Here is a 144,179-nt window from a genome sequence, read left to right on the forward strand (position 1 = left end):
TTGAAACCCTAGTTTGAAACCCTAACCCTAGTTTGAAACCCTGACCCTAGTTTTAAACTCTAGGTTAAAACACTAACCCTAGTTTGAAACCCTAACTCTAGTTTGAACCCTTGACCCTAGTTTTAAAACCTAAAACTTTCATTTTTCATTTGAAAGTTGAAATGAAACTTCATTTTAGAAATGAAACTCTGGGAATGTTTTTCATAGAGCAGTGCGGGGCTTTGAAAATTAAAATAAGCCAAAACCAACGGGGTTCAAGTATAAAATTGTTGAAGTATGCATAATCGAGTGGAAAGGATGGCCTGGCTGAGTCATTTTTTTTTTACCGTCTTCCAGGGAATCTCGCTGCCAGTGGAAGAAGACCAAGGTAAAGAAAGGATGCCAGGAAAAAGGGGGGGGTGTTTGCCAATGTACATATATTGTGGGGCTATTTTGGGATTGCCACGGTCATCTAGGGGAGCACCGCCCAGGCCTGCCCTCTGTCTCTATGGGGATGGGTGCTTCATAACTTTGATGGATGGAAAAAGATCAGAGGAGTGGCAGGTGGTACACAAGAGTAAGGCACATCTCCCACGACGAGAAGCGTTTCACACAACGACCCACCACTAACAACTCTCCCCGGAAAACACACAGGCCTCTGCTTGCAGCAAGATGATAAGCAGCTTGTTGCATTTGATAGCTTGTCATAAAAGGAAAGTCACAGCCAAACGTTTTAGCAGTGATTCAAATTTTGAGTGTAACTGAACTTGCTGCTTCAGTATTTTTCAATTTCTTTAAAAAAATAACCAAACTATGAAAATTACTTTTGAAGATGTTTTTTTACAAAAAATAATATTTGTGAAATTAGTCAATTCCTTCATTTCCTGACCTGTCATCAGAACATGCATTTCAATTAGGCATATCAAAGCTACAGCAAATAAATAAACTCACTAGTGAGATGTGAAAGAGTTAAATTAGTGAAACCCAAAATTGATAAGGTGAAAACAGGCTGTTTTCAAGATATATAATTCCTTTTCTTTCTGTCTTTCTGAAAGTGTTTCAATTGAGAGGATGCTCCTGTCTCATGCAAGTCAGCCACTTCTTACATACCAATGGCACAGCTAGGCGATTTAACTACTATGGGTGAGCAGAGCCGTAACGCTCGTAGAGACAATTTTCTCTTGTGGAGGCAGCGGTTCATACATTACAAAATGTGAATGTAGCAGAAGCATATAATACAATTATGTCTCCACCACAAAGGTTTAAAAAGTCATTCGATACTAAATGGTTCCAATATTTTATTTAAACAAAACATGAAACGACCAAGAATATTTTAATATAACCACAATAATAAAAAACGGGAAACAAAACATTGAATTATCCCATCTTTAGAGTAAACACCAACACAGAACATGTTACTTTTTTGACAGCTCAAAAAAAAATTGGGGTCTTAAGTTATGCATGGTTACTACAGCATTTATGAATTCACACTTAAATGCACTTACTACTGCATTTATGAATTCACACTTAAATGCACTTAAAACACATTTCATTTTTCATAAATATATCATATCAATGAGACGTATGGCTCACCTTATGCCTACACAAAAAGCAATAGTCTATGATCTTGAATCCCAGAAGGATATTAAGGCACATAATAGAAACCTTGCTCATATAGTTTCGTCATGCTTTTATACTATAGGTCCCCAAATGTATGCAAGAGCTACATTAAAATCCATTATCTGCTAAATAAGACATATTAGGCCAATGTGCATGCGTCATAAGACAGCTAACATAAAAAAGGAAGGTTAATATGAGAGGAGGAAAGAGCACAACATTTGGTCAGGGAGCACTATCACCTGCTTCTATTTCTATGGTAAAGTGCATGATATTTTTGTATTGGGCGGAATCATTGGAAGTCTGGAAAAAAAAAAAACCTGGACAATAATATCACCAAAGATAAAATCCCTTGGTTTAGTCAAATCAATTATTGCCATTTAGAAGTAAGAGTCCTGCCAGGTCTTCATGTAAATGACCAAAATGAATAAAACTGAGGCGGTAGCATATTTAAATTATCCTTCTGCTCATTAAATCTACAGTGCAAGAAGGTAAAGCGTTAATTGCTTAGGAGTACTGTATTTTAGTTTAAATTCAGCAGGTAAGCATACCGTTGTTTAACTCAAAATGTGAAATTGTATCTGCACCATACAATGACAATAAAGTATTATATTCTATCCTATCCTATCCTATCCTACCCTATCCTATCCTATCCTACCCTATCCTACCCTATCCTACCCTATCCTACCCTATCCTACCCTATCCTACCCTATCCTACCCTATCCTACCCTATCCTACCCTATCCTACCCTATCCCACCCTACCCTATCCCACCCTACCCTATCCTATCCTATCCTATCCTATCCTATCCTATCCTATCCTATCCTATCCTATCCTATCCTATCCTATCCTATCCTATCCTATCCTATCCTATCCTATCCTATCCTATCCTATCCTATCCTATCCAAAATATGTTCATGCCACGAAGAAACCTTGGTCCTGGGTTGTGTGATGTTGAATGATTGTCTGTGCATTACTGTGTCATGGAGTGAGCATGACAAAACAGGCACTAGGGTGACAACTGTAATGAAGCGTAGTATAAATAGCAGAAATAAAAATTACAAAAAAGAACATTATACTGGAATGGGGAAGACAATTTGAAAGTCTAACAAATTGTAAGGCATATTGTCAAATTTGTGATTATACAAAAGAATATAATGCATAACATTCAGTATAAATGAACAATGAGAATAAAGAACAAGAAAAAAGTCTATTTGTTCACATACTCCCTACGTCATTTCCAAACTGTCAGTTTTCCCCATAAACAAATCATCAAAATGATACAAAAGTGTCATAGAAAAAAAATAAATGCTGCACTTTGGGATATATTCGTCCGTTTTTGCATTTTTGTGTCTGCTGCTGTCTGTCATCTTCACTACAAGTAAGGCACCAATTCAATGTATTTCCGTGGTCTGACAACACAAACAAAAGTCATGACACATGACAGTTACTTTTGTTGCATTAATTTGTCCATGCATGAATATAACATCAATATCACACTCCAAATGAAGATTGTCATTGTCAATTAAGGCAAGTGTTGCCCTTGATGTCACTTCCCATTTGTACAAATAACATTACATATATACTGTACTTACATAATCATAATAGATATTCAAACTTTTCCAGGCAGTCAATGTGAATCTGCAGCAAGTCTTTAAGGAAGAAGGAACTGATAGCAACACTGGACGGATGGGAAATCCTGGTCATGGTGGCTCTTCTTCATCTTCATCTTCTCTCATTTAGATTGTTTTTAGTTGATAATTGTGCGTGAGTTTGTGTGTGTGTGTGTGTGCTGCTGCTGCACAATCCTTAATCAATGGTCTATGCATGAGTGTGAACGGAAATGCTGGAAAGGTCATTCCTGATGATCTCGTTAACTGTGGAAACAAAAGAGTACCAGGTCATTTTTCTAAAATCACACCTGAGTGAATACAATTCAGTCTAATGTGTTATGGCAGGAGGTTGAGAAGTTGCATAACTGTTGTACATAACAAAATATAAAATAAATGATTCTTTTACTAATGACATTCTTCTTCTTTATATTATACTTCATCTATCAGTGTACTTCAATTCAGCCAAAGAACAAATTTTGGATAAGTTCTTACTTTTTTTTTTTTTTTTTTAAAGCCAAACACTTATTTGCACTGGATTATCAGACTCAGAAGGGAAATCAGGTGATATCATAGACAAAAATATCATTTAATGTAACAATGACATTACCGCTTGGACTCGGGACCCTTTCCAAATTTAAACAACTGTTGACCGTTTGAGAGCTGCAAACTATATATTAAAATTGAAAAATATAATATTGTCAACAAGTTTTAAGGATTTCTAATATTTCATAGGAAAACTTTAATTTTAATGGTAATTAATCATTATCGAGTACAAAAGTAAGTCATGATTCAAGAATAAAGTTGCAATAATCCATTAATGTCTAAATGCATGTAAATGAACTGATCGTGTCTATGTACACAAACTGTGTGACACAAAGAATTAGATTCCAATCATTAGAATCCATGACCACATTGTATAAGCAGCATTATGGCCCTACATATTGAACAGATATTATCCAACCAGAATAATCAAAGCACCATTTCATTGAAATGATTCAAATAACAAGATGACATCCAATCAAAAGACCAAGTTAAAGAACACAACTCAACAGGCTTGTACATTCACGATGGGTGACATCACTTTGGGCAAAACGACACCAAATAGTGGCATTCGGAAATACCAGTAACCTGGAATCCAAACAATCTATTGTCCTTGAAAAGTCATATCGGCTGCATACACACATCTCTTTACACAAGTCATCCTCGTGTCTTTCCTGTGCCTGCTCCTTTCCCACAGTCGGGCAGGCGCAGATCAGCCTGCTGCTTTTATCTGCTTTGTATTCTTTGGCAAAACATGGGGAAGTGACCAAGAAGATGGCGAGGACCTGGAGTCCTGCAGCTCAACGCAAACAAGAAGCTCCCTACTTATAAAGCTGATTGCGATAAAGCTTACTGATGCAGACTGAGAGAGACGGGGTCGAACAGTGAGGAGTCAAGACAGGAAGTCCACCCACCTTAAGGCAGTGTGTTGTTACAAGATACTGTTTGGTGACACACTGATTTAGTCAAGGGCGTCATCTGAATAAGTAAGTTGAGGCGAGCCACTTACCGGACAATTCAAGAGGCACTTTTGTCAGATCAATAAATGGGGTGAAATTGATAATAGAGTATTGGCAGATTATACCTGGGTTGAATATATGTTATGTTGTAGTTTGCCACACTGACAAGTGTTTCTAATATTAGGTTTTTATCACAAATCAAATGAAAATTGAAAGATTGCACCCTTTGAAACAGGCCACCCAAACACGCGAAAGCGCACATGCACGCGCACACGCAGACGCACACACACAAACACACACAGACACACACATGCATGGGACTCACCTCCCGAAACAGGAGGAACTCCCATTGGAAAAACATAACCTGTGCCAACATTGCAGGCTGTTTTGAACTCTATTTGGCTCAACAGGCATTTACACGCTCTAGGTTATTTTTAGCTCTGCCACTGCAGGGTATGAAGGAAGTGCGCACAGGTTTAACAATAAAACCAATGAAACTTTTATATTATGCCTCATCGCTGGAGCCAAGGTGAGTAACAGCATCAGGTAGTTCTCAAGAGTGAAGGGGAAAACCTAAAAGCTGAGCAATAAAAAAAGCCACAAATGTATTTTATATTGCTGTTGAATTGAAGAAAATCACATCCTTTCTTCATTCAAATAATACTGGAACTGCAGTGATGTATATCTTCCTTTTACTGCTAATATCAACTCTTACTTTCCACTGGTATAGTTGATCATGTTCCATTCTGAGAAACCTGGTGCTTAAGTGACACAAAATGCACAAGTTTCACGTTTGTTTTTGTTTTACATACACAGCGTCAGAGTGAGGACCACAGAAGCAGGATGTGGTCAGATGTCACCCCAAACGACGACACCAAAGACACTATGTGAAAGGTTGTCATAAAAATATGACAAGTTCTTGCAAAGGCTCTCACAAATTTTAACATCCCCTAACCAACATTTTCTTGGCATCGGCAAAACAAAACAAGAAGACACATTCCGCTATGTGTCATGGCAGACATATGAGAGCATTTCGTTTTGGAATCAAACTCAACTTCTCTAAAATGACTAGATAACCTCAAATATGCAGCATTAAGAAACATAGTCAGACGTGCTTCGGAACATTTTGTTCAATGTGGAGTGTGGCGGCAAAATATTATTCTATTTCTTAAGGAGCATGGACAGGTGAACTGCTTTAAATGTTGTACTATTTAACACATTTGCTTCTAACTAATTGATTGTGTCATCTCAGTGGACAGCTGGACAAACATTTGGTTTGGTTGTTTTTTCTGACTTGGTTCAGTAGCTCAGTCTAATCATGGAAAGCTGTAATTGAGAGGCTACACTCTCATGAATAAACAAAAACAGTGGAAAATGAATGGCATTATTCCCCTGGTGAAATAAGAAAAACATGTCACATTAGACTGACTCAAACATTAGTGACATTGTTCATTAGTAGCAGAGCCTTTGCAGTCAGTGGACCATAAAGCCGACCTGCCATGACCTATATTGACTAACTTGGGCAAGTAGAGATCTATTTAATAATGTGAGACACAAAACTATGAATACACTTTACAGACATTTAATGTCTACGGAATGATTGTCTTGAATGCCTAAATGAACCTGACACATTTAAATAAATGTCAAACGCTTTGTACCTTCAGCTCAGTAATATTAGCAAATTTTAGATTGAGGCATGCTGAACCAAAATAGCCCTCGCAAAAAGAAAAAAACAACAACACGAGGCTGCGTAGGTGGGACCTTGTTTGGTCAGGTTATAATAAGATAATAAAATCTCAGAGGGTCAATAAGTTAAAAGATCTATCAGACACCACCACTTGACAAATGTTCATGCTCGTCATATGGCAACAGCCACTTCAGTTTGTGCCTCTGCCCAGAGAAACACAACAAGAAAAGGTGAGCAGGTTATTTTTTTTGGCCTTGTGTTTAATAGAAACTCAATGCGCTCACTGGCGAAAGGCTTTATTTCTTTTAAGTTATCATTGAACCGCATCGTAGTTTATCTGACGTATTGATGCAAGGTGCCATCATTTTCATTGAACGCAGATGTATTAGTAGCTGTAATTTTAATAAATGCCGTATGCTCATTGTTTAAGTTGCGACTTCCATTCATCCATCCCCCCATCCAACCTAGATCAGCCAAGAACACAGAACCTCTCCATTGTGAAGATTAAGTGTGAGCTGGGCTGCTGTTCTGTGATTCGGCCTACAATCAAATAAAGTAGAAATATTTCTTGGGCACTGATTCTGTCAGAATGATGACAACATGACTTTTATATTTTTGTTCTAAGCTAGCAGCAGATGGACCCAAGGCAGTGAGCCAAAACTGAAATCAGGCAAGTACATTTTAGATTCAAACTATCACCCATTAATATATTACACTATAACTAATCCAACTTTGAGCATGATGGATTCATCTTGAAGCTGGCTTGTTACAGCGTCTTTGTCAAGACTGTTAGTGAGGCGTATTGTGCACTTGGGTTCAATATCATCAGGGCTTCTTTAGAAATCGGTGGCTACCCTGTGGTCTAGAGGCCCCATAACCACTCGGAGTTTTCAGCAGGTGAAACCTGATCTTAAGCTAAATCGGTTGTGACTGGCAATGAGCTGGCGGAGAGTGACGCCGCCTTCCATCAGCCTCTGAGCTGACTTTAGAAAGCTGGACCTCTGACCTAAAGGCTGTAACAGAGGTTTCCTGCCAGGGACTTCTGTTCTCACATTTAGTCCCAGGACACCAAAGGAGAGCAGGGCACCTTCCTGACCTTTAATCACTTTCATTACACGAATAAAGCGTCAGCTGTTGGGGTCAAGGACCTTCATGCTTTATAGTGAGGGGTGATGTTTCCTATGCTTTCTCAACACTCGTGTATTAGGACAACAGCCTTGGGAGAAAGAGGAGGCAGTTTCCTTCGATTGTGACATCCAGCTCACGCTGCACGTGAGGAAGTGTGCCTGTGTCATAGAATCTGGGTAATACAGTATAAACACTACTCACAAGAGTCGAAAGGACTGTTAAGACCTCTAAGACCTAAGTTAAACCTCATTTGAACTTCATGTGGAATTGATTTGGTGGGAAGCCAAACTAAAGGTCCAACTTGCTGGAGAGAGACAATTGAATTTCCTGCTACATATTACTTTTGTTTCCCCACTATATCAAATCTTCTCTTGGCCTCAGCAGAAACACTTAATGGACAATTTGCTGCCTCCCACACATACACGCACACACGACTCAAATGGCTGGGCGGAGAGACTCCGAAAACGTCACATATCCTATGCCGATAACGACATGAAAAATTAAAAGGGGTCCTGTGTCAGAAGACAAAAATAAAGTAAAAAAAATATTTATATTCTAAAAAAGACCTCAGACAGACCAGAGAGACTAAGTAAAGACACACACCCATAAAAAACTAATTTGAAAGAGTCAAAGTCCTTCATTAATGTACTTTAGCATGATAAAAAGCCTCATGAATCAATTAAGGTTTTGCAGGTAGACATCCTCAAATCTATCACTCTAATCCTTTTGGGTCTAGTGACGTGATGATGTACAGAGAAAGGGAGTTCCCTTTCAGAGCTTCTGAACACAGAGAAATGCAAAGTGTCCATAGCTGTGATTGTGAGTGTGAATGGGTGTTTGTCTAAATGTGCACTGTGATTGATTGGTGACAAGAACAGGGTGGAGCCAAGCCTAATAAAATATGACCTTGGAAAATGTGTGTAGAGCTTCACTTGAAAATTGCAGAAATAACAAAAAAAATGCAATCCAAGTTTAGCAACATCCCAAATTAGATTATCCAAAGAGCTATTGAAATTCCCACCCTGGTGTTTGTTTTGGCTGGAGTGGTGCGTAACCTTTGTCTTTGATCATGCACTCAACTGATATGCTGATGTGATCCTCCCTGTCACACCTTCCTCTGTGTCTCAGAGCATCACTTCCTTCTCCTCCTCCCCCTCATCTTCTCATTTCCTCCAAAACCCAGGAGGCTGCGGGTGTGCCCGTGAGAGAGTGGGCCCAAGGGAGGATAAGGATGAGGTGTTTACATGGTGGATGCTGCTTAGCATGCTCATCATATTTAGCATAGTTAGAGCAAGAGTACATAGTTGAATAATGTTTAACTGCAATACTAAAAAACTGTATGAATACTTTAATAAATTCTAGTCGTGGAGTGAAGTTTACTTAACATGCTAAGATAGCTGACATCTGTTACAAAAGGTAATGGTGGATAGTAAAGTGAGATTCATCATTGATGTATTAATTTGCTACAATTCAGAATTTTCTTAGGACAATATCTTAAAATTCATCATCCAACTTCATGTCTACACGAGTTTAAATGAAAACAACCCCAAGGAATGTAAATGCAGTGGATTTTAAAAGTCTACACACCCCTGTTTAAATGAGAGGTTTGTGTAGCCATACAAACAAATTAGACCATGACAAATTATCTCAGTAGGTTTTTCGGGGGTTTTTTTGGCCATAATTGTGACCTATAACCTGTACTTCTCAATTGACAAAAAGGGAAATCTTTTAGAGGGGAAGTAAGCAAAACTACGTAGTTAGAAAAGAGTCAAATGTCAGCAAAAGCCGACGAGAACATTTTCACTTTATAAAGTGTTAGAGAAACTTTAAATGGTGGTAGTTGTGGCATTTAAAATACATTTAATAGATTAAAAGTTTGCAGTAATAAAATGAATAAATAATATATTTAAATAAAAACAGCTTTTGTTATATATGTTAAAACTGTGTACGATGTGACAGTTGAACATCATTAAAATGATCTTTTGAAAAATATTCTCATTCTGGTCTCATCATATGCATCTAACTAAATTTGTAATTTTTATTCCTAAACCTGTCATGGCGGATCGAAGCTGGTCAACCTGAGGCTTTTGAGACAGAAGCCGTGACCAAATAGTGTGTCAGTTTCCGTGCATGTCACGCACACGCGTTCTCACAACCATATCTCCGTCACGCTGATAGTTTTCTTGAGACGGTTCAATGAACTCGGGTTAACATAGAATGTGAAGCTTCTATTTTTGATTGATTGTACGTTGTAAAAACATGAATGGGTTTTTATTTTATTTTTGGGCAACTTTGCAGCATGGATAAGCCATGCTACTAACTTACATAACAGCCTTGGATGATGTTGGCTAGTACACAGTGCACTTTGGAAAAGTTGTGTGCATGTTAATGGCAGGCGTAGCTTTGAGGGTGGGGTGGTGGGGGGTCATTTATCAGACTACATTTAAATCTTGCTAGGTGCTTGAACATTGCGAACTGCACTTTTAATTCTAAACAAAACCACATCCTCATTAGAGGGTGTTCACACTTCATTAACAACATTATCTCAGTTGTTTATTTTTACCATCCCTGCAAAACATTATTTTCATATCTAGACTTGTAGAAGTTATTGGTTACATTAATGGTGGAAAAAAGTTTTGCAATTCTTTATTCTGGTGTCATTTTGTTTTATATCACAAAAAAACTGGCATTTGAAAGTTGTTATATTCACTGTACAGAGGGAAAGACATGACTTTAGGTTTGAGGAATGAAAAGAGACAGATTAAAAGTTTTTGCGGCCTCATTATGAAAAGGTCTATGATAAAATCACTCAAGCGTCTTATAAACTCAGTATGGCAGATTCAGAATTAGAAACGTATGCTCCCATGGAGGCTGACGCGGAATATGAGCATACTGAAACAATCTTCAGCCAGTTTCCCTAGTCTGAGTGAGAATTGGGCTGTGTGAGGGAAAAGATGATGATTTGTAGCTGCATTTGTACATTTGTTGAGCTTCTTTAAATCACCTGTCGCATGTTAGTTGTAAGGTGGGATTCTAAAGTTGTTTTCTTTTACTTATACACAGAGAAACACTGTTCTCCTTGTCCAACAGGGTTAACCTCAGTGCATGCTTTATTGTTTACTATCAATCATAGAAAGGAGGCTTGGACTGACTCCCTCCTGTAACTTATTTCAGGGTCTGTGTTTAACAATAGTGTGGAATTTGGTGAGCATTTCTTAAAAATATAAAGCCCCTCTGTGACAAGTGTAACTTTTTTTCTCGTACTTGCCTTGGTTGTTTTTTGGTGAAGACTGCTCTGATTTGTGTCACCACCTTTCACGAGGATTCCGTATGATTTTGGCAAACTAGAATATTCTCCTCCACACCCAAGTAGTGAAAAGTCATGAAAAAGGCCCTCATTATTACTCTGACGGTAACTAAATCTTACAAAGCCCCTGCTGGGCGCCCAAACATGGCTTCAATTTTTAAACTGCTCTTGGGATGCGGCTAGATATGCTGAACTGTTGTTTGATTAACGCTCTGAGCATTGAACTCGAAAGCTGCCTTCCAAGCTTAAAGCCTAAATTGCAGAAGACACACACAGGGGAGATTCCTTGGGCACATGCTAACCTTTTTCAAGACTCAACTTTTTTTTTTATATATTCTAGTCAAAACCCCATCCACAAGCCATTGCTCTACTTTGAATCCTGACAAAATCTAATCCATCTGGAGTTTATTCATTCAATCATTCATCATCCGACCCGCTTATTCTCACATGAGTCCATTGTTAAAATTTTGTATCTGGATGAAAGGCACTGTACATTATTTTGTTTTAAACCAACAGGGTAGCGTCTTCAAGAAAGAAAATATAGATTTTATACATGCTGTTATCAATCATAGACAGGAAGCTTGGATTGACTCCCTCCTGTAATTTATTTGAGGGTCTATTTTTAACAAAAATGTGGAATTGTCTTAAAAATATAAAGCCCCTCTGTGGCAAGTGCATTGATTTCTCCAGCTTTCCCTGGTTCTGCAATGCTAACAAAAATCACCCTACACGGATGATAATGCAATGCCAGTTAATCATAATGCATAATTATGGATAATGTTAATGAACATAATTGTGTGGATTCTAATCTACCATGGATGGATGGATGGATGGATGGATGGATGGATGGATGGATGGATGGATGGATGGATGGATGGATGGATGGATGGATGGATGGATGGATGGACGGACGGACGGATGGAAACTCATTCCTGTCCTTGTGTTAAATAGTTTGTGCATTTTAGAAGTGAATCTTTGCTTCAGAGTAAAAAAGGTTAGCGAGCATGAAATGATTTCCCTATTTGTTGGAATGTTGCTGTGAAAGCAGCTGAGCTTGGTCAAATGCAATCAGGAGAGTCCAGGGACCTTTTGAGATTAATAGCTGCAGTGGGTCACATGCCAACAATTGCATTTCAGTGGTTATGATCATTCCCTCTTCAAAAATAAATATTTTCACCCACTGCTTTGTAGCTCCCTAAGCTGCAAAGAAATTAGTTGTGATCTTTAACTTTGCAATTGTTTATGGCGCTTAGATTTCTCCAGGTACAAAGGGGGCACTTTGAGTTTGTGTGAGCTTGCATGTCTACGCGTCAGGCAATGGAAGAAGTTGCCAGGGAAATATCACCAAGATCTCAAACAACTTTCTTCCACTTCAATTTTTCCCTTTTTCCTTCCTACTTGTCTGTGTCTACAGTATTTCTCATGTCATCATATGGCTGACCTGCTTCTTTTCATGCTCTTTGATTATTCCTGGATGTGAGGATGTGATGAAATTTCTCTGACCCCCAATGTTCCAGATTCCCATCTCTAATTTAGGCCCATCAGCACAAAACTCATTTTAAATGACAAACACTTTTTGGCAAGTAAATATTTTCACAGTTGCACTTTCTGTTTACCTGTCAACATGAATGTCGTGGAGTCCTTAATGGACTGTTACAGTGAAGCTGCGCTCGTAAATGTTTTTCACACTACTGCAAAGTATTTCAGACAAATCAATCATTTCACTTTTTATATTTGAAGTCATTAAGACTACCTCCCCATGTGTCTTTTTTTTTTTTTTTTTTTTGCTGGCTTTCTAATTACCTCTGCCAAATTTCCGCCTGCTTCTTTCAGAGTGTTAGTGACTAACTAAGCCAAGTGGTGCGAACCCAAGAGCATTCCCAATCTCCCACAGTTGGATCAAAACTTTCTCCTGACATCCGCATAGCGGGATACTTTTTCACTGAACAAACACATTTCAGACAGAGAGGAACCGTTATCAAGTGGTTTGAAAGGGAAACCTGTTTCTGTTTACTGATGCTGTCACGTACTTCCATTTTAAAAAACAATTCAAAACATCCAGCAACCCTTTTCCGTTTGTTTTTCCTGTGGCAAACTGTATGTGATAATTTCAAAAATTATACATGAAATATTAAATAGATTTAAAAGTGGTCAGTTTTCACTTCTGAACTTTGTGCTTCTCGTGTTGCTGCTACAAGATAACTGTGACTGTCTTGTGGATCTGTGAATCCACCCAAATGTGCTGAGATATGCTATGATTTTTCCATTCCATATTTCTATTGCCAACTGGAGATATCCTCCATTAAAGGCTAATGTATGGTTCATGTTACTCTACAGCATTTGTGGCATTTTGAGCAAGCTCTCCAAAGAGGAACAGTGGTTAAACAGTAGTGGCAGAATGTGCTTTTAATAACAAATAAAACAGCTTAGTTTCTGTCAGTCAGTCGTTACGCAAAGAAGCATAGCAGTGGACCTTCCATAAAAAAAAAAATGTTCAGTCTATGCGCGTGAAATCATAACTTAGGCACAGATAAGGATTATAAAGCTTTCTGGGAAAAGTAGACTCCCTCCGCTATCATCCTGTCATATTGTCATATTCCGAGGTGGTAGCTGGATGATCACAGATACTGTGTACACGGATACATATCCCAGCCAAGCCGCAGACCCTGTCTGAGTCCTGACCCGTTACGAACTGCGTGTCTCTGTGGCTTTTCAACTTGTGTTCCCTTAACCTCAGAATGTGAGCCACGTAAACCGACGCTCTAAACAGCTGTGTCGGGAGAAAGTGTAGGAGATACGTCATGCATGATTTAACTTAAGAAACAGAGCTTCAAATATTTTGTGCAGCTTGAATCAACAGCGTTCTTGAGTGCAGTCCAATTGTACTTTTCAAGCAATATTTCATTCTGTATCCAGTGTGTTGTTCCTTTTCTTAACAGCTTGGGTGAATTATAGAAAATAAGTTACACCTTCTTCCAGTAGCAAATCCCACAAAGTGATGATGTTTTTACAGAATAAACACTAGTAATTGAAAATCAGAACCTAAGAATCACATCTACAATTTATGAGTGTCATTTCCCAGACTAATGGGAAAATCAACTTATTTGGATAATTTAGGTGGAGTTTTTAGCAGACACATTCTTTCTTAGTGACTGTAGAAAATATGACAGAGCCATTGAAACTGGACCAGATCCTCTGGTTCTTCTGCCAGGGCTGTGGTGCACACGCAGGCAAAAGCAAGCCAACAAACGGATTGATTTTACACATTAATCTTTAAGCATCTGATCGGGCTAATTATGTTCCAGATAGTTTTAAAAATATGTAATACTTGCAATGTGACCTTTTCATATGTAACCACTTAGATCCAGTTATTTGTTCAACGCACACACAATCCTGACAATCGTGTCAAATATGTCTTACAAAAAAAAAAAAAGCACACTGATCACTACCAGGAATCTAACGGCTCTTATGTTGGGCCAGCGGTGATAAATGATGTAAGGGGAGACAGAGGGCAATCCAAAGATCTTCCACTGAACTGAACTGACATGGTGCTCAACTCTTCAGCACATTGGTTCACAATTTTACTTTTAAAAATAATAAAGCATAAACCTATTACACTGTAATACCTCGAGTTAGCGTTACCTAGGCGTTAGGTTAGAGTTAACCTGGCGTTAGGTCACGAAAACTAACAAACTAATTAAAACAAATTAAAAGAAACATTTTAACAATGCTTTTTGAAAACAAAAACTAACTGAAAGTACATACAAAACTATAATTAGGTCAAAAATGCATTACATTTTTATCTTTCAGACAAGTCGCTGATAGTGGTGGCCTGACTTGTGTGTATGCTGCATGGGATGAATTCCTGCTCAGTGGCGGTGTGCATGTGGGTGTGAATAGTTGTTTGTCTCTACGTGTGCCCTGCGGGATGGCGACCAGTTCAGGGTGTAGTCTGCCTTTCGCACATTGTTTCCTGAATTGGAAAACTGGTTTTGAAAATCGGTGGAGACATGAGCATTCTGTGTTCATTTAAATCTATTTATTTCAAAGTTATAGAATGTGAATTGTTTGAAAATTGTAGTTTAATTATATTATATTATATATATATATATATGGCTTATAATAATAATAATAATAATAATAATCATTAATAATAATAATCATTAATAATAGTAATTATTATTATTATTGAAAATGCCTCCTGCTGCAGTTACAAAAATACGCATTTGAGGAAATATCGTCTGCATCAGTTATGAGACATTAAACACTATTAAATCTGTTGAAAATAAATATTATGTTGATTTGTTTGGGGTTTAGAGCTTCTCCCAAGTCTTCTACTTATGGCTTGTCATGTTTAAGTCTGCCAGGAAAAGAGTATTCTCCTGAGAAGGCATCAATAACAACAATAGTGAAATACTTACATCCTGTTTGTGGTCATTAATAATAAAAAAGCCATCACGATTTCTCTGGTACCTGTCAATATCACTTTGTCCAGAGGGCTGTTTTCTTGGCATTGCACTTAACCACAGCATTTTTTTCGACAGACATTTATCCAGTCTTGACCTTCATAAAAGGGGACATAGGTTAAAAAGGTTGGGGGTCACTTCCCAGACAAATACTTAGAAGTCTTGCTGACTCCACCACTAAAAGACAGGAAGTATACATTAAAAAATAAAAATAATAATAATGATTTAAGCAAATATGCTTTAGTTAGTCCCATTAGACACTTCAAACCTTGAATTAAATATACACCCTTCCCCCTAACTCTGTCTCTTCAGTCCTCCCCTCTGATCCCAAAGCCAGCCTTGCGGCACACTCCAATGTTATCGACTCAGCATGTTTTCAGCGTGGTGTGGACGCACTCTCAATCATCATTAAGGGTTTTGGAGAGTCCTGGGGTCTGGGAAATGTTCCAGAATGTGTAAAAGTTTCCATGAGGAAAGCCTCAGTTGCTTTTAGAATCATCTGTGTTAGACGGAGATCCTCCACAAGAATAGAATGCTCCTTTTTGTTCCCGAAGAGAAGGGGATTTGACGTTTTGATTTTCAAGTTGAGAAAACAAGCCTCGTCAAGTTTCAAATACAGAAACCCTGCACTGAAGAGGAAACAATCACAAGTAAAACTACCCTGAAACGCAAAGCAATCAGAGCACATATGTTAACTGTCAGAAATTGACTGAGGCCCCTATGTTTTTGTTTTGTTTTGTTTTGGAGAATAAAGGTCCTCTGTGTCCCAGAGAGGCAGCTGGTACAAATCGGACCTTCTTATTAGCACTACTGTGCTGCATTCAGCTGTATTTCATGATATCACCAATCACAACAGCAGCTAATAAGACAGGACACACTGCAGTAGCCCCACAGGAACAAATGCCTGGCCCAGTCACCATGCTTCTCTTGCTACGCACACATGTGCAAACATACATATACATATGTACATACATTCACACGCATTAATGTACTGTATATGTGTAGCAAAATCATTTAGAACAGAAATATTTCTTAAACTAAATCTAGTCCCTAAATGAGGTCCCTTAAAACTGCTTTGCAAAAAAAATAAACTCTGTGGTTTGAAATTATTTTTTTACCTGGCAGTTTTAATGTTGTTATATGATGTGAAACAAAAGTGCCCATTTTGCTCTAATTATCAAACTGAAAGGACACTAAACAAGGACAGAGTTTTTTGGGGTTCATAAACCAGTAATGTCGTTTGCCTTTTGTCTTTGTCTATTGCACTTTTTCGGTTTTGACTAAAAGCTTTGGGAGAAAAAACATTTCCTCCACCTGTGTTTTTCATCAATCACTATTCTACACGGCTTACACAGTCTGTGGCTTTGTGTGTGTGTGTGTTTGTGTGTTTAATGACAGCAGAACAACAACTAAAAGTGAGCTGGCTGCAGTTGCGCTTTATGTGAAGCAATTACAATTAAAATGTTTGTATTTACGTCGACGGTGATGCATTGGTTAGCACGTCCGCCTCACAGTTCAGAGAGTGCGGGTTCGATTCCACCTCCTGCCATCCCTGTGAGGAGGTTGCATGTGCTCCGCGTGCCCACGTGGGTTTTCTCTGGGCACTCCGCTTTCCTCCCACATCCCAAATAAACATGCTTAGTAGGCCGATTGAGCACTCCAAATTACCCCTAGGTGTGAGTGCGAGCGAAGATGGTTGTTCGTCTCTGTGTGCCCTGCAATCGGCTGGCAACCAGTTCAGGGTGTCCCCCACCTACTGCTTGATGACTGCTGGGATAGGCTCCAGTAAGCCCACGACCCCAAAAATGGATGTATGTATGTTTGTATTTACTGTTCATTTAACTTCCATTGCTTTCTATGGTACAAATCTATTCTAAATTCAATGAAACTACTGGCATCCTCGAAACTTGTTTACACTGTACATTAAGCTTTGTAAAACATGCATGTTCGTTTTGGTCATCCACGGTAGGGTGACCTGCTTTGGGTTTCCGAAAAAGAATGGGGGCTTGGTCATTTTCTTTAGGGCGGGGTCATTTTTTTTTTTGGCGGGGGTCATTTGTGTCATATGTTATGACACAAATGACATGGTGTCTGTATAGCAATTGCATTTATTGGCCCAAATAACAGAAAACAACATATGTACAATAACAAAAACATATTTACACTAACACTAACTAGTGTTATAGCGGTACACTAAGTAAAAAAAGACAGAGCAAATACGGCCATCGGTGCAGCATTTGAAGAAGAAAAAAAGGGCTTCTCTTCAGTCCTCTTGGGGGCTGCGTTGGCACCTTTATTTGCCACAGACACATAAGTGCCTGCTTTGCATGTCAAGCACTCAGCTTCAGGATCACGACCCTGGAGAAAGCCTGGGAATTTGAACGTGCCTTTGCGTTTCGGCATTGCTTGTTAACACTCGGTGTACACTGGCCAGCCCATCCTATTTCGTAGCAAAGTGACTAGATTTGAGGAGAAGGGCGTGACCTATTTGCGAACGATACAGAAAAACCTGGAATTGAGTGAAATGGAATGGAGTAGCAATTCTATTGACAATGTACTGTACATGTTTGAGGCAGTCAAACAAAATCCCGGACGATTTTTGAAATTCCCCCCGAACGTTTTTTTAGGGCTCATAAGTAGGACATGTCCGGAAAAAAGAGGACGTCTGGTCACCCTAATCCACGGTGCACTGTACAATACAGGGAATCTTCAAGCCATATTTGGGATCCTGTTGTGCTGAAGGCCATTCTTAGGTCGGACTAGTGATCCGGAAACCGGCATTGGGGCTATTGCATTCAGCCTTGCTCACATCAAGTACAGCAGGTAAACAAAATCTACTTTGGAGATTGTGTATTGCGGTCCAGGGGTTTAAAACTCTGACTCGCGCCATGCTAACAGTGCTCCTTGCGGTACAGTAGCTCATTGTTGATAAGTTGAGTGATTTCTCAAGGGCTATATAAAATCCAGCCCTGGCCAGAGAGACACATTTCCTTTGCCTGATGAGAGCTGGAGGCCTAAGCATTGGAGCGTGGGAGGCGCTGTACTCTTGGGGAAGATCAAGTGTGCGCCCCTGGACTCCAAATCACCAGCCCCCAATTGCTGAGGAGCAACACAATGCTATATCCCTGGCGTTAAATCACTGCTGCTGAGGTGAGGTCATCCGCTTGTCTTCCTCTCTAATGGAGAGCTCAGCTCACTAACGCACAGCGGTAATGCATGGAGAAGGGAAGCAGGAGGTACTGTGAGCTACCTTTCAATCTTATTTATTTTAACTTAGGACTCATTTCAGGAGTTTGAGAGAGAACTGGGAGCGCCAGATGCCTTTGGAGTATGCTGTTACCACCACATACTTACCGGGCTCCAGAAGCTCACCGCAGAATGCATGAGCAGATGACAGGTGATGCAAAGTGGTAGGACACTGAGGTTTTCATGGGAGCGCTACGCTGTCCTGGGTCAATCAATATACATTCCTGTGCGTCCCTAATGCAACTGTAATCACTGATAGAATACATTTGGCCATTGGGTGTAGAAAGACTGAGCCCATTAAATGACAATGGATAGAGTAGTGGGGAAGGGAAACTAGGTTACACGATTTTAACCTGGTATTTCAATGGACTTCAGGCACATCTTAATTACTAGACATCTGTGTAAAAGGACACCAATAAAAAAAAAAAAATCAAAAATAAAGCTGCAGTTACACCTAATTTAATTATTCCGAATGACATGTGAGCTTCAGTCTGTGATGTTGGTAACAATGAGAGCACAATTCACATTACAAGGTTTTAGGTGTGTTGCATGAATGCAAATATGAATATAAAAACACCAAGGCTGAAGCCTGTTTTGCCTACAATCAGTGTCCACTTTGCAACATTGGTTTGGCTGAATTTATACCTGCAACAATTAATCAATTAATTGAAAACTAAATGATTATTAAATGAATCAATTATTTTGATAATTGAAAATTAATTGCTTAGCTTACTACTGTACAAATCCTCTGATTTAAGCATCTCAACAATGTTGATATTGTCTGATTTCAGTAGTCCTTCCTGAAAGCAGACTGATTATCTCTTGTGTTTGAATTGGCAAACATCTACTTTTACTTTGGAACACAATGATCATTTCGTCCTATTTCATGCATGTTTTTGGAATATGGGAGGAAACTGGAGTACCTGGAGGAACTAATAGCTGATGCAGTATTCAAATTTTGCAGCACTACTGAACTGAAAGAAAACACATCCACAAACAAGTGTGTAATAACTTAATATAGCTGATTACAAAATCCTTCATTGTCTACATTGCCTGTTTATGACGACGAATGGGACTCATCAAAACCGGCAGATATGCTGACAACACAATTACAGTTCAGCAGCATCAACTCCCCACTCCCCTGCTCCCCTCATGCACACCGCTTGCCTGGGTGAGTTGTTGACAGGTACACACCCACAAACACGCATGCACTAATGTTAACAGGAAGGTTGACAAGGTAAGCGTTCAATGAGGGTCATTGGTTCCCCTCCTGTATTACGATACAGGGGGTTGTTACAATTTCAAACTGAGAAAATCTACTGAACATCCTATGAATACATATCATAACAACTAATGGTGGTTCTGCTAACATAGATAACAGGTTGATGACCCAAGAGACATGCTGTGGGATGGACACAGAAGGCAATAAACTCGGCCATATTCTCCCTTGGGTGTGTCTGATCTCATTGCCAGAGTAGACCCATGACCCTTCAGTCTCCCTTGATGACGACAGCTACACGGACTGTACTCCATAGGGAAAAGACGGGAAAAAGAACGACTCTGCCTCAAAGCTCCCAGCATCCCTCCCAAAAAGCCAGGCGGAGAATAGGAAACCCCTACCTATTGTTTTGCTTCCTTCATTAGTCGATATGTCAACAGTTTGGTCCGCCACGCGTGTGCCACTGTTTTGTTATGCTGGACCTCGGCTGACCCCAAATTCTCTGTGATGTTTTGACAGATTGTTTCAAAATCTCATCATCTCAATGTTGTGTTATGAACTAAAGCAACTACTTGGACAATACAAATAGGATAAGCAAATAAATTGCCTGGGACTAAAATTTAATTATTTAATATGTTGTTTATTTGGATTTCTGCTTAAGTAAAACAAATGTGACTTAAATTTGTAGTCTGCATTATGGGACAAAATTGTAGCGAGAGCCTGGTAAAATAGGCTGTGGGGGTAACGTTTTCTGATTTTAAAAGGTATCAATGTTCTTAGTCAATAATCTATATTGTTCATATCATATTAATGATAAACACTGTTTGAAATTGTATTTTTACTCTCGTGTAAGGTTGTACGCAAGTCAGACAGTGAACTCACCATCATCTAGGTACATCTGGTCCAGTTCTTGAGGTTCCTGTTTGACGGTGATGGCAGGTGGACTTGATTCCTCATGAAACAGGCTGGGTGAGTTCCCTCCAGCCTGGGCTGGGGTGGCTGCTACCTGAGCCTGGCTGGGGCTGTAGACCTGGATAAATGGACTCTCTGCTGGCCCACTGGGAGTAGAAGCATGGGAGGCTGGGGAAGATGAAGGGCTGCTATTGGCATAGGCTGTGTGGAATCCATGGGTTCCTGGGCTGTTGAGGTGACTGGGACTTCCCTGTGTTTGAAGCATACCTAGGGGAGAGCCATGGTCGGGAGATGCTGGATGGGTGAGGGTTGGCCTGCTGCTGTCTTGGAAGCTTGTCATCAACTGACCTGAAGGTGCTGCATGAGTGGGACTATTTGGGAGGCACTTGCTGAATGCCACAGGGGAGAGATCATGCAGGGTTGGGCTGGAATTGGGGGACGATGATGGTATGGCAGCATTAAGAGAAGGGCAGGGAGGGTATCCACCAGCCAGACAAGCATCATGATCAGCAACAGGCATGATGGGATTTAGTCTGGGATGATTGAAGTAGGGTTTTGAATGCAGTGGCAGCACTGAAGTCCCCAAAGAATCATATTCATCACTGGGTTCTGTCTTTATTATCGGCACTGAAGAATGGAAAGGAGAAAGAAAGATGAACATATTAAACAAAATTTGCAGAGGCATCAATGTGGCAAAATGCTTGCATGAAGAAGAATGAGTAAATCAATAGGCGTGTACACTTGTGGTGACCATGCCACTGATAATCCAAACAAATAACCAGTAGCCATGGTTCAGTGTTTCACTGTGAAGGTCTCAGTAGTCTGTCGTGAAAAAAAGCCAAAGAATAGGGGGAAAAGAAAAATGGATGAGTCATCAGAGTGGAAAACCACAGCTGGTTCTAATAAAGACTAAGACCTATTTTCTTTGGACTCTCCTCCAGCTCTGATAGCCAATAAAACTCTACTTTAAGGTTGCTGCTGCTGTTGCTTCTACATGAGGAGGAGCTGCAGGTCCCTTGGTTTTGCCTGCCCTCTAGAAGCAATTGTTTCTCTTAGGACCAAATGATAGACATGACTGGATTCTCATTGGGATGGGTTTCTTAAGTGGCCAACGAGTTGCGTTTGTGGTTTCAAGAGCTTCAGGCTCGGGCTAATCCAAGAAGAGTGCAATGACCCCACTTGATCATGATGATCCTGTCTCTGGAACTTCCATTCTAGCACAGGCAGTTTGCAATGTTTCCTGATGCTTTTTGACTGATAGGTATCTTATGCTTCTTCAAATCAAGACACGTGTTGGAGGGTGGATACACAGGATACGTTTTGTTTTTATTTCTGTGGAGGGCCTCCTCAGACTTTACCAGTTATTAACAGAGCTTCATTGTATAGATTTGGGTTGAGAAAAAGAAAGAGAGAAGGGAAAAAGACCTACCAACTAAGAATTCCCATCTACTCACTACTGTTTAAACTACAGTCATAGTTAAGAGTGGTGGGTTTCCATTAACTTTATATTTTCAAGTTTTCATGAATTGTAAAAATAAATGTATATAGAAATGCTACAAATTCGAAAAAAATGCTGACATTTATCGATTTTTTTTATGATTGAACGGGATGGAGTTTTTAAGCGTATCGATAAAAGTAAAATGCTAATTTCGAAGAAAAATGATAAATGACAGGTTTCAAGAATAAATGATATGACTGGAAACCACATTCCACATTTTGACCGGCTATTATGTCATGCATACTGTAGCCACTGAATATTGGCACAATTGTGACAAGAGTTCTTCCAAAAACCAAACCATGACAGCAATTTGTCCATCATTACTTTTGTGATCAGCAGTGCCTTGGGAAGTTCTCATTCAACGTCATGTCAAGGGGCAGTCTCCTCTCCTCTCAATAGTCGCAAAATATTAACTAATGGAAACGGGGCCAAGTCGCGAGTTCGTTTTGTGCATTTTCACTTAAAAATGTCGAAATAGTTGGTTGGAAACCTATTAGTGATTAGTTGATGCCAATGATTAGGAATATTCTAATTAAATAAATTCAATAAAGCAATTGAAATTTAACTACAATTTAATATATCATTGATTTTTTATTTAAATATAAGAATTGAGTAACAGGAAAACATGCTGAAAAATATCAAGTTAAATATGACAAATGTTTTTTCGATGTGTTGTTACTTTTGTGGGAGGAGAATTTAAAAGATAATAATCATGCCTGTCCGCCTCTGGGGTCCTGAGCTGTGGTGCAGTGATAACAAAGCAGGGAGACCATTTGCGTCAGTCCTGTCTGCTTTCGGAGCCCAGGGAACAGGTTGTCTGGAGAGCATCGTAAGGCAAGTCCCATGATTCAAGGGCCTTCTCTCTCGTGCAGGGGAACAACATAAACCTTACATGGTCCATTCTACTGTCACACCTTCGTTTTGCTTTTTCCCTCTGCCTCCCTTCTCTTATTTCAATGGACGATCAAGGTCTATCAAATCAATTGCTGTAGTTTTGTTGAAATGCAATGGTAAGGTAGTATTACTTCAGTGACACTATATTGTCCTCTCTAAGTTTGGATACTATTCTGTATGACAAGTTACGTGAAATAATAAGACAAAGGTATGAATGAGAAAGGCAACAATCAAATGAAAGGTTGGTTTCGACACTTGTGGAAGTCCCATCTGATATATAAGCCCAACAGATCCTTCTCAAGATTAGACCATGTCTAGGTCTCCTTTTCATTTCATACGAGTTCAGAAAACAGATTTCTCAGTAACGTCCAACTTCATCTGGCTTTTATTCCAACCCCCAACCTATGGGTTATGGCCCAAAGACATTCGATGCTTTGCACATGTTTTTCTCTTCTATTTCTAATAGTGTCTATAGGCCAAATTTACGAAGATCATAAATAGCGGGTGCTAAATTATGTGTTTGTTCTAACATATTGCACAGGCTGGTGGGTGTGTTGAATGTGATTTACTAAGATTGCGATCTTTTTTAATATGCACATTGGTTAACCAGAGGGGTCAGTAAGCCAGTCTCAGGGGTTCAAGATACCGTGCATGTCTGTCCGTTCCATTCACTTTGTTTGTGTAGTTTGTGACACCACAAAAAGATCATTGTATTTTTCCATCACAAAAATGTTCACATATGCGTCAGCAAGAAAGAACGATAACAGCATGACTAAAATGGAAAATAAAGGTAGTGTCACCCGCATCCGTGTTGCAGAGGTGTTTGCCTCATCCTTCCGCTCATTCAAACAAGTCTATTTCAAGGGTAGGTTTAGTCTTTTAATAGATGAGCAGACACCAGAGTGTGAAAGAAATGTTCTTCGTTAATAACTTCAGTAACCACAAATGTTCTTCAAGTGGGACAGCGGGCCGGAAGAGTATCTTTCACAAAGGAAAGCAAGAAAGTGTTGACAACGTATGTGGGCGCAAAGGTGTGGGTGTCCTCAGCCTCGAACGTGGCCACAACGTTAGTTGTTCCCTTAATAGCTGACACAAGAACAGCTCTGTACAGCAAAAAGCTTAAACTTAGACGAAAATGATTTCCTCCTTCTTTGTTGTATTGAAAAAATATTGCATTTGAGATAAGGTGACAACTGTGGGTGTGCTACCGATAAGCTTAATGCAGCCTTTATTGTGAATGCTTCTCCATTCAGACTTCTGCAATTATAACCTAAAAAAGACAATTGTATATTTGATATTTTATAATGAGTTGTAATAAATGACTACCACATCTCAAACTACCACCAAATTGCTTGTTATTCGGGGGACTCCATGGCTTTAAGGCCAGAGAACTAATTATACTCTGTTGGCCCTGCCTGTGTGGTCTATACTGCACTTGTGGTTGACTTGGCAGCAAAAACAAGATCTTTTAATTAGACCTGTATTTATGCTCAGCAAAACGATTGGGAATGCATAATGGGGGCCGATAAGATTTACTTTCTTTGAGGCAGTACAGTATATAAAATGAATATACTAAATATGGCCACAGTTTGACTGCCTTGAACTGGCCAAATTACGCACTATGCACTTGTAAATCAAAGCAATCAGGGATCTTCAAATAGGGCTCTCCTCTGCATTTCTCTCAGAGCCTTTTCCAAAATGTGTTTTATCTCCCATGGGCATAAATACATCTGCTGATAATTCTAGACAGCACATCTTATTAACAGCTGTATACTTATAACACAGTTCATCATACCCTAGCAACAGTAGACTCATTAGATGACTGAGCTGCAAATATAATATTGCAACAAAAATTGTACCACCTACTGGGGAAAATTAGCTCCAGAGCAAATTTACCTCAGATTTTTATGACTTTAATTTAAAAGGTATAACTCCATACATTTAGTTATCTATTATAGGTCATGGGGTGAGCTGAAGCCTATCCCAGCAATTTGTTTTAGTTTTGAGTTTGCATCTAAGTGTTGCTACCCAGTTGTTTTAACTACAGTCTGCTTACAGCTCCTACAGTAGCTCATGCTTATGCCTGCTTTAACTAAACTTGGAAAGCAACTGAAAACATAGTTGCTGACCACTATACTTATCTCAGCACAAATTTGTCTTCACACACAATTCTATCACCAAGTGGTTACTATAAGATAGAAAGTTAGCCTGACTTAGTTTGCAATTGGTTTAATGTTATTGTTGGGACATTACAGTCGAAGAACCACCACCAAACTTTTTTTGTCAACTTACCACCATGCCTTTGTGGTGGACGTGGCTCTTGGGTTTTTTGTTTTTGCTCAGAAACCTTGTGACCACACACCTTGCCTTCAACTAAAATCAAGCATAGTTTTTTTCTGCACTTCACTGTATTGAAAATGTGTCCATATACCATTTTTCCTTGGTCCCGTTCAAAGCATGACCATTACTGCATCACTTTTACGCAGTGCCTAGCGTAATTTTGCTGTGAGTTGCAGGTGAACTCACCACCAAAAGCATTACTTATCAGTGAATCGCGTGAGAACTCACCACCTAGCGTTATTTCTCTTGATAAAAGATCAATAATGCTTTTTAACAATGCAATCACCTGTGTCTAAAGTCCATGTCTGTAATGTACAAACAGAACACCTTTTTACACTTCCACCAACCCATTCTTTAAATTCCAACGTGAGGGCCATCTATGAACACCAAGAGAAGTGTCCCTGAGTTTTCAGGTTGCTACACGAATGACAGAGAATAACGCTGCATGTTTGAGTGCATATGTCCACACATATGTATGGACACACCCCTGCATATTGCTGGGTGTGTTGGAGCACCAGGTAGGTATCGTGTGATGTGGGGGTGTGAGAATGAGCTCACAGGGGGATTGACTTGTCTACATCAACACTGCTCCAAGGCTCTGTCACTCAGCAAGTACACCTCATCACTGGGGAACGTGGTCTCACAACAGTATAAACACACTGCAAACACTCACAGGCGACCAAGCACTGCCCAGTAAAAAAATATCAAAAAATGGACACGATTGTAAAATAAAAAGAAAATTGTGTTGACATAAAAAAGTATGTAATATGAAGGATGCTTACCGCTGGGAGGAAGATAGGTAAAGTTCTGGTACTGGCTCCTCTTCCTCTTGCCATTGCACACGTAGAAGTTTACCTGCAGCGGGTTAGATATTCTCTGGTTTCGGTAAGGTGGGATCTCAACAAAAAGTGCATTCTGAAACAAAAATAACATTTTACCCCTTTGAGACAGGTAGCCAGACAGACATATAAATGGTTTAAATGAGGCCATCTGGAATGCTTAGAAGCAGTGGAGCCCCCGAGGTTGGTCCAGTGTCCAAGTTTGTGTTTGAGGAAACCCCAGAGCTTTAGCAAAAGTTGCTGGCTTATTTGTTATTGGGGTTCTTTTTTTTTTTGCACAGCTCTCACTCCACCCCTAGTCTGCAAGTCTGGACACATGTCAGTGTTTTTCTACTTTCATTGTGACATTGTGAGGGACAAGAAAAAATGTGTTCAAGTATTTGAGTCTAATTGTGTCTAATTTCTTGGCTGCCTCTCTGGATGAGATCTAAACAAGACAGAAGAGCCCATTGTGACAAAGAGCAGGTTTACATTGGCTCTAGAAGTGAACAAAAACGAAAAACGGTGGGGGGAACAGGAATCTGCTGTCCAGATGATTACAAGAAAAATATGCAGGTGGTTGAGTGTGTGTGTAAAAGAGTATGGCTTTCCCTCACCTTCCCTCACAGTGAAAGTTAGCACACTTCCAACGCCAATAAAAGTAAATGCGGGTCGGCAGTCTGGAGTGCGTTAAGGCAGTGACATAAGAGAAGAATTCCAGTGCCTTCTCTTCCTACTGTGGTATTTGCATTTCATCAGACCCATGTCTCCAAACTACTGCTCCTCATATTTTTTAATATTTGGGACGTCAGCCATATAATGATATATTTGGTCAAGGGCAAGTCCAATTATCATGGTTTATATCTCATGATGCAACTAATTTAACTGGAAAAACAGCATTAATTTTCAGCGTTTGAGTACAGGCTGTATCTCGGACCCTGTGCAATTTCACAAAATTTCACACTGACGATGACAGGCACTAGAAGGTCAAACAGTCATGTATTTTACTCTCAGGACTTGTTAGAGTTCTGTGTTTTGATAATTGACTCAATTAGGCTTTCTTGTGGCGTTTGCATGTTTTCCCCGTGCTCGCTGGGGTTTTCTCCGGGCACTCCGGTTTCCTCTCACATCGCAGAAAACATGCATGGTAGGCCGAGTGAGCACTCCAAATTGACCCTAGGTTTGAGTGCGACCGAGGATGGTTGCTCGTCTCTATGTGCCCTGTGATTGGCTGGCAACCGATTCAGGGTGTCCCTTGTCTACTGCTTGATGACTGCTGAGATAGGCTCCAGCACGCCCGCGACCCCCGTGGGGACAAGCAATATAGAAAATGGGTGGACTTTCTTCCACTTGATCTTCTCTTTTACACTGTTATTTGATGAAGCAAGAAGTAAATATGTGACAAAGGATCATGATAATACAAATGTTAACATGAAATGCTCATAGCCACGGTTCAGATAAATCCGGGCTTGAATTCACCTCAATGGAACCTTTCACCGTGAACTAAAAGTCTGGGTATGTTGGGAGGATCATAGTGTGAGCCTGTTTATGTCATCAATGTTGGTGAATCACTGACGCGCAAGCAATATGGTTGCTTGTGTTTACCATGTGTTAGAGCAGGGATTGAAAATTCCATTCAGGATTGCATGGGCTCATCATCAGTGTCTATGTAGCAATATCATAGCAAAGATTACATCATAAAAGAAGACAGATAAGGAGACAGGTGTCCGTAGAGGATATAGAGCGAATGAACAGTAAAATCATGAGGGCACTTACTGGTTTGACAGAGTCCTTGTCAACTTTGGCTTCTGTCTCCCACAGATGATGACCATCTATGTAACAAACACACACACAAATAAAGGTTATCATTAAAGTCATTGAGGACACTGCAAGCAATGTATAGACATGCTTTCAATTAGAAACATAAATCCACAATAAAACGTGTGGTATGCGTTTGTGTTATTATGACTTCATATTCATTTTGCTCACTGGAGCTTTTGTAATGAAAGGTTAGGGGATGAGACATGAAATTTGACTTTTTAATGGGCAAACTACATATTACATTTTAATCTTGAATAAATCATTTTTCTATCCGCCCGTCCATCCGGAGCCTATCCCAGCTTACTTTCTTAGTTGTTTTTTTTTTATTAGTGGTAGTTTTCATTGAACATTTTGTTCATTAATTTCTCTACCTCAAGCTACCTCTGGAAAGTAATTGTTTTTTCTGATGAGGAATAAAAGAGACAGGAACTGCAAAATACAGTATGTTGGGAGTCTACTGAAGCCCTGCACAAAGTCTGTGGAATTTCCGCTGTAATTCCATGCCATACCTTAAACAACAATTGCTAAAGACATATATGCAAGTAGCACTGATCCCAGTGCCATTTTTTTTTCTTTTTTCTCTGCGTAATGACGCAATGACTAAAGGAAGAGAGAGAGACAGGACTGGAGGTCCCATTAGTTAGAAAGCGAAGAAGACCACCAGGAACCAAAAGGGTATCTGACCAACCTCAGAGAGACAGAGTGAAATCTTATATGTCACGTTAACTCCAAATTCCTTTAAATACATCTTTTCCTCTGTACTTGCCTATAAATATTATCTTACATGTTTTATGGGTCATAACTAATATTGCTAATAACTTAAAGACTGACCTTGCATGCAGTCCGGAATGACATTGCTTTGCAAATCAAGAGTGCTGTTCAACTGATAACCACAAAAAATTCCATTCACCTCTTTTTCCCCGCTACATCTGCAAAATACTTTTGTCACTGACAAAGCTTCCCCTTGCATGCTGCCTTCACCCACGCAAGATGCAGCCACATCATCATCATCAGCTTGTACTTCTCTGTTTAATTGCAAATACGCGAGACAAGCGCACACACAAACCCTTGTCGTTTCACGTCTGCAAACCTTTTGGCTAGAATCCAGGCCTGCTTAAGATGAGAAATGGATGGACACATTCTTCAATGAAAACTTGTAAACTTGCCCATGACTCGCTTAAAGGTGTGTATGAGCTTGCGAATAGTAACACAGACAGAAAGTCATCACATAATTTGACCACATGTAGGGATTGGCTTCTTCTTTCCAGGACGTCCTCAATCTTTAATATTATCTTCTTATTTCCTTTTTCTAACTAGACAGGTGATGACATCTTAAATAGTGGAAACTGGCCAGAGCAAAATCTCAGCAGATGTTTAGTAGCATAAGTGGATCAGTTTGAAATGTCAGTGGTACACAAAAAAAATCTGAAAATGTGCATTTTTTGGACTGCACTAGACAACTAATTCGCCGGCAGATATCGTCAAAGCTAACAATAACTATATTCACCCTCGGTGTTGTCCTAAGAAAAGTGGAAGTCATGAATTTGTCACGAGTAAAAAGAAAATCACTCTGAAAATGAAGGAGAGTAGGACGAAGCAGTCTGTGGAATGATAACATTTAGCCAAGATTTATAAAGGCAACATGATGAGAAAGGCTGTTTATTAAACCCAGAAACAGACTGATCGATCGATTGTACACCAGTTGTACAATGACGATAAAGGCATTCGTCTCACACCAACTCTGTCTCATTCCTGACAAGTTACATATTTGCATTGGTATTCAATGAAATGCATATTTACAGTACACAAATTGACTAATCACAGACACACATCTGCTATAACACCTGCTGTATGCCACTCAGACAAATGGTGAAAAGGGAAACGATGCATCCATTTCAGATGGTGAGTTCTAAATTATGATTTGACAGATGAAACGTGACAGGGATTGAGTCACGAACAAATGCTTAGACTTCTTTTCATCTGTGTACTGGAGCAAGGGTGGTGGCTCAAATTGTTCTGACTCAGTGCCAAAACTGGGTGCCAACTGTATTCGAGGCAACGTTGAAGACAAATAGCAGTCTAGACACTTCTAAAAGTACAATATGTGGAGCAATCTGTCTGATGTTTAGACTTGCCCCAGGTAGCCAGACTCAACAAAGTTGAGTTTGAATGAAATCTAACAGTGCCAATCACAGTCTGGATTCTATTAAAAGGTGTGTGAAACAACGAAGCGCAGTTTTGGACATGACAAATAGCGTTTGAGAGTTTTTGTTACAGACTTTAGTCACTTGTAGAAAATACTGCAATTCAGAATTCAGCCTCACCAGACGTGGATAGGACCAGACTTTTGTCTGCTGTGGTCTGGCCTGTGTGAGGCTGCTGAACTTTGGGCAATGATCCAGTCCAACCAGATGTAAAAACTATCCAGCTCACAAGGGAATTCCCTTACACTGCTCCACCCCCCTCCGAGTCAGAGTGTAGGATTACCCCATCTCTCTATCTCGCCTCTTGTCTGTCAGTCTATCTGTTTTACCTGCTGCTAATAATCATTCTATCCCGGAAAAGCCAGAACACACAATGCATGAGGTGTGCCAGATATTCCTTCATACATCATTTAATGTAATCTCAGTGTTTAAATTGCATGTGCGCATATTTTTCAGGACTGGAAATGGATTACTTTGTATTATTTGAAACTTATTTTACATAAAATAAATGTATGGTGATAAAAGAACATCGAGGGCTGACATGCATCCCTGTTTATTTAATTCATTCATTCATTTTATGAACCGCTTATTCTCATGAGGGTTGCGGGCATGCTGGAGCCTTGGCCAGCAATTTTAGGGTGGTAGGCAGGGTACACTGTTTTTCTGAAGACACAACAAAGTCCTTAGCATAGTGACATCAAATATATGTACTATGCTATGTGGACATTGGATATGTCTCCTGGAGTGACAGAAAGAAATCAAAACACCTCATGAAATGGCGAATTGATTTCAAAAGGACAGTTAAATACCATTAGGTACTGTAATGCACCTTAATGCAAAGTTGAGTTTGAATGCACCTGATGTTTATTATAATATAGTGAAGATGGTGCTTACTGGCACTGAAATGAATTGGTTTGAATCGTAATTGTAAGATGAGGACTAATTTATCTCAATAAGTAGTCATGAGTCTGAGTGAAGAAAGATCATGGGGTTCCACAAGGGTCCATTCTTGGACCACTTCTATTTAATATCTTTATGGTACCCTTTGCTCAGATTATGGTGCATCTCTTTTCATACATACTCGATGATCATGACACACAACTTTAAAGTTCAGTGTTATTCCCATGACAATAGTGAATTACTTTCAAGTGTATTCATCAAATCTATGAGTAGATTGACCAGGTTCTTCTCTAGCTCAATCCAGAAAATACAGAAGTGATTATTTCTAGCCGCAAATATGAAAAGTCCAAAGCAATAAAGTCAAGCCAGAAATTTTATTGACTCGGACCTGGATTTTAATATCCACTTGAAAGCTATTACTAAAGCTGCATATTACCATTTGAAAAACATTGCTCAAACTAAGAGTTTTGTGTCTCAACAAGACACGTAAAATAACTTGCTCATGCTTTTATTTTCAAGATTAGATTATTCTAATGGTGTCTTTACTGATCTTGATAAAAAAATCAATCAGAAAGCCGCAGCTGCTGCCGGAGTCCTTTCATACACCAGGAAATACGACCACACCACACCAGTCCTCAAATCATTACACTGTCTTCCAGTAAGTCAAAGAATAGTTAACATTTTGCTGATGGTCTATAAATCTCTAAATCATCTTGGACCAAAATACATGCAAGATTTACTAGTACCCTACAAAGCATCCAGACCCCTTAGGTCATCTGGCACTGGCCTATTATGTGTTCCCAGAACAAAACCAAACAAAGTGAAGCAACATTTATGCTCCTCACCTGTTAAACAAATTCCACGAATATCTGTGGTAACTCAAACTGTCGATTTGTTTAAATCAACAAAACATTGTTTACTGCAGCATTCAATGTTATTCACTCATTTGCAAAATATCTTATCTACACTGATTCTTCATTTTACTTAAATTATTTTAGATGATGTTTTTATGATTTTTGCATCATTTAAGATTTTGTTCCTCTTTCTGCAATGCTCTTAATGCTTGATGTAATGTACCGTATTTTCCGCCCTATAAGGCGCACCTAAAAACCTAAAATTTTCTCAAAAACCAACAGTGCGCCTTATAGTCCGGTGCGCCTTATATATGGACCAAATTCCTAAATTTAAACTGGCCCAAAGCATTGTGTCATGAAATCAATCATAAGTGGCCCGCTGAAGACTATGAATCATGAATCAAAAAGACTATGGATCATTATTTTATGATTATAAAGTAATTTGTTCCGTCTGAAGTTGAAATAAAAAAGATAAAATGGAGAATGATTTGATTTGGATTAAAAATCTGACATGATGCATTAATGGTGCGCCTTATAGTCCGGTGCGCCTTATATAAGGATAAAGTTTTAAAATGGGCCATTCATTGAAGGTGCGCCTTATAGTCCGGTGCGCCTTATAGGCCGGAAAATACGGTACTTTGAATGATCATGTCGTACATAAAATGTTTGAATAAACTTGACTTGTCTTGTGTAAAACCTCCGGCTTAACTTGGATAATATGTGGATATTGTTTACTTAAGTGGGGGCACTCAACTATGTGCGATTGTACTGTATTTGTGGAATTCCTCAGAAATTCAGTTGCTGTCTCGATCATAAATGGCAGCAAAAGCAATGACTTTCACAACAATAGTGAAGGTGTTGATTAGTGAGCAGTACAAAGAGCCTGACTGTAGATGCACACCAATATTAAATTTCACTGTGTTGAAGGACATCCTTTAGTAGTACTTAGTTAAGCCTTGTAAAGCAACAACCAGCACTATTTAAATAACAGTATGTGACAATTATTGAAATAGTAGGACTCACTTAAGTCTGTGTGTGTGGCACCCGTGGCTGAGATGGTAGTGGTAGTTCAGTAATTTGAGGGTCAGGGTTTCAAATCACCTTCTGTCCAAGTCATGTGTTGTCGTGTCCTTGGGCAAGACAATTCACACAACTTGCCTCCAGGGCCACTTCCACTGATGTATGCCTGGATGCAAATGTTTGGTGGTTGTTGGAGGGTCTGTAGGCGCCAACTATCCGCCATGCCTCCATCAGCCTGCTCCAAGGCAGCTGTAGGTACTTATGTAGTTTACCACCACCACCAGAGTGTGAATGTGTGAGCGCATGAATAACCGTTGAGTGTTTTTGAGTGTTAGAAAAGTCAAAGCCACAGTGGTGACCAAAATACCTTGAAATAATGAGAATGGAATTGGGTCAAATTCATAATGCCAAGCCGGAAATCTTCTGGAAAAAAAGTATTTGGACAGATGAGGTATAACTGGAGCTTTTGGCAAGTCACTTTAGCTCTGAACATATAGAAAGAGCACTGCTCCTATGCTTTAAGATGGTCATTTTGCAGTTCTGTCCAGGCTTGCTTTTCTGAATTTGGCACAAGGTATTGTGAATCTCTCAGTACAATAAAGGCGTTCTGAAGCAGATTCACAAAGCTTGGTCTAAGTCACAAGCCATTGTTCCTCCAAGAGAATAACTACCGTATTTTCCGCACTATAAGGCGCACCTAAAAACCTCCAATTTTCTCAAAAGCCGACAGTGCGCCTTAGATATGGACCAATATTTAGCCACTACAGCAGGCGTGTCCAAATATATGGACAAAGTTTTAAAATGGGCCATTCATTGAAGGTGCCCTTTATGATCCGGTGCGCCTTGTATATGGACAAAGTTTTAAAATGGGCCGTTCATATAATCTGGTTCGCCTTATACTGTGGAAAATACGGTACCCAAAACACACGGATAAAATCAAAATAAACAGAATGGCGACGAACACAACTTATAATTGTCTTTCTATGAGCACTATCTTAATTCTATTTAACATCTGTGGAAGGGACTGAAGCAAGCACTATGGAGACAATTGGCGTAGTTTGCACACAAGGGATTGGCAAAGATCTCAGAAGAAAGGTGAAAAGATGTCTCATTATCAAACTTATTTGATTGGAGTGCCTCAAAAGTTTGTGCATTAAAAAATAAATGGTGCCATCATTTTTGTTCTGGCCAAAGTTTGTGTTGAATCATCCAATGCAAAATGATTCTGTTGGATCACAAAGTGCAATTCTAGATTTGCGCACATTTTCAGCAATTCCAGCAGTTTTTTTGTGTATATAATTACTTTTGACAGTTAAAATAATACTTTCTTTAAAGGAAGGATGCCAAAAATGTTGTCTGTGCGTTCATATGAAAATGTGTTTGTAATGGACTTTTGACTTGGGGGACCCTGGAAGTGGTGGGTCATAAAAGTTAACATAAACGCAGACTAAGTACGAGTCAGGCACCCTCACTCACCCTCCTGCTGCACACCGCAATGACGGAAGGCAATTTAAGTGAAATCTTGATGGCAACCTAGAGTACAAGGATCTCAGCACTGTAGAGCTCCAAACTTGTTAATGTCTTTACCCGATATTAAGGACAGGGGTAAGAAAAATATGAGGATAAAGTGCAGACTTGTTTGTGAAAAAAGAGACAGAAAGGAAACAGTGCAGCAAGAGAGGAAGAGAAATTGTGGTTGAAGGAAGGAAAATACATCCTACACGAGGTCATACATCTCATATGGCATGAGAGGTTGGACAAAGGTGCTCTGGGGGAACCCCCTCCATGACTAAGTTAAAGGCAGAAAAAGGAAGAGCCTCATTTGACCAAGTTCATCCACTTCCCCTTCCTGCACCTTTGTTTCACCTTTTCAGTTGCTTCACAATTTAAAAAAAAAAGTATTTTTAAAGTGGATGTAGTTAACCAAGGAGGTGAGACTGCTAACAAAGTTATTGGTTCCCTTAATGAAATGATGAGTCTGTGAAACAAAATGTGTGTTTTTCAGCATGGCCCTAATTGTATTTAAAATTGAAAGACACTTTGAAAGAGCACAGAAACATTTCAACTTGACAAGACCCTTCAGATGAGGTGGCTCAGGTGGTCCATGAAGCATAAAAATGAAACTGGAATATCCAAATTACATTCCTGCTCTCTAGAACATACTCCATAAGGATATCAGAATGATGATTTTCTATTGCTATTTGACACTTTTCTAACTAAATGATAATTGCAATTTTAAGGGGTTTACAATACATACACTTCCTATTTATTTCTATAGCGCTTTCACAACACTTATCTTTAATTACTATCATGATTAAATATTTTTTAGTTAATATATAAACTTCAGCCCTACAAATCATGAACTCCTTAAGAGATCTGGATATGCAAGTCTGACATGCGGATTTGTAAAGCAAAACACATACATTATGGAATCTGGGGTTTAATTATAATTGTATAATTAAACAAACAATGAAGACTTTCTTTTGCTTTTATGTCAGCATTTATCTCAGATGTTGCTTAAAAGGAGTGCCTAATCAAGAAAATGTATGGTCGATCTTGGTTTCTATTTCTGCCTGATACACTTTTTGGCAAAAATTAATGAACTGCATTGTTGGCAGGAGTCACTGCCACACAGAGGTAAATCTAGCTTGTATTAGGTGAAAACTGTGAACAGATTCAAATGTCACAAGATGTGGCATTAGACATAGTGAGACCAATGAACATGCCGAGGTTGTGATTCATTCCTCGTGGCAAGCATCAGTGAACCGGCTATGGAAACTTCAGCAAATGTAAATATGCTTTGGTTAAAAATATAGTGGCATAATGCACAACACATGTGGCTTGATGGCAAGTCTAGCTGTATTTTGATGGAGGGAACTGAATGAAGAAGCATTATGAGGGGAGAGGGGAAGGAACACGTTTAACAGAGATATGAAGAGCGTGAGAGTGTATACTTGCTGTAGATGTGGTAAACATGGACTGCTTACTGCGACTCACCCTGGGCCTTCTCCACGAACACCACCTTTGAGTCAGGGAGGAAATTGAGACCACTGAGGACCATCATTTTGCCTCCAGTTGCAGGGTAGCTGTCCATACTCTGCTTCTCCACCAATGGAAGCTCCTGTGCTGAGCGTTGGGCTATTGGTGGGAAACACAGTATTAAATGTGGAAATCTCAGATCAAAGCAGAAAAAATAGTCCAATGTTTGGGGTTCTATTTTCAGGTCTAGAGAAAATCTGGGATGAGGCTACACCAAATTTGGGGATTTTTTGGCGAGGGAGATCACAACAATAATCCTGAATTTTGTTTCCATTCTCATTGTCTAAATTTAAATGTCCCCAGTACGTGTGTGTATGTTCTTAATCATTAAATACAAATTGAGATGAATAACACATGTCTGGCATCATGCACAATAGTATAATAGTATATCTTTTACCTTGAGAAATTGTTTTGATGATTGAAAACAAGTTATTGGGAGCAGATGCTTTCGAAAATGGACACTTATTTCATTGAAACCATTCAATGCCACTTTTCAAAATGAGTGCAAAGCCAAGAGCAAGGCTTGTCATCGCGTGTCTGAGAGAGACTTATTAAAGTAATACTTACAACACTCGATGGGGTTGGAGGAAGCTTGTAAGGACACGGTCCTGCCATTGGGCTGGTTGATATGTACTCTGAACACCAACTTCACACGGGTGTTTTTCCGTCCAATGTCCGTTTCCCCTTTGCGAAGTTCAATATCTGAGTTGCGCAGCTTTAGGATGCCAGCACAATCAATTCTAGGGCGAATAAAAAACACATGATGGTCAGCACCATTTAAAAGAGCAAAAACTAGGAAATTATTGTGGAATTTTAAAATTGAAGTTATCATGCTTATTGCAACTAAAAAAACAATGTATATTTTTATAATAGAAAAAAACAAAAAAGCTGAGATTTGATACCTAAACACCATTTAAAAGTACTTAACAGTAAGTAAGTAACAGTTGGTCTAATTAAGTCACCATGAAGTCAATTAGAGAAAGAAACCTGTCACGTCTCACACTGAATGTATTTTTTCTTATATCCTTTACTTAAGTAGGACTTACACTTACTAGTCAGTCACATCAATAACATGGGAAATTATTACTTTATGCAATATACTATATATACAGTATATAGATCTAATTGTTCCTTCAAAAGTGCTGGCTATTTCCTTCTTCAAAGATGACGTCTACTCATGTCACAATAATAGAAACCCATTGCCTTTTTAGTAACATATCCCAATTCATGTTGTATGGCTCACATGTCTGCAAAAATACTTGGCCGCAGTTTTTTGTGTCAACATAAAAGTGTGTCAACAATGTGTGTACTTATTTCATATAATATACCTCCCAGGATAAAAGTAAATACTATATGTATATGAACATTCATCTACTTAGGCGCTGCATATGTACACTGGCTCTCATAAAGAATTCTGCTTTTGGAGCTAAAGCAAAATTTAAGATGGTACAGAGAGAGAGAATTGTGACCTGTTTATCTCAAAGTAGAGCAGGTCAAAATGTGGAAAATGAAATATTAATCATGGACCCGTGAAGCTCTAAGATAACTCACATAGCCCTCATGTTGTTTTCTGGAAGCAAAGGGATCTCCAGAATTTTTGTGTTAGATTGCAGTACTTCGTGACTGGCAGTGGAGACAGTTTTGCCAGTGATGCGATGGACCTGGTAGAAGGCATGTGGTCGCAGGAGGCGATCGTCTGCGGTCCCGATAAACAGCTGGAGGGTGAGCGGCTCGCTTTCTATGTAGCCATAGAGCTGGCGGGACAACAAACAAGTCAGGTAAGAGCCAAAATCTTTAAAATTTAAAATCTTGTGTAGCACATACATATGAATGGATGGATGGATGTATGGATGGATGGATGGATGGATGGATGGATGGATGGATGGATGGATGGATGGATGGATGGATGGATGGATGGATGGATGGATGGATGGATGGATGGATGGATGGATGGATGGATGGATGGATGGATGGATGGATGGATAGATGGATAGATGGATAGATGGATAGATGGATAGATGGATAGATGGATAGATGGATAGATAGATAGATAGATAGATAGATAGATAGATAGATAGATAGATAGATAGATAGATAGATAGATAGATAGATAGATAGATAGATAGATAGATAGATAGATAGATAGATAGATAGATAGATAGATAGATAGATAGATAGATAGATAGATAGATAGATAGATAGATAGATAGATAGATAGATAGATAGATAGATAGATAGATAGATAGATAGATAGATAGATAGATAGATAGACAGACAGACAGACATTGTATTGACAGCGCTTAATAAGCAGATCTTATTGAGCAGTTTTAAAAGGACTGTTGACGTTTTGGTCAATGGCAGATGAATAACTGCTGCCAATTTAATTTCAACAGCAAGGATCATTTTCTGACTGTCTAAGGTAACCCAATCATATAATTTAGCCAAGTGGGTAATGGCACAGAAATCTGAACAGACATGCTGGGCTGCAAATTCTAGAAGACAACTGATACTTTATGAGGGATTTCTGACCAGACCAAATCTGGATTTGTGCTGGAATCCAGCTGTCTTCTGCAGACCTCCCAGGATATGCTCAGACTTTACACTTCAGTGTTTATGCAGCGTTATAAGCAGATGTTGGGCGCTTGGGGGGGGGGGGGGGGAGATAAACAATATATGTTGACTTAAGAATCCAGAAAAGTCTGTTTGATCCATCAAAGAGGTGTTGGATGTATTCAGTTGGCTATTTGACTGTACGGCTTCTACTGTGAATGATCACATATTCAAAACCAAGGCTCAGTAAGCCATGGCCATCTGACAAAATCACAGTAATTGGTCAATTACCCCAGCAAACACCAGCACATCACCTCAGACCAATTTTCTTTGAGCTCAGTCCGAGTGAAAACAGCAGTACTGTCCAAAGTAATAAAAGACCCTGGCTGTTTGTCTAATGGACTGAGTCACCTAACAAAATAAATACCACATGTAACCTATGACAGGATCAGATTAATAGGGTTATAATTAGTTTTGAAAGGATATGGATAAGGAAAGCGGGCAGAGGACCAAAGAGGTACAGTATGTCACTTGACCTTTGTAGAAATTAGTGTTTCATTGGCAACCTACTGTATGTCTTTGACTGAGAACAGATTTTGAGCACAGGTTTGAAGGTTGTCTTTTTTTTAGACAAGGAAACTTTGAACCGACATTAAGAAAAGAAGACAGGATAAACACCATGGCGTAACATTTGCATTCTGGCCTTTACTTGAGTAGCAACGACAAATGCTCACATTTCCAATTCTTTATATGAAAAATAAATACCAGTCACTCAGTTTGAGTTTGACTGGATTTGGTCAGTAATTTAGAATAATAGACTTAATTGGTGCAAAATGTGACAAGGCAGCTTTCAAGGCGTTTCTTTTTAGTACACAATTATGATTTTTATACAGTATGTTAAAAACGAGTGGTTGAAAATTTATTCAACAGGTTGAAGAGTACTTTTACATAAAACCAATTTTACTGTATTTTTCTCCCCTCACTGCACTGTAGACCTCAAGCAGCTGCCTCAACCTGTGAGCAAGTCACACATGAAAGTCATCAGTGAGTTAGGCAGAGGTCAGAAGCTTCTTGAAGTCTTGCCATCCCAAGGGACCACTTCATTTAGGAGGTGATCTCACCACCAGACCCCTTTTTCTTGTTATACTTTACTTACTGTGCCACCAGTAGTAATTATCCATAGCCGCACATGCTACTAGTTACTTCTATTGACTCTTTAGAGCACAATGGCTGATGGTACAAATCTGACAGATGACAGCATAGGCTTTAATATAAGCCAGACATTCATGGCACAAAGCTGTTTTTTCAATATATTTTGGTGACCTCCAATCATTACCTCAACTGCCACGTCGAAAGGCAGTAGAGGGGGACGGAGTATTAGGTTGGAGGGTGGTTATCCCTTCACTCAGCTTGTGGTGGCACAAAAAGATGGTGGCGTCCCCACTTGAATCCTTGTGAGATCATGGAGTGGAGGAAATGATTCGTGAGGTCGGGGAAGTCCTTCTCGTGACATTAGACTTTTTCACCAGCCCCCTCAATTGGATTTCTAACTATTTCTTTAACATATGTGCACCTATGACCTTCTCCCCATGTCATCAAGCTGCCCCTTCTTGCTACACCTCAGTGATGCTCATTCAAATCAACTTCTCCATGTTTCAGAATTACCAAAGGGGGGAGTCCAAGATAGTGCTTCAAACTTTGATTGTGGTCTACCACTGTAGCTTCCTTCAAAATGTGGTTGGACCAGATGAGTGGTCCAGTTTTTTTTTTTTTTTTACTGCTTATTATTCATATTTATTTTTTAACTTCAGAACAGAGACGTGATTTGCCGAATTCAAACCTCTGCCTCTGTGTCAGCTAGTACAACCCCCACTGCAAGCAAATGTGGCAAAGCAATCTGTCTACTAGAAACATTGTGGATATGGCAGTCGATGCATTAATTGTGTAATTGGATGCAGATGTATTGTCTGGGTCAGTTTTGATGACGTGGAGAGGTGTCGAGCTGAAAATGAAGAGGAAGGTGCACCCCAGGTAATTTTTCATCATTCATCGGCTTGTGAGCCACTACTGTGTCTTTAGACTTTTTGAAAATACTTCATAAAAGCTCCATAAATCATCTCTTTCAGTTGTTCAATATTTGTGTAGCTTTAAAATGACTTTCTAGAGGATTGGACATTTCCCTCCTGATTGAGTGTCAATACACTGTGCAGGCCTGCAGAGGCGGACTTATTTTCCTGATTTCATCACCGCCTGGAGAACAGTCATGACTTGAAGAAGTACACGTGGCGCAGAGATTTGGAAAAGAGAAAAGAAGATCAGTAGCAGCAGTGAAATACCCCTCCTTTGACAGGGAAGGGGGAGGAGAAACAAGAAAGGATTTAGTCTTTTCGGCAACACATCTATCTGACTTTCTGCCGTAAACTGACAGTCGTGCAACAAGCACTTTAGCAATTTAATCTACGCTCATCACGGCTCTACATTCTTTCAAAAATTATTCCATCATCCACCAATTTTGTATCGAATAACAACGGAATTCACATTGTCTGCAGTCATTAATCATGAAGCCATGCAGAAAATGTGTTGTGATATTGTAACAATAGTTACAGTATTTGCAAAAAATGTTCTTGTTAGATCAAATTTGCCTCAGGGCTAAAGGAATACGATTAGAAATTTACAAGAATCGAGTTGAGTAGACCTTGCCCTTGAATTCCTTTTTCAACCGAACCTGCAAATTCATTGAAGCAATAAGGCTGGGTGGTTTATCAAGTTCTACTTTAAGAGACAGTCAGTTGAGCTTTTATTTCCAGTTACAGTTTACTTTTTTTTCAATGAAGAACACAAAAACAACCTGTATCGAAGTTCACAACAACCTGTTTTCCAAATGGAACCAACATTTGTCACTGGCATAAATATATGAAATAAATGGTTCTGATGACTCTAAAAACACTACCTTACTGATATCACATAAGCGGTTGCATTACATCTAATAAAAAAATTAGAGATTGTACACTGTGTACAGTACTTCTTTGGGAAATTACACAGAAAGTAAATACCGGATCCAAAGTATGATTACATGCACAAAGGACCTAACACATGTTTCCCTGAGGTCTTTCATGAAGCAGTGGTGGAAAACATAATGCAAATGTGATGTGTATTACATATACGATCAGAAGAAGGGAGATGGCTATTAAGTCACGCACATGTTAATAGGGATGATGGCCACATCCTGTTGAAATTACACCATGTCTGTTGCTGCTTTAGCCCTAATGAGAGAGAGAGTGAGGTTGTGTGTATGTGTGACTGAGGAAGGCAGAAAGCCCTATAGGCCTGTCATTATCCTGTATGAAGCAGGCATGTGCAGGATTGTCCTGTATGTTAGGGTTAATACTCCACACGTGTTATTGTCTTTTGTTACTAAGGGCCTGTTGAACGTCTGTGCGTTTGCTGATGGAATCGGAGCCTGAAAGCTGTTGCATCATTTCCATCAGAAGCCACATTTTAGATCAGAGTCAGTTCACAATAATCACAATGAAAACAATTCATACTGCATTACTTCCACCCATTGTTTCCCTCTGGACAAAAATACATTATTCAATGTCAGACAGATATAGGTACACCAGGTTGTTGGTTTTCCAAAGCACAGCTTTGAAAATCATTTTGTGGACTTTTGACATATTTGTGGTAAATGAACAGATTGGTTGGAAAACTATGAGAGGAGCCAGTAGATTACTTAGACCCTCTCAATGCCTCAATGGTCGGCTCCTGTAAATAAAGTGAAAAAGCAGCCGTCTGTGTCACGAAGAGTCCCAATCATGAGGTTATGAGTTTGAAGTCGTAGTCAGAAGCAAGTCCAGAATAAATGTCAACATTTTGGAATGTAATCAAATTGAGTTGCATTGAGACTCATAAAAAGCAGTGATTCTGCAGTGAGTTCAAAGGATCAAACATGGCCACCTTAGATGAAAGTGTTAAACATGCTCTCAAAAGAGATTGTAGTAAATTACACATATTTTTAATAAGAACTAGGCTGTGCAAAACTAATAATTGCCTCCAGCTCTCTCTTATTTTTTAAATGCTGTGTTTCCTTTCACATGCCTCCCTGAATGTTAGATATTAGGGCAAAGCAAAATATGGCTGCTTGTTTTAGGAGGTGTCAACAACAATAAATGAGCAGTTCAGCATTTCTACTTGTTCATATGTCGTTGTTAGGGGGGGCGGAGGGGGGGCTGTTTAAACCCCGTACCCCTCAATATTTGTAATCTATCTCTTTTGTTACTTTCCAACACATGTCACCTGACACTCACTGTTTGTGCCCATGAGCATGACTAAGTTTCAGTGCAGGGTGTCCTGCTTGTGTAGGTTTGGGGAATGGTTGAAGGATGAGCAGTTCAAAAGGAGGGACATTCTCAACTCCCTCTGAGAGGGGGGCACTGAAGCGTGGCAAGGGGAGGGGCAGTCCGAAGGGCGCAGTGATTGTGACTCTTTACCACAAACATCCCCCCCTGCCTCTACGACTACCACCAAGCTCAGCCAACCTCAGGGGCACCAAAGCCCTAATCAGCAGGATACAGAGCATCTCCAGAGGCTGCCCAACAGAGCCCCAGCTGCGCTGATTCCCTCTTCCCCTTCTCATTCTTTCTACTCTGTCCTTCACACACACACTTCCTTGGCTGCTTCCTACACCCGTGTCCCTGTGTCATTATTGACTTATTCTCCTTGACTGCACCTCACCCATCCACCGCCTGCCACTCATTACTACTGGGCGCTGGGGAATATGGCATGTCCTATTCTTTATGATTACAACAACACAATTGAAGACATATTAAATAAAAAATGGAAGAATGAAGAAGAGGGACCCTATATTTGTAATCGGGCTCTCGTGTGCTCGGAATAATAAATGAGCATATCTTCATTTTGTTGCCTGTGCAAGTCTAGTCTAGCGTGATTGGGGCCTCTTTGGACGTTAAGGTGCACAGACCTGACGTATGCTGAATGTGATTACAAAATTGACACTGAGCACACCAGGATGCACTGATATATCGAGGTCAACATATTATTTACAAAGGTGTGGAAATGTGTTCCTATCAAAATCTTAGACTAAGCAGATGAAGGGGTTAGACCAGCAACACTGAAATGTTCTAGTAATAAGAAAGAAACAATAAAATAATCCCCTGGATTAATGTTTTTTTGCTCCTCTTTTCTAAAGATTTAAATCCCCAATTTAGTCAAATTGGTCTTCTTTGAATAGTTGCTCTGCGAGATCACCACCTTGTGTAAACAAAGATGAGCTCTGCTGTTGGCTAACGTCCTCTATAAGTGTTTGCCAAGCAATCGTGTTGGTCCTGATCATTGCTAATTGGGTCAGTAGGAGCCGCCTGATGCTAAGAATAACATTTTCTGCAATAGATAGAATCTAATTGATCTCTAAACACAATACAATACTGGAGGTCAGAAATTGTCAACCAGTGGTCCGCCGCTTTCTAGTGGTCCGTGGCGGTATTGTAGGTGGTCCTCAAAAGTAATAAGGAAAAATAAAATGCAAAATAAAATGTATTTATTGTTTAGACTTGATTTATTTTCCAACCAATTTTGTGAACAATCAACCGACCTTTTCTGTGTCTTCCTGGGGGTGTTTTCACCAAGTGTAGCAAGTTTGAACAAGTTCCCCCCTCCCCAAGCAAAGTTACAGGGGGGTGCTAATTCTAACAGAAACCCTATTAGAATAAATTAACCCGTGACAATAAGTACCCACCCCCTCCCATTTTAAAACGGTGAACCCTAGACATCAACTGACTCGTTGTGTGTCTGCTTGGGGGTGTTTTCTTCGAGTGTAGCAAATTTGAATAGGTTCCCCCCTCCTCAAGCAAAGTTACAGGGGGTACTAATTCTAACAGCAGCCCTATACAACCAGTCAACCCGTGAGAATAAGTACACCCTCCCATTTTCAGATTCCAAGCCATCAACCTTTTCTAGCCAACGGTGATTCCTGACTGCATAATGACTTTTTCATGTGGCTCAGTCGTAGTCTCCAAACTTGTAGGTGCTGTCTTAAATCCTCAAGCCCGGTGATCATGTCAAAGTGACCTTGAGCGAGGCATTTTATATTGTTACTTTGCTCCCAGTAGGTCCTGGCAGTTATGGCAGCATCAATTTACTTTTTCTGTCTTCTTGGGTTTTCATTAAGTGTAGTATATTTGCACAGGCAAAATTACAAGGGGCTTGGTTATAGAGTGATAGACTTCAATATTGAAGGCGGTGGGTTCAATCCTCAAGTCAATTGTGACTTGATTTTTTTCCAGCTAATTTTGTGAATTAATTACCCATCCAAATTATGTCTGAGATTCCCAAAATAGACATATAGATACAAATAAATAGCCTATATAGGTTTATCCTCCTTCGGTGCAAAATAAAATAATATTCCGCCAAAGCAGTGGTCCCCTTCTTGGTTATAATGGTGGTCCCTTGGACAGAACCAGTTGAAAACCCCTGTTGTAGATGACATGTTTTTATCTGTTCTTGTCGGGTTTTTTTTTTAACACAGGAAATTTTTCAAAAATAAGTGTTTTCCATATAGAGGGTTAGGCTGCCCTCCAAATATTTAAAAATATAGAAAACCTTGATAAAAATCCACAAACAGTTGAATCTGTGGGTACCAAACCACAAGTATGCGAGGCTCTTCTGTAAATAGACGCTTCAAATATTTTAAATGTACATTTGCCATACTCATCGGACACTTAATTGGTCAGTAGGTATCAAATTAGACTGATTCCAAGAACTACAGAAAATATTCTGCCTTGCATGGTCCTGAGCCTTGATGGTTTGTGGCCCTATGGTCAATTAATAAGTTGTCAGTTTTTCTCCGCTAATGCAGCCATTCTGCAGCATTACATTTGGAGTACAACCAGTTCAACTGTTAGAATGCAGTGTAGTCAGCATACCTGGACAACTGGGTGTCCTCCAGAAAGAGCCTTAACTGCCCCACGGCTGCCTTCAGTCTCATAGTGGGCCCTGTGGTGGGACTTTGGCTGTAACTCGATCTGTAAACTGTATGGACCGGAGCAGGATGGAAGCTGCCAGTCAAGCGCTGGCAGGGAAGGGCTGCAAAAACATTGCACATTATGGATTAATATTGACGTCATTTCTGAAACACTTGATGAAAAATTATTCAAGAAAATCCAACAACGCTGATCTGTTTAACGTTTCCAGCCTAATTTGAACACATGTATGTGACACATGGCTGCAGGGCTTTACATTTGACTTTTCATTACCCTCTATTAAAATTCAATGAAACTGAAGGTTGATTTTTATCTACAGTCCCAATTCTGTCAAAGGAGTCTAAATCAAAATCCTCTGACCTTGCTTTAAATTGGCCATCATTTTGGACACTTTGAGGAATTCTTAATTCTTCTTCATTTCATCATAGTCTGTAATGCAATTTATATGTAATCCCATAGGCCTGGGTGATGATGTGCTTTGGCTACAGGTTCAGTGTGTTAATACCAGATTGTCACAAGTGGGAACAAGCACCGTGAGCTTGCAAAGTGGGATGGACGGCATTTCTGTGCTACAAAAACAAATCTCACACTGTCAGTCAGTAGCATTGATATAGTGTTGATTGGTTTAAATTTGAAGACAAGAAAAAGAATGGGACCAACATCACACTCTGCATTGGACCATAATATGTTACTCTTGAAGCGACAACTGACCCTCCTGAATATAAGTCATTGTTCTCTTCTTGGAGAATAAAGCGCGTCTCATGTGATCACCACAGCGATATCTTAACCAAAACAAACATGTACAAGACAATGGCAAATGCGGAATCCCTGACCTGAAGGGTGGCTCGGATGAAACCAATCTCTGGCGTAGATCCAGAACTTGCACGCTGTTTGTTGACTCAAAACGAACTGATTTCCAACCACAAGACTTTATCTGTCCGGTTGAAGCATGACATCACCGTGGCTACAAAACGAGATGGTCTGATGGCGCGACAGACCACAGCCGAAAAACGGCTGATTAACCCACAGACTGTTTCCACTTCAGCCAGGCCTGTCACTGTTACTTCCTGGTGCTCACTATCTTAATCAAACACTTTATTTCCGGCAGGAAGGTGCGCTATTGACATGGAAAACGTTGTCTTGAGGGACACAATTAAAATTTCTAAAACATGCACAATGCTGAATGCACGTAATGTACAGCAATTTGGGAATTGAATTGCATTTTTTGTTTATATTCAAACCGGTAAACATTAGGGGTGTTCTGATCCAATATCGATGCCAAAAAACTGTATTGGATTATTGTGGTCTATATCTAAAGATGTCCGATATTAACACTCATATATAATCCATTCCACATGTCGACTATTGTTTGGATATAGACAGTATCACTTGATGAAGTTTCTTTTAAAATTCCACATTTAAAAAAAATAAAATAAAAGCATGTACCATGCTGCTGATATAACATTGGACAGATATAGATATCGGACAGTAATCTAGGCTGCAATATCCGTACCGTATCAAAAGTGAAAATCTTGTATCGAGACACCCCTAGTAAATATTGCATCTCAAAACAGATTTAAGTCGTGGATGTGCTTGTCTGTTTTTAAAATGTGTAACAAAAGAACGCAGATACACAATTTTGAGTCATTCTAGAATACCACACATACATCCTAGAACATATTTTTTTAAAGCCAAATCTATTTGAATCATTTTATATTTAGGATTATTTGAGTTGGTCTGACTGATTTCTGATGATAAGAATCATAAGGTACCTTACCTGAGGTAATGCTTGGGTTTAGACCAAGAGTAAGGATGTTGGGGCACCTCCAGGAACCCTCCGCAGTAGTTCTCCTTCTTTAAAACCATGCGAGAAGGATAGTCTTCGGGACTAATCTCTCCCTCATGAGTGAGCTCCTCTCCACTAGGCTCCACTTTGAGGCTCATGGAAGGTGAATGGTCAACCATCTTGCGTGTCTTGACCGGGATCCCTTCTCCCATATCTACCAGGCCATCGGTGGTCAGAGCATTGATAGCAGCCACAATTGCAGAGTTGGTGTACTGGTTGGCATTGGCAAGCCAGTTTTCATCTGTGACGCTGATTCTTGGAGAGCCATGTGGAGAAGGGGTAGCAGATTGGTGGGGTGAACAGGATGTTTGCTGGTAAGTGGTGTTGTTGAAAGTGTACTTTCTCTTCCCCACTCCAGTAATGCTGATATTGTTACATCCACCACCTCCACTGAGGGACGGAGAGTTGGGCCTGGAATCACGCGGCTGAGCTGGCCAGCCTTCTTCAGCCATTGCTCCAATCTGAGGGGATGTGGAGGGTGAATTGTGAGGTGAGGCTGCAGGGCCGCTGGCATGCGGGCAGGACAAAAGTGAAGATGACCCTCTGGGAGAGACACAGGGAGACTGCCAGGGGGAATTCTGTAGGGAGTTGTCATAGTTGTAAAAACCGGATTCGAAGGAGGATGCTTCAGAGTTACAGCTGCGTGAAGAAATGCTGCTCGCAGGACTGAGGCAGCTGGGATCACGGTAGCCATCTGCATTGGGCAGTGTTAGTGTCACAATGGAGTTGACACCTCTTTTGATGATGTGCTCATCACAATTTTTTTCTTCGACTTGATCCTCAGGGCACTGGCTGTATGCAGTGATTTCAATTCGAGGGCTTTCCAGGGCTGGAGCCCCATTTGGTCTCATGCCATAGGGTAGGTAATAACCTGCTGCTACATGGTTGTCATTTTGGTAGTTGTAGCCTGTCTGATGGCAAGACGTAACAGAGATAACTGGGCTGGACTGTAAGCTGTGGTATTGGGTGGCCAGACATGGATTGCCCATCCCAAGTGGAAGGGAAAGGGTGACATTTGGTGTGTAGCTGAATGCATCTGAAAATAAACAAGCACATTTTCAACATAAAACTATATGTACCCAACAGATTAAGGTACCCAGTCATTCTCCTGTAGCAATAATTAACTGTGATTACATGTGCAAACAATACCCCTATACAAATCTTACCAGCGACACACTGACTCCTTTCTTTATTCTAAGAACATCTGGAGAAGCTTAGCAATCATTTCAAAGCAGTTACTGTATATGTGGTTCATCCGTAGTCCCAAGTTGCACTGCCAGCCTGTTTGCTGGATAAGTTCATTTAAGACTCTGTTTGGTGCTCCTTGCTGTCGAATGTACACTACAGGAATCCATCCAGCAGCAGACTGATGGATGCTTTATTTGATTGATTGCATCACTCACTGAGTGAATTAGGCCGTCCCCTGTGGAAATCTGACAGCACTCTCGCTTCGCTCTGAGCTCGTGATTAAGTCAAAGAGAGCCTGAGCAGTATAACACGCTCGTACTCTGAGGTGCAAGCACGAGAGAGCATGCAAGATAAACAACAACAGACAACACACCTCGTAGGTTTGCCTTCGCTGCAAACCCTCTGCTGATGTATCAACAGTTATAAGTCTACCTTCTGTCTACCTTTTATTAACATTGTCAATGCTCAAAGAGTAAACACTGTTCAGTCAGTGTGCCGATCAAGGGCATTCCCCTTTGTCATATTTGTTCACCGCAATGATGTGCTTTATATGAGATCTGTTGTACGCCACATCCTATACGGGTTGGTTTAAAAAAAGACGGGGCTCTGTGTCAGAGTTGATAATGTGCTGTGCATTGCACAAGGTCACTATGCCATGAGTGTAATGGGCTGTGTAAGTGTGTGTAGTGTTGATAATTTCAGTTTATTGGAAAATATGCACTCTTTCTTTTTTAAGCAGTACTAAAGATGACTTCAAAAAGGGCAAATGCTGTATACTAGGTTGCATGTTGACTTATTGTCATTTTACAGATAAAAAAGTGCAAAAACTACTTTTTGTTACATTTCATAAAGAAAGAAATGTACTTTCCTTACTCAGTGCTGAAACATAGTATAACTAAAATCAAATTCTTGCACTTGTTGAAAACTCATCTCTACTTCCCTAAAAGTGTATCCCATCTAAATCTTCTTGCTTCTCTACTGTTTTATGCTCTTCTCGAGCCCAGCAGATGACATACAGAGTCTGCCCTCTCCACCCAGTGTGACACACCTCCTTACTTCAAGCCTGACTTACTTTGTTAAAATTGCAGATGTTTTTTTTTTGTCTTCTCTTTTCGTACACTGCATTTGTCACACCGTACTTCACCTATCGGGGGTTTTCGCTCTTCCTGTCTTATTTGATTATGCATCAATTTAAGGTATCATCTTCCAGACTGACAAAATTAATTCAGCATTTGTCCCACTACAGGAGGGCCCACTATGAGTCTGTGATACATTCAAGTTTTATTCAAAAATATATATATCACACAAATCTAACCTTATTTATATCTATCGTCCCTTCACAAGTGTTACAAATTATGCCATTGGTTTTAAAGCACACTAAGCACATGCCTAAAGAATGAATATATTTATCCACAGGGATTGTGGTCTACAGTGGGGTAAGACTGACGGGACCTCAGGGACAGATAGGTGGTTGCCCGCAGAAGCCATCTGTATCTTCTGGGGTCAGAGTCCTGAGCCAACACGCATTACAAAAGCTGGGTGCAGTCTATGGCAAGACCCCAATAGGATGTGTGTTTTTAGCTCTGTGTGTCCGACTTGCAAAGTTGTGTGATGATAAAGCAGGCTTCGCTATACTGCAGAGCCTGTGAGTAGTTAAGAATGACTCCCTGCCAAGCAAGCTACTCGGCATCCCGAAACGGACACATCACAATTCTATGCCTCTCTTGCTCACACACACGCACACACTCATCTGTTACCAATTATAAGACTCTAGGCCAAAATGAATAATAATAAAACCCGCACCCGTTCATCTGAAATATCAAAGACAAAATGAAATCCCAAATCCACAAAGCCAGTGACATCAGCACTGGAAACCACGCAAGACAGACTATCAACAAATTTTGGTCTACCCAATGAAATTTTGCAACATTAATCATGAATAAATGAGACAATTTTACTTGCATTTTAAAGCCAGGCTGAAACATCATACAAGTTTGTGGACACTTAATGAGCCCTGACCTCAGGCTGTGCAAATAATCAACAAACATTCTCCTCTGTATTTTTATTAGGATACACTGAGGTCAAGTGAGGATAGGTACCATGTAAACTGTTTAAAAACAAAAAATGTACAGGAACCTGTCAAACACCTGCTGGATTTGTATAATGAAACTGATGACACCCATGCTGCTTAATACATTAAATTCAGTGTTACACTTGCATGAAGAACGTCATGGAAAATCCATTAACATTAACACAATACATTGCTTACTTATGACTTAATGGTGTATTTGGTCTCACTTTGTATTCATTTGATTGTCGCTCAGACATTTGTATAAATTCTTTGGCCAGAACAATTTCAGAGTGCAACGCCTGCTATTATCAGCTGAGGTAGTGAGAAAGTTGTTACCTTCTTCTGCAGATTTCATCGTGGCGAGAAAGGTGATTGAGTGGAGTCCCCACTTGGTTGCTGGCTCGAGCTTCAAGGCTGAACTTGGAAGAGACGCTCTAGGTGAGTATCCCGCATGCAACAAGCCTTGCGCAACTTTCTCCAGCTGGGAGTCTGCATGAGCAACGAAGAATAAAAAAAAATAGTGCACGGATAAAATACCGGAGTGAAGTTAATGAATGGATTATTAACGTGGTGAGTATTGCACACCGTATGAGTGCTGGCCGAGTGAATGAGGTGAGCGCTGCTCAAGAAACTAGTGTGGCTGAGGTGTTATTCTGCCGTGTGCCCATTGAAGGTCTCCAAGAGTCTCCCCAGGTCGATGACGCAAAGGGGCAGTCTCCGGTTCTTATAAAGCTGGAAAACACCCTCCGTTCTCCGTCAGCGCGCCGCCCATTCATGACGCCAGCGACCCCGCTCCTGCAAGCTCCTGGTCGGAGCGAGGATGTTTTCCACCGTGAAGATCCCAAGGTGTTTGCGTGTGCGTGCGCGCACGCGCATACGCGCCTCCACTAGCGCGCAAACAAAACGGTATATCTAGTCGCGCACTAAAGGAGTACAGCGTGTTATCGGGTATTTCGCTACTACCCTACTGAACTGCTTTACCTCCATTCCTTCCAATATATTGCACAGAGAATGCTTGCCCAGCATACAGTTGGTATACATTTATTTTCCTCACGTGGTAACGTCACGATTCGGAAATACAAAACCAAGTTACAAAACCACAAAATTATTTGATAGTAAATGGAAAGACAATACAATACAAATCATTATTTTTTTGCAGAATCATATGTAATACCAATAAAAACAAATTGTGAAGAATGCAATGTTCCCGTCTTTTCCCACAAAAGAATATTCCTGGTGTTATGTTATGTTCTGTTCTGTTAATGTAGAAATGTACTTTTTACCACACAATTGTCTGCATTTATATATAAAAAAAAGAAAAACATGGTCAGTGGATATTGGTTGGTAATGTTTTCCCCGTGGCTCAAGATGTCCATCTATCCATTTTCTGTACCGCTTATCCCCACGGGGGTCACCAGTGCGCTGGAGCCTATCCCAGCAGTCATCGGGCAGTAAGCGGGGGACACCCTGAACTGGTTGCCAGCCAATCACAGAGACGAACAACCATCCGCACTCGCACTCACACCTAGGGGCAATTTGGAGTGCTCAATTGGCCTACCAAACATGTTTTTGGGATTTGGCAGGAAAACAAAATGCCCGGAGAAAACCCACGCGGGCACGGGGAGAACATGCAAACTCCACACAGGGAGGGTCAATGAGGGGGACATGCTAACCAGTGCGCAGCCTTGGCTCAAGATGTGATTATGTTAAATTTTAACTTATTAGATATACTGTGGATACAGAGGGTATTAATGACCTGCTGTTACTCACCTCTAATTTACCAGTCAACATTCGAATATGGCCAGTACCGGCATTTCTTTTTTATTCACTTAAAGGACTGTCTTAATGCTTCACTGTTGGTATTGTATCTGACATACTACTTAGAATTAAGGCCAAAAGGTTTTTAATGGTCTCACCGCAGACCAGTGAATTGTATTTCCGATAGTCTGAGTCCTCCATGTGTTTTTCTGCCTCACTCTATGGTATGTGGGCTTTCATGTGTCTTGTACTGAGGAGAAGCTTCCATCTGGCCACTCTGCCATAAAGCCCCAACTGGCACAGGATTGCACTGATGGTGGACTTTCTCAACATTTCTCTCATATCGCCACTGCATCTCTGGAGCTCAGCCACAATGATCTTTGGGGTTTTCTTCACGGCTCTCACCGAGACTCTGTCCCCCCGTTTGCTCAATTTGGCCTGACGGCCAGCTCTAGAAAGAGTCAAATGTCTTCCATTTAAGAATTATATAAGCCTCTGTGCTCTTCGGAACATTAAGTGCAGCAGAAATTCTTTTGCAACCTTGGTCAAAGCCGTGCCTTGCCACACTTTTGTCTCTGAGGTCTTTGTTTAGTTCCTTCAACCTCATGATTGTCATTTGTTCTAACATGCAAAGAGCTGTAACGTTTTAACTTGAGAGGTGTATGCAATCAAATTCAACATCAATATAATTAGACACAACTCGACACTAGCGGATAAAATAAATATCCGAGGGTCAAAGGAAAGAATACTCATGGCCATGTCCCCCATGTGATATTTCTTTTTTTGTTGTTGTAATAAACCAGCAAAAAATATCTCCAATTATGTTTTTTAGCTTCAATACTGGGTGCTGTGTGCGTAAGAGGGGTAATACACGTACATAATTTTAACAAATTGCTGCAATTTGAGAAATTAACACCAAGGGGGTATGAAAACTGAATATGAATACTGTATGCCTTGCAACTGACTTAGTACCAGTCCATATGGTGTACATGCCTCTCACTTAAAGTCTGGGATAGGCCTCATCTAACCTGAAATCCTAATGAGGACATAAATGTCCAAAGTATTAGGAGTGTGTATATGGTAACTTTATTGTTGGAACCCAATGGACAACTTCAAGTTATGTTTATTGCATAATAAACAGTTTGAGGTGTTTGATGGTATACATTGTTAGACATTGGAAATGCCTGTATGCATGTTTTGATGTGTGTATGTTTGGAGGCTGAAGGAAGGTATAGAAGGCCTGAAATATATATCTAATAATAATGGACACATTGCTGCTTAAGCTGCAGTCACACTAACATTATAAAAAAAAAAAAAAAGCACTGCAGAATGAATATATTCCCATCCATCTATTTTGTATTGGTCACCACTCTGTCGGAGCGACACAAACATTCCCTCTCACATTCATACTGTCGCTGAGTAGGGCCTGAACCCACCCTGCCTTAGGTGAGTTTACCATTATACACAATTAAAATCCAGTTCACAGTTACAGTATGCCATGATGTTCACAATAACATATACACAAAAATCCAATGCTTGTATGGGCTATACTGGAAATAGTTTCACAAAACAAAACTGAACAAATGATCACATGAGACAAACACATTATGTTGTATGTCAATCTACATGAAGTTCGCGTATATCGCATATTGGTAAAGTACAACCACCCAAACACAGTAGTAGATTCCATCAGGCAACGCTGATGTAATTTGTAATTGGTAGGTATTACAGATAAGTAAAACCACATGTAGTACTTGTTTACTGAAAATGTAATTCTATTGATTCCCGGAGGACATTGTTATATTGCAGGGATTATCAGAGTTGAGTATTCAGCAAAATAGCTGTCAGCTCACATGAATAATTCAAATGTGAAAATTTTAATGATGTGAAACATAATGATACTTGGAGCGTAGATTCTAATGACTGGCACTATGAATGTATATGGCAGAATACAGTCACCATTACGTGGGTAACAAATACTGTGGAAATATTTATAAAATTAAAGAAGAAGTCATACATCAAGATGTGTTGGACTATCACTGGCCACAAGGCCAATTAAGCACGGCTTAGACAAGCTCCTATGTAATGCATTTTGGTTGGGGGCCAGAGTTCTACCTAAAAAAAAAAACTGCTGCGGGTTTGAAAAGCTGATGGCAAACCCAAAGGATGATCACATAATCAGAAGCAGACTCAAGTTTGGAGGTAGGCACAAGCAGACAGCACAGGAAGAAAGTGAGTGTGTTCTGTTTTCTTTGCCTGCAGTAGCGCCATCTCTGGCGTCAGCTGTGGCTTGGCTGATGTGCACGTGTGAGCTCAAAGATGAAAAAGCAGCATCATATAGTCGACGTGAATTATGATACAAACCTGCGGTAGGAAAAAAAAATAAAGCCATGCAACTGATTGGCACCATCAGCAGGATGGGCTTTCACTAGTTGGCAAGCAGTTTTAAAACCTTGTGGTGTGGCACGGTTCAGTAGCAGTCTCTTGTCTTATCTTGATGGATTCCCTGCTACTAAGCAAAGCATCATTAGCTTCAGTGTCTGTCAACAATAAAGCACTTCGGACCTTCGCTGAAGCAACAACTTATCAAGCTATTCAGCAGCCTATATTTCAGAAATAAATGCGCATATTCTCAAAACCTGATGATATTCAGCCATGTGTTAAACGAACAGCCTTAAAAAATATCAGTTGATTCAGCAACTGCAAAAAAAGAAAAGGCAGATGCACAAGGCAGACATTTTTTTTTGACCATACTCAATTCTTCCTTGGCATGTGTCATCACTTCAGGGGATCTAAAAGATCCTTTTTGTTTTGTCTATTCATAGTTTTAAAGCCCAAAAGACATATTTCCATGTGAAATCAGTGGTGCTCCTTGATAATAAATGTAGTTTGTTTGATAAGCCTTTTTATATGTATTGTGTCAAAAGCTTGGCGATGCCGTTGTGGAATTTGGACTCTGTTTTATGTTCGAATCCCTAATACTAAAATTTAATTCTACATAAGTCAACGTTTTTAAATGAAAGAATATCCATACCGAGACTGTTATTGTGCCAATATAAACTTGGACTATGTGCTCTTTGGAAGAACTCAGGTCTACTGATTATAAAATGTGCTTTTAACAGTTGTGACATGACACTTTTGATTGTCATGAACTCACTGCCAAAATTGAAATCTAATTTATACTATTTGAGTCACATTTCTAAGAAATTATTTTCGAGTATTCTGACTATAACTTTCCCTCAACACATTAGGCTGTAAAACCTTTTACTTGAACAGTATCACACTCGTCCACATTCAAGGTACCAGGGGTTGAATTTATTGATCAAGGATACTTTGATATTGTCATGGTCATTATTGATTTTTTTTTTTTCCCCCATTTTGGGGGGTATATTCCTACAGTAGTTTGAAAGACCAAAGAATTCATGTAAGATTGGTGTTGTTCCCTTTTCAATAAATGTAATGTTTGTTTTGTCAAATCACAACAGAAACTGTCGGACAACACTTAATACATGAGGGAGGTCAAAAGAATACACTCACATAGCTATTAGAAGACTTACGGAGCCGCAAATTTAGCAAACCTCACAAAAACAGAACATATAACTTTTAGCTTTTGAATTGAATTGTTTGTTTTTTTTGCTGAGTGTTCAAACAATTGATTAAACTTTAAAACACAAGTATAAGTTTGTATCAAAGCGAGGATAATTGACTCTTTGGATTTCCTCAGCCAACGAGTGGCTAAGGATTTAATTTCATGATGATTTTATTACTTAAAACATGGTTAATGTCATTTGTCAAAATAGTCTCTAGCCCTTTAAAAATGAGACCCTCTATATTAAATTGCTGTTATTCTGGTATGCTGTTATTATTGCTGCTGTTTTTCTTAGAACTTCATTGTGGTTACGTGTGAAGGCAAAATCATAAATTCTCTGCTCAAATCCTTATGGGCCGAACTATGTTTCATTTGTTTTTACTCCATGAGACTTAACAAGGCAAACATATCAGATGCAGGGTTTGGAAGCTCATGACATATTCTCTGGAAATGAAAGATTTTAATTTACAGTGCTGCTGCATCTGGCCTTGTGACAACACACGTAGAGAGAAGCCACAACATGTCTGTGGAAGAGCATGAGTGACACTAAGATTTATGAGCAGCCTGGTCCTTGCTCTTGTTTCACACACAATGATTGCTGATCATGGTGCATAAACGCAAACATGCAACCTTTATCTTTTTATTGAGATGTGGAACTGACATTTTCTCGTCTTTCTTTTTGTTGTATGTAGAAATTGTCTCTTGCCAAGCAGTTCAAAATTAAATATGTTCGACCTGAGTTGATGGCCTTAAGTTGGTCTACATTGTTTCATTGTAGTACATAAGGGACTGGGAATCAGAACCAGCTCTCACAATATAATAAATAACAAAAGTGGATTTGGCTTTAGTACTAGTATAGTTGTCAGCCTCTCTAATGTTTACTAGCGGTGGTTTGGCCAAGGAAGCAGGATAAAACTTGACCTCAGCAGGGAATGTTTGCACCCATTAGCACGGACCAGTGATAAGAATATTCAGAATTTAGGCTAATATGTTCATGTAAACATGGATGCAAAAATGTAACGCCAATGTGCGGGAAATTGTCCTAAAATTAATGTGGTAAATCCTACCACTCTTCTCCCCTGTTGAGCCTCTCCTTTTAGTACATGCATATAATCCTCGTTCAACAGATCCGGAAATATGTGCTCATTGGCAGTTCTCTACACTATTATTATCTTTTTTTTTTTTTATTTAAACCACAACCTGAATCAGGCTGATTTTAATGCTCTATTGTGTTCATCATGTTGATATAAGATTATTACTCATCCATTCCGGTTGTTTATCCTCAGAGTCAATGGCAACTGTGACCACAGACATTATTACTCATCTTTTTTTATTTTTTCTATTTCTAAGACATGAATGGCGATACGGTTAAAAAAGGATCTTAGGCAAGTGTTTTTTGTTAGTTTTATTCACTTCCTTTTTTTTCCTTCTTCAGAATTTACCGACAGGATCTATCTTAAGCGTGTCTGGACTCTGCTGTATGTTTAGCTACTGGGTTTTTCAGAGATTCCTCTTATGAACAGGAAGTAACATACATGTCTAGCTTGTAAACCAAAGAAGCAGGGCCGTCATCGTCACATGGCCACTGACGGGAGAATAGGGACGAAATAGGATGTTACGATTCTTGACATGACATCCTTAAGAAATATTAACTACCATTAATATAAAGTGTATTGATGCAACACTTAATAGTTCAGCTTCAAGTTTGTAATTATGTTACAGTCTACTTACCATTCATTCTAAGCAAAAATACATACAATAAAATAAAATAAAATACACAATGTTCATAAAACGTCGTGATCGTCAGAAAGTGTCAAGATTTCGGCAAGAGAAGTGGATTTGTAGACTGTCATAGTTGCCCTTGCATTTTGAAACGATTTGAACGCTGTTCTCCACTTTGCTTGAAACTAATTAGTGAAGCTGGTAAAGTGTACCTTAATGTGTTATCTTTTCAGCATCACGTTAAAGAAAACAAAATCATAAAGGTCTGTTGAGGCAACTCATTATTTGTTGATGTCTAGACAAAGAATTGTTCTGTGGGGTCGGAATGTTTGCACATTGTTAACTAATGACCTATAACTGCACTTGGTGTAATTTTTTTTTTCTACTACTGGTTTTGCTGACAATGTGAGTTGTGATAAGAGCTCCACCATGACTACTCTTATCTTACCCACATGTGCAGCTAACTCAAAGCCTGTGGCCAATAACACTTTCTATAGGTCAAAGATATGTGACCTGTGAGAGAGTTTTCCTACTTCGACACAGATAATTACTCAAGCAAGATCTCTAAAAAGATCTGCATTGCCACTCTCATAATATGCAAATACAATGCTAATGCAACATGTCAGTCTGATTTATTTTCCACTTAAGAGGTTAGATATTCTTTCCATGCATTCAGTATTCTACATTCACTCACCACTCATCACTCAAATGCGTTGTAAAAAAAAAAAGTAAAAATCTCCAAAACAGGCAGTGAGTATTTCCTTCTCACACTCAACAGTTTTTTTTTTTTTAAAGTGCAAGTGAAATTGGAATTACTAAAAATGTGTGTCTTCCCAAAAAATGGATCTATTTAACTTCGTTTAAAGTGTTCCAACGAGTATGGTGGCTTGACCAAGATACTGTTATAGATGGTGAGTGAGTCACCTACTACTCACCTCAACTGTCAGATTACAAATACATTTTTAATGTAAATGACAAAAACTGCAAATTCTCCCACTAAGGCAAATCTGCTTGGTTGTTTTATAAACACAACATTACATGTCTTTGGTCATTGTTTGCTTAACTGGTGCTCATTGTAAAGTGATTTGGGTTGAGCTCACAGCTCACAGAAAAACATTATAACAGTAAAACTCTTTGAACTTCAATAGGGAGTGAAACACATTCTATGACACAACTTCGCCCCTGAGGATTAATTGTTTACAAGCTGACTGGTGTCAGGACATTTTGGCTTGAGCTATTCTTTTTTGATCCAATTTGAATTCAATTCAAAATTCTACCATTTCAAAGAGTTAACATGCATTTTACGGATAGACAGATGAACTTCACCATTTCTGCAAAAGGGTGACATAAAGGAGATGAATTGCTTTCCAAGTGTATTTACTCTTCTCGAAGTAGCCATTAAGATTTAGTCACTCATTACCTTGTTGTATTTAGTAGGACACTCAAACACCTCAATATTTTACAAGACATGTTGAAACATGATCTATTGGGATTTGCAGCTGCATTCTTTACTTTGCTCTCTGCAATTCAAAGTTGAACATGGCCACTGTAAGCATATCTGGGTGACAAGTGACTGACAGCAGGGGAAAACGAAACAATAGACACAAGAATACGTATTTCCTCTGAAATCTTTCAAAGCCTTTCTCTGGTGAGTTTGAGGCCAGCCTATTGTCCTTTCTTTTGTGCTGGTATTCACACGGATGAAGAGATTAAATTATCCATTTTACGGAGTAACACAGGACCACCCTTGTATGATTGTTTTTCTAATGGGACAGTAAAGTAAAAACACCTTTTTTGCAGGACATTATTTTCTGGAGGTGGGGTGGTGAGAGGGGTCAGCAGGGATCAACTCATGTCTGCTTCCTCTTTTTTTCACTAATTTCTCTATTCAGTACCTTCCTTTTTTATGTACACTGTGATGTGACCCCTCATGTGTTTCCTGCTGTTTGTGTGAGTTGCTTGGAAACCATGGCAGCTCTCCAGCTAGCAGTTTTTTTTTTTTTACTGGTGGGGGTCATGGAGTTATGAGGTCTCTGTATGTTTGGAAGTGTAACCTTTATATATGGGCATTTTGCTCAATGTGTCCCCACCCTAGATGAAAGGTAGTCATCCATAGGCATTTACTAGTTAGAAATCTGTAAATCCAGGCCGGCCGATGATGCATGAGGCAATTGCGTCGGTCAGGTATGGTTGAACATTGAGTCTCGAGAATAAATTGGAATAGGAATTAAAATTTCTATTCTCTAGGAATCATTCGTATTTTTCTGGTGTCTCGCCCCCAGACGCGAACTTGCTGAGACCAACAAAGAAAGTTGTGTGGTTGCACCTTGTATTGATAAAGGTGTGGCTTCACTTTGTTAAACGAAATGACTACGTAAATAAAAAGAGTTGCATCAGTCCAACACAAACAATAAGACTAGACTAGACTGTGCAAAGGAGGCTGCATGACATGTAGACATTAACGGAGTGTTGAGTCTGACGACCTTGGTGCTCAGCCAACAGTGCACTGAACTTTACCGTCATAATTGGTTGAGTTGGACAATGAAATATATCTTTTGCTAACAGCGATAGAACGACACAAACACAAATGATAGTGGTGGAAGATGGTCTCCAAGTGCTATCTTCACAGATCTGCAATCTGCTAGGTCAATGTTTCATCATCCACTTGTGGGGGTCTGCTTGCACGCTTTGACCTCCTGTATGAACTGATGCTGCAGTTTGGACCCTCTGCATTGAAACCAAATAGCATAATCATGTAATAAGGCATCCCTCATCATAAAACATAGGAAAACTGGCTTCTTCTCCTGCTGATCACTTGCATGGTTTATTATAAAAGCACATTTGGGTGCAAGAAAGTAAGTAAGCAGTCTGAATTGTCTAATTACAATTTCTTTTCAACAACGGTTAAGATCTGGGATTTTATTTTAATTTTATTGTTTCACAGTAGTTGCTCCCAATGTCACCGTCGTAATGGTTACCCACAGTATAAATCCTTTTTTTTTTTTTTTTTTAAGAATATTCTCTTTTTTTTTTAAACATTGTTTATTGAACATGTTTAAAGGAGACAAGTATTAAAAAAGAAACAAAAGAATAAATAACAGAAGTGAAATGTGGACGGTATGATTAAGAAATGGTCAATTGTAAGAAGATAAAATGTAGTTCATGTTCTAAAGGGGTAGGAAGAAGCGAGAAGCGTTTCAAGTCATCCCTTCATACTAACAGTCTGAATGAGTCTGACACGCACACACACAATCAATGACTAATACAAGAAAGTATTATTAAACAGACGGATCTCAGGCAGGCAGGCAGGCAGGCAGGCAGGCGGGCGGGCGGGCGGGCGGGCGGGCGGGCGGGCGGGCGGGCGGGCGGGCGGGCGGGCGGGCGGGCGGGCGGGCCGGGCGGGCCGGGCGGGCCGGGCGGGCGGGCCGGGCGGGCGGGCCGGGCGGGCCGGGCGGGCCGGGCGGGCCGGGCGGGCAGGGCGGGCAGGGCGGGCGGGCGGGCGGGCGGGCCGGGCGGGCCGGGCGGGCCGGGCAGGGCAGGGCAGGGCAGGGCAGGGCAGGGCAGGGCAGGGCAGGGCAGGGCAGGGCAGCCCAGCCCAGGCCAGGCCAGGCCAGGCCAGGCCAGGCCAGGCCAGGCCAGGCCAGGCCAGGCCAGGCCAGGGCAGGGCAGGGCAGGGCAGGGCAGGGCAGGGCAGGGCAGGGCAGGGCAGGGCAGGGCAGGGCAGGGCAGGGCAGGGCAGGGCAGGGCAGGGCAGGGCAGGGCAGGGCAGGGCAGGGCAGGGCAGGGCAGGGCAGGGCAGGGCAGGCAGGCAGGCAGGCAGGCAGGCAGGCAGGCAGGCAGGCAGACAGACAGACAGACAGACAGATAGTTGCTCCTGTGATTGACTGAACATCAGTCTGAGGTGTACCCTGCCTAGCCACTCCTAATTCAGCTTTTGGCTGACTGCAACTTCCTCCTAGCCACTCCTAATTCAGCTTTTGGCTGACTGCAACTTCCTCATGACACTTGATCGGAAAAGCGAAATAGAACATAGCTGGTCCTTGTGTCATCACTTCGTATGATATATTGTCTCGATTAACAACATGATTATGACACACTCCATCCATGAAAGATGCCTCCGTGGCTTGTTGGCTCGTCAGCTACAGCAGCAGGAGGCAGCGTTACTCAGCAGCTCCCATGTGTCACAAATATAACTGTGATGGCTTCTGGGAAACTGTCTGGGCCCCCTAATCATTCTCCAGTAAAAGGAGATCAGTAGCAATGACACTGCCAAGAAAATAAAGAAAAATACACAAGTTCACCAAGAAATGCACATATGTTCCAATAAATGTATGAACATACAGAAAGCTATGCTTGCAACACACATCTGTGCACCGAGATCTGTTGCCAAATAGAAAGGTTCTCTATTCTCAAGTGATTATGGTTATGCATGTAAATACATCTGGACAATATAATTTCACACATCGTCACCTCCTCACCCCCACCCTCCAACATTCCCCCTGCCCACTCACCCCCTCTTTTCTCCGTAAGAAAATAAAGCGTGGGTCTTGTCAAAGGGAATCCCTGCTTGCCCTTATGAGAATACACACTCCACACTGGCCCCTCCAAGATAATTCTTTTCCAACAGTCTAAAACCACCCTGACCCAAGAACCAGTGTGACTCAATACCTCGGCTTTCCTCACTTCCCAGAAAGCCTGGCCAGGCCAGGATTGAGGAGACCTCCAGATGAAGGAGATTTCCCATGTTGGCATTGGTCAGGGTCTGCCTCCAGTCGGAACACATTACTGTTGTGTCTCCCCGTGTCTCCTTTGTGGGTTTTTGCAGAAATCCAGGATTGCTAAACTGGAAAATTGTCCTGAAACTCTTCATACGTATGTCATTGCGTGCACGTGTCAGAGTTCCACATTAGCACGATTTGTCAGGCTGCCATGCTGCTTTGAATAAATATCCAGAGGCTTTGAGAGACTCAACTTTCAAATAGAATTTACCTACTATTACAACTATACAACTTGACTCTACTGCTTAATTAAGCTAAATGACCATCTACCACTACTTTACTTTTTGTAATACACACGTTGACAGGCTGCTACTGGTAAATGTAATAATGCTGCCATCTGCTGTATCACAGATGAATTGCAATCATTTTATATACTTTCTGACAAACTTTCAGGGAACTCAAACCACCATGGCAAAATTATTTTGCCAAAATATAAATGAAAGAAAATCATTTATTTGTGCTATATACATCTTTGTTTTTGCAATCAATATAAAGCAATTTTATATTTCCAAGTTATAGCAACTGTAGTTTGAGGGAAACGGATCTCACCATTTTTATTTGCGATGGAAATGTACCACACGTTTGAGTCATAATCGAGATGTTCTGTTTAAAATGTTGTTCTCTTGTTCTTAGTGTGCATGCCCTAGCTTTTACATCCAATAGCTGTTAGGTTGATTTGGGGGGCCAAGGTCAACAAGAATAGGCCTAATCTGAAGAGAAGCACTGCAGAAAGTGGATGAATGGACAGACGGACGACTTTTCTGTCTAATTTATGAAGTCTGGCACCATCTGGTGGAGAGTGGAGCCAACATTTAAACATGCATCACTGGTCAAGTATTCATAGGGCTCCAGTTTCTTCTGGCTCTAATTAAAGTTCTTTTCTATGATTTGCTGTTTTTTCTCTCTCAGTATAATATTGTCCAACTGGTTTAAATGACATCATCTCTGCACACATTAAGCCATCTTACAAAGAGCACCTGCTACCACAGTGTGTATTCATTCAGTAAGTCCCTGCACCTTTCCAGACCAACGTACAATGTCAAATTCCGTGGTTGGAGCTGTTTTGAAATAAGGGGGCTGCAAGAATGAGTACATTTCGCTATTTTCATTCATTTATGTCAATAAAGCAGACACCATCATCAACAACATAGATCTACACAATTGAATGAAATGCAATTTTTCAAGATTCTGCTTTATAAAGAATGATGTTTACTTTGACTGACACGCGAAACATATTATTTGACAAGTTAATTGACTTAATTGTGAATGTAACTAAATTGCAATTATTATCATTTAGTTTGATGTTGCAGGCATACCTAATATTGTGGCTTGTAAGTTTAAGTTGCAAAACCTATAGATCTGAAAAACACACGGTAATGTCACGTTAAATCACCTTAGGGTCGAGAAAAACAGTTCAAACTAATTACATTTTCCACTTATTTGTGATCCCCCCCCCTTTTTTTTTTCTTCTCTCGGTCTTCTTTTTAATTAAATAAAATTTGAATGATAGTTTCTGAAGTTCTAGTGGTGCTTTGCACGAAAACCCTCAAAGGGCACATATTAGTCTCTTCTGAAGCAACACTAACTGATAATGAGCATCTATGTCTATCAGCTGCTGCTTTTGATATCTAACTAATAAACATGAGGCAATCTGTGTTTGGGCTATTTAAGGACTCTTAAATGGAGGCGTAGGAGAAATGGGGGGTCTTTTTCTTGTCCAATCAGCCACGGTTGCAAGTGTCATTGGCATGGGTTTAATATGGGCTGTCAAATGTGATAGCACCCACGTAGGGATGGAATTTGATGAGATTTTTACGATTTCTATTCAATTTTTTGTTCTGTACAATTAATAATTTTTTTATTGATTCTCTTATCGATGCTTATTGTGTATGTGTGTGTGTGTGTGGGGGGGGGGGGGGGTGGGCACAAAACTATTATGATAATTTAGTTTTATATATTGCAACTTTGTGTAAATATGACATTACAAACATAAAAGAAGAATGCAAACATTCTCCTAAAATAGAAATCATAACCTACCCAAAATCAGATCCTTCTACAGTGGCAAATGGGTGCAAGCCTTGAACTACAAAGTTTGTCACTGCACGATGACAGCACCTCAGTAAGTTTCCTTAGACAGTGTCTCTCGCCGTCATCTAAAATAAAACACGAGACGCGATTTGCATGACAGATTTTACAATTATAGAAATAGAGCTTGCACGAATAGCAGTGTTAGTTAGTTACCTGCAGTAAAACTGCACGTCGCGCTAAATCTGCTTGCTGCTGGTGCTAGGTCACAGGTGTCAAACTCAAGGCCCGGGGGCCAGATACGGCCCGCCACACCATTTTATGTGGCCCGCAAAGACAAATTGTGCATCAAATTCGCGTCATTACTAGAATTGCAAGTTGTCTTCACTTTTAACTTTTAATCTCTTTCTCAGTCTTCAATGAAAAAGATATATAAAAATATATATTTAACATATTACGGAAGGGCGGCATGGTGTGGCACAGTTACTAGGCACGTTTGCCCCACAGTTCAGAGGTGCAGGGTTCAATTCCAGCTCTGGACATATTGTCTAGAGTTTGCATGTTCTCCCTGTGCCTGTGTAGGTTTCTTCCTGGTAATCTGGTTTCCTTTGTAGCTGTGAGTGTGATGTGTGCCCTGCAATTGACACCATTCAGGGTGTACCCTGCCAACTGCCCTAAAACAGCTGGGATTGGTTCCAGCATGCCTGTGACCCTCGTAATAAGCAGCAATTCAGAAAATGGACGGCTGGATGTCATGAAAGCCCTAATTTAAAAATGAAAAGTGAGTTAAGTAGTTCCACAAATAATAATAATAATAATAATAATAATAATAATAATAATAATAATAATAATAATAATAATAATAATAATAATAATAATAATAATAATAATAATAATAATAATAATAATAATAATAATGCATTCAGATATTAATTGGAGTACACTGCCTGACCGAACACACCAGCTCTCAGAGCAAAGAATGGGCACCTGAGTAAATTTCCGAATGCACCCAAAGTCTAAGGAAAGAGCGCTATGCTTTTTCTATATCTCTGCCACCTGTTTGGCACTTTCTTGGCTCCACGGTTGCTTTTCTGGCTCATCAGAAAGACAAAATATGTCACACACATTCATCAAATATATTAGATTGTTGAATGTCAGCATGTGCAGTCCATGTGCAATAAAGCACATATTGACGATACAATGGGGCTCTGTCTCCAATGCCTGTGCTGACCGAAAGTCCCTGTAGTATGAATGGTGTGTTTCATCCAGTCAAATGTGACATAAACGAATAAAAAAAATAAGTTTGAGTTAGTAAAGGGCAAAATAAAGAAAGTGCATGGAAATAACCATTTTTCACTGAAAACTATTGGAAAGAAAATTGAGCCCTTTAGGGTGTCATTTATCCAATTTTGTTTTATTGTTTTTTTTAATTGAATAGAACACATATTTATATGTAAATTATATTTGAATAATATACCTAAATTAATTATATTGCTTGTGCAAATAGTTTTAGGCTGTAATCCTTAATTTAAAAAAAGGCAACTCTCACATACATAGGCACACTCACTCATTTATATTGTTTCCTTTAGTGTGGATACATGTTTGTGAACATAACAAAAATAACATATCTCATTTGATATGTTTCTGAGTAAGCCTTCACAGGAAACGGGAATATTTAAGCTCCAGGGTGTCATCAGGATTCTAATTTTTCCCGTGCGCATGTTCTTTGTATGGTGCATTTATTTGTTTTGATTTATTTGCAGTTTGTCAAATCATCACTGCAGGCACAACACGAATCCACATCACCCGGCAATAATTTACCAGGGTGATTACCGGTGACAAACCACAAAGGGATATTACTTTGACCTGCTCATTATTTGCACCATTGTTATGATTATGAGATATAGTCTATACTTACTCCGGGGAAAGCATTCTAATCAGTCTCCTACTGTAATTAAATAAACCTGCCTCGAGCTCTTATTGACTCGCTAATATGGCCGATTCAATATGACTGTTATGACCTGACGCTCCCAGACATCCATCCATTCATGTTAGCGGGCAGCTAACGATTGACTCAGTTGAATTAGAGAACACTGTATGGAGCAGCCTGTCGATAATGAAGCAACAGATGAAATTCAGTTATTTACACATGTTGTCATCTAAATAGCAATCAAGTCAAAAGTTAAAATATCACTAATAAATGAAATTGTAGTATATCCAAAACGACTGTGATTGGCGAGCCACCAGTGAGGGTGTATCCCGCCTCTCAACCGAAGTCAGCACGATAGGCCTCACCGCACCTACGATTGTTGAAAGGAAGTAATTTCAATTGAGGATCAGGTGAAATTCTTGAAATAGAAATATATATGAAATATAAGTGACGTATTTAAATATGATATGTATTCTAAGAAAATTCTGAAGAGTAGAGGGCTTTGTTTGAATCACAGTTTGGACCTTTCTACGTCATGAACCCCACCTGCAAAGAGAAACGGCACGTAAAATCTATCTGATCAGGCAGAGCTGTGACCTCACGTGTAAAAACAACAAACCTTAATTGGAGCTAAGCACAACATCTTGGAAATGCTACATAAGAGGAACAGATGGATTAAGGTGATCTCAACAGAAAACAAAGAGGATGACGTGAGTAGCCTAGTTAGAAAGAACATCACATTCAGAAAAAAATTCAATTAGCTCTGTCACAGACACTTGTTCTTAAATAGGCAGAGTAAAAATATACATATACAATGTATACAGTCATTTGATGGGTCTGCAGGTACTCCAGACAACTATTTGTATAAAATGAAACAAGTATTTTTTTCATAAAACGTCTTGAATTATATTTGACCTGGATTATTATCATGAATACATATATAGCTGGTTTTCACCATTGATTATGCAAGTTTACCTTGCATACTACGTGGCTTGTATATGAGCACATTAGTAATAAAAAAAGAGTTTGAACCTAATCACAAAATGAATTGATTTCATCTGTAATATGATGAACAATGGAACAATTTAAAAATAACCAGTCAGCATTCAGAAACTTAAACTTAATCTTCCCTGTTCTCTTGAGCCTTTCACTGACGTAATTCTCTAATACTTACTTTTTAAAATTTGGAGCGCATTGAGACATTTATGGGGCTAAACCTCTGAGAGGCCATGCCAAGGGTCGAATGTCAAACTGCAATGGATGTCACAATGCCTGCACGCCTATTGCTGATGCATGATTCGTTAGATATGTACGTACATTTAGATAATGATCTTGTCCCCTAATCTATTAGAAGCAGCTCTGTGCTTCTCTCTCGACCCCTAATGCACTCCAATGTATTTATGGTCAATAATTAAAACGGAAAAGCATGCATTAAAACTGATCTCTACTTAACAGATCTTAACTAATGAGATTAGGATAATGAATAGGCCACTTTAGCATGGTGGCCCGGTACAGTGGTCATTTTGCTGACAGCTGCTGAATATGACAAGGTTAGCATCATAAGCCTTTTCTTGCCGCGGGGTTTAGAGCATGGATTAATGTTTTAGGAACCGTAAAAGAGGCCAGCCTATTTGTATAAATACATTAATCCGAGGGGGAAATACACTGGACCTTGATTCATTTGTTTTAGGATTTCATAATTCTAAGAAAAATGAGAGGCATTTTGTTTTGCAAACACTCATACGCGGCTCCTTGCCTCAGACCCACAGGGGAAAATCTGGATTTGGCAACAAAATGTAAACTAAATTTACCAGGTGTTCTAAAGCTTCAAGTCATTCCTCATCCTGGACTACTTTTGGACAGAAAGAGGAAAGCAGCAGTCCCCAAGATTGCATCGTCACCATTCCCCCCACCACAATAAAAAGTCTCGCCACGCCTTTAATTGGAATATTCTTACATTCGAACTATAAATCGAATCTTCCCTTTTCTGCTTCTTCTCATTTGTTTGGTAGACCAAAGGGAGACTATTTTTGGCCAGAGAGGGGCAGCATGACACACAGCTTTGCTTGCCCCGAAGGTTCCTTACCAGCAGTGGCAGTTCCATACTGAACTACTCCCTGGGCAAGACTACTTCAGAGCGCCCCCCTCCCCTGTAAAAAAAAAACACATTTTATTTCGCACCTACGTTTTTTATTAGAGCAGTATATGCGGCAAAATATTTTAGAGGAGCCGCTGTAATTGCAATTGAGCTTGATATACCACGATATTATTCTTTTCCAAAACGTCCCTCCATGTATTATACATTTAAATAATCATGCCTTTACAAACTAAATATCATTTATGTAAATATCATAATAATGTAAGAAATAATTTAATTAATAGTAATAATAATGTCATAAATGACAATAATCTTTCAAAGAAGGTTGAATGATTAGCTCCTTGGTAACCTCCCCAAATTCTATGCTTGGCATACTTTCAGTTATGACACAAAATACAGTTGTCACGAAATATAGTCATACTATCAAATGGCAAATGATCGTCTATGAATCTAGCTTCAAATATGAACATTCTATTAGCTAATTACAGGTCAATGTTGACCTAAGGGAAATACTAAGTATGCCTAATAACTGAACTTGTAACTTGTCTTGTTGCAAATCTCAATCTTATAATCTTGAATTAAGACTAAACTAAACTAAACAGAATTCTAACAAACGTAAAGAGTAGGCTATACCAGAAAGTGTTACTCGCCCTCAATTTACAGTGTTGGGAACTCACTACTTGTTCAAAAAAGTAATGGCGTTATTAACTGAATTACTCAACAAAAGTAACTCGTTACCAGGGAAAGTAAACCAGGGAAACCACATGACATAAAAAAAAGCCGCCTCGGGCGGCTTCCCGTGTCACCTGTGCCAAAAAACAGCTACTGTTTACCAGTCTCCATGGAGCCATTAAAATCCTGTTAACTTTGATAATCTCTGGCAAGTACCTGACCTCTGTGGACCACTGTGAAAGGGAAGCACCACTATTGAGGTCCCACAACATTTTGTATGATCTGCGTTCTGGGAATTGTGTATTAATATACAAAATAAATGACCGGTTGCCCATGATTTATTATGCTCATTTGCGCAAGGACTATGAAATTGACTCGACTGTGCTGGATTGGAACTGTAACTCTGTTACCAATTCCAACTAAGTCCCGATAGAATTTGTTTAATTTTTCTTTATTTCTTATTTATTTTCCATAGTCCGGGGGTATTCACATGTTTTTTTAATCTTTTATTGTTGTGTGTGCATTTAGCATTCGTAAACATTCAATCCTACGTTTGCAATTATTTTTGACACAAACATCACACTATTTCAACGCCAATCAAGTAAAATGATTCTTATTTTTAATGTATTCATTCATTAACATGTTGCCAAATGAGGTCAAATCAAATATGTAGCCAGATTAAACAGAAGTAGTTGCACTTGGCAGCGCAGTTTGTTTTATAAAGGTTACAAAAGAGTCAAGTGGGCAAAGTACTGCGGCCATAACAGATGTGTTTATGGACGTGGAAGCTGGCCAGGTCACCACGAACACCTGGCTTGAAGTCTCGGAAACCACATGCATAAAATAAAACAAACTATTTTTTTGTTTCTTTCTTACAGATAACAGTTTAAAATTTTATTTCAAAATCTAAGTGTCGATACAAACTAAGCCACATAAACTGAGTGAGGAACAACTTTATGGCCCGGTAATTTCTCCTCCTCATGAATAGAAAATGTAAATTCCTCACTGCTCAATAAGAAGCAGAAGTTAAAAGGAGCAAGAAACCACCACCATGTGCATAGAAATTCCTGAACCCTTCTGGCGGCAATTATCAAGCATGGCAAAGGAACAGCAGACATAATGAGAGCCAGGGTGGCACTGCCCTCTATGCTAAGATGGCCTGCGGTCAAAATTATCAACTCCCCTTTTGTCATTATCGACTGTAAAGCAACAGAGACAGTGTGAGTCGCAAAATAAAGATGGTCAACTGCGAGAACATTAGATAAACTGAATGGAGGCCATTTATCAATCACTTAAATGGAATTTGAATGGGGGGGGGGGACTTGTTCAACGAGTTGATGCAAAAAGTAAATAAAAATAAAGCCTGACTTACTATGCATATCCATGCAATGATTTGGGACTTTTAGACTAACATATATGCAAAAAGATCACACAGACTGCCCTATTGGGTGAATGGAAAGGCTATACGTAGTGTCGTAAAAATAATAGCTAGTAATGTGTATGAGAATTTGCTTGTTCCAAATTCATTGACCAAAAGATTTGATTCATTGAAGCTGACTAAGCAACTGTATCAAGGTTTTATTATCACTGTCTCTTTCTTTCCTCCAAACTACAAAGATGCAATAACTGTGCTCTCCTAATCCTTTATTTTGAAGGATTTAACCGCTGGGTTTTGCAAATGGAACTTGCTTGAGCGTCATCAAAATGTCAAAAACTTCCAAATATTAGTAAAAAGAGAGAATGACTCTATTGATTTGCTTTATTTCTATATTTGTCGCTTGTATAGTGTGCACTTCCATGTTGCTTATGGCAAAAAAACAGTCCTTCCATCATTCAAAGTGAAAAACGCTCCATTGATTTGACTGCTTAGTCATTACCGAGCATATCCAAGTACCGGGCAATGATAATATGAGGTCAGAGGTCATCAGAGTGCCCCGTTTCTCAATACGACTTCTTGCAAGAGGTCACAGCAGGTGCCTTTAAGGTCTTTCATTGAATTTCTGTAGAGGTTACTGCCTTGTGTATGTTCTTTGAGGGCAAACCCAACAAAAGCCAGTTCAGTAAGAAAGGTGAAACAGACTAACAATCATGGCTACAATTAAGAAAATTCTGATGCCGCAAATGAGGGATACATGATAAAGGACAGCGCGGAAGGTGACCTGAAGGTATGCAAAAGAAAATTTCCCGAATGTCAGTGCAGTCCTGATTTCTCTCTACTTCTCCTCCCAGAAAATTAAATATTGATCACTCTCCCAGGCCAAATAACAACAAAGGAGATAAAGAAGAGTATTAAAGGAAATAAATAAATATAGTACACTTGTATCAGCTGTCCAAACTACAGATGTGCGGCAGGAGGAATGGTGTGTGTGTGTGTATGTTTATGGGGTGATTTCGAGGCTTGGGAAATGCAGACCCATCCATCAGCCACACCCTGAGCATGGGTCTTCTTTATCACATTTTTTCCCTGGAAGAAAGAAAACCGCCCCTCATCTGCGATTGGCTTTATTGGTAAAGCTTATGCTTACGCAACCGTTTAAATAATTAATAAGACGTACATTCTTATAGGTTCCCTGATGAGATATCTCCACTAAGGAGACACTCTTGTTACTTTTTTACTCTGGCATGGACAACAGCTTTAATATGAAGACACCTTTAGGCAGACAACGCAGGAAATCCAAGAGAACATTCTGTTGAAAACAATTAGGAATTGTGCTTACAACATTAGTCACTGAAAAAGCCAAACAACGAATTTGGATGTCTATATGTACAGTAGAGTACAAATCACATTTTTCATGCCTGTCTGAGAGTTTTCGGAGCTGACTATTTATTCAAATTCCGAATGACATGTTTGTTTTGAAAAAGAAGTGGGAGAGCAGTCATTTAGACTTTTTGATGCTTGACATGGGTAATATTTATAAGGCATACACTCATCAAACACTCAAATAGAATTGCAAGAGGCAATATATGAGCTTCTTCTGGGTTTCCGTTAATACTTTATTTTCATTAGGATGTTACGGTATTCATTTTACACCATTTACATGAGCTACTGGTAGCGCAATGATTCACTTGGGTGACTTTTGTCAGTCAGTGCCCCTTTCAGAATAATCCTACAATTGAATAGTGATTTGTGGATGTTAATTAAAGCGGCCACACACCCATTTCTAAATTTGGCCAGCTTTGGCCAAAATGTCTATATGTATGTACCCCACTAAAATGAGCTGAGTTTGCATGAAGAAAACCCATGTCCATACAAACTTGAGCAAAACATGGCATAGAAAATAGATAAAGACAAACATTTCGGGGAAATTAAATCAATATGGTTTTATTGATAATGGTATATGTTCTATGCGCCCCCACGAGTCTAAACACGACAATAATCACGGCTCACGTTTTCTGAGTTTGATCATGTGACGTTATCAAGTTCAACCGTGATTTGGGATTACCTGATCCCTGAGCATCGATGATGTCTATCTATCCATCCATTTTCCGAGCTGCTTTTCCTCACCAGGGTCCCTGGTGTGTTGGAGCCTATCTCAGCTGTTTTAGGGTGGTATTATTATTGTATTACTCTGAATTACATATACTATCTATTAAGCCTATCCCAACTGACTCTATGAAGTGGTTGCCAGCCAGTCACAGGGCACAAATAGAAAAACAATCACATCGATGGGCAATTTGGAGTGTACAATCAGATTACCATACATGTTTTGGGAATGTGGGAGGAAACCGTACTTCCCAGAGGAAACCATGCAGGCATAGGGAGAACATGCAAACTCCACACAAGAAGTCTAGAGCTGGAATCAAACCCACAGCCTCGGGCTTGTTAGGCGTACGTGTTTTTATCATGTATTCTATTATTATCTAGTTTTGTTTACAAATCAAAGGTAACAATGTTACCAACTTTCTTAGTAGCATCAATTTTATCAGTGTACCTGTTAAAATGTAAACTTAAATCCAGGAAAGATTGTTGGAGGATAGATATTTATCATACATTTCCAGTATACATTAGGTGACTGTATTAGATCCCAACTAATGTAGGAGGTGTTGTATAATCCTGATTTTGAATTCTTTAATTATCAAACTTAATATGTACTCTGGTTGATACAAAAATAAGTAGCATGTTGAATCCATCAGGACTTTTATATTGTTTTCATTTTAATGAAGTATTTTTGACTCGCATATTTGAAAAAAAGTCCCTCCCAAACACACACTTATTGCGAAGACAGCCATTAGCTCCAGGTCCTTAAACAAATTATGACAGCAGAGCTTTTGCAGCAGTTGACCTTTTTTGACCTCCTATAATTACTGATATTTACTACCATCCAGTGTTCCGATAACGCTGCAGCCGCATTGTGAGGGGATTGCGTTCTGGTGTGTTAGTAGTGAGTAAAGTAGAGTGGTAGCAGAGGGGCAACTGCTCATAAATGACACCGCTATAGTATTTCCACATAAAGAAAACAGCCTTTTTTATTCTTCCCACCTTCCCCGTTACTCTCGCTCATGCACCCCTCCTGACCCCTTGTCATTGTCCTTGTGATGCAGAGAGATGTTATCATTCCATTTAAGAAGGGAACAAACAAGATTATACTGTAAGTTATCTTCGATTATGGCTACAAATCTGGTGGCGGAGTAGGTAAAGAGGGAGTGCAGAGGGTGGGAGGGTGAAAGATGATAAAGCAAACAGAGTTGCTTTTCTTTTCCTCTCAGTCCATCTCCTTTTATCCACCACACTGACAGATTTATGGGATAAAGAAGAAGAGGCTTTTGTGGACAGTATATCTTTCAAAAACAGTCAGTCCTTCTGGGAGGAGGAGGAGGAAAAAAATGTGACAATGACAGACAGAGCCAAACAAATTTATTAAGCCACTATCCAATCTAAGTTTGAAACCACAGCCATCCTTATTAAATAGCATTGGTTATTCCTACTAAAAATGTGTTTATGGTTTTGGATTGGTTACATTCAGCAATGTCTATAACGTCTTTCATCTGATGATAATAAGTTTACATAATTGCGAATACAGTATCTTTATATTATCCATCCATCTTCTGATTTGCTTATCCAAACAAGGGTCGTGGGTGTGCTGGAGCCTAACCCAGCTGTATTAGATTGGTATTATTATTTTATTAAATTATTCTGAATGACATATGTATATTATCTATCAATTTTCAAATTTGTTGCACAAAAAAATATCTTAAGAAATATGTGAAATTGTCATTCCATTCCTGAATAGAAACACCAGTAATGGTTAGATATTGAAATTAATTGTAGTTATCTGGGTAATTTTGAGTTAAATTTTAAGCTAACTGAATTTGAAAGAATAACGTATTTTCCGGACCATATGCCGCTACTTTTTCCACAAGCGTTGAACCCTGCGGCTTATCCATGGATTTTTTCTTGATTTTTATAATATTCGAGAATTTGTGCAATCTCCAAGAACCAGGTCAGAAAACAAAACCGGTCTGTCAAATTGGCAAACGTGCAGTTAGCCTTGCACTCATACTAAAATCAGGATCTGCCACATTTTCGTCACGCTGGCACATGCAGAGTCTACAACAACAAGATACAAGGATACCTCAAATGGCATCCAACACGTGGTCTTTTCTGTGTCCTGTCTGTGTGTTTTTGAATCTGACATAACTCTTCAGCCGGGGTCAAAATATATGTATATCCACCCTGTATGTGTCTTTAAGACGCTGTTCTGGTGCCCATTTTCTGACTGCAGTTCGTCATCACAGACCCTAATGTCATACTAAAGAGCCGTTGAGCTTTTCCGCATCTCCTCTGCAGCAACCATCAATTTAGCTCTGCGGTGGCCAGTCAGCCCCTCTCTGTCTCAGCTGTGTTTGACACTATTTATCTGCTCTAGTGAAGCACATCATTTTTGATTATTGGCCTCACAACACTCCTCGATCAACACAAAAGTGAAAAGAAAAGCGTCCAGAAAGAGTTAAAATAAGAAATAACGTCACAATATTCCCAGCCGATTGCAGCTGGTTCAATCAAATATTCTCCTTGAAGCGACACACAATTTCTCCCTCAATACATTTTCTAGCCCCCCACCCCAAAACCTCTGGCCTCAAGCCCCTAATCTTATGTCTTACTCTCCTCAGCTGTCTTGCTATCTTTGCATCTGCTCAATATGATCTTTGTCTTCCTCTCTGTGGTTCCTCACTCACCGCCCTATGTCTTCTCTTGCTTGGGTATCTCCGCCCATGTGTGACACCCGGCCCATTAAATTACAGCCTTCTCTAATAAAAGGTTCAACTTTCTTTGCCCACTCATGTGGATAAGAAATCTGCCAATTTCCTGCTGTTCCTAATTCTTGCCCCAGAATATTGAATACACACACACACGCAGGAACGCACGCACACACGCACTCACACACACAATATATACACACAAATGATGTATTTTTCAACTTCCTTGCGCTCAACTGTTTCAAACCTCTCCGCTTGACATCTTCATTATGCACAAACCGGCGCCCATCCAATAAATTAAACCCATTTACTCTTCTGTATTATGTTATGTTTATTGATGCTAGTATAATGTAATTTTGCACAAATTCCATTAAAGATTATGCTCTCTGTCACAGAGCAGCACTTTCAGTAGAAAGGAATCTAATTAGGTTATAATGGATCAGAGACATGCATTACAGTGGGGGGACACACAGCGTGCACAATTGTCATCTTAATAATGCAGAGTCAAGCAAACAGATCAATGGTCACAGTGATGATGCCGTCAAACTGCACTAAGTGGCAGGAAGCTCTCAGGGCCAGCTATCAAAAGGAAGTCATCTCTGGGGGTGATGTAGCGTCCTCTGGGCCTGTAGGGGATTAAATATGTCGCCTCAGTTGTGCAGCTGTGACAGATGTAGCGCAGCACTTCTCAGCCAAAGATAACTCGGTTGATTCTGCTGTTTTTCATTCATTCATTTTCCAAACCGCTTACGCTTGCGGTCGTCCTGCAGCCTATCCCAATAGTCTTAGGGCGGTAGGTGGGGTACTAACTAACTAGCATCTAACAATACAGTACTGTCTAAGTGGCCGTGTGTCATGTCAGTGCATATTTTCAATCAGCGGTGACTGTTTTTGAATGTTGTTTATAACGTACATCGCAAAATATGTCACTCTTAACAATCATTACTATTAATCAATTGTTCTATTTGGGGAACCTGTCAATTTCAAAATTGTAGGAAGAACAACAGGAAAAATAGGAAACACTATATTTCTAAGTTTTGTCCTTACTGAAGCAGCTTTGAGCTTTTCTGCATATATTAGTAAGGAATTTGACATACTCGGTTCCCTTGATTGGCACTATACTATATACCCACTCGACATTCTACTATAAATACAATATATTTTTATTATTACAAGTAGTAGCGATGGTATTTGTGCTGGATGCGAAAAAGCAAAAAAACAATGACCAACCACAATGCTTACATCTGTTATCCTAAGACCAGTCTCTGCTGACTTCTGACTCCAAGCCATAATCTTCCACAGTACTTAATGGTACACGTTACTTTGTCATGAGAGTGAGTAGAACCTTAATCACATTGAGAAAAGTACCAAATAATGAATGATGTTGTGTATATTGTTCAGAGGGATGAGAGGAAAATAATTGAAGCATGGATAATTTTACTGGCTTTGCTTTCTTCTTATATTGAAAGACAAACGTAAAGCACTTTTGAGGCAAAACTGCTTTGTACAAACCGATTTTCAACTCCATTTTTTCCCGCTTGTGTCTGTAAAGTGACAGCCTTATTAAGAATAAGTTACTCTCATACCTCCCACTGAGCCAATTGTGCGGCTTGAGGTGGAATTTATCAAGGGCCAACAGTAAAGGACAGGTAGCCTTGGTCCACGGTGGGTTTGTCTTCATTTACCTGCTTGGACATAGGCTCTATTCAAGATTAATTTGCCGCTTTGATGAATTAAAAAGAGCCACAGGATTTTCATTGGTGGACAGCTTGTAGAGGGGGCTTTTTCTTCATTCAAGCACTTAGGTGTATTGCAAATCCCCAGACAGTTCTATTTGGGCTAAATATAGATCCAAAATGCCCGAATAATTGCTTTATTACTTTCACAAGCAATTAATGAAAATTACACATGGTATCCCCAATTTGGAGTTTTAGATAACTGAGCTGCTAGTTTATGGGGCGACAAAATAATAACAAGACCCTTTTGCCTTCTGCAAATATTTTTTTAATGGGTTCCAATCACAGGCTATATTACCAAACTCAAATTCCATTCAAGTGTATGTGTTCATTAAATCCATGTCGTCCCACCATGACACTCTTTGCAATTATTGCATGTCTTCAAATGTGTAATAACAAACGCTAGGATGACTAAACAAACATTAATCAAGCCAAACATTTACTTCCAAGAGGTTTACACTATTTCAAAACAAAATCACAAGTAGAAACATTCAGAAACGGAATTTGATGAAATACCAAACACATCTCTTAGTCATGAACTTCCTGTTGTTTTATTTGCCTCATTTAATATTTGTGCCCATTGCAAATCTAATGCGAGTTGCGGACTAAACCTGTGTAGAGGCAGGCGAGACAAAGTTTTATTGTTTGGCAAATGCATGCAGCTTAACATTGTTAAAAAACAAGCATTTGACAAATGTGAGCGTCAATGCAACCAACATGAATTGCCACCAACCAAAGCAGCTCCACTACTAAAATCCGCTTGTGAGAAGCACAGACCTTGACATTGTGGAGGAAGAAATTGATTTTCTGGAGACCATGCAAGAAGGTGAAGCACGCAAAGTACATACATTAGCAGACCAGCCAATGAAAAGTAAACTTGGGCAATCTAAGGAGATCACTGATCTGTGGTGTGTACATGGAGACTACTCCGATAGTACGTGTCTGCAGAGGTGTCAAACCATAGCCTGGCAAGCCACACTCACTATGAAAGCACACTGTTCTCCGCGGCTGGGCCTCGGTTCAAAATGTATTGTCCGTGTGCAACGTCACTTTTCGTCCATCCTCTTTCCAAAAGGCGCACAGGAGGGATAGTTTGTGAACAACATTCAGCATTGAATCCCTGCTAAATAACTGGAAACACAGTGTCACTAAAAGCCCAAAATGTGATGGCACCGGAAGCAATTATTTCAAAAGATTGTTTTTTAAATCACATCCATTCTTCGCTGATTGGTTCATTTCACTGTCTGTTTGTTCAGGTTTTCCCCGCCTCAGAACTGCGGCGTAAAAATGTGTTGTGTTTAAGTTACCAAATTGTCACATTGGTACATGTTCAAGGAAATGCCATTGGTATGCCAGAATACAATAACACTATATATACTATATATTTTTTTTTTTTCATGTTTTAGTAAACTCTAACTGATATAATACTGTCTCACGTCTCCTTTAGATAGCGATTGATCAATTTGACATGAAACAGAAAAGGTGATTAGTCATTGCAATACATCAATAATTGGTCCACTAGTAGTGGTCCTCCAGCATGAGCATGGTTCTGTATAATTTGCTTCATCTTCATCTGATCTTATGTGACTCGTTTATTATCAGACTGTAATGTTCAGTGCAGGGGTTACATCTTGAGAACTTATAATTTATTATAATGAATAGTATTCTCTTCACCCTGCTGTGTTAGCATGTCGCGTTCAGCTGTGCATGTCTTATGTGGGTGCAAGCAGCGATTATGCTGATAAAGATGGTGGAGCAACAGTGAGATACTGTTACAATTTAGTCTGTTAAAATCTACAATTCATCAATAATATACTGCATTGTTACTGTATGTAGTATAACAAATAATCTGAAAGATATGTTTTATAGTCAGTGACAACAAACCCGTTTTCAATTGTATTGAAAAGGACAGAATACAATATATTTATTCTCATTTTAACATGATTGCTTTGCAAAATACAACATAATTCTAAAATAATCAGATAGCTGTGCATAAAAACCAAAAAACAAAACCCCATATTCATCATTTGAATTGTACGAAGCCTTAAAAAAGAAATGTGGGTTTATTTGATGCCATTATCATAAACATCATTGTCTACTCTTACTCGTACACATTTTGATACTGTTTTAATCTTGGACCTCATTAGAACCCATACAATGAGTATGGAAGTTTGTTATACGTATAGTTATTAAATAACATTCAAGCCAACTTCATTGTCTTAAAAGGGAAGTGAAAAATGATCATTGTTGTGTGCGGCCACACAAGTTTAGACACGGTATTCTCATATTGTGTTTGTAGAATATGAATCAACAAGCAAAATCACACATTACCAAGTTTCCTGCTATCAGAATTAATGGGATAAAGGTAACTTTATCCCATAACATTGTTAAGCCTACACAATAGGTCACTCACACGAAACAAGTTATATCCCTACTGAATGACATCGATTTACTTTTAAGTCTTTGGCATCTCAACACAAATGGAAACATTTTTCACATGCTATACAGTAAGTCTCATGTGTCTTATTTACCAGTAGATAAGTCACTATGGTAACTTATTTCACCTACGGACATATCTAAACCCGTGTTTCCTATCACCACTACCACTACATCTCATTCAAACCTAATTATACCATATTGCTTTTTGTGTCCAACAATGGTGGCGGGCCTGGCGGTTGCTGGGGGTGGTGAGAGGCAGAGGTTTAATGTAATTATTAAGACTCTTTCTTTGCTCGGCATAACAAGAGTGAGATGCACTGTGATGGACGCAGCTTGTCAAAATGCCTATTGATGAGGCGCAAACCCCCAATTTGCAGTCATAAGGCAGCTCTCTTCCAATTATGTTGGTCCGAGAGCATTCTTTAAGCCCAGCAACTCCAATCCTTCTCTCTTTTCTGAGTGGTTAGACCATTGCCCTTGGCAGACAGGTACCGAATGGGCCGCTCTCTGCATGCTACCATTAATGTTTTATTGATTTGCTTAGCATAGTCCAACGCTATTGCCCTTTGTGCTCAGAGGCTGACCTGCCCCACATGAAAATTACGTTATTGAAATATGTTAAATGTGTCACCCCACCTCTCTGCGAGAGAATATCTCACCTATTGATGGATCTTTCAGACCCTTGCAGATTGGTAATATTAGATCCCCTAATTGGGTTGATGACTTCCATTACTATGATTCCATCGCCGGTCACAACAAATCAATCATTTGAACTGGGTGACACGCTAAAGTATCAAACAAAATCCAAAAAAGGCGATTAGAAGATATATTTTAAATGTTTCATGTTAGATACAAATAAAGTGTTCATCTTGAGAAACAAACAGAAGAGAAGGAGAAGTTGAGAAATTACTGAGTAGAGAGAATCCTGAACAAAGAACATGTAACCACAGAGTCTCCAATTTCCTTGTCCCACTTAATAAGAGAGCTCACAATCATCATTCAGTTGACTATAGGGGTTCCAATTACCCCTATCTGATGATTGTATCAGCTGGCAATAGAAGGACACAAATATTTCTTTCTAAACCCCATTATAAGTAAGAACAATGATTACATCTAACTTTTCTTTTGACCAGAGAAAGCCACCTGTGAAAATACAAGTGTATCTCTCTCTCCTTGTGTGCATGTGTGTGTGCGTCTATGTGAGTGTGTGTGTTTTGTGCATGCTAACATGTTAATGACGAATACGTATGTTTCTGCCATGTCCTCAGACTCCCCAAGCAGACGGAGAGACCCATAGACTACACATCAGGGACACACACAGCTTTTTCCCAGACAATGTCAATAGTGCAAGGGTAAAATCATTTATCACTGCTGTGAAATTCTTTCTAAATGTATACATTTATTTTTGTCGCACTTAAATTGATCACATGGCACCAAGAGAAATACCAAGTCTGTAATACCTGCCGATCTAATTTACAAATTACACTTTCCTAGCTTCAAGGACACACAAACTCTTCTGAGAGAATGAAGGATTTTTCTTTCTTAACTTTTTAGAACCCAGTTATTCTTGCTGTGCGTGTTGAAAGCAAAGATAGACTTTGAAGTGACATATTTGTGTTCATTTATATTTGGAGATTGTAGAAATTCTAAAGCTAATTAATGTGATAGTAGTGGCTATAACTCACCAGACGGTTTCTAAAATAATTCTGCTGTTAACAAAATATAAATGTAGTTGAAACCATAACCCAATTTGACTTTGGGGGGTGCAGTAACATACAACAAATGCATGTCCTAATTAAGTAGGGCGAGGAAAAAAAAAAGTCAATCAATTAAATCAAGTCGAACATAAAAAACAAAAACAAAATGGTCAATGCAAAATTTTTGGGCCCCAGCATTGGTACATAGACTTTTCCGCATTAGTCCCTTGTACTCAATCTCCCACTCTCATGACTCAAAACTTTAAGTATTTGAGTAGTATATTCTCGATCATTTTTTTTGTGTATTTATTTCGTTACTATTGTTAGAGAGTTAGTTAGTTTTAACAAATGTCTTATAAATCATCCATCCATTTTCTATACCGCTTCTCCCCACGGGGGTCAACGGGCAGTAGGCGGGGGACACCCTGAACGGGTTGCCAGCCGATTGCAGAGCACACAGAGACAAACAACCATCCGCACTCACACCTAGGAGCAATTTGGAGTGCTCCTTTGGCCTACCAAGCATGTTTTGGGGATGTGGGAGTAAACCGGAGTGCTGGAGAAAACCCACACGGGCACGGGGAGTCTTATAAAGTAATAACAGAAAACAATATTAATAAAATATTTTCTGACTATTTGTGTGAAATTGCAGAAAACCACAAGTATTTGAATGTGAGTTGCGGGTTCACTGTTAACTGGATCATGAATGGAATATTCTATAAATCCTGTTCATGCCATACTTTAATTATGGTCATTTGCTTGGGGTATTGCAATCTATGTTGTAAACCAAGCCAGCGTCATGCAATTATCAGCCACATTTGGCTGCGCTAGTAATGTCCCTCTATAGTCTTTCACATGTGTATGCTGACATCTGTTCACGGCCCATGTAGTATCCCCTCCCTGTTGTAATCATTTTCAATTGATTTTTTATGAATCATTTCAAAGCTAATGGTTTGTGAGTGGTGCGTTGACAAGAGGACCATTGGGAGAAGACAGACTGACAGAAGGATCAGAGATAAGCTGCACAGGGAAACTAAGGGGGGCAGTGGGGTATTGAAGGCAGAACCAAATGATACTGAAACTTGAGCATTAAAGACTACAATCACACAGCTCCCATCCATGATTATATTCTGAAGTGCTAATTATGTTGTGTCACAAAACTACAGTGCGAGGCTGACACTCCGCAATAAAGCAAATAATTTCCAGTCGAAGGAGTAGAATAACGTTAATATGAGGGGTGGAAGATGGGGTGAGGAGGATCTCAGTTCGAGGAAGTAGCTAATAAGGTTTAATGGTGCGTGTCAGGAAGCCACAGTATGCATGGGAAACACAGCTGGCTTCATTTTGTAAACTATTTGATATACACATTCATCCTGCTCACAATTATCAGCTGCTCACAAGCCACTAGGGGCAGTTTAGAAACTCCTATCAGGAACATGTTCTCCTCAGTATTCAATTGTGGTTGGCACTGCTGCCTCACAGTACAAAGATCCCTGATTCAATTCCAGCCAGTCTTATCACCTGACTACACTCTGTCTGGCATTTGCATGTTCCTCCCACTAGAGGTGGACGACTTCAGATTTTTTTTGTAGTCGACGCTAAAGTGATGATAGTTCAGTTTAAGTTGATTCATCAATCATTTCATTCATATTTTCTTCAGTTGTGAGCTCACTGTGCGTGTTGTCACGTCTAAACACAAGGTCGCTCATTCACTTTCTTCACCATCTATAGTTGGGCCCCACAATCATCACATTGTGCCGAGGTGAGTCTCAAAACAGCCTGCCATCAAAAGTCTGCTGGAATTGTTAACCCTATCAGCAAAAAGGACCACCACCAATGCACTATTAACAACAGTGGGTGTTACAATCTAACAAATGCCAACATTACAACTTAGTTGAGACTTAAAGGAAGTCAGGCCAGGTATTGAAAACCTCAAAAATGAAAAACATTTATTTAAAAACTCTCATGAATCGGCTATAAGTGTTCAACTTCCTCATAAGTGTCAAATAATTGTCTGTGTCACGCGCAGATTTAGAGAGCAAAGTGTTGAAGAATAAACCACCAGAGGGGACAGCGCTATATTCTGCGGCTTGTAAGATTTACACTGTACTGCAGCAAGGATAAGCCCATTCGTAAATCATTCTAATAACAGTCCTTCACTCCTGAAGGTTTTGCTCTTTTCCTTCTCGTACCCACCACAGTGTGTGAAAAAAGAAGTCCAAAAATGGATAATGCCTTACAAGCCACTTGCATTTAATGGGCTTAATTTAAACTATTATGATCTTGTGGCTTCCTGGTCCTATTATAAATATTTAAAATTTAGTATTTATCAGGGAAATACTGTATATCAGTCCAGATTTCCCGTGCAAGTAAAGGTCATCAAATTAGAACTATAAACATGCAAGTGGGGGAAACCCTCAGTGCTTTGACCTAATCTTCGTGACAGTGATGACAAACAAGAGATGAGGTTGACTCAACTTTTAAACAGTTTTTTTTTTTTCTTGGTGGTGTTGGAGATTTTACAAAAACGTCATAATCCTGCATTTATAGATATATTAGATTTAACATAATGCAGCTATAACTCCCCCCCACCTGCTTTGAGGCAGTTTAAATACTGGTAATGCCAAGTGGTTATTGCACCACGCAATGTGCAGGTGACAGTTATTATCAGCAGATGACAGTGGCAGTCCCCAATGTGTACCAGATGGTGATACAAGGGTCATAAGGGGAAGAGTTTTGAGATGAAAGGAAATGAAAAACATAATCAAAGCATTGAAAGGAAAAACTTCAGAGATATTATGCGAACCGTTGTTGTTGGCCACCACAACCATGGTAAAACAACGTGAACCAAGTGGATTAAAAAAAACTACAGAGCTACATAACACATTTGGAACACTGTGACGTGCCGTAGATCCTTAACTAAGCTTGTTGAGGATGTATATCCTGCCCGCTCCATTAGTTTTCAAAGAGAGTGCACACCGGATATAAGATTTTGGAGTAAACACTTTTGTATACAAGCTCAAAATGAACATACTGCCCTGACTCTTACGGTCACTCAGCCAGATATGTAACCGAGGCAATGAAGGAGTAAAACAATTGTAGCTTTACCAGTTAATGTGAAATCCTACTGTGGATATGTGTACTGTACCTTGTATGTGGTATGTTTGAGTGAACTCTGAATCGTGTTCTTCCGCACAAGATTTATTTGTGCATGAAAAACAACTTGAATGTACTTTTTGTGTAAATTGTAGCATTAGATGTCACACCCCACATTTGGTAAAAGCAAACAGGACAGGATAAGATGGTAACACAGTGAGATAATGGTTTGAAGGTCACAGCCTTGTGATCCACCGATAAATATTGGTTTTGTCATTGTTTGCATAGTTTTACCTTGCTTGCATGCTTCCGTTCATGCCATCACACACGCCCAAATTATGCACGTTGGGACGATTGACAACCTTTAATTGCCCATCAGTGTCAATGTATAACAATGTCCCCTGCAATTGTCTGGAACACAAATCAGGGTGTACCTGTCTTTTGCCCCACAATGTCCCTATAAGCTTGACTCTGGATGGATGGATGGATGGATGGATGGATGGATGGATGGATGGATGGATGGATGGATGGATGGATGGATGGATGGATGGATGGATGGATGGATGGATGGATGGATGGATGGATGGATGGGACTGTGTATTTAAATTATACAAATAGTCCTCAACTTCAGAACCTTCGCAAATATGAACAAAATGATGTACATAAATGTCACAAAATGCCATATTGCTTATGCAAGTTCATATTTTTAAGTGCATGCCACATTATAAATCATGATACTGTAGTTCTCCTTTCTGGCACAACCCAGCTGAGTGGCACCGCTCCATATGCACATCTCATCTCGCACTGGCCCTCACACTCTCACACTAACTGGGTTCCCATTCATTTTCTCACATAATGAAAAAGTGATATTTCTACAATTTTGATGAAGTACATTTGTAGGTGTTTCGATTATGATTATCGTAATGTCCTATTTCATGAGATCTCGTAATTCTCCCTGGGTCAGCCTGGAAAGGTTTGGGAAGACAATGGTACAGGGAAGCCCAGAGACTTTCGGCCTCCGCCACCACCCTGCGCTCTACAGTGCTGGACTTTGCCGGTTCCCCTGTGGCCGTAGGACTGTGCTCGCTGCACCCCACACTCAGAGCATTGCTTGGGCTGGTGTCATTGGATCTGCCTTTGTTGAGATTGTCCGTGCTCGGGAGAGTCACCTGGGAAACCCTTGTTCCCTCTGCTACCCCTGTTGGTCCTCCTTCAAATCAGCACTCATTGCTGTGGCTGCTGGAAACATTTTATTTAATCAAGATTAGACTACTACAACTCCTTATTTACCTGTTTATGTAAGATATCCTTGAATAAACTGCAAGAAGTCCAAAATTCAGAAGCTCCAATACTCACTAGAAGCGTAAAAGAGCTCACATTAGTCCAATCATGGTATCGTTACTTTACTGCTACTTCAATTCTGAATTGATTTTAACGTCACTTGTGTCTGAGTTGAGAAAAAGCATTGGCATGTAAAAATACTGAGTTGAAAATGAAAACACTTTTGGTGCAATATTAGTTTGTGACCATCTAGGTCTAGGATGACTAAGTCTGGAAATGTAAACCAAATAAAACAAGTGATAGGCTATTGTGACTCTTGTCTTTCCATGGAATTAGGTGTCACGATAAATGCCACTGGTGAGCCCCATTAGTTCATTTCCCTCTTGGTTAATTAATGTAAGCTTGTGACCTTTCCGACAGATAGGTGCAACTTTATCTTAAAAGTCAAGGTTACAAAACTATGTATCAAAACAGATTGATTACTGATCAGTGACCTAGAGAGTTTTTAGTTAATTGACTGACTTTAGTCTCCAGCGTAAGCACAGAAGGAATTTACAAAAGTATTAATGATATGCAGGTAACATTCTAGGATCAGGTATGTATACTTTACATACGTTATACTATACATACGTACATCGTACTTTGGTATTGAGTGGCAGGAATTCAATCGAATTCAGATTTTACAAAACGTGGAATGTTCCATATGTCCTGGTTTACGCCATTTACCACAGATATATATTTACAAGTTCCTTTGAAACTCATTCTGCCAATGTGTGGAAGGGACAATATTAACACACGGGATATCCAAATCAGCCATGTTTCAGAGCTTGCTGTGCCCACTCTTGCAGGTTAATTTGTTCATTTACAAAGGGAGCCCTTCCAATGAAGTTGGGACATTGTTTAAAACTAATAAAAACAGAATAGTCTAAATCATTTCCAAGTTCCATGCAATCAAATACAGTACAGAGGCAATGTGATATCACACATATAAACTAGTATTTTTTAAAAGAATGTTATTCTTAAATTGTTTGACGATAAAGCTCCGGATGCAGATGTCACACATCCCACAATACACTGTGTCAAAACTTCACAAAGCGGCTTTGGCAACATAAAAACATAGCGGTCCTTAGAAGGGGATAAGGGGGGCACAAAATCTACGACTGAATAGCTAGATTGTTGTAGTGTTTAGGTTTTCACACTCAGATGACATTTAAATTATGTTTACAAAGTGGAAGTGGAGTTTTTTTAAAGTACAATAAAGATATGCATAATACATATTTAATTTGCAAAATCCTCCATGAGCTAACAAGAGAATAATACTAGAGTAACCTTAAAAACCCTCATCCTTAATCCTTGGAATTCCAGCTGTTTACAGAACAAACCTGAAATAGAATGATGAAACATGAATAAATATTGTCCCAATGACCTGTGATTCAGTGACTGTGGCTGTTTAGGCACCGACACAAACACGCAGGCAACCCCCCCTCCCCCTCACACCCACCCACCCGACTCACACACACACATGCACACACACACTGCACTTTAAGGGGCCTTTTGTCATATCTTCTTGTTGATATTTGAATTCATCACAGTTCCACAATGTTTTCATAATCTGGGTTTATTGTAAGCATCACCGGCCAATGTTGAAAAATGAAGTAAAAAATGCAGTGCCTTCCGCTTAGCAGACCAGAACAAAATGGACCACACACAAAGTATTAGATTAGCTTTACACAAAGGAGATATTAGAATACATGCAAACTGCAAACAAGACTCTCACTGCACCCGACATTTAGTTATCTGTAATAGTTTCTTGTAAATACTATGCAAAAAATTACATATCTCCTCACCATTTTTATCCTGTACACATGTAAAAAAAAATTGGATCAATGCATTTGGCCCATCATAACACACACACCCACCCAAGGAGCAGTGCATGGTCAGAGGTTCATTTGCTTTAACTTCCTTAGAAACTTGTGTATATATCTTTTTTCTTCAGATGATGCGGACAAAAGAGTATTGTTTTAAAAATAAATGGCCTATGTGGATAAAGCATAATCTGATTGATCTTATTTCTTGTCGTACCAAAAAAGAATTTGATCAAGCAAACTCGCATGTTTCTTTAAACAAAGCTTGAGCTAAGGTGGAAAATACCCTTTACAACAGCTCTGCGAAACTAACAAAACTTAGGGTGTATTCAGACCAGAAAAGGCCTTTAGTCCACTTGTTTGGTCCGGACCAAAAGCGGACTTAATTTTTTTTGTTTGGTGTGATTCTTATTTAGACTGTACATTTTGCAAGCGAAGTATATTTTGTAAACACACCCACGCTTGTAACGATCTGCGCTCTCATTGGATAGCAATGGGCGGCACACAGAACACAGATGGAGGAAAACATGCGAGTCCGACACGCTCTGCATATTTGTGCTTTTGGTTCGGATCTACGCTGCTTGTATTCACACCTGAAGCGAACTGCACCAGAGTTCAAACTCTAAAAAGTGGGTCTCGGTCCGTTTGTTTAATCTGCACCAGGATTCGTTTGCGTGTATTTACACCGGACCAGCGTTACAATCGAACCCTGGTTTAAAGTGGACCAAACAGTCAGGTCTGAATACACCCTCTGTCTCGTCTGCCCTTCTGCAGAGTTACACCACGCTTCACGCTAGACGTGCACTGGCAGGAAAACAGAGCCCTTTCAGTTCAGGTCAAATCTTTCTACAGCTTAAGTATGATTATTTACTGTGTATTTAAACACTAATGCCTTGCTTCTGGCACTGATCAAGGTCAGAAATAAAGAAGTTGTAGTTGTAGGAAAGTACTGCATGTGTTTATGTGTCCCAAAGCTGAGCTAGACAGTTAGAGGGATTCCTTAGCACCCTGCCGGCTCCAGTTCCCTGCACCGTGACCGTCGGGATGGAGGAGGCTAGCCACAGATCGATGGTCGCAGAGCTCGATCCCTGCGATAGGGGGGCGATTGAATGCAGCGCGCTGGGACTGAATGACATAAGCCCAGACGTCTAAGTGTCCCATTAGCAAGACAGCCGCACATGTTCAATGCTGGCATCATATGGAAACAGCTCAGGTGTTCCCCACAACTGCATGAGGACAAACATAAGACAGAGGGCAGCAACTTCCTTCATCCATTCTCATCCATCCAGCCATCTTTTTAACATCCTTTGTTTCATTAGGGTCACTGTTGAGCTGGAGTCTGTCAAAGCCAACTTTGGTCGAGAGGCGGCGTGCAGCAACGTCAATTTTCACTTTATGGCCTTCATAAATCATTAGAGGAAGTAAGATCTTTCTAGTGAGAGTGTGCGTGTGTGCGTATGTGTGTGTGTGCGTGCGCGTATGTGTGTGTGTGCGTGCGTGTGTGCGTGTGTATGTGGGTGTACGCCTGTGTGTATTTATGTAGATCTACATTTTTGTGCATATACTTTTGTTTAATGTTAAACAGAGCTGGACGTACCCAGGCCATGTCTGCATTTTCCCCACATTCATACCTAATACGACAGACTACGGTCAGATTGTTGTGAACAAGTCCTAAACACATTAGAAATGATGACAAAACAAGGAGGCCACACACAGAGAAACTGCTGGGTTTCAAATTGAGACCTGAGCTAAGTGTTAACTAAGTTCTGTTGACTGTTTTGTTGCATTATATGCACATATTAGAATGCATCCAATGTGAAGTCTTTAAATTAGAAATATACTGCATTTCAGACAGAATTTGCACTATTTAAAACGTTTTTTTTTTATCTTCAGCCCTTACTAGAGACCCCCACCACCAAGTATACATTTGACGTGAGTTGCACAATTATTGGAGGGCAGCATGTATCAGTTACAGGAAACACTCTTTAAACTCTCCTTGAGGCCATAAGAAATGGCTGTAAACAAAGCTCCTCTTTCTGACTTCTCATCGTCTGAATTGTCCCAACAAATCATTACAAAAAACAACACTATAAAAAAATGAAATAAAATAAAAAATTACTTCAGCACCACAAAATATTCACACTGAGGGACCTCCACAGGCCTGGGACATTCAAAAGAACAAAGTAAAATAAATTATGTCAGCATCTAAATAATTGAAACGATAAATGTGTCGCAGAGCATGAACCCTAAGCCCCAGAGCAACTACAAATACCAACAGTCACAGGCAGTTCTGATCTTGGGAGCAGATGTTCCGGAAGTTAGTCTTCCATTCTTCTGTTCCTTGTTCACAGATCACTTTGAAGAGGAATATAAATTGCTGCCATTATTAAAAACATTCATGTCGTCTTGTCTTTCACAATGACATCCAACATACTGTATTGTATATCCCATTTTTATACAAATGTACAATTGCACTTTTGCTCATTAAGTTTTAGCGACATCCCAAGTTGCTGGATTGTGGATTTCGGACACCATAGTAGGCCTAATCTAATAGTGCTGTCATACTGTAAAGATTAATAAATCCAACTAAAACATATCTTCAAACTCAGTCTCTAAACATATCACAAAATGCTCAAGGTTCATTGACATGCGTGGGTTTTAAAACTTTATTCTCTTGTCCTCATTTAACTCACGAGTGGGCTGAATCTCATTCTAGTTGACTTTGGACGAGAGGCAGGGTACACCCTCGAATGGTTGACAAGCCAATCTAACGTCACATATGGACAAACTACCATTCATGTGCACATTCTCATCATCTGCTGAAAATGACTGGATCGGGTTAGGGATATTAAGTTATTAAGTCATGTTGTGTGCCTTTATTGTTGAGACAGCCAACTGGAACCATGGTTGTAAAATAGTCAGTCTCTCTCTCTCTCCCTCCCTCTCTCTCTCTCTCTCTCTCTCTCTCGCTCTACTGTAATGCAATGATGTCAGCATAACAGGTAAGAGCTGAATGTGAGACGTGAATAAGGTGCTGCCACAGTATCAAGACCCCAAGACGGATGTGAGACACTCTGTGGGGTGTCAATCTAATCATGCTTCAACCAGGTATCAGCTTGCTCAATGTGTCTGTCATTGACAGTCTTGGAAATTGATTTGAATAGACAATGTCTTTAAGATGTACTCTTGACTGACACTCGAACTTGGAATAATTTAGTTGAGACCTTTTTTATTTTTACAGACAGACATACATGTATTTGTCAGGAAGAGCTGAACAAAAACGTATTGAGTTGTCGAAGTGTCTCATTAAAAGCGATGAATCCACATTGTCATCCCCAAACTGGGTCATAGCATTGCATTGAATCCATTCATAACCTGGCCCATACCCGTCATTGACAGTGTGTGGAGAAACAAGAAATAATTCATACGGCTTCCCACACAAGGAGTGGGTATCCTATGTCGCTCTGCTGTCTGCTCCACTGCCTGTCTGTTATCACCTGCAATTGAGGTAATCCTCAGGACGATTATACTGCAGCTTGAGCAGAATATAGCTGTCTACTTTACCAAAAAGCCCCTTTAACACAACACCCCCCACCTTCTCCTTACAAGACAGAATTATACCTTTGGAGAATTGACACCTGCAGGCCAATCTACTCTTTGCACACATTCAAAATTGCACTCCTACATAGTGGCTGTGCACTGAATATACAGTGTAAAATGTGTGAATAGCTGAATGCCTACATTTTTGCACATTTCAGACACAATATTTTTACAGAAATTAACGTACTACCAAATTTAAAAGTACTCTGTATTTTTTAAATTGTCTTATCAGTATGTACATTGTGCTGAGCCCCTAGCCACATGATTTTATCATAATTCTAATTATTTTTCATCCTTCTTCTTTGTATAACTAACAAGTAGCAAACGAGCAAAGAATTTTATTGCTCAGTGTTACCATTGTGTCTTTACTGTGCACATCACAATTTGACAAATAAAAATTTTAAATACATATTTTATATTACAATGCAAGTATGAGTCTATGATTTGATAAGTTATTTTATCATGTCAAAACTGAGGGTAGAGTGTTTTCTCCGATGAGTCTGTCTTCCCAGATTCTATTTTAGGTTTTACATTAAATGAAGAAATGGTAACTGTGAATTGTTGTTTATCTACAAAGTACAATGTACCCGATTGACCGGCGACCATTCCAGAGCGCTCCATGCATCTCTAAACTCATCTAGGCTAATTAAGACAAGTATATTTTATGCATGGAAAAATAAACTAATACAATAAATGGTATACAAATTTCCAATAAAATAAAAAGTTAAAAATGCATAATGCTAAGTTGGAAAATCAGAAATATGCAGTGCTCGCACAGTGTCTCATGTTGCTGAAGTGCCAGCAAGTGCATTGTACAGGGAATTGTCAACATTCCCATGATGAGTCTGCAGACACCCTTATAGCCCAGGGAGGTGTCCCAATGAGGTAGAGGTTGAAATTGATTGGAAATGCTGAATTATTCAGCCAAGACCTCTGCCATTTTAGTGAGTTTCTACAGTTACGTTCGGAAGAGCTTTCATTGCAGAATAGGTCGAGATTATCTTGCACAGGCCTCTGCGGACGATCCGGACGCCTCTCATTAACGAGCCCGAGCAAAGCACGGACAAACGGATTCAGACATACTGACTGAATTCACACATGAACATGCAGACAACCTTTCCGATAGTGCTGACAATGATATCTCAGAACTGTAAACCATGGCTTGCATTCAAGGTTTTACAGCCCACTGCAAAGGATTACAATTGTGTCTCAAATTAAACATGCTTTGTACAGAATTTTTTTTTTCCCTTTTCAGCGTCATTAACCTCTTCACGCTGATCCTTCTGTTATTAACGTGCTCTGTTGATTCAAGTGAAAATCAAAAACCCATCTAGAATAAAAAGTAAATTCATTTGAGTACAAATCATGTGGGAGGTTCTGACCTGTTAAACTGTCCTGAAATGTGTACATCTCCATATTACTAATATTATTTATGGTGTTTTAATGATCAAGAGATATTACATCGCATCCATTCTCCTGCTTCATCACAGCACCAACTTCATTACAAATAAAATGAGAAGGGCTCAATAAAAGTAATTAAATGTAAATGCCCTTCTTTACAGTGTTATGGACCTGTTAATACAATTCAACTGACTCCAATTACTGAAAACCCCGCTGACCTCATGGCCCAACATAAATCTATCTGATCACATTAAAACAAGACAAGAAGCTAGATGGCTATTGGATCTGTAATGTACTCAATATGAAACAAAATAAGAGGGCTGAAGTGCCAATGGTATGACTGCACACAAGAAATACAAGCAACTCTGGCTTGATATTGTTATTTTAGTCTGTCATCAAACAATTTGTTAAAACAAAATTGATGATCTGATCACATTAAGTGATTTGGGAAGAGGACAAAGCAATAATGTGATTTCTGCATGAAGAGAACTATAAAGAGCCGTCAACAAGAGGATGCTACTGGTTTTTCATCACGGTATCCCACAATGGCTCAGGTTACTCCTTTATATAAGATGACGGGTATTTGTGACAGCTCATTTCACCACCCGGACATAGTCATTGTCTCACACGTCTCTTAGCAGCACGAAATGAAGCAAGTGACAGGTCATAACAAAGCGAGACAAATAGACAAGTGCCATTATACTTCAGAAGATCTTATTGATTCCCTCTTTAACCCTGAACCTTTCTGCTTTAATTTTGTTTTGACATGGGCCTCCAAGCCATCTAAAACACATGGACCTAGTATGCCATACAAGTTTATTTCACATAAGTAGCTTGTTTTCAATGGGAGATATTTTCTTGAATATTTATCATGAATGCAAATACGCAAAATGTAAATATGTATATACTATTATACACAAATAGGATGTTTGGTGGTATGGCAAGTAAAAATTAAGATCAAGAGTAAAAGTGAATACATTATTGTTACCTCACAATAGCTTGTTCTCACAAACACAGCAGATAGAATAGGAAAGGCGGTGGCCTTCAATTAAAAGTTTCATCCAATGGAACTCCAACCTTTAAATGTCTTTCATAACATCATATTATGCATTACAATTCTGTATTTGCCGATTATCTGTGCTGTAAAATAAAACAAAACAATAAACAGTTACTTTTATTGTTCACACTGACCTCCATTCATTCAGAAATGCGTCTGAAGTGTACTATTTTGGAACTCAAGTTGAGAAGCTGGAGGTAGTGGAACTAACTCAATAGCTCTTTAATTTCCTTGTTTAATTTCTCCTTCATTGTATGTTTTTGGCAAGCAATATCATGAACGCTGCACTTGCGAGATTCCAATTTCAACAACTCGTAGTGGTCAGTTCACTCCATTCCTTTCACTCATCTACTAACGTCACAAAAAATGGAGATTGTTCAAAGAGAGCAAATGAAACTGAGCTACTTATGGGGTATTGATTAACGCAAAGGACTAAAAAGTTGATATTCACTATTGAAAAAATTAATTTGCTTAAGTTATCATTCATTCATTCATTCATTCATTCATTCAAATTGCTTAAGTTATCTTTCATTCGTTCATTAAACTAATTATCCTCGTGAGGGTCACTGGCATGCCTATCACAGCAATCTTTGGGCGTTCGCCAGCCAATCGCAGAGCAAATACAGACGAACAACCATTATAATATTGTAAATTAATCATATTAATGAATTTTCACAATAATGAATAGGAATGATTTACTGTAATAAGGCAGAAAACAGAGGAGTGTTATAATGCAAAATTTGATAAATCACTACAAGTGCTTTGGCTACATTATCAAATGATGACTTCTCCAAGATTCCAAGGAAATCACAGTGTCCCAACACTGTTGAGCTACTTTCACAACTAGCCCGTGAGCTACTAATGTAGTTTTGGCGCACCATTGCTGCAACCATGATGTTGAGCCCTGCTACTTTGAGTCAGTTTGTTGAGGTCAGGAAAGTTGTTCCTGTTCTGTTTAAGCTGTAGAGACAGAAATGCATACTGAAATGGCGCAACAATTAGCCAGCTACAGATGTAAAAACAGAGCTACACTGATGTCAGTGAAACACACACCATCTATCCTTTATTATTCCAGCACATGATCTAATTACACATGTACATATTCTAATGTAAATATGCAGTGGAAAACCCATTGACTTCCCATCAACATCTAGAAACCACAAAATAAATACAAACAAATTGTCTTAACAATGAGGCACATGTGCAAAACACACAAGTGACTGAAGATTGAGAAAAGAGGAGCAGAACTGCCCTGACCAGTTGGTGACAGACATGACAAGGAAACTCAGGAACGCAAAACTCCCAAAAGCAAAACCAAAAGAAGACCAAAACACAAAAGCCACCCTCTAAACCAACTCATAACAAAAACAGATCGTGACAAATCCATCTCTCGCGTCGCCACAAAGTTGGCACCTGAGTTTGAGTAATGACTTTGAGGAGATCACAATGACATTTGATTGGTCAGAAGTGAAGTGAGTTGAGAGGATCAGTGTGGAATGTCTTTCTCCTGTGGCAGTGGGGAACAAACATAAATCTTCTTCAACAATCTATTTTCCATCATACTTATTCACAAGGGACATCTCAAAGTGGTCCTTACCCTTTCTGTCAATGGTTGCCCTCATCCATCAATTTCATCGAGAATTATACCCCAGATCGATGTAGTTCACGACCGGTAAGCATTTGTTGAAGAACAGAAAAGGTGGTTGGGAGGATATGTGTTGCTTCTCCTTGTTAAGAACTGCTTACATTGTGTTGCTGCTTGCCTTTAAAAAAAAGAATAATTTGAATCATCTATTCATTTTATTTTTGGATGTGAGACTAAAGAATGAATGCACATAAACTATTTGATTGATGTTCTGATGCTGACATTCATTGTCTAATAGAATGAATCTTAAAATCCCCAAGTGAAATGTATCAATGATCCTTAAACAAACATGCGGGCCATGCTTAGAAAACAGAAACACATGGCTTTCATTTAGTCAACTTTGTACTACTAATACTAACGATGCACATTTACAGGAATGGGAAAAACACATAGGTCAGTAGACCGTATGCTTCCACTGCCCTTGTGCTCTGCTGCTGTCAGCAGTGATTATTCATATAAAAAGATGTTTAACCTGCATAGAAGCACAACCAATAATGAGTGTGAGGGACAAGTCCTTGTCGCGGCATTATACAATATTTAGCAATGCCATTACACACCCTGTGACAAAGTTATTCAGGTTGAATAATGGAGCTCCAAAGAGCTTTAGCACAATGCATAATTGCCCCTGCTGAAATATTGATGAATTAAATTAGGGGGTGGGATCAAATTCATAAATCAAATTACAGTACCCTTTACTGCTGTACTCTTAGCAGATCACTCTTGAAGACTCTTTATAAATTACAGAGGGCAGCTAAAGTAAATGAAGTAGGCATGATTATGTGTATCTTCTCACTCCTGCATTGTCTTTGATTAATTTTTTACAACGGCAACCATTAGCTACAAACTAATACCAGTTAAGTCTCAGTAAAACTGAATTATTAAATCTGTCAGGCAATATCCTATTACAGGCTCCCTATGAATAGTTGATTTGATTTTGCACAATTGACAAGGCTTATCGTCTGCTCACATCACGACCATTTAATGCAGTTGCTTTTCAGTGGGATCTAATCGCCTGTCATAAGTGCCTGGTGCAAAGACCAGTCCAGGGCTTAGTTATATTAACTCTTAGGAAACACTTACACAGTTACATTTGCAGCTTTCTAATAACTTCTACTACTAAAAAATGGTATGAACAATTCTGACTTTGCAACTATAATAATTAGGGAGCTGGGATAAGCTCCAATTTCCCATGACACTGTAGAAGGCAAAAATGATGGAGCAAATTGTCAATTGTCTTCTCATCATAATAATGTTAACTTTTAACTAAAAGTGTCAAAGATGTATTAATTCTGTGAATTGTGAATAGTACCTTATTATTTTGCCTAATAAAAGTGTTCAATGGGTATAAGGTTTGCAATTTCTTCTCTTTTTTCTCTCATGCCTACTTACAGTGCATACAGTAAATGCATTATGTTAAAAAATATATATTGTTATGTGTTATAGTGCTCTTTTTTTTATGTTGACAATTTGGAATGGAATGACAGAATTAACACTATAGTGATCATTGTGGTTGTAGCTTGCCCGGATGTAGCGCTGCATCACAACATTACAGGTGTTTCCACAGTTGGAAAATAAATCAAAACAAATAGAATTATGAATGGAAATAAATAGAAATCCACAAATGTTTATTGCTTCTACTGATATATGACACAACGATGACACATACCTTGTGCAGGTGTATCTAAAGTTGTAATGGATGAATGAAGTGAAAACAGAAAACAAAAGAAGCATGCGTGACACAAGATTTGAAACATCTGCCGTGTGGTCATCCAACCTTCATTTTAGTTGTAAGTAGCTAAGGAATAGATTAACATAACTAACCCTTTTTTCCCTTTACACAGCACAAATGTATTCCGATGCTCATATTAGTCCTGAATATACAAATCACTCTCCGAGTCACACAAACACACACTTAAGACATTAAGTCTGCTTTGTGGACCGGGCCCGTGAGGGATATTGACATGTACATGAGATTGATGAAAATTACTTAGAGAGCATTTATTTCCTCTAATACCACTGAAAGAAGAGTGTGCACTCAGGAGATATTTGATCTGAATTAGGAAAACTGATGAAGCAATTGATTAATTGGAATCCAACCCATCAGTCACTGGAGCCATCAGCACCATCATTTACATTGCAAACAATCAGCTGATGGCCCAATAGGACACTGAGTATTAATACGCAGCAGTCAATGTGATACTGCCATGTCACCACCAACCCTTATTGACAATCACAATGACATCTTTAAGCCCTATTGGATCAGATTGCACATATTTCGGGATTCCCACACTTATTCAATATATCTTATGCATTTTTAATCGGATGTGTGTGTGGGGGGGGGGGGGAAGGGTTGAGCTGTGGAGATTTATCCTTTTTCTTTCTTTGTGGCCAAACACAGGAGAAAGACACAATCAATTTTCTTTTTTAAATAATTGCTATCCTCCATCTTGTGCTTTGCTGATGTCAGGTATATGATGCCATGCCTCACTAATCTAATCAATGACTTGACAACTAACAAATTATCTTTCAAATGAAGAAAATGTCAGAATCATGCTGAAGTATACAGTGTTCGAGTCAAGTGGGGTTCATATACAGTACAATCTTACAATACTGTTGGTATCCACAGGAAATGAATAGATCAAATGAATTAGGGGTTATATTGTAATAAAAAAAATGACACTACAGAAAGACATGCTTGTTTATTACTGTACTTTGCATTGGTAGACAACTGTACTGTGTCATGGAGCTCAATAATGAACAAAACCCATTATAAACACCTAAACGTAGATGAAGCCTTTTACACGACTTGGAACACAGCCACAATAATAACCACGTTGTTAAATTATTACTCAGGTTAATTAGCCACTACTAGCCATTACCCAATCTACTACCTCCCACCCTGACAGTGTCAAAAACACAGCAATAGTCTCCCATAATGGCAAAAGCAGAACATCTACAGCTTGCACAGTTCCTGTATGGATGGCATTGTATTGGGATACCTTATATATTGACCAGGAGAATACAATCATTGATGAATGTGATTACTATTTTGAGATGGAGCTAGATTCTGATATCATCAGGAAGAAACTTTTCATGACGAGCTTCATACATGACCACTATATCGCAGGCAGTGTCTGATTACAGGAAAATAAATAAGGATGTCTTTCACTGACAGAGTTGCCACATGGCCAATCTTTATTTCTACAGACTACAAATGGTTATCTCATGCTTTGGCACATACCCACAGTTGCAAACATGAATCACACGTCAGGTTATATGATTCACTGAAGCCACATCTCCAGTAGTCATTACAGAGGCCTATCATTGCACCATCAAGCCCTCCTTCCAATGACAGTGCTGACGTTTTCCCACTTGGACCGAGCCTCCTTCTGACAGCAAAGCCAGGAATGCACCGAAAATCACCCTCCCCAACCCTGATCGTCCTTCCTTCCCTTCTCTCTCTCTCTAACATTTTGCTGAAGTTTGTCATTAGATGAAATAGCACAGTGTTGTAATGAAATCTACAGGCCGCATCGATAGTGTTTTACTGGTGCCAGTTTGTTTTTCTCAATTTAGCTGTATGGCGTTCAGCACAGCAGTACTGATAATGTTTGTCCTTGACTGCTGTGTGAGGATGGTTTTACTAGTAACATACACAACTCTCAGATTATATCTTTACATTAAATAAGCATCTTAATCGTCACCATTCAGCATATCAACTGTTCACTGATGACTTAACTGATTAAAATAAAATAAATGTGACCAATATATTTAGTTGTTTAGTTTTACAATTAGGAAGAAGCACATTTGGATTTATATATTAATTATATGCATTTACCTGTGCTCTCAACAAGGCAAATTCAAAAAACAATGAAGGGTTGTGTTTTTTTTTTTTCTATGGCAATTTGCTCTTTAACTCATTTTGTTGTGGTAATGTTTACCCATTGTTATACGTGAATTAGTAATAGCAATGGCAAACGTTCTTCTTCCACTGCAAAGTTCATTGTCGCGTAATTGCTTTGTCTGTTTTGTGTGAAAATTAAAATGGTAAATCCCAAACCCGGTAACTGGTTGGGCTTGTTGGATTCTTGAATTAGATGGGCTTTCTTTTTTCTTTCTAATTGTTGTTGTTCTGTTGTAATCCTGAGAAGCATGACACTTATGTCACTAAGTAAAGTGATCATATTTATAAAAAAAATATTTTTCGGGTTTGATGTGTGCTATAAAAGCTGAAATAATTCATTGCATGAAAAGGGAGGGGTCGCATCAAGACTTTTTATGTGGTTTTACTGGTGTTAATTTAGACTACGAAAAAGAATAATCGTTAATTTATTGTAAACATATGAAGCTTTCACACTTTAAAGGCATTGCTTCATCCACCAAAGAATCCATTTGGCTTGCACTCAATGACCAAGCAACGTTTCTTTTTTTTTTCAGCCTGAGACAGTGGAATATCTCCCACACTTGACCAGCCTCTTGATCATAAAGCAGCATCTTACCAGCTCCCTCCTACAACCCATGTGGAAGATTCATTCCTGCACAATCTATTCCATTAGAGCAATAGGCCGACCTATGCAAAGCCTCTTTGCTCCAGTCTGATAGCAGTGCTTGTTTACCTCTGGTTTGCTGTCAGCTGTGGCAGAGTGTATCGCATTTTATGCTCCGGGCAGGAACACTGATTGAAAACTACTTCACCCCACTATGCTTTCCTTTTTAATTAAACTTTTATATTTAGTTTAATTCACATCTTTCTTCTTCCCCACAACTTCATTAATCAGTTTTTATGAGTTGTTTGAGCATCCCTGAAAATCTCAGGACCTTTTTTATTTGCACAGGTTTGCCTAGTTGTAGGCCCACCTAGAAAGTAGCTATATGGCAAGTTAACTAGGTCCTCTGTCACCTTTGCATAATCCTCTAATTAGGTAGCAGAGGCTGAAGAAACAGCCAACAGGAACCGCAGTAGACAGGCTTCGTAGCAAAAGAACCATTCACTCAGTGTGATCATTTCCTCCAACGGGTGTCAAAAACACCCCTGGTCTGCTTCTCATCAAGCTGCCTGTGCAGAAATAGAAAGTGAAATTCTGAGCACAAAGATTAAAGTTTTTTGCTACCACTGTTGGCAGCTGCAACTGCCCTCAAGATCAAGTTTATCTGGCCTTATGTGCAAAACTGTGCTGGGGTCATTTATCATTTATACATACAAATAGAAAAATGAACTTGTTAATATTATACGAACAACACAAGAAAGAACATTACCACGCACTATTAGAATAGAACAGGTGCAATACACATGGGCAATTGAAAACAGCCTAGCACCCTCGATTATTCGTCTGTCTGACAGAGGTGCTGATAAAATATTTGATAATATGATTTTAATGTGTTTAATGAGTAATTATGTTTAATGATTTCTACCATGATTCAGAGGGCTTGTCATACCTGTGAATGCAGGCCGATATTAAGCACCACGCATGACCCCAGAGCATGTCTGGCTTTGACCAAATGCACCATAATCACATTAATTTACCTGTGCCGTGAGTTAGACCTACATTTTTTTTGTAACCAGATTTGAAGATGCGGCGGAGGGTGAGGCAGAGAAGCCCAGTGAGGCGTAGGGCATCTACTAGATTCACAAACATGGCAAACTAAACCATTGCCCCTGCATGAAAATGACAACGTGCTGCTTTTTGTCACCAAATCATCAAGTGCATCGGGGGCAAGGCTGCTTCGTGCTCTGGCAGGTCCAGATGAGCGCAGTTGGGCCCCAAACTAGACTGCGCTAGTACCAAAATGGAGTTTTGCCTGTTTTTATGCCAATCGACCAAAATAGGGCCCTTACTGTGTCATTTATCAAAATGTGCTTTTTATTCACTCTTCTTACCCATTTAACCACCCCCTAGTAGATACATACAGTATGCATACATCACATGAGTCCACAAATGTGAATTGAAACATATGTAACAGAACCAGTCAATCCAAGCTCTGGTGCCAAGTTGCCATCTGGTCAGAACATGATCATCATATGCAATCTGCCCATTCCGGCTGGCACTGATTCACTAGAGCAACATTCCAATTACAATCATCATGCCAATAGTAGAGCACAAATCCAAACAAGCAACACCCCACAATGAGATCCACTGGTACAGTGCACGGGTGAAGCAATCACAAGATAAATGTGTCAATGTAATAGAGCTCTATAGTTAGATGCATTTATAAACCTAGCCCATGGCTTGGCATAACAATTGCTTTTATGTTGCTCCAGGCTGAACACAAATCATATAGTGAAAGGTTTCCCTCACGTTACCACAAATCATCTATAAACATTATCATATTGATTAGGGTTGTAAATTCCTGACCTTTTAAATGATCAATAGGCAAAAATAGCCAATGGCCTCCTACAATGCGCCCATAGCTGCTATACATGAAAGGAAACTTACGAATAAATGATTCATGTTTTCCGAAATTGAGCCAAAGTTTCCAAATTCTTTCCCATGATTGTGACATTTACTTCATCAGTGAATCTCTGACCATTGCTCCTGTGGCCCCTATTAGGTATAATCTCACTGGCTCAGCATTCATCCATCTCCCTGCTCATTTGCCGTCTCTTCATTTTAATTGTGCCATTTCTAACTCATGCAAATTTGGCCTCTCTGCTATATGATCCAAGGACCACAGGCCTCAGCACACTTGGGTGCCAGGAAGGGTCACTGTCAATTATATCCATTTAATACCTACTTATGTCTGTAACGACATCATCCTACTGAGGTCACACGGACTTCGCCCTGCACTTTATCCAATAATCTCACAGAATATAGGCTTGGATATTCCTAAAGATCAATGTCATTAACAAGGGGGCACAAAATGCATTTGATTACAGATGTAATTAGTACAGGCTTGGGGGGACTTACTCCTTTGCTCAGAGGCAAAATCCACTTAGGATCAAAAATACCTCCACTTTTAAGATCCTTTTTGCGACTGATGACCACCATAATCTAATTATTATCAGTAACGGCAACGAATTAGGGCTCATATACATAATATCATGCTTAAGTTTGACAGATCGAGAAGAGTATTACATCTTCCTGACTGCCAAGAGAGGGTTCAATTTTACCATTGCAACTCAGTGACTCATGGTGGACTGGTTTATTCACGAACGATATACCTTGGGGGAAAAAAATAACCCAGTTGCTTGAATGTCTCTGAGTGAAAGAGGATACCGTGAACGCATTAAGAGGATGAGCTTTTAATAATTCTGCCGGAGAGTTTGAGAATATCAGAAATGGATCATATTACAACCCATCTGATCATCTGGCCATGACTCCAAAGAAGTGAATCATTAAAATTTCCCATGATGACGTTGTATTTCCTAACTTAAGTCATCTTTTCTACAGTATATCAGGGCCGAACTCAAACATAAATCTAAATGAAAAGGTTTAAATGATGACATATACTATCTTACTAAATCTTTAAAATGTTTGCTTTGAACTTAGAGTTCAATATTTAAGAAAAACTACAATGAACTTGGTGTCTGTATAGTTAAGTCTTATTGCACATATGTACCTGTTGACTGAGAAGAGTCTTGTTCTCCTTTGGAAACTGGTTGCAAGAGATTTGAAAAGGGAAGAGACAAAATGATAGGCCTGATGAGCGTTTCTGTTGCCTGTATTGAATTGCATTGTCCTGAAACTCAAGCCTGCATGGTATCAGGGTACCGCCACTTAAGATGCCAAGATAACCATGACGATTGACAGTTAAATCTTTTATATAATATCCACATGTCATACTTTACAACCCACGGATGGAGCATATTACTGCTCACATTCATAAACTTTCTTGAAGTGTTTAATATGACAGTTATTTATGGGATTCACCCCAGTTTGAATTATTTCATATGGATTCATCAACCACTCCAGAACAGAAGATGTGGCTGAGAAAGCACGCATTTATAGGCACCAGTAATAATTTAAGAAAAGTGGGCTTGTGTACATGTGTACAGTATTTTCATATTTACACAACCTTCAAATGCCATGTGACAATTATAGGTTAGTGGATCTAAGAGTGCCAAGGAAAAACTAAAACAGAGGGTGCAAAGGGTCTATCTGAAACGTATTTTCGTACGTCACTAAACCACAGTAAATGCACACTTGCAAAAGTCTTCTGTTTCTCATCAAGCTGCTGTGGAGTGGCTATGTAAAATCTAGGGGGTAAGGTCATAGTGAAGCTCCAAATTATTCATAGTCCTGTGCTATATGTACTGTATATGTAATTATACAAAAGCCAACAAAGTGTTGTTAATGAAATAGAAGAGTATTGACTGGAAACTTGAAAACTGGGAATACATAATCATAAACTGAAGTGATTGCCAGCTAATAGCATAGCACTTATAGACAACCAACCATTCACACCCAAGGACAATTTGAGACTTCAGGTAATTAAAGAAGCATTATGTTTGCTAACCCCACACAAATAGGCCTGAGCCCAGGGTCAAAGCCACAACCTCAGATCTCTGACTTGGATGTGCTCACCACTTGGCCACCGTACTGCAAATATAATATTGAGTCATTTCAACCAAAATTAAAGTTGCATTAATTGTGTGCAAAATAATAACGATTTGGTTGCATTGTGTCTGTATCCTTGAAATGAAAAAAAACATGACTGGTCAAAGTCATACTAAAAGTAAATTTTCTATGTGAATGCCGACATTAGGTGAACAAATAAACAAGCTGAGAAATCAAACCATGATGTCTTAGACTGGAGAAATAAAGCTGCCAAGACACAAAAAGCCTAGCAAGAATGGTTTGTCAGCCATGGTAATAATGTTTGTCACAACTACCCTCTTACTTGCCTGAGCTCAAATGAACGAAGTCCAAAAATATGGGATCACTGTGACTTATATTTGACGCTGTAACCCAAGAGCCCTCTTCATGAAATCATCTCCGTTGATTGGCTGTTTCTGCGCTGTGCAGCATCTGATATGATTTCAAATGGTTACACATGAAAGACATTTGTGTGAAGTAAGGGTAGTTTGCACACATTTAATTAAAACACAGATGTTTATCAGCATCTTGCTGATTGACATGAGCAGACTGTTGTGAAAAAGATACTGTGCCTGTCATAGTCATTAGGGATTTTTGTGGCTAAAGAACAGCTGGGAAAAAGGAGAAGTGTATGAAGGTTGACATGGTATTTGCTATAAAATGCTCTTAGGCCTGCAGACCTAGAAAAACAGGTATTGGTTACATTTTCTGTACTTTATCTGACGTTGGTGAACAAACAATGTTAATTTCCATTGTAATTCCGATGGATGGGCGCTTTTAGTTTATATGGTAGTTAATTAACTTTTTGACCTTTAGGAACATGCACACTGCTAAACAAGTCTTTAATAATTCAGTTAGTGTGTAGGAGACAAGATGGACAATACACATCTACTAATAGAGAGGGAATATCGTTTCATCCGGGTAAAATATTTTCACGACAATGCATGAGTGCTGTCTGATGTGTAAGATTAAAAATTGACAAAGGCACTTGAGACTTGAGATGAATGGCAGGATCCCTGATAAGGTCTACAGACTATGGTAAGTAAAATATGACGATATCACAGAGGTGGAATTTTCAGAGGAATCATTTCACTAGGAGACCATTATTTAAGAGTATTTTGCAGCTTCAGAAAATGATCGACCTTAAGTGTTTTAAAATTATAAGAGCACTCTAAAGCAACTGAGTATATACCTCTGCTTAAGTTCTTAAATTACTATGATTTTAAAATCATTTTCTACCCAAAGTACATTTGAATGAATAATGTACAAAGACAAAATGTAACGTTCAAATTGATATTGTATTGTCTTTTTTCTTTTTAAATGTTTTTGTAAATACTTGAATTTATTGTCCGCAACACGTTCCCAAAAAATTGTGACAGGGGCATGATTACCACTTAGTGTTACATCACCTTTTCTTATAACACTCCATAAGGATTAGGGAACTGTGGACACTAATTATTGAAGCTGCGTAGGTCAAATTCTTTCCCATTTTTAATTGATGTACAACTTCAGTTGCTGAACACTCTGAGACTCTAAAGTCTCAGTTGTCGTAATTTGCATTTCAAAACTTGCCACACATTTTCAACGGGAGACAGGTCTGGGCTGCTAGCAGGCAAATATAATACTCTATTATTTTACGGTTAATTAAACATGGCTTGGTGGTGTCTTGCTGAAATGAAAAATAAATATTAGATAAATAAAAATATGCTGATTTACCTTTTCGCATTAATGGTGCCTTCACAGATGTGCAAGTTAAATATGTAATGGGTTCTAACACACTCCCATAACATTACAGATGTTGGCCTTTGAGCCATGCGTTGATAACAATCCATGATATCAGAAAACAATGTCAAATGTGGACTCATCAGACCACAGAACACTTTTCCACTTGACCTAAGATAAGCTATGGCCCAGAGAAGCTGGTGGAATTTCGTAGTGTAGCTGGTAGGGCTACATGGATTTCGTTTTGCATGGTACAGTTTGAACTTGCGTTTGTAGATCTAATGACAATAGTTTTCTGAAGTGTGCCTGAGCCCAATTGGCAATATCTTTCACACAATGTTGTTGGTTTTTAATGCAGTGCCACCTGAGGAATGGAAGGGCACAAGTATTCTGTGTTAATTTATGGACTGTCCGCTTACATGCATAAATATTTCTTAATTCTAATAATTAATTCTAAAAAGTCTTAATTAAATGAATGTTTTGATAATTTTATTCAGTGAACTTCGCCTCATCTTTGCTTTTGCTAAAAACAACAATTGGGAAATAAAAAACAATATCGCAAAGACTGGAGGGAAGTCTATTGAAGCAGCTTGATTGTGATTGCAAAACTGGTTGAGACCTCTTCTGGCTCAGCACAAGTGATCAATACCCTTGGGTAATTTTAAACGTGATCAGTTTGGATAGATTATTGCTTGGCAGGAAGGCTTTTGCATTGATGTTTCATCATGTCAATCACCTATTGTGGAAACCCAAATCTTCCATACATCAGCACAAATTGGATACGTTTGGATATCTTCAAAATATGTAATGACTCAAAAGACCTAAGTGACTTTTATTTTGAATGTCACTGATCCCAATTTTGTCTGTAAGGTTTATTTGTATGTGTAACTGAAGAATGGTAAGCATAACATATTTAAAATTTTAACTTGCCCATTAGAATAAGGCGATATTTATATTTACTATATTATTCCATTGGAAAACATGATTTCCTCATCATGGTCTGTGATAATGAGGAAGCTCTCCATGCGAGTGAAGTAGCGCCTAATCACTGGACTGTACAGAAAGTCATGACTTCTTATCGGCATGGAATTTCATAATCACTCGATCAATACCAGCCAGCCGGGAGGCTATTGTCGAAGAGATTTGACACTTTTGAATTAGTACCTCGGAGTGGGAGTGAGCGTGTGTTAAGAGGATTCAATTCCACTGTGGGCAATAACATGTTAACGAGACTATAGGCATGACTGGCAAATAACAGACGGAGAGCCCGGTGAAACACTGAAAACTCTTTGCTTAGGGAAAAAGTTCATCAACAAAATTGAAGATAACGGTTTGAACATTTAATGCCCATATGATGTGACAATAAATCAGTCTGTCAAGCTCTCCCCCATCCTTTGAGGTCTCTTTGCTGAGAATGATATAGGAGCAGGTTGTGAGATAAAAGGCCACATCACAACGATGATCTCTATCGATTTGCAACCTTGGGCACACAGAGGAGGTCCAGCATTTGTCACGTCGAGCTGAACCCAATAGCTGACCTATGCCGCACTTTGATGAATTGGCCCTGTTTGCCAAGTTTGTTTAATTGATGACTTGTTCTTCTTCAGGTAGACCACCGCTATCTTCCATGCATTTATTGATTTACCAAAACACCCCCACTTTCCTTCGGTAACCTTTCTCTCATTTTATGGACCCAAGATAAACTCACCCCTGCTCCTACGCCTCAACAAGCACGCCAACAATCTGTCCTTAATTATATCCTATGCTGAATACGTAGTTAAACTTCCAGAATCAGTCAGTGCCTACAACTTAAATGTAAAGTAAAATGTATTTTCCTTCACATATTTGCAGAAAGTCAGTTTGAATGTTTCCTAATTTCAAATGATTATGATTATGACTACAAAAAATGATTTGAAAACAGTTTTCCCAAAGGAAACCTGTACGTTTGCTGTCTATAAAAATGCTATCAATATAGTCCTTGGAATATTAATTCAAACTTGAAAGAAAAAAAGAAATCAGAGAGACAACGACAAAGATGTCAGGTTCTATATTGAGGAAAGTCAAATTGGTGGAATTCGAAGAAAATATACTGAGATTTCTAAAGTATGATAAGGGGAACAATAAAAAATAAAAAAGATTCAAATGATTATATTCTGATTAAAACTGAAAGTGGCACACTCATTTCAAAATTGCTGTCAGTTTTTTTTTTTTTTTTTTTCAAGCACAAAGTTGTGCTCCATAGATGACTGGATAAATAAAATTCCACTGATTAGCTGTAGTAAAAGCTGTTTGTATTTGTTCAGTAACAATTGAGATTTATTGTGCATTTACAAGTGTGTGTGCAGCTCCCAGTAAGGAACCACTTCCAATATCTGCAAACAGAAATCTAGCATAGTTTGAATTAAGAGGCTTTGTAGTGGCTTTTCTCTTATTTGGATTTTCTTTTTTTATTTTACAAATATTTGAACTATCCCATCTTAGCTTTGTTTAAATACCAACAATTATTCCGTCTATTATTACTCTTACTATTAATTTAAGAAATCCTATAGCTAAAAACCTGATGTGATAGCGATAATCCAAGATCACTTTTGGATTTGGCAACCAAAAATTTGTTAAAAATATGAGCTGTTAGACCGAACTCAACAAAAACACGTTTTCCCCCGTGTACTCCTTACCTCACAGGCGGAGACAGGGTGACCAAATGCCGCTTGGACGAATAAAGAGGTTTATTGGAGGGAAAGGGGTAGTGGAGAAACAGATTACAGGAAGCAACAGGGATATTAAAAGACAGGCAGAGTAACCAGCAGAGTAACCAGCAGAGTAACCAGCAGAGTAACTGACCGGGTAATAGAGGACTACAGTGCAGGTAACAGACAGGTAGCACACTGGTAGGGTAAAAAGAACAAACTGAACCAGAGGAGTGGGTCTGCTGGGTTTTTATAGAGTGGCTAACAAGCTGGGAGCAGGTGTGGAAAAAGCCTCAGGTGCAGGCAATATGTTCGGAGTCTAGGTCACGCAGATGCGTGACACCTGAGGTGGTAATTCATCCAAGATTTTCTAGGATTTGTAGCACAAAAATCAAGACTCTACATATTTTGCAGGACCTCAACTCATCCTGAGAGACTCGAGCAAATGCAGGGTGTACATGTTAGATTCACATATTAGATTTGTTTCTCTTTTGCCATTAAATTCAGCAAAAGACCCAATAGCCAGTAGTTGTTCAAGTCAAGTCAAGTCAAGTCAAGTCAAGTTTATTTGTATAGCCCTAAATCACAAGCAGTCTCAAAGGGCTTCACATACGTAGATAATCAGTAAAAGATTATCCTAAACAAATATCCTATGTTGTGGGCAGAGGTGCCGCAACAGAGTTAAGGAAGGCAGGCAATCACCGATCCTTGATAGGACTCGCTAAACTGCCTTTTCTCATTTAACATAAACACATTTGCATGCACTGATTGATAACTTTGTTTCATTATTCTATATTCCAAACAACCCTGCTATTAGGGGTCAATTTATAAAGGTCTCCAACTCTTAAAGTGTTGAAGTGTTGTATCATTGACCATGATTAACCATCTGTTGGAGTTGCAGCCCACCAGCAACTCCTAGTAAGGGCCCTGACCAGAGGTTGCTGCCAGCTATGTTGTCGTCGCAGTGTTAAGACAGTGCTTTGTGAATGATACGGTCACGTTTCAGGCTAGTGGAAGTTTTCTGGCTTTACGTTATTAGCAAGTAAAACAGCACAACACGTTGGATGAGTTTTAGCACATCCATCTCACAGTTTAGAGTTGTTGGGTTCAATTCAGTGTCTGGCTTTGCTGTGTGGCGTTTGCATGTTCTCCCCATGGTAATTATGACTCACACCCATCATGAATGCATTGAAAAAATAGATAAATAAGTAAAATGCATCTGCATTGCATCGGAGAGTTTTATAGTAATAAATGAAGGTAGATGATGTTCCATGATTCGAATAGAGTAATATGTGACTAATTGTTATATTTCTTTTCTTAAGTTCTTAATATTTTCTTAAGTTCTGTAAGTTTAAATAATGGTATGGAATTGTGAAACATTCATACTTTTTGAGTACTACGGTTATATTTATCTTCAAGACTGGTCAGTTTTAAAGGATAAACTATTGGGTACTCGTGTGTTTTTTTTAGTATTCTATCAATACTCACAAGATAAAGCACATTGCAATCTATATTAATTTTATGAGAAGTTCAGTGCATTGGTTTTAGATGAGCAGGTTTAAGTTTGGGGTGGAGTTTGACAGCACGATTACCATGGGGCTGAATTTGTAGCATCCATCTCATCATAGGCTTTCGAATTAAAACCAGAATAAAGAATAGCTCCTGAAGCGCCTCAGCAAGCTATTGACTCTAGAGCTGAGGCATGAGGTACAACACGGGAGAAGCAGCACCAACATGAAGGGAAATTCTGCAAAAAGACACACTTTTGGATTTAAAGCACCTATCTCAGATCCCAGAGCCTTGAGAATGGGATTGGATTACTGTCGGGTAGATTTACTCCTGTGGCTCTTTGCCACTACATCATCATAGGGCCCCCTGCCTCTGGATCAATGGGGATATTTACTGCACCTGTTTCAGAGAGACTTTCTCAGTCGGCAGGGCATTAAACAAACAGCCTGGACAGCCGAAAGCCCTGTCTCAGCCCGGGCTTGTCTGTTCACACTCTGCCATGCCCAAATGCAACACAGATTCACTTAAGAACAATTCTCTCTCTCGTTCAAAAACATGCACCGCAAAAGACACTGCATCATGATTTGCCATGTTTTCTAAACATATAATCAATAGTGGGACAATAATATATATTCACACTACTGTGCAAAGGATCTGGGCCTGTTAGGCCACCGTAAGATTGTTGTTTTGGTGAGGACATAACACACGTCATTTTAGCAACTGTTAAAAACGTTGTAGCGTGAACTCACCTCAAAGTGAACTCAAGATCTCCCGACATTTTGCATCGAAAAACGAATATGTCGAGGATCCACACGGTCGACTTCCACAGGGAAAAATAAATAAATATATATATACAATTATATGTATATAAATTATATATATATAAATATATGATTTTTCTTATGATTTCCCATTCAGATGAATGGCATTTGAGAAAATATAATGCAAGCTTTTGTCAGAGAAAGTGAGTAGGCCCAAGTGATATTGTTATGAAGGGTTCTTTATTCGAGACCATGTGTAATTGGAGACCACATAACTGAAATCACTTTTGGCCTCAACAGCACTCCTTCATGAAGTATCACTGTGCATTTCTAGTCCATTAAATTATATGATAAATTTGAGAAGAATTGCCATTGAGATTGTGAGACAAAAGTCTGTACATAAACCCATACTGGCTGTCTCCATTCACTAAATGCAAGCACATGAGTTGAAGAATGGGTGGAATGTATCTGGTTTCCTCTCAAATATGAGCTCGATAATGCCTTAATGGAGAAAAACAAAAAAAAAATCTTCATTACTTGACAATTCCACTGACCGAGCTAGTACCATTAGCTGACAGGGCAGTGTCAAACAATGGGCCTCTAAAAGGCAACGCATATTATACCATGTCTGCTTGTGGAGCTCACAAGCATCGACTCGTCAGGAGGATTATCCATGGTTACAGTAGTGGTGTGACTACTGAAGAGCTGTATTGAAATATTACTTGAAATAGTTATAATGAAATAAAAACAAGTTCATTGTCACGAGCCAAAATGGTTATATAAGGGCAAACTTATCGATAGAGCAAATGGATTGATCAGGGAGAGCATGCAGCCTTGATATTTGTTTTTCAAATTGGGTCAAAATTGTAAACACACACACAAAACAAAGTTTGATCATTTGTGGTGTGGTTAGGAATTAACCGAAGATGGGGAAGGTAAAATACTGAACATTACTTCATACTTCATTCATTTCTGTAGTGTCGTAAGAAATCAGGCTGTTCTCTTCTAATTATCCGCCATCAGGCATTGATGTATTCACAATATTTATGATCATTTATTTTGGTATACCAAAAGGTAATTAAAATTTGTGATTTAAAGAAGAGGGTTGTTTTATTTCAAAAAACAGATCTGCATTAAACTGTAATCAATGAGAATCAAACATATCCATATTTTTTTTTTATCTCATGGAATTCAGCATCAAGGCAGTGGAGATGTAGGCAGATTGTATTCTGAGAAAATATTTCAGGTGATCACAGGAAATATTGACCTTCATTTTGCAGTTCCATGCTTTCTATAACAGACTAATTAATCAGTTAAATGCATTTTACTAAGTTTGCTGTATTACAAAAGAACAGTCTTTATGTGCTTGCACATGTGCACCATGTGTCAAATGTAATGCGCTGAGAGCTGAGACGAATCAACAATGGCAAAAACTGTATTTCTCAGACCATGAACAAGAAATAATATATCGAAAACCACAGACAAAACTAGTAAATAAATTGTTCAGCAAGTAAACAACAATCGTGGCAGCACGGTGGAACACTGGTTAGCACGTCCGCCTCATAGTTACGAGGGTACTTGTTCGATTCCACCTTCGGCCCTCCCTATATGGAGTTTGCATGTTCTCCCCGTGCCCGTGTGGGTTTTCTCCGGGTACTCCGGTTTCCTCGCACATCCCATAAACATGCTTGGTAGGCCTGTTGAGCACTCAAAATTGCCCCTAGGTGTGAGTGCGAGTGCGGATGGTTGTTCATTTCTGTGTGCCCTGCGGTTGGCTGGCAACCGGTTCAGGGTGTTGCCCGCCTACTCCCCTACCACTGCTGGGATAGGCTCGAGCACGCCCGCGACCCCTGTGGGGACAAGCGGTATAGAAAATGGATGGATGGACAATAAAAGTGTTGAACTTACATTTTGAAGGACAATGATGATCCCTTTTATTTTGACTCTCCAATTCAAACAGGCACTATGATTCAGACGAGGAACATAAGTCAAAAGACACCATTGTGGTCATTATTTTATTTACGAAGATTTTGATTGACTTATGGGTTTGCACTCCAAATTGTAGCACTGATGCAATAACCGACTGCAAATTGAAAGAGTGGTAAGCTGAAAACAATGAAAACAGCACGTATAGATAGCTCAGTCAAAAGGTTAACAGTATCACAGACAAAACGTCTTATTTTTAAAAAGTGCATTCACAAACATGACAAATACTCTCAACTCATGATGTCTATCTTTATGTGATACAAAATATGCATACCTGTTTTAGATTTGTTTGTATGTCTATACATAGATATTTTTTTCAAAAGGATCACTTTTCTTTTCTTTCTTTTTTACAAAGGTTAAAAGCAGAGCTGTGGTCATAGCAGCTTTGGACTTCTCCAGCCTCATGTAACATCACCTCCATGTATTGAGATACAGAGTCTTGACAGATATCCAAATAAAAACCTCAGCATATTCTCTGTTGTTAAGCTCAAATGACTTTCTGTTTTTCTTGAACGAGATATTTATCAGTGAGGCTTGTAGAATAGAAAATAAAAACATGGGAATCAATAAAATGTGTGGGCCATTTAATATATTTTTGTATACCCGCTTTTTTTTCCTCAATATCATAAATACTAAAGTCACTGGACAATATTATAAGACAATGCTTGGAGACTAACTGTAAAGATTAAAATAGTTAAAACATTTTTTTAAACTTTCTAGTTAATGAGAAACAAAATATCAGGCGAGCACAGAAACACTATACAGTCTATTCATGGCCCTTTTTTAAATCTAACAGAGCTCTCATAAAGAAGGTCGACTGAATGCCTATGAACAAACATTCTTTCATTCTTTTTTGTTTGTGCCTTATCCAAGATGGTTGCCCATTGTAAGGCAAAGTCTCGGTTGTCAAAGGAATTCATAAAAGCAGTCAAACATATAGATAAAAACTGTATCATGCAAATTTTGCAAGACAACATTCTGTATTCCCAAACAAGAGACAAAGCATCTTTCATTATATCAAGTGAACAGGGAATGGGTGGAAAGAAAAAAAAAAACCTCTAATCAACACTAAATACAATATTTCCAAAAGCAAAAAATACTTCATCTGTACATAATAAAGTAACACAAGTTTGTGACCGGATCAGCCGTTTCTTAAAACTTTTACATTTTTTAGTCTTAGTTTCAAGAAAGTTTTTATTCTTTAATTGATCCCAATTTCTTTGTTGTCCTCCATATACCTGGAGAAGGGGCGGGTCGCCCCGACCTCGAGTGCAGCTTTCTCAATTCCGGTCATAGGAGGGCTGCTACCTGTGTGCAGACGGTCCATTGCACTCGGCATGGCCCGCAGTGAGGTTAGTCCAGCACCCCCGAGGCTGACGGGGAGTTGGGTGATACCTCCATTTTGGATGACAGAAATCTCATTGTTCTTCATGGCCAAGCCATTGGTGATAGCAGCTGCATACTGGTTCCAAAAACCGGGGTCAACGTTCATGGCCCGAGCTGCCAGGTCCTTTTGGAACATTTCACTGAACTTCATTGCATCCCCACCTAGAAGGGCCATAGGATTTTCTACAGATAGTCGCCGCCCTCTGCGTGCTGGTGCATTGTTCCACATGTGCGTTCCCATGTGGACCTAAAATAAGCAAACACACACCAAAGTACAAATTATTATGATGATCATTAAGCACCAGAAACGTTTTAGACACAAAGTCATGGAAAGCTCTTGGCAAGGAGTAATACAGTAGATACTGAATACTTTACTAGTTGTTTACTAGTAGTTGAGGATTGAGTGGAAACTATGGGATGCACAACATTTTGCTTATGTTTGCTCTTTCTGAGATGGCATACATCCATACACCCCAACGAGAACTTACATACCTTTAGATTGCCTTTAGTGGTGAACGCCCGTCCACAGATGGAGCAGGCAAAAGGTTTTTCTCCAGTGTGTGTGCGCTCATGGATTTGCAGAGCACTGGCAGAAGAGAAATTTTTCCCACAAGAGTGGCAGTTGTGCTGTTTTGGTGTACGCCGTGGGGGTGGGGGAGCCAACATGGGGTTGGTGCTGGAGCTCAGGGTGGTCTGGGGAGCTGCAGCAGTGGGAACCTGGATGCCTACAGGCATGTGGGAATTGTCGCTCAACGATATTGACTTGCTGTGCCCATTCATTTCCATTTTAATCATATTTGATGCAGTGCTGGCCAAGTTAGGAGTGGTTAGACCTAATAGGAAAAAAGTCGAAATATCAGAAATCTGAATCAGGAATTCAGATATAGCTAAAAGTAACAGTATTCATTTTGCTCATACACACCTCGATCTCTGTTTAGAAACAGCATACTGAAGTGGCTCTCCTCCTTGATAAAGTGTCTGCTCGGTTGAATGGCAGTCAGGTCCAGGGCCCCGTTGCCTTCTGTTGCAGGAAGTGGAGATGGGGTTTCAGATTTTTCAGACTTCACAGTTGCCAAGCCTGCATTGTTCTCCTGGCTCTCCTCTACTGCCATGGAACTGTTGTGATTGTTGAGCGTAGCTGGGGACTTAGATCGCTGGTTCTCACAGTGGCTATGAGCTGGGGACAAATGTTGCAAAGAACCAGAGGACTCTGAAAGAGCAGGGCTCCCCAAGCTTTGAGATTCTGCATCCCCAGCTGCAGACAGACAATCAGCGGGGAAACATTCATTCTCGCTTCCATAGCTGCAGAAACTTTGACTGGGCTTTTGAATAAATGAACTAGTCATTTTTGCAGTGGAGTCAATCATCTTCATCTGGTTCTCCATGGCAGCAATGCTCGACATTATGGAAGTAGGTGGAGAGCTTCCAGGTGAATAAGGTTTTAATGGGTCCATTTCACCTTCCTTTACATCAACTTCATCATCTATAGCCTGCTCCATTTCATCCAGAAGATCATCATCATAATTGCTCATTGCATCCATGCTCTTTTCATCAAATGATAGGTCTGTGTCCATTTCCGGAAGGTTGTCAGTGACTGGAGTGTTTGGGATCTGGCCGCCCATGTGCATGCGGATATGCTGTTGCAGAACGACAGCGTTGGTGAACTTTTTCTGACATATTGGGCATGAGTGCTGGACTCGCAGAGGGGGTTTTGACCGATGAACGCCGAAATGTGTTTTTAGATTACCCTTGGTGGTGAATGCCCGTCCACATATTTTGCATTTAAAAGGTCGCTCACCAGTGTGGATCCGGTAGTGCATCTTGAGAGCACTCTGACAGCTCAAAACACGGTGGCAAATGACACACTGGTTGGGGTCAGTCATTTTCTTGTCAATGTTTTCAACAAGTTGTTGCAACTTGGATGTCTCGGACGTTTGCATAGAGTCCAGGAGGCCTCCAAAGGGAAATTTAGCCTTAAATTGATCAGACAGCATGGGGAGAACAGGGTGGGACACTGGGTTTGAAGCAGAGTTTGGGGTGTTGATAGGTTCAGTAACCTGGGAACTAGTTGACATTGTTGTGGAGGTGACGGCAGTGGAGAGAACCACATGTGATACTGATGTGGTAGTAGTGTTTTCCCCTGGTCGACTAAGGCAGGTTGGGGGAAGGAGGATTCCCTCAGGCTTAAGGACTGGAGGTACATCACTACCTGGTGTGAGTTTTGGGGAAATCGAAGCAGTGGTAATTCCAGAGTCAACAACAATATTAGGAGACAAAGATGCATGTTCACTAGATGGGGGTGATGTTCTTTGAGGTGACCTGTTTAGGGGAGTGAGGCTTGCAGAATCACCAAAACCCCCGATCATACTTGGTAAGGTGGGAGGCAGTTGGAGTCCAACTGAGGTGGGAACAGTTGAGAGTACAGGTTTACTGTCAAGCCATGTGGTAACAGGTTTTTCTGGGGGTAATGACATACCATATGGAATGCCCGAGCTTGTAGGAACATTGTCTAGGTACTCAGGAACTGGGTAAGGGTTCATTTGAATATGAGGGTATTTTTCTTTGTGCCTCTGGAAATGGACTTTGAGATTTCCCTTGGTAGAGAATCTGTTACCACATATGTTGCATTTGTAGGGCCTCTCTCCAGTGTGGGAACGCAGGTGGATTTGTAGTGCACTGTCACTGCCAAATACTTTGGCACAGAATCTACACTTGTGCTTGAAAAAAGGGTCTTCAGAACTTGGCTTTGTGTCAAAAACAGACACATTTGGAGGCTTCCCTTTGCGATGTTTCATCAGAGCAGACAGGGGGTCGAGTGCATTGGCTGTTGCTGCTATGCTCGCTAAAGGGTTTGGGAATATAACGCTGCTTGATGAGCTGTGAGGTATCAGCGGTAGATTGGAAGCTGAGTTCAGAAGGCTGTTGTGACTGAGTGATGGCGGCGTGTTGGAGTTTCTGGGATGAGTGGAACTGCTACTGATTCCACTGCTTCCTGACCCATTATTGCTCATGCTCATGTTGGTGACTGATGATGAGCAGGAGGGAAGTAGAGCTGACAGTCCAGAGGCACTGGGTGGGGGAAACATTGAACTACCGGAGGATGTATTGGGCACTGAAGAATTAGACGGCTGACTTCTACTCGATGTTTGGGAGTGAGGCCCTTCTATTGCAGAGGTCAGAGTTGAAGAACCTTGGCTGTTGAGAGAGGCTGGCAACCTAACAGGCAGCTGATGGACAGGTGGAGTGATAAAGTTGTGGAGCTGAAGTTGACTTGCAACTGAGGGGGCACACGCAGAAATCGGCCCAGGATTTCCAGTCACTGTGTTGTGGTGGTTAAGTGCAGGCTGTGATGCAGATTGTCTGTTCATCAGAGCCACTTGACTTCGTATTTGCTCTATCAACTGCAGCTGATGGATTTGCTGCTGCTGAAGGGCCATCAGCTGGTCCAATATCATAGGGATAGCCATGGTGGAAACTCCGCTCCCTGCTGCTGCCCTAATGCTCTGAGAAAACTGTGCAACTGCCACCCGGGTGCCATGCAGAGTTTCTAGGGTAACATTAGTGCTTGGCATGGTATAGTTCGTAACACTTGGGGGGCTAACGTCATCGAGCTGAGGTAGGGAGCCATCGGCTTCGGGTGAGGCCATATCTCCGTCTTCAAGATCCATGTTTTTTTCCGACGAGAGTTCCACCTCCATTTCCTCATCCTCTTTTTCTAGAATCCTGACCCCATTTGACGTGGTTATCTCTGGGACATCATCACCCTCACTAGCAGGTGAGCGGTTGTCGTCCCTGGCATCATCGCTCTCAGCTTGCTCACTGGGGCAACTGGGCACAGGGGAGGGTTCTGGGTACTCCTGGGAGGGAATAGGTGTTTCCTCATTGTCATTTACAATTAACACTAGTGGGTTCTTGGTGCAGCTCGTTAAATGTTCACAGAAATCTGCCCACTTGAAGAACTCAGCACAACACTTTTCACACACATGCGTCTCTTCACTGCCACTGCGGCTTTCATTTCCGCTGTCAGCGTCATCCAGCACATCGCCTCGAGCTGAAGGGAAGAGGTCAGGGGTGTTAGAGGGTATACAAAAGGAGAGGGAAAGGGAACAAAAAAGGAGAATTCATGAATACCGAATCAATAAAGAAACCACGTATATTTTGCAGTGCAGTGCTGGAAAGATTTAAGCTTAGATTTTCTCTCTCTCTCTCTTTTAACATAAAAAAAATCAATACATACATGTATATATATTTTTTACTCCCCACAAATTGTCCCAGTTCACCAATTGTCAAGGCCTAGGTTTGTGCATTCACACCCAGTCTCTAGGGCCAGCTAATAATTTTCTTTGTGCAATCCATCAAATTATGAGGGCCTATCAATTGTGGATACTGCCGCTTAATGAAATTCCATAGAGCCCATCGATTTCCAATATTTCATACAATTCACAGCTGCCTCGTCTGTTGGGTACAAATCAGGACTTTGATGGCCCTATTAGAATTCCCCTCTGATATCAGGCTGGTGAATTTCCAGCTGAATTTCAAATGCCTACTGCCTGTTCACTGTGTATTGCGGAGCAACGTATCTGGCCAAAGTACTTAAAAACAGAAAGGACTTCATCCTGAAAATAATCAAACAATGTGGACTCCAAAATAATAGCCAAAAAGAAAGCCACATATTTGCTTATATGTAAGACGATTAAGTCATAGTTTTGTCTCTCTCTCTCTCCTTCTCCCATGCTCTTGAAACCAGACTCAACAAATTACATGCTAGTGTGAAGGTAGCAAAGTCACTGATTAGTTACACATGTTTAATCACAGTTACAGCAAGGCACTTCCTCCTCCTCCTCATGCGACCAGCCGAGTCCAACAAGCTAATTCGTGCTTTGAACACTGACCCATTTAACACCTGATCAAAACCATTGGCCTCAGTATTATACCGTTGCCATTATTATTGTCTATATGTGAATGTAAAGCTAATGTTTGTGTTGGTGAAATGTATAAAATCTATTATTGCGCTCAACGACAACTGTTGCTTTTTGCTCCGTTTTTTTTTTTTCCTGTATTGTACGGAATTACCGCCACATTCAGCATCACTCTCCACTTTATTGTGAAATTACTGTTTTAAAATATTGCTTTGTTCAATTGTTGAATGTTTTTTGTTCAATATGTATGTAAGCTCACCACTTCTTTTTAGTGGGCTTGTTTTTAAAGTGCACTAAAACCAAAATTTATATTCTCTAATAAATATAGAAAGAACAACTTTTAGTCAGAAACAATGGAATTACTATTGTGCTGTTTGCACACTTTAGCCTACACAAGAAGTTATTGTGGTGGAGTGAGATATGTTAAAGCAGACAATAAGTCTTTGATTAATCACACCCACACTTCCTGCAATTTGTGCTCTGAGAGTGTACTTACTTCCGAATTAAACACAGTTGTAAAATGTTCATTCATATTTTCACCTGAATGAATTAGTATTTATCTATATTTGTAGTAGTGACTATCTGTGAATATACAAAATCAAAAATAAACTTGATCAAATGTGCTTAAAATTTCAAAGGTTGCTTCCCACCATCTTTTCATGGAAGCTATAGTTTCCAAATGTTAGAAAACAAAAATATATATTTATTTTTTCATGGTTTGACTTGCCATTAAAGAACAATATATATAAAAAAAATATTCAAAGCAAAAATCAACAAGTAAAAAGGGACCAGTAAATAGAAAAGACAGCGACACATGGTAGCAGGTTGAAAATCCCCTTAGCCCCTCAGCGGACAAAGGATCCATTTCCATAATTGAGGGCTGAAAGGTCAACACAAATGAGTAGGCATTGTGTTTAGATGATTAGTTATTAGAATGGTATTACTGTCAATCTCTTTTACTCTTTCATACAATTACAAGTGGAAATCTTTTTGTCTACAACCACTCTCACACACAAGCACGCACACACACAATCCTTGTACTTATATCACACACTTCGCATTTATGCAAATTTCCAAGCTTTTAACAGCACTGTAGAAAATAAAAAATGTAGAATAAACACACACAAAAAAAAAAGCACTAGGCTTGCAATGTTTCACGAAACATAAATGTGTCCTTTACTATATTAGGAGCATCCATGTGCGTGTTTAATTGTGGTTTACAATATTGCAAATCACACAAGACACCAGATTTGTGCGTCAACTGGAAATGTTAAAGCTCTCTGAAAAAGAAGTTTAAAATTACCACCTTGGCTCGAAGTGTGAAGGCGACATTTTGTGGCGCCGCGTATAAGACTGCTTGTGCACATAACTTATTGATTTTCTTATAGCATGAAAAAGCCATGGCTGGTAAAAAAAAAAAAAAGGCTAGAATACGTTTTTCATTTGAGCTTTAAGAGTCTTGATTTGCTCCCATGCAAATATTAAGCAGAGCACAGTCAATAGGGTAATTGTGGACATTGAATATGTGTGTCTGCTATCATGCCCAACAATCTTTGGCATGCTAAGTGAAACCACTAATCTGACATATCAGATGAAGTATTCATGCTTTCCACCGATTCTATGAAAACCACAGTGCTGTGTACTGAATGGAGCATTGGCATATTGAACAGTTACAAATGCTGCCATTCTTAACTATTCATAGAGCATTGACAAATACACACTGGTATTATTTGCTGCTTCTTAAAGTAAAACTCTCTGTATTCTAAATGTATCGTATCAAACTATTTGCAAATCAACATATTTATGAAGGTCTTTAGATTTAATTGACTAAAATCACAAGGAAATAATTTTAACAGTGCCTCTACCATTTATCATTTGCAATGCTAAAATGCCTGAGGATAGATTAGTGGCATTAAAGGCGGGTGTCAGTGTTTGGTGTTATAGATTGGGGGCAAGCAAAACTAAGTTTCAAACTGAGAGCTGGATGAGGAGAGATTTTTCATTCAAATACAAAATGCGCATCTGACATTATTTTCCTAAAAATTAATTACATAAATAATCGTGTACGAAGATTTACCCCCATGTTATAAATCTATAATCATATTTGACATTAGGATTTGTATAAAATAAATGAATCATTCCAAATTCCATATTACTTGTTTTGCCCTTACACACTTTTAAAAAGGCCACGTCTTGGCTCTATCAACACACACACAAAGCATCTTGTCGAAGTGTGTGCCATTCGCTTGGTCGGGCTCTGCTGCAGAGTGGTACAGTCATATCTGCACTCACAGAGAGGCCTTTGTCATAAAGCCTGAGATGCAGCGCAGCCAAGACATGAACGATTTGTTTATGGAAGCAATTTCAATACAGCATCCAACAGCGCTCTTCTGTCCCTCAGAAAAAGGTTTGCGATATGGAAAAAGCAATAATCATTGATGATCCTCCTCTGCAAGCCTAAAAAACATCTAAAATGATTTTGATGAGGCTTTTTGTGATAACATCACTTCCAAATGCTTACAAGCGCTAGTACCACTGTCATCAACAAGTAAATGAAAGGACGAAAGAAACAAGCAAGAAAAAATGTGCCTGTGCTAGATTTGAAGTATGAATACTCCACGTGTTCTCAGTACAGAAAGGTAATTAAAACAGAACTGTATTGAAGTGAGTCATATTTAAGTGCCTTCTTGAAGACATTATGGTACTCTGTGTGGGTGGTCCACCAGCCTGCACCCATCGGTGAGAGGGGATTAAAACAAAAGCCAAACAAAGCCTCACTGCAGGGGTGGGGTGAGGGAGTTGCATGTTAACACTGTCAGCGGGGGGCTTCTCACTGCATTATACTGATTGCATCCGAGCAATTCTTAAATATTTCACACAATACAAGGAATTTTTCACGTTTTTTAAAAATTAATAATTTGAGATATTTTTTTCTCAGGGAATGTGGAAAGTATGCACTGGGATGTGTTACAATACACAAAATGCACATGTACTAACGAGTGCGATATAATTTTCAATGTGGCGCATTAACATTCACTTTGTACTTGTATGTTGGGGCCGTATTTAACTTTATGGTGGAGATCACTTTCAGAAGTTTTAGAACAGGAAGGGTCATCGAGTGTTTGCATGCAACGTGCGTGCCCTCGGCCCTCACATATCACATGCACGTGCACATTTTCAAATCCGCTGTCTGCACAGGAAGTGTCGACAAGATGAAAAGCTTGTCACTGTTCACACTTTCTCGGACGCCCGAAGGCTGTGCAGCCAAGGTCAACGGCATCCATGTTCTAATTGTTTAAGGATCTTGACACCGAGCTGCTGGACTTGCTCGGCTGAGCTGGACAAAGGTTAAGTCAGCAAGCTTTTTAAAAGCACTCCTAAGCACCCAAAGCAACCCGCCCCCCAATCTTAGCACACGCACACAAACCCCAAAACCCCTGGGGTGGGGCAAATGTCCAGAAGGCCTGAAAGGCAGATGATATGACACACATGGGCTAGAAGACACTTGCCAAAGTCATACATACATGAAGGTGACATCAACTTGACAATAAGTCAAACAGATCAAACAAAGTTAGTGTAGTCTCTACTTGCAGTTTTTGCCTCTGTAGCCAAAAATACAAAACACCAGATCTATGACTTACTTCTTCAACTTATAAGAAATAGATTTTATGATCAAAATACTTGATTTCCAGAGGTCAGGATCAATGATACTGCATGAACAAGCCGCTGAGTTTTATCATGCTGCAACACAGTGGCGTGTCACCTGTAAGGTAGCTTCAGATATTGTTACGAGTTTTATGTGTCACCGATTTGCAGTGGGGGGAAAAATTGTTTGCCGATCGTTTCTCTGAAATTTCTGTTCTCCATGAAAACAAGAGGGCCAGTTTACGCCTGAAATAAGGAGAGTGAAGAACATTCCACTGTTACTAACACTCTTAAAAACAATGGCAAACACGATCGGTGTGTACGTGTGTGCCTGCGCGTGTGTAATCGTGAGTGTGTGTGTGTTTTGTGTGTGGGTAGGTCTGCGTGTGTGCGTGTGTGTGTGCGCGTGCGCATGTGTCCTTTTACAGCCAAAGATACACTTCAATGTCTCACCAGGATGTTAAGGTGAGGAACAATCAAGTTTAAGACATAATTTTTCAAGTCAAATCTGTCTTCACTGTAAGTCAGATGGGATTGCTGGGTTAAAAATATTCAAGGACTATATCAAACAATGCAACTTTACATATTTGTCTATGACTTCCAAGGGCCATCATTGCATATTCAAAGAGGAGTAATGTTTCTACTAATAATATATTCTTAAATCATAAGTAAAAAATCACATTCAAGGAACCACAGCCACCACACGCACACACACATACACACACACAAACACACACATACACAAACACTCGCGCAAAAGAGAGCTTCATAATGACTATACCACAGATCTGTACCCTAAAAAAGCCTGCAAATTCACAGGGTAAAGGGGTGAAACTTTTTAAAATGATGATCATTTACAAATACATACTGTAGTTATAATTATGCAAACTTGATTATTTACTGGAAATTACAATTTAAATCTTTTCTAAGTTGACTTATTTTTTAGCTTCCTTGGATGCATGAATATTCTGGTTGTTATTTAACAAGGAAAAAATAGATAGTTATAAATTAGATGGTCTGTATTTATTGTCGTGTAACATTATATACATTGAACCTTACATATTTTAACACCTTTCAATGTAAATATGGATAATCTTTTTTCACAATTAACAATTTAAAGTGTGGAATTTCTACCATTTAAAGATTTTTAAAATACAGTTCTTTTGTAAAACATGATTGTAAATTTTCCCCACATGGCAAGCTGTGTCAACCAATAATGCCGACATAGTGAGAGAGAAGGCAACAAATCAAGTGTGCTAAATTTGTGTGAGGGGGGGTGGGGGGTAAACAAAAAACATTTACATGACAAAACAAGGCTTCGACCTGCACCGGAATTAGCGTTTTTTTGTATGGCCCTTGTGAAGACAGAGAGGCGCAGAGGGACAACTCTCTCTCTCATGCAGCACGATAACATTTTTTTAAAGAGTCATTGTTAAACGTTGGTTTCATTAGAGTTTGGGGGGAAAAAGGTTGAAGTGTGAAAGAGTGTCACAAATATGTTGTCATCTATTAGTCGGGAGCATGTTTCTTTTAATGTGTATTTTGTATATCGTCGATTTAACATTGAAAAAAAATATCCATTCAAAATTGTTCATTCAAATGATATTAATGACTACAATCATCCGGTGAAACCAAAGAAAACTGTTAAAATGCTATTGCATTTTGACAGGCCTTTAAAAAGGCCTGTCAAAATGCAATATGTGTGCAAACTGTGTTATTTAATAAAAACATCAAAACAACAGTAAAATAATGTCTTGTATTATTATTTAAAATGGAAACAAATTGAAATTCCGACGCGACGGTTGTCACGTCACCTTGGAGAATGGGTTTCAACTTACAAAGAGCCTCCTAATAATTTGCTGGACCTTTCCTATATGGTTTCAATCAACACATTACGGACAAAAAATCTCTTCAACAAGATAAGTATATTAAAAACACACACACACACACGCACACACTTTTGGACTCGGGAGGTATAGTTTGGACTCACCATGCTGAGACATGATCCCGCTCATTGGCGCATCTTCTTCCGACTTGAGGTGCTGCGGCTTGGCTTGCTTGCGCCGGGACATGCTGGTGCTGATTCTGGTTGAGGTGCTGGCACTGGTGTCCGCTGGTTCGGCCGTTGCTTCTGCTGTGGGGCTCCGGGGCTGTGCGTGTGCGCGCGGCTCAGACACATCAGCGCAGTGCGCACCGGTCCGACTCGCCAAAGTTCTTCTCCAAAAAGAGTGTTCAGGCAGAGTGCAGGGGAAAACTATGGAATTAGCCGCTGTCGCGGCTGTGCGTGGGATTGCGCATGTCGGTATAATAATTATGATAGTGAATAATGCTTGGAGATGAGTGGCACCGTGTGAAGGTGGGGAGGATTGGCTGGAGTCCAACGGACGCGCATTGGATATGCTAATGAGAGAGCGACTGAGCAATTAGCCGCCTCACAATCGGACTTTATCCGTCTCTTTTCTCTTTACCTCCCCCTCAACAAAACAACACACAAATCTCTTGTTATGCCCAGCACTTTGGGATGGAGGGGGGGGTTCTTCTGCACGGACTGTTCTTCCTCGCCCTCTTCCCTCGATGCGCACTGACTTGCAAGTGCTCCTTCAAGCCGTTTTCTTCATCTTCATTACTTTGACATCTTTGGTTCACACTTTTTTGGCTACGTTCAGGTACTTTTTCCTCTTACAAGTAGTTGTTTTCCTACGCAGCTGAAACTTCTATCATTTCAAGCGATTTAATATAGGGACGCATGCTTATAGGCGTGTAAAGTTATTGACAAGAGCGACAAGTTGTTACCAGAGTTGTCCAAAGCCAAAGTTTACGATTTTCAAAAAATGTCCCACGATGCTCCCTTGACAGTGACCAAACCGCTTTCGCCCCAGCAAAAAAAAAAAGAGTAAGTTGGATGTGAATAGTTTCGAAGACAGCGCGCACGCTCCTCCTTCTCCTCTCCAAGTGTTCTGCTCTCCTTTTTCGCTTCTTAAAAAATAAAAGTCGTCTCTTGATTTGCCGGGCCTCTCCTTTTTTTTTTTTTTCTTGTCGATGACTTCCACGTCAAGGCCCGTTCACAAGTTCTCTTGGAGCGGCCCACCGGTCTTGCGGAGGGTCGCGCGGGCGGGCTCCGTGTGAGTGGGGACTAGCGGCGAGTGTGAGTGTTTAACCCCCACCAAGGCAGCAGGCTCAGCCCATTGCTTCACGCCGCCGCTAGGATGTACCACCACGTTGCTGTTGAATGGACCGTCCTCACCCTCCCGTGTCAACACCCACATTCTATTTGAACTCCCATCCCACATTCTACCAGTCAGCCTTTCAAGGTGTCATACGAATTTGAGATTCTTTAATTTATTTATGTTAATTATTTTCTCATGATGAGATGATGTGATCATTTGTGTCATCACATGTTCATACAACCACAAGTGCGCAACAACATACGCTTTTACGCTGAGATTTGTGCAATTGCCATATTAATTGAATCATATCATTTCACATTTATTATGCATGGTTTTCGATTTATTGCAAAAGGATACTGATTAATCACAGAAAGTGTGAATTTGAATTACGAAGTGCAAATGACAGCACATATGATATAGCGTTGGAGCCAAAATGCGTGTCATCAATAAGAAATCAATGTAATGTTATAGTTTATTTACCGCGGGGTAAAAGGCCCCAAAGTAATTTAATATGCAAAATCATCAGACGTGATATACTGCGTTCAACTCGTACAACGTGAACGTTTTCATTGAGAGGGGTGAGGGGCTCAACTGCACACACACGCACAGACGCACGCACCTTGTTTGTTTGACTGCATGCCCCTGTCCCCACCTTATACGAGACAAATCTGCTGGCAACAAGGTCGTCCGGAGCAAACTTTTCTTTCACCACTCATTCGATCATCCCTGTAGAAGTTATGTCCAAAAGCCCGTTATTATCTGGTATTAATAGATGCAGCCCCGGGAAGACAAAATCAGCTATTGATAATTGCAAAGAGTCCACGGCGGCCACTGTATCGATCGGCTTGTCCTCCTCTCCCCTGCTACCGAGAGATAAGGAGACACACTCTTTAGAGCAATATAATTTCTTTTGACCTATCTGCTTGCTACAGACTTATGATGAATAGCCGGAGTGGCTGAAGTCCTTTATCACCAAAGTTACCCCCTTGATATATTATTGATTCTTTATAACTAGCTCGGCACACAAAAATCAAACTGTCCACTTGGCCATCATCATCATCAATATCATCACAAAGGCGAGAGGAATGAAGATCCTTTTCTCTCTTTTCCCTTCCTTGCGCCTTTTACAATCTTCTCTGTGGGCCTAATCGTGAGTCTACTGATGATGAAAGGAGAGGGGAAACGTGTACGTTGCCATTCAAGACGAGGTGCCATTTAATCTCAGGGTGGGCCACACGCACGCGCACCAGCACTGAAGGAGCGGGAGAGGAGGGTGCTTGGGGAAGATGCGCTGTCGGGGAATCATGGGATGGGCGTGATTTTGAAAAGAAAATTTCAGTACAATTTCCCAAGTAATACAGTGTGTATTACTCTTATTTTACTTTGCATAAATACACATATGAAAAAAAAGGTGGACACCGGTTCATTCGATATATGCATTCCATATATTCCAAACCTCGGAGCAGACTGCAGCATATCGGAGCCCGATCACGGAGAATGCACTCTGGTGCGGTGGGGGTTGGAAAGTAGGATGGAATCGAAAGGGAGAGAGAGAGAAAACAGAGGAAAACGTGTAATCACCCAAACAAACATTTTACCCATTTTCATCCCCTTTGGAAGCATAGAGTCAGGTAAAACGATCTGCTTTGCTTGTGCTCTCTGTTCACCTCAAGATGCACCGACTCATTTCTATCGAGTGAGCAGCCTATTCTCTCTTTGGCGCAGCAGTTTGCGGCAACTTCTCTTGCTTCTGCTAAGGATATAGACCGAGGTGGGAGGCCAGGACAGTGACGAAGACACCAAGGGTAAATGATAGTTTATTTATTTATTTATTTATTTATTTATTTATTTATTTATTTATTTATTTATTTATTTATTTATTTATACCATTGTCAGAAATTGGCGAGCATATGGCAAGCATATGAGACGTATTTGCGCAACTAGTGCCATGACACGGGCACACGCACGCGCGTACGCACGTACACACGCTCAAACACCCACACCTCTGTTGCAGCATATGGCAGCTCCAGACAGTGCTGAGTCAACCTGGACCAATAAGAGAGCAGAGTCTGCTTTGTCATCAATACAACAAAGCTCCTGATAGTTTCACTGGATATTCTTTAAAAGCTGTGTTTGGAAAAATACCTAAATACTTCTTTGTAGAGCATTAATAGCTTTGGAAATATTTTACTTGAACTGATGAGACAACTTGCATTCTGTAATCATAAGTGTAGGTCTGATTGATGTACATTAACCCAGTAAAGGAGAGTTTGCAATTAAAATGTTTTTGTCATATTTGTTTAAACCATTATGATGTGCCAGCAGAACAAGAGAAATTATTGTGAAAAGAATCAGGTATTGCTTATGGGCTCCAGCCTGTGCCTCTTATTTGATATGCAAGAAACCTCCCCACCAGGGAAAAAACAACCAAGAGGCCTGACTTATGAAGTGTCATTTATTATGCACTCGTGGTCACACCCGTGTGGCCTCAGACTGACCTTGCTACCCCAGAAAAGTACCTTATTTGGCCTAAAGTGCTGGTGTGGGATGAACATGGTATTTTCTCAGCAAACCCATGCATAAAAATCAGGGCAGTTGCAGGTGCAGTACACCCTACCACATCATGCTTGACATTGCGGAAAAAGAAGTAGACTCACTGTGATCATGGCACAGCATTGACAGATAAACTGCAAGATCTCACCTGTGACATGGGGAGTTTGAGACCGGCTTAGACCCCCGATCGTGCGTTCAAGTGTGAGCCCCCCCACCCCTCAATAGTGTGATGCTATTTAAATATTTTTAAGCGGTTCATGATTATAATTTGTTCATTGGATAGATTTCTACAATAATTTAGAGGAAGAGCTGTATATAGTGTGTGTATGTATATATATATATATATATATATATATATATATATACACATACACACACACACACACACACACACACACACGCACACAGTCAGAGTGAGCAGTGCCCGATCAGATAATAAATACCTCGTTTACTGTTTTCTATGTTTCATATTTTATAAAAAGTAGTGATTTAATAGCAGCTTTTATTAAATAAGTATAAATTGCTAAATAAGCCTGGTTCATAGTCGTTTAATTCTTGTTTTGTCATAATATCTTTAGTGTGCATCTGGCACAAGACTGTCAGCCACTCAAACAGCTGATCGGGTTTTTGTCATTGGGCAACTCCAGGAATTCTGCCTCGCAAATTCCGTATCCCCCTATTAGTGTTCCTGTGTGGCTAAATTGTGTTATCGTGTGATTTTAATATTTAAAGTAATTCAAGGAAGTATCTATGAAATGCATTTAAAATAAAATGAATTTAAAATTAAATGCAAATTAAAATTACAGTAAAGGGCTGTGCGACCAGTCCAAGATGTACCTTGCCAAAAGTACAAAGAGAATTGCAGAAAATGGGAAGTTGGAAGATAACATTAATACATTTCAGATGTATGGCCATGCTGTGGTAAGAGAAATTGGAAGTAAAACAACCATATTAGGCAGCAAGAAAGTTTTCTGCTTCTCTAATGGTAGGCCCTCTCTAGCCTTCCTTAGTGGTTGATGTCTTACCAAAACCAAAACCAAACATAGAATCCTTCAAAATAACTGTATTACAAAAATATCATGGAGTTCTTGTCTTTATAAAGATTGATGTGGGATGATTGGTTTATGATATATAAATAGGAATTGAAAACACTGACACCAGTGCTTACATATTGCTTATAGTGAACATGATAAATTAGTACTACATTAGCAGTTGTATCAATTGCCTGTGAGAATGCCCTGAAGGTTGTGGTGTTTAAAGATGCAAAAGATGTGTCAAAGATCAGGAGGTGTAATATCATCTGCTCGTGTCTCCTCTGTGAACAGTGGGTTTCGGACACATTTATTATTTCAGTGGAAATAAAATGTGACGAATGGCTCCCACCTTGAGATGAGCAAAATTTGATCTGACTGGTCCAATCTGAACTAATTGAAATGAATTGAATCAACCTATTTCTTCTCCTACTGTAATTAAATTAGAAGCTGGAGCGTAATTGGACATCGAGTTGGCACTTGAGAGGTGATGACAAAATCCTCATTGTTGCCACCAAAGGCCCAAGTGTCAAATTTAGTGTGAAATGCAGTGCACCAAATGCTGCATGACACACTGACAAGCCTGCTACTTAGCAATAAGGTGATCATCCGGCCCGTCTCAAATTCTGTAATGATCTCTAAATCAGCTGTCAGCACGAGGAACTGAGTTCAAATCATTCATGGAGTGCAGACTCAGCGCCACATTCAACTTTTGTGTACTTGCACATTTTGAAAAAAAAACAAAAAACTAATACTAATAAATCTCCTTGAGCAGTCTAAGGTGAAAAAAGGCAAAACTGGATTTTGACAAAAAGATTGAGAAGAAACATATACAGTAATGACTAAGTGTATGTTTTTTCACATTGTAACACTACCATAATGAACACAATTTGTAATACTAATGAGAAGTTATAACAATGTAAAGTTCAAATTAAATATTCTATATTAGATATATCTGAAACATGACCCGCATGAGAAATCTACATTTACTTTTGTTTACTACTCCAAGGGACCAGTCAGCTTCAGCATTTCCAAGAGCAATGAGAAGAAAAAGACTAAAGCCACACTGATGACACTTAATCTCATTGGAATACCTTGTCAGGTTTGACCTTGGAAAGATATTAGCCACTAGACGACTGATTGCATGTGTGTCCATAGTTGAGATTGTAAGGGGAGAGCGCCTACCTGTTTTACCTGCAATTATGTGAGTGGATGAAAATATGTGTGCTTTGCAAAAACACAGACCGAAATTTAGATTCCCACTGTAACTAAACATATGCATATACGTGTCTAAATTGTGTTGTGCATGCTCCTGAAAGAAATTACAACAGTGGACTGCAGGCCTTCTGATATGTGTACCACACTGCCTGTTCAATAGAAGCCTTTGCATTTTTAAACAGCATCAGTTACTTTATACTGTCATTGTTTTTGGCATTGTTGCCTTTCTTAATCCCGGTAAGTGCATAGCTCAGTGACAGTGTTGAGCTCTTTCTGTTTCTGTAAATGCGAGGATGCTGAGCACACATTATATAATATGTATGCTGAATCTCAGAAAGCTAAGACTCTTATAACAATCTAAGATCGGTTGTTTAAGATGCATATTGATGTGGGTTTGTGTGATGTTTGGGGCCACATTGATACTAAAAAAAACATTTTCTCAGTAATGCTTTTGAGTCCGATTCCATTTTAGCATCTTGATCATAAGATACCTGTACAATCTGATTAGCGTTAGTATAAAAACTGTATCGCATTATCGTTGGAACAAATCCTTCGACATGCGCAGACTAATCAAATATACCGGAAATACAGTAGTAGTAGTAAGTAAAAGAAGCCGTAGTGACTTCCGTGTCAACAAAACATCGCTCCATCTACTTTAAACTTTAGCGTTATTTTGTGTATTTTCCTTTTTGCACTGTTACGTCAAGTTAACCCTTCCTAACCGAGCTGCAATGTTTCAGACCAGTTCAGTATTTTTCTCGTCATTTTTTTTGCTTGCTCTTCTTCTCCTAGTTTGCGGGAAGAAATGATACAAGCATACTGATTTCACAGACATTAATGTTATTGTGTATGTAACAATTAATGAGGTTAATGTTCATACAGTTTATTATGCTACAGCCTCTTACAATAATCCAATAAATAGTGTTAGTGGATAAGCGGTTCAGATAATGGATGGATGGTTGGAATAAAACCTATGTCTTGTTTCTGACACTTGGGTAAACTACATAACTATTTCAAATTGCCACGGTGGTTTCTCACAGGCAACAAATGGACCAAGTGTTATTTTTTTACTTGTGTCATACTCTAAATGTCTTTGTGACAATAAAAACTGTTTGGAACCTTTTAGAAACCCTGACAAAAAAACATTTGGTACATTGCGCACTCACTCGCGGCTCATGATATACTGGCTTAACTCAACACAACTTCTCAACACAACTTCATTTAACAGAACACAAGAAGAGAACAGAAACATCAAGAATAATACAATTATGAAAAACCAACAAAATATTTTTCGCCATTCCTACATAGGCTTTATTGTTTGAAATGAATATACTACATAAGAGCAGGGATTTGAACCCCCCCCATTCACTAGTCGATTACAAATATTATCATCTGTATGCATGATAACAATCAAATTTGTTATAAATATTACTGTTATTTTAATAACAATTACAGTAATATTAACTAGTAAGAAATACTGTAGGGATGGCTTCTCTTGCCACCAAACTAAAATACTTGTTTCATTGCTCCTGCAGTACCTTGCTTTGGTAACCTGAGAAAAAGTTCCATCAACCTAATGCCTGATCAATGTGACACATGTGTTTTGCAACGTTAATACCTTATGTTGCTTCCAGTCTGTTGTGTGTTTTGGAGCATTGCCAAATAGTGACAGAAACGCATCTACAAGTATTTTGAGGAGCGGTAATTGTGACACTGAAGCCTCTGATTTCTAGTATCGTTCACTTTGAGCGGCTCAACTCCCTTTTCACTTGCAGCAACATCCTGATTACAAATCATCTTATTGATTTGATGAGTGCAAGATGTTTGCTAATAACAGTTCTCATGCCATTTGTTAATCTTTGTTGTGATTGAAGAGGTAATCCCAGAACCCATTATTCCCAGTGACAAGAGCGGTATCGCTCGTTTACACAAGACCCGGTCCTCCTCATTGGCTGAGGCAGAGTTGGAAGGGGGCTCAAGCGGGACGGAGCAAGACCAGCGATATCAATGATCTCCGAATGCAATCTACTGCACCCAAACATAACAAGCACAATTAAAAAAAAGCAACAAAAAAACAAACAACAAAAGAGAATTACACCCCTTGCTAAAAAATCAATTACTCTTTATAATCACCCAAAATGATTTTTCTTAAATATGATAATAAATCACAGGCTGAATCAATAGCTTGTGGGCCGACTGCTATGCCCTGATAACGTATCGATCAATATTTAGTATTTTAATTAACACCTCAGTAGAGTATTGAGCCTCTTAACAATGAGTGAAATATAATCCGTGATAAAAATGGACCAAAATAAAGGCAATGTGGTTCCGTTAGAATTCCACAGCTGTTCTTCATATCTGTCATTGATCAGTCAATATCTTAGGTGTGATTAAAGACCCTTACAAAATGAAACTCACTCAAGTGTGTGTGCACGTAAGTGTGTGTATCTCTGTGTGTGATGCGCGTGTGTTTGAGTGTGTGTAGCGGAGTTGACGTGCCATGCATGTGTGTGGTTCACATGGCAACACATTCATCGATCATGTGTGATAGGGATTTGCAATGCTTCAGAAGCAACTGCTATAAACGGCGTATACCTGGTAATGAAAAGTCATCTGCCAGGTTGTTATAAATTAGAAGTTATAACAAAATAAGCACTATTATATATAAACCAGTATCAAATAAAGTAACGTCTACAATGTTTTCATGTTTGTTTGGCCGCTTATCTGGTTAATCTGATGTTTAAGTAGAGTATTCTTAATCCTCACTCTTGTGTTTAAAGGTTGCTCGCCTGCACTCTTTAGGGGGTTTGTGTCTGATTCCCCAAACTGCTCTGCACCATATTGTAAAGACCTACAATTAATTGCCTCTGTGTACCTCTGACAGAAACACTTAGGTCAGTGCTTCTCAAATAGTGGGGCGCGCCCCCCTTGGGGGGCGCGGTGCTATTCCTGGGGGGGCGCGTGTGACCCTGGGGAACAGGCTTTTTTTTTGGCAGTACTAGAATAAAGTGTAATTGCGCGTTTACTACAGCAGGGGGCAGTGGCGCTCTCATTGTTACTTCTGTCACGTTTGCGACAGTGCAACATTTTACGACTTACAAGACAAGTTAGGATAGTCACGGTGGGGAGGGGGGGCGCGAATCGTTTTCTTCTTGCTAGGGGGGGGCGTAACAGAAAATAATTGAGTAGCACTGACTTAGGTAAATAGTTCCAGAGTGATGCTTTTAAGTCGATGCATTCTGAATATGCACGCGATGGCCTATCTGTAATCTTTTCTTAAGGTTTTAAACACGAGACTGCCAACTGTTTTCCAATTGGATTGACTCTTGCCCTTTGTAATTGGAATCCTTTTGGTTTCGAATCAGATTAAAATATAAACGTATTGAAACAGACAGGCGAAGTTTGGTTAATGGAGGATTTATTTTTTATGTTTTATCATCTATCTATCTATCTATCTATCTATCTATCTATCTATCTATCTATCTATCTATCTATCTATCTATCTATCTATCTATCTATCTATCTATCTATCTATCTATCTATCTATCTATCTATCTATCTATCTATCTATCTATCTATCTATCTATCTATCTATCTATCTATCTATCTATCTATCTATCTATCTATCTATCTATCTATCTATCTATCTATCTATCTATCTATCTATCTATCTATCTATCTATCTATCTATCTATCTATCTATCTATCTATCTATCTATCTATCTATCTATCTATCTATCTATCTATCTATCTATCTATCTATCTATCTATCTATCTATCTATCTATCTATCTATCTGTCTATCTATCTGTCGATCTGTCGATCTGTCTGTCTGTCTCAAAGGCGAGAACCTAATGGAACACACTGCCCGTGTTACGGCTGATTTTAAATGTCTCAAGGCAGTCTGGGTGTCTTCCTCAGGTCAACAGGATATTAGGGCAAAAGAAGTGTCAGCCCAGGTGCTGAGTTTCTTTTAATCTGATCCTTGACACAAGCACACTTGCACATATACACAGTCCACACCCATGCACACTTACACACACACAGACACACACGCACGCATGCACACAAACACAAATGCATGCTGGTTCCTGGTTGGTTTTCCTTTTTTGTTTTTTTGCATCATCAGTTTTTGTATTTTTCATATAATAGAGTGACACACACAGTATACATTATATGGGGAATCATTTACTGACTCAACACAATTTCATCTTGATCTTAAACTCATTTGCATTACTCTAAGTAGCACAGTGTATTTCCATGCAGAAGGTTGAATCACGCAAAGTCTTTAGCATGACCATCTACTTTAGAGGTACAATCAGTGGTGTACCGGCTTTGGCTCTATTTTTGTACTCAGTGCCAGTCTGTCATGGGGTAAATCTGGATAGGGGTGGACTAGACAAAGTTTTGGTATTTTTACAGACTCATTTAATCCCTTGGGTTACGAGGTGCCAAGAGGCCCGATGTGGGGCTTGCACGGGGTGTGTTGGCTGAGTGGGTCAGCTGTTGCTGGCATTACTGTAATTGAATTAGTGTGTGTGAGGTTGGGCACGCAATAGGTGGAGTCCTCAGCAAGAATACAGTCGACAAGAAACTTCGGGGAAGAAGGTGTATAACATTTGTGAAAACCAGTCACAAAGAATTACTCAAAGGAGTAAAATTATATAAATTCTATAGAAAGGCAAGAGTTAAGATAGTGATATCTGTTTGGGTATGTATAGGTTTTCTTCAGCCCTCCTATGTAAGTCAATTTATGCATATATATTTCTGTGTATCCGTGTATACATACACATATATGTATGTATGTATGTATGTATGTATGTATGTATGTATGTATGTATGTATGTATGTATGTATGTATGTATGTATGTATGTATGTATGTATGTATGTATGTATGTATGTATGTATGTATGTATGTATGTATGTATGTATGTATGTATGTATGTATGTATGTATGTGTGTGTGTGTATGTATGTATGCATGCACGCATATATATATATATATATATATATAAATATATATATGTATGCATGCACGCATATATATATATATATATATATATATATATATATATCTATATATATATATATATATATATATATATATATATATATATATATATATATACATATATATATAACAACATCAGACATCTCAGTCCAGAAGAGTGCAGTGCTAGGAACAGCCAAAATACTGCGCAGAACCCTCAAGCTCCCAGGCCTCTGGTAGAGGACCCGAGCTTGAAGTGGGAGACCACCCGCGGAGGGTGATAGGGGAATTTTTTATATAGATAGATAGATAGATAGATAGATAGATAGATAGATAGATAGATAGATAGATAGATAGATAGATAGATAGATAGATAGATAGATAGATAGATAGATAGATAGATAGATAGATAGATAGATAGATAGATAGATAGATAGATAGATAGATAGATAGATAGATAGATAGATAGATAGATAGATAGATAGATAGATAGATAGATAGATAGATAGATAGATAGATAGATAGATAGATAGATAGATAGATAGATAGATAGATAGATAGATATGATTTAAAAAAATAAAAATCCTGTTAATTTGTAGAGGATGACTTTTGACTTTTTTTCGGTGCCTGGAATTTTTTGGGTTGCTTAAATTTACTGTATAGAGAATTGGAGCTCTCTGCGCTCCACTTATCAAGCCCTGTGAGCCCGTATTGATTTTTTTTATTATTATTTTCTTCTCAGGAAAAGAAGACAGAGAGTTAGGGAGCTTTGGTGAATGGAGAACTTCCCCCAGATCGCTCCTATTCTCCAGCTTATTGCATCCTGTCGTTTGCAGTTTCAGATGATGTCCAGTACGCCGCAGCTGCTGCAGCCAATAAACAAAGTGACTAACAATGGAAGAGAGGCATGGCTGAAGAGGAGGAGACAGGAAAACCACCATAGCACACACAAAACTAAAGGAGAGAGGTATTACAAGTTACTTTTGTTATGCAGCAGCAGGAGTACAAAGAAATACATTTAATTGCGTAACCACTGTTTCAGTCGTTTTAGTTGATAATGGTTACTTGATGGACAGATTCATGAATTTCCAAATTGCTCAAAGAATGCCGGCCAGTTTTATATTTCAGCTTGTGGGAGAAAAACATGGTAACTAACCAATGAAATCAGACACTAAGATATATATATATTTTTATAATAAGGCTTGCAATCTGGTTTGCTTTGAGTTTGTGATTAATTAATCACATTCTCTGTGCCACCATATATTTTACAATGGAATAAATTTAATCGCTTTTTCAAGATTGATGGTAAAAGTACAATTTCAACATTTTGGGATGTGCTTGTTGAGGACGAGTCCCCCTATTGTATGTGTTACCCTCAGCCAAATTAATTATTAGCTTTACCCCCAGGAAACTCAATCAAAAATGTAATGAAATGGTACAATGGTTTTGTCTCATTGCTTTTTGATAATGTGTGTAAAGACAAATTGTTGTTCCATGTATTCCGTAACAGTTTTTTGTCGTTCTTTTTTTGTGCAACAGAATTTCAGGTCATCGTTGTAACTTGTGTTTTGGTATGTAGAAGAGGGAAGACAGATGAGGGACACTTTGAAAAAATATCTCTTCCACCCACAAATTGAAAAGTAATAGCCAAGATGATAAAAAAACAACCTAATTTCGTGAGAGCAACTATTTCAGGGTGATGCTCTTCTTCAATGGCTAGCTCCCTTTTGTTTTATATGGATTTTTCTCCGTTATACGTCAGAAATGAAGCAAACATACAGGTACTCAAAATCACCTAACCCAAGGTATTTCTTTTTTATTCCCACTCTCACTCTCTCTCTTTGAAATAAAATTGAAGACAAAAAAATTAAGTAATTACATGCCCAATTTAAACTGTATCAATGTGGATAATTGTCATTTGCCATGAAGAAATTAAATGAAAACTGGTAAACAAGTAAATTTTCTTTAATTGGTTTCCTTTAAGCGGAGAGAAGTGTTAGATCAATGTATCCTTCCTGTTGCTAATGAAAGATAAAGCAAAAGTGTAACATGTTTTTAATTATTATTTTAACAGGTTTTACAAATCACATACAACAGTTATTGTCAATGTTCTTTATTCATAGTTGATTGATATCCTTGAGATGCTGCGTAACCAGAATGGTTTGTAATGTTGCCAACAAGTACTTGGTCTTTTGCCACTTAGGGCATGAATGATTTACTTTATGTATACTTTGTTTACTTTATGAATAAAATGAGAAGAACTTTCGTTCTGTAATGCAGAAAACCGCAGATATGTAGTCGTGTGGCTGGGTTCACACTTTCACTCCCTACTGTCTGGTATTTGGAATCTGCTCGACCATGTGACCTCATCTTTTCAGCTCTGCACATTTACAAGCAAACCCATGCACACACACGATACCCACAAAAACACCAAAACGTTGTATATTTAAAATGACTTACTTGAACCATGTTCACACTGCATTGTAGCCAAGGGTAGAATCAAATCCAAGTGAGTTATTGAGGTGTCATACAAAATATCATTCGGTGGCCATCAGCAGCATTCTAAAGCTGAGGAGACATTCTCTCTGGGGCAAACGGCTTTCATTTTTTGGCATGCGTTGTTTGATGGAAACAGAAACCCCTAATCTGTGGCAGACTTTTGTGTTAGTGGGCCGAAATGGTCCGTTGAACGAACTGAGAGGTTGTTCGGCACATGGCCCGGATTGGGACGATTACACGGACGGATGAAAAAACACTTCCATTCGTCCTCAGTCCACCATTTGAACTTCCTCATCCTGTGTTTTTTGTCCGCAAAATGGATGTCCATCCCCACCTAATTCCCACTCCAATTTCCACCTCTTAAATTTTTGGTTAATTTTCATGAGAAGGATAACTGGGAAGCAATATCTAAAAAACACATACAAAACTACAATTTACTGGCTCTAACAGCTCTTTGAAAAGGAAGTCAACAGACTACAAATTGTCCAAATTATCAAGGAAATGAGATCAAATCTAAGAAAAGCGAATAGAGCATGTGGAAAGTGACTAGCAAGCTAGCCTTTCAGTGTAATGTGGGTTCCAAATCTCTGATCAGCCATTTCTATTTGGCGTTTGCTTGTAGTTTTTTTCTGGGTACATTTAAAAAAAAAAAGTTAGGTTCATTGAAGGCTAATTTGTGTGAATGTGGGTGTTAATGTTTGTTTCGGCTCCAATTCCTCTGTGGATCTGTATATATTCACAAAATAGACTAGATTACAATAGAATAGAAAAAGCATCAATTGATGGATGCAAAAAAACGTTCAATGAAAAATCTATATGAAGCAAATCCACAGAGATAGAAGTGATTTGATGTACTCTAGGTCTAACAATATGGACTGTCATGACTTGAGTTGGGCATCTAGTATACTGTATATGGGAGTGAATAAAATAAATTGTAAAATTCAAACGGCAGTCCAAGTGTAATAGAAAAAGAACTACAATGTTATGGAGTAGCTGTCAGGAAGCCATATTTTTTTTTTAACCTTACTCAAAGCTCATGCTATAATCATTTTTACATGGTTGCCTGCAGGAACAGGAGAGGAAATTGCCTTTTCTTAAGCTAGCGTTTAGTCATAAGGTTATGGTCAATTTGGTACACTACCAAAGCCATGCCCCTGAGTCATTTTACTGTATGTATGTTTTGTCAACCATTCCCAGAACAGCGGCTGAATCATTCCGTAAAATAAATAATCCCTGGCATAGGTTTAAAGAAAACAAGAACCCACAGGTTTGTGTTATTCGTGGTATTACAGAGACATTCTAAACCTTTAATGTGGTCTCAGTTATCAAGGACTTGTCATGTTCAATATTATTTTTATCATCATTCTGTTAGAGTTTCTGTTGTAAAGTTTTATTGAGCGAAAGAAACGTGTTGAAGACGTGTTTACTTCATGCTGCACTCAATAAGTGCGGTATCCAGCATGAAGACATGAAAGCCCTTAGCAGCGTTATTGATGCTGTATGGCTCACATTATGATGTATTTGTTGGAGGAAGCGCGCCACAAGAGCCCTCAGAGATCAGTATGGCTGTTAATAAAGTGTAGGTACTTCCCACTTGACAACAAACCATCTTTGTTTAGCTACCAGGTTTAACACTCATGCGCACAAACGTGCTTCCACGTCCTCTGGGAGAATTACATTTTGCTGTTGGGTTTATACAATATACCAAAATAAGTAATTGAAAAAAAAAATCTGTTCCCCACAATAGCCGAGGATCACTGGTTTTGGACATAGATGAGACCACTCAGACTATGACAACAAAAATAGCACTTTCTAAAATCTACCGCTATTATTGTGAGGAAAAACGCCCACACGCCATTTAAAGCAGTACTAATGTGTGTGATATGAAACCAGAGACAAAACTCCTCAACATGAAGTTTGTTTAGAGTGCATGTGTTTGCAGGAATGCGTGTGTGTGTGTGTGTGTGCATGTGTGTGTGTGCATGTGTGTGACAGCAATCTTTATTTTCGGACTGAGGTTTCAAAATACTCCCCATCTAATCTAGCTGTCTTCTTTCAGGAGTTTAGCAATTTCTCCTTAGCTTGTTTTCCTCTAAAATGATAAACATCTCTTCCCACTTGTTGTATTTTCAGTTCCCACAATTACTGTTTTCCCCCTTTGCCATTATAAGACAATTATATGACTAGTATTCATTCTCACCACTTCCAGTTGACGTCAAATCTGAATAGATCTCATAAAGTATTATTCCCATAATGCACATCAGGCCTATATGCGTTCTCTTGTTTGAATATATCCCCACTGTGGAGGAGAACAGAGGTGACTTGTCATTCAGTTGACCCTTAAAGTGGCCGGATGAAGGCCAGAGAAGAAGGGGGCGGAGGGAGTGGGGGGTTGTTGAAGGGTGGAAGGAGGACTTGGGCCAAGGTCAAGAAAGCTAATTTGTTTCCTGCTGAGGCGGACCACACACTGGCTGCACAAGAGAGGCTTTGATGTTGTTAAGGGGGCATAACCTGAAGCTGAGTTCATCAGCCACTGGGTTCAATACATCATACAAGAAGAAAACTGTGTTTATTATTGTAGCATTTGTTCTTTTAGTTGAGAATAAAAAGAATTGCACAATGTTTATACATGTCTCAATAAGCCACATTCCCAGTAAACATGTCCCAGTGGGCCCATACAGTAAAATAGAACATCTAAGGGTGAACAATGTGTTCTGGGACACCAGTGGACATATCAAAATTAAAATAATAATAACAATAAAATTCACACTGATTAATACTGGAAATTGAATCAAACCACCAAAAGACCAGTTTATGTAAGAGACTTTATTTTCATATCATCTTACCAAGCTTGTCTCTTTGTATGGACTTTGTATGTCTCTTTGTATGTATAGTATTATAAAGTGTTTTATTATAACAATCCATGGTGCACAAGTAGTAACATGCTCCCAGCAGGACAGAGATTGTCTTTTTTACTTTTACAATAAAACTACTTTCTCACTCTTGTTTGAGTGCTGCGGATTGCAGAAAATGCAGCTTGCCACAATTTCTTAATTGTAAACAAATATGGCAGTAAAATGGGATCATGATAAGTGTGATAAGTTTTCCACTGATGTTGCAAAGACAACCACCTGCGATCTATCAAATGCTCAGTGGATTATATGACATGAAACCGTTTTGGAGAGCAGCTTGGTGCTTTTAACAGTCACAATCAAAGAGGAAATGAATGTATTTGCCACCTCAAGGGAACACATGGCAGGTTTGTGTATCCTGTAAAGCAGTGGTTAATCACTGTCTGCATACATTTTGTAGCCTTGAGTGGGAAAAAGCCATCAGCCAGAGAGGAAAATGTTTATGCTACCGAGCTCTTGTACTTCAAAAACATGCCACAACCAGTAACTCACAGCATGGACTGTGCAGCACAATACATATCTACAACATGGCTTTGAAAATGCCATGGTTCTGAAGAGGAACGCTGTATCAATATTAATTGACTAAAAGTGACACAATTATATTTTTTTGTTTTTAATTATCACCTGTAAGTTGTTTTCCATTAGCACTGTTAAAATCTCTCAAATTTTGCTAATTAAGTGAAAATAGATTAGACAGCTTCTTAGAACAAAGGCCGACCTTCAGTTTGTTTGTTTGTATGGCACCAGGAGAGAGAGAAAGAGACAAAGAGAGAGAGCGGGAGAGAGAGAGAGAGAGAGAGAGAGAGAGAGAGAGAGAGAGAGAGAGAGAGAGAGAGAGAGAGAGAGAGAGAGAGAGAGAGAGAGAGAGAGAGAGAGAGAGAGAGAGAGAGAGAGACAGACAGACAGACAGACAGACAGACAGACAGACAGACAGACAGACAGACAGACAGACAGACAGACAGACAGACAGACAGACAGACAGACAGACAGACAGACAGACAGAACTTCTTTGCCCATTACACTGTTGGCCCTATTTTCTGGCCCAGCTCAAGACTAGCTTAAAGGGCGGTTTGACTGTGCGCATGGATAGTTTTCTTTCATTTACATTTTTGCAGACAGGCGTAGTTAAAAATGATCATTTGCGTCAATGTGGGACTGAATACATCCAATCTGATGCCATGCTGATCTAGCCGCCTCCCTTCATTCCCTCTAAGCCACACTTAAGTAGACTTGCGTCAAATAAAAATGAAGATGTGCCTTTTTTTTTTTTATGCCAAGTGCATATGAAAATAGGGCTGCCCCTGTTTGCTTTAGATGCATCTCCCTACCTTTAGTCTCATTCTCGATGTTTCAGTGTCATCAATAGCTAATAGCAACTTTTTTGGTTCTCTTTCACATACTCTGCTGCACAGGTGAGAGAAGCATTGCATGACTGAGGAGCAATTCATCTTTTTGCAGATGTAACAAATCACATGCAATGTCAGATGAGAGCTGAACTGCTGAAAGATAGGCATCAATCAGCAACCTTTCTAGAGAGGCTGCAAGGCATGCCATGGTTGTCAAGAAGGAGGAATAAGGTGACTCATCCCTCTCTAATCTCCCTTTCCTGACCAATTGATTGCACTTTCATATCCATTAGGCTACCTTTGGAACGGCTGTGATGAATGGCCGATCGCAGTTATAGTTCTTCAAGGCCAAAGTGCACAAAAATCAAATAAAATAGGTCCGCAATACAAAAAACTCGACACCTCGAAGTCTGAGTATTTTGACTATTCTGAGATCAAATTCAAATATTTCTTGCCTTGCAATTAATCACAAAATAGGATATATTGTCATGAAATGAATGGAGCAGGGCGACTAAATGCAGCTCGGACCAGGGTTTACTGAAGAACTCAAAAGACAAACTATAGACGCTCGACTAGGGGCGTGAATAACTGAACAGTAAAACTGGAACAGAACAGACTGGAGACTAGAAACAAGAAGACGAGAGACGAGAACAATCCGACAGGGAGTGACACGCAGACAGGACTTAAATACATGACAGGTAACGAGAGGGTGGTGACGGTGAACATACTCTACCAATGTTTTCATGGATGTAACTAAATTCTTATTATTAGTATTATTTTCTTTTTTTTAAATCTAATAATGATATTGATATTAAAATGATATTAATTCCCTTACATTTTCTTGTAAAAGGTAGCTTGCAGTAAAGATGGTACCTGAAGTGACAGTTAAAAAAAAAAATACATACCATTATCAGCTTTTTTTTCAAAACAGTGAACCAAATTAAGAAAAGGTTATCAAGCAAGGGTTTATTTCATTTGAGAAGTCGTTTGATTATACTTAAGGTATAAGGAAGCTATCCTGATTACCACATTTACATTTAATTTAGACATGATAAAAGCTGTGATGGCCTTAATTCAGATGTTGTAGCTGTAATAGGAGCCTTCTGGCGACCAAATACTGACTGCATAACCTGGAATAGCATGAACATTAGTCTATCCAAGGAAAAATTCATCATGATTTATTTTTTCTTTCTATATATTTATATTGTTGCACAAGTGGTGGGTATCATAAAAACAGCGGGATTAGCAAATATATTACAGTCATTTTATGACAAGTCAAGCACGGCACCCATTGCCCAGTGTGAGCGCAACCTAATTACAGTGCTACAACAGCAATCAAAATAAATTGGAGAAATTCATATTCATGCCTATTTGCAAAAGCATTTCTCTTTTCTTTTCATATTTTGTTTGTCAGTCAACAATTTTTACTGATGTCTTTACCAATCTTATTTTTACATGAAGAAGAAAAAGTCATTATTGTACATCCTGGGTTTTTGAGAAATTTATATAAAGAGTGCATTCAACAAATGTGCAACATATGATTTAGACTTGGAATAAGATGACAACATTCATTGCTCATCGAGATAAGCCAGTGTAGATGATCCTGTCCTCTTTAAAAAAATTCAGTTGGATTCAAATTGGTTCACTGTTATATGATTGCCCACACATTCTTTCCGCTTGAGTGCCTTCAACCACACCTCTTTAAAAGAAAAAGAAAGAAAGTACGTATGTGTTACGCATGACAACAAGCTGACAAAAGGATACAAACAAAAAGGAGAGAAACGGGAGAATTTACTAAAGTTTAACAAGGCAGGAAGGATTGCCCAAGTGGTGAATAGTGACTCTGCTTTCTCCTCCTTTACAGCTTCTGCCTACTTAAACACTTTAACATGTGCCCCTTTATCTGTGTCTGAATTCTCAGGCTAAGGAATCGCTTGACACACGCTCATTTCACTTTTTTTTTTTTTTATGTTGATGTTGACCCACCATATGTGCAAACCTTCTGGCTCTTCTGCTTC

General features: G+C 39.4%; 2 protein-coding genes and 2 long non-coding RNA genes across 8 annotated transcripts; 1 reads left to right on the forward strand and 3 right to left on the reverse strand.

Annotated features, from left to right (window-relative positions):
* Positions 1–1,260: 1,260 nt before the first annotated feature.
* LOC133161329 (nuclear factor of activated T-cells, cytoplasmic 1-like) lies at positions 1,261–51,536 on the reverse strand. 4 transcript variants are annotated; one of them, XM_061289753.1, is made up of 12 exons: positions 51,296–51,536; positions 51,047–51,199; positions 47,383–48,487; positions 45,549–45,708; positions 37,612–37,814; positions 36,628–36,800; positions 36,019–36,159; positions 27,999–28,054; positions 26,187–26,319; positions 20,643–21,299; positions 15,303–15,392; positions 1,261–3,472 (listed from the first exon to the last, which is right to left on the reverse strand). In XM_061289753.1, the coding sequence occupies exons 2-11, from the start codon at positions 51,063–51,065 to the stop codon at positions 15,349–15,351; spliced, it is 2,691 nt and encodes an 896-aa protein (XP_061145737.1). In that variant the 5' UTR covers positions 51,066–51,199; positions 51,296–51,536; the 3' UTR covers positions 1,261–3,472; positions 15,303–15,348. The 4 variants fall into 4 exon arrangements, with proteins under 4 accessions (XP_061145737.1, XP_061145735.1, XP_061145738.1 ...); XM_061289751.1 differs by lacking the exon at positions 15,303–15,392; XM_061289754.1 differs by lacking the exons at positions 15,303–15,392; positions 20,643–21,299.
* Positions 51,537–94,668: 43,132 nt separating this feature from the next.
* Positions 94,669–99,915, reverse strand: LOC133161344 (uncharacterized). Its single transcript, XR_009716071.1, has 3 exons — positions 99,797–99,915; positions 95,250–95,415; positions 94,669–95,159 (listed from the first exon to the last, which is right to left on the reverse strand). It is a non-coding gene; the product is annotated as an uncharacterized LOC133161344 (long non-coding RNA).
* Positions 99,916–112,498: 12,583 nt separating this feature from the next.
* Positions 112,499–124,690, reverse strand: sall3a (spalt-like transcription factor 3a). Its single transcript, XM_061289679.1, has 4 exons — positions 124,437–124,690; positions 114,805–117,933; positions 114,375–114,715; positions 112,499–114,129 (listed from the first exon to the last, which is right to left on the reverse strand). Exons 1-4 carry the CDS (start codon positions 124,516–124,518, stop codon positions 113,698–113,700), a joined length of 3,984 nt encoding a protein of 1,327 aa, XP_061145663.1. The 5' UTR covers positions 124,519–124,690; the 3' UTR covers positions 112,499–113,697.
* Positions 124,691–124,972: 282 nt separating this feature from the next.
* Positions 124,973–137,654, forward strand: LOC133161294 (uncharacterized). Of its 2 annotated transcripts, none has more exons than XR_009716048.1 (3): positions 124,973–125,112; positions 127,287–127,418; positions 136,147–137,654. It is a non-coding gene; the product is annotated as an uncharacterized LOC133161294 (long non-coding RNA). The 2 variants fall into 2 exon arrangements; XR_009716047.1 differs by having other exon boundaries at positions 136,241–137,654.
* The last annotated feature ends 6,525 nt before the right edge of the window (positions 137,655–144,179 follow it).

This window comes from Syngnathus typhle, linkage group LG10, assembly GCF_033458585.1.
Source record: "Syngnathus typhle isolate RoL2023-S1 ecotype Sweden linkage group LG10, RoL_Styp_1.0, whole genome shotgun sequence".
In the NCBI taxonomy this organism is placed as follows: domain Eukaryota; kingdom Metazoa; phylum Chordata; class Actinopteri; order Syngnathiformes; family Syngnathidae; genus Syngnathus; species Syngnathus typhle.

What these genes read in the sequence shown, in the direction of transcription:
- LOC133161329 (XM_061289751.1), bottom strand. An exon ending in CTCCAACCCCATCGAGTGTT is followed by an intron (nt 36,160 to 36,627) that starts GTAAGTATTACT and finishes TCCCACCAATAG; the next exon opens with CCCAACGCTCAGCACAGGAG. An exon ending in TACCTATCTTCCTCCCAGCG is followed by an intron (nt 21,300 to 26,186) that starts GTAAGCATCCTT and finishes TCCATTCTTCAG; the next exon opens with TGCCGATAATAAAGACAGAA.
- sall3a (XM_061289679.1), bottom strand. Translation starts at nt 124,518, where the DNA reads ATGTCCCGGCGCAAGCAAGCCAAGCCGCAGCACCTCAAGTCGGAAGAA. An exon ending in CGGGATCATGTCTCAGCATG is followed by an intron (nt 117,934 to 124,436) that starts GTGAGTCCAAAC and finishes TCTTCCCTTCAG; the next exon opens with CTCGAGGCGATGTGCTGGAT. An exon ending in CCACTAAAGGCAATCTAAAG is followed by an intron (nt 114,130 to 114,374) that starts GTATGTAAGTTC and finishes TGCTTATTTTAG; the next exon opens with GTCCACATGGGAACGCACAT.